Raw genomic sequence first — 123,530 nt, forward strand, 5'->3', positions numbered from 1 at the left:
GGGTAGGTGTGTCCCCCATATGATCTGCAGTGGCCAGTGTCACCCTTTGTCCATACCAGTGCTCTTACCCACCAGATCAGTGGGTGCCATGTAATGTCAATATCAAGAACATATGGAAACAGATATAAGCTAAGGTAACTGCTGTCCAAGAAGAAGAAAATAAAGGTCAACTGTGATTCCATCACCAAGAAACTCAGAAACAACTTCTGCTAATGCTCTGGAATATATCTACAGTCACTCTGCCTCCGAGCTTGCCTTTCCCTCTCTTTGTTTAATTCTATGCCCACCACCTGGGAATACAGAGTTTTTAGACACATACAGAAGGGTTACAGCATTGCCACACAGGATGACTTGATACATTCCAAAGATTCGATATCAAATAGACCGTGTTCTCAGACTGTAATGCCAAAAAGTTAGACATGAATAACAAGGGGATCGTTTTAAAAACGTGTTACTGGAAACTAAATAATACTAAATTGTAAAAGGTGAAAAAAAGAAAACATACCAAATTACTAATTACTTAGAATTCCAATGCAATGCCAATGTATCAAAATTTGTGGGACGTGGAATGGTAGATATAGGGAAATTTGTAACTTCAAATACAAGCTAAACAATTCACACAAGAAGTTGGAATAGGAGAAAAAAGCAAGTTAAAGAAATAGGAAGAAAAAAACAAATAAGGGAAAAAATCAATGAAGTAGAATGGAAAAAAAAAAACAAAAAAATAACAAAACTTATAAGCTAATTCTTTGAAAAGATTAGTGAAATAAAATTCTGGCAAGAGTGATCAAGAAAAGGGGTGAGAAAGAAATTATACATTGATTACACATTGAAATATACACATAGAACATGAAAGGGGGGTTGGGGAACAATTACAGACACAGCAAAAATGAAAGAATAATGCAATAACCCCTTTGAAGTAGTCTTGCTAAACTATCAAATCTACGTTTGCAAGAAAGTTGATATCAATATACTAAAGATATAATCCCAGCAATAAAGAAATATTTACCAGAGAATGCATCAACGTTATTCATCACAGTAAAGACTAAAGGAGAAAAACCTTTTCTCTTTTTAATAGATGCAGAAAAACCATTTAATGTAATATTATACAACATCTAGTTAAGACTTTATAATTTAAAATCTTAGCAAACTAAGAATAAAAAAGAAGTGCCTTAAACTGGTACCCAAAAACCTACATCAAGCATTTTTCTTAATGGAGACAATTTAGGCATATTCCTTTTAAGACTGGGAAAAGACAAAATTGTACTATTACTGCTATTACATAACGGTGCTGGATATCCTAATCTATGTGTTAAGAAAAGAAAAGAAAAAAAAGCTTTAGCAATTTGAAGAGGACGATAAGACTGCCATTATTTATAAAAACAAAAATATATATGATCATCTACATAGAAAAACCAACAGAATAAAAAGCTACTACAAATAATAATAAAACTGAGCAAGGTTATCAGACGCAAGATCAACTTACATATACAAATTTCTAACGTTTTTCTGCACCAGTCGTTCTCAACCAGAAGTAATTTTGCCTCTCAGGTAAGATTGATAAAGTGAACAAATAAAATTTAAAAGGGCGTTCAATTAAGTTTGAATTTCAGATAAGCAATAAATATTTTGTAAAACATGTCCCATGCAATATTTGAGACAAAATACTGGGTGTAGGTATTTTATGTGGCAACCCCACCCCAGGGGACATTTGGCAATGTCTGAAGACATTTTGTCACAACTGGGGAAGAGGTGCTACTGGCATCTGATGGGTGTGAGCCAGGGATACAGCTAACATCCTGCAATGTAGGGGACAGCCCTCACAACAAAGGATTATCCTGCCCCAAGTGTTAATAGTGCCAAAGCTGAGAAATCCTCCAGTAATCAACCAGAAAATATAATAAAAATCAAGGACCATGCGCAGCAAGTATAAACTGTCTGGGGATTGATTGACTTAACAAAGAATTCACAAAACCTCTGTAGAGAAAACGTTGAAACTGAGAAAGGGCTTTAAAAAGTATATGAATATACATTCTATGCTTTTGTGAACACAAGAAAGGTCAATTCTAGCCTCTTCCCTCACACCCCAAATCGATAAAATTATTGCAACTCTAATAAAAATTTAAGCTGATATTTTTTAGAGATTTGATAAATGTATTTTAAAATTTACATGGAGGAATAAAGGACCATAAGTAGCACAGTCAAATTTGTAAAAGAAAAGAGGGGAGACTTGCCCTGCTAGATACTAAGGCATACTAGAAAGTCGCAGTTATAGAAGCAATCTTTACTGGTTCAGAAAAGATGAATGGGGCAGAAAGGAGAACTCAGAAACAGACCTTGTGAACTTAATACTATATTTCAGAAAAGCTGTCACAAACCAGGAGGCAAAGGCAGACTAACTCACTAATGACATGAAGGAAAAAAAAAAATAGGCCCTAACTGATATTACATAGAAAGATAGATTCTCTTAGAGTTTTACATTAATCCTTTAAAGTAAAAAGTAAAACTATAAATAAAATTAGTAGAAGACAATGTTCGTGGACTAAGGGTGAACAAGATCAAAAGTACAAATCATATGGCAAAAAGAATTGGTGAATTTGATTACACCAAAAGAAAAGACTCCTAGTCAGCAAAGGATGCCCTGGACAAAATTAACATACTGGGAGAAGATACATACAATACATAAATCTAGAAAGGGACTGATATTTAAATTAGACAAGGGTCTCCAGCAAATCAGCAAGGAAAAAGAAAGAATCCTGGGTGAAAAATCAGCAAAGAATATTAACAGGCAATTAACTGAAGAAAACCTACAAGTCTAAGAAACATATAAAGAAATGCTCAAACTCATAATAATTAGAGAAATTAAGACAACCATACAATATCTCACTTTACATTCAGCACATTAATAAAAATAAGAAAGCTGGATAATGCCAAATGTTACTGGAGATTCACTGCTGAGAGCATAGGGGATTTGGGGCATCTTTCAGAAGAGTAATCTAGAGGTTCAGAGGAGAGGCAAGATGGCAGAGTAGATAAAGACTGTGCCTGCTTCCTTCCACGAACACATTACAATTACAACTAAATTATAGAATAATCAACCTGGAGAACCATCTGAAGTCTGGCTGAACAGCAGTTTTATAACAAAGGATGTAAAGAAGAATCCACATCAAGACTGGTAGGAGAGGATAGAGACGCAAAACAAGCTGGTCCCAAGTCTCTGTCTGGCGAATGAAAATTGGAAGGAATACGTTGGCCACACAGGTCCCCCCTGGAGAAACAAAGAACCCCATCCACACTCTAGGGTCTGTTGCGGGGAAGCGGATTCGCCACAACGTCTAGCTGTGAAAAACAGTGGGGATTCCGACCATCTGGGTGGGATGCAAAGCTTCAGGAAACACAGACTCACTCACAGGCACTCACCTTCGGCTCCGGTGGAGGGCCGGTGACTTACGGGGCATCAAAGGCATATGGGGAGCAGAACAAAGTGTGTGGCTTCAAGGGCAGGTCTCGAAAACAGTCCCATTTTCCCTGTGAGTGGTCCTTCTTCCATGTAGCCAGCAGGCGGCCACCATCTTTAATGTGTTGAGCCCTCCTCCTACACTTCCGGCCAAATCTGAATCTGATTGTTCTGGTGAGCTCTGGGGTCTGCCCTGCTGACTCACTGAGGCCTTGCCCCACGCAACTCCTCCAACACCACAGATACTTTCTCCATGACCAACCAGCGCTGTCCACATTGCACTCTTTCCTGGAAAACTATTGGAGTCCATGGGTCCCAAGCAGGTGACAACTGTCCTTGGTGTGCTCTGAGACTTCTGCTGAGCAGCTCCAATATCAGCACTAGCACCAAACCAAAATCTACATCAACCTGGAGTCCATAATGCTTCCCACTGCGGTGACTCCCTGAGACCCTTTCTCATCCAACTTGCATACTGCATGAGGCTTTATCAGTGGCTGAACTTTAGAGGAGTCAGCAGGTGGCAGCAGGACTTGGGGTGTCCTGGCTTTTTGCAGAAATACCCTAGGCCTGGTACTGGTAGCAGCCATCCTCAGTTCGCAGCCTGGCCTCTCCCACACGCCTCCAGATTTAGCACAAGCAGCAAAAAAATGTGGATTGCTTTGTAGTTTCTACCAGGTGGTCCGCAGCTGGTCACAGGTGGACCTGGGTCTGCACAAAGAGGCCCCAAGAGGCCCCAGAACCAATATACCTGGAGGTTGGCTTCAGGCCACGGCAGAGCACTACCCAATTAGCCCCACAAGCAGTACACACAAAGGGTGGTCTCAACAGGCACTCAGTGCGGTAAACCCCCTGCACAGCAGCCTGTAAACTGTGGATGCAACCAAACCCCACAGCCAATCAGCCTGAGGGTCGATCCCACCCACTCACATGCCAATAGCAATCAAGTCTCAACTATAACAGGAAAGCACACAATCCACACGAAGGACACTCCTGGAGCACCTGGAGCAGTTGACCAGGGAGACTGTGCCAGGGCCCCACAGGGCCCCAACTACATAAGGCCACCCAGCCAAGACTGGGAGATATAGCAGATCTATAATACATAGAAACAAACAGAGAGGCAGCCAAAATGAGGAAACAAAGAAATATGTCTGAAATAAAACAACAGGAGAAAACTCCAAAAAAAAGAACTAAATGAAATGGAGGCAAGTAACCTACCAGAAACAGAATTCAAAACAATGGTTATAAGGATGCTCAAGGAACTTAGTGAGAACTTCAACAAAGAGATGGCAAGCATAAAAAAGGACGTAGAAACCATAAAAAAGAACCAGTCAGAAGTGAAGACTACAATAACTGAAATGAAGAATGCACTAGAAGGAATCACTAGCAGACCAGATGAAACAGAAGATTGAATCAGCAATTTGGAAGAAAACGTAGCAGAAAACACCCAATTAGAACAGCAAAAACAGAAAAAGAATCCAAAAAAATGAGGATAGTTTAAGAGACCTCTGAGATATCATCAAGCATAACAACATTTACATCATGGGGATACCAGAAAAAGAAGACAGAGAGCCAGAGATTGAGAACCTATTTGAAGAAATGATGACTGAAAAGTTTCCTAACCTGGCAAAGAAAATAGACATACAAGTCCAGGAAGCACAGAGAGTCCCAAACAAGATGAACCCAAACAGGCCCACACCAAGACACGTAATAATTAAAATGGCAAAGGTTAAAGACAGAGAGAGAATCCTAAAAGCAGCAAAAGAAAGGCAGCTAGTAACTTATAAAGGAGTGCCCATAAAATTGTCAGTTGATTTCTCAACAGAAACATAGCAGGCCAAAAGGGATTAGCACAAAATATTCAACATGATGAAAAGCAAGGATCTACAACTAAGTGGACTCTACCCAGCAAGGCTGTCATTTAAAATCTAAGGACAGATAAGGAAGATAATGAGCTTCCCAGACAAGGAAAAGCTAAAGGAGTTCATCCCCACCAGACCAGTATTATAAGGAATGTTAGAGGGACTTCTTTAAAAGAAAAAAAAGAAAAAGAATAAAATTATGAATAATAAAATGGCAATAGCTACTTATCTATCCTATCAACAATTACTTTCAAAGGAAATGGATTAAATAGTCCAATCAAAAGGCATAGGAGGGATGAATGGATAAGAAAACAAGATCATTACATACACTGCCTACAAGAGTATCACTTCAGATTGAAGGACACACAAAGACAGAAAGTAAAGAGATAGAAAAATATATTTCATCAAAATGGAAACAACAACAACAACAGCTGGAGTATCCATACTTACACCAGACAGAATAGAGTTTAAAACAAAAGCTATAACAAGAGACAAAAACCCAATAATCCCACTTCTGGGTGTCCATACAAAGAAACCCAAAATGCTACTTCGAGGGGACATGTGTGTCCATATGTTCACTGCAGCATAGTTTACAATGACCAAGACGTGGAGGCAGCCTGGGTGTCTGTTGATGGAAGAATGGATAGAGTAGATGGTGCATATATACAATGGAATATTGCTTGGCCATGGAAGGGAATGGGTTCTTGCCATCTGCAGCAGCATGAATGAACCTGGAGGGTATTGTGCTAAGTGGAGTGTCAGACAGAGACGGATGTATTTTGCTTATTTGTGGAATCTAAAGAACAAAACAAACAAACAAATCAGAAACAAACTCATTGTTACAGAGAACATTTGGATGGTTGCCAGATGGGAGGAGGTTTGGGAACAGGCAGTGAAAGAAGGGATTAAGAAGTACAAATTGGTTGTTAAAAAGTAGTCATGGGGCTATAAAGCATAGAGAATATAGTCAGTGATATGGTAATGACTATGCATAGTGCCAGGTGGGTACTAGACTAGTCAGGGGGATCACTTCTTAAGTTATATAAATGTCTAACCCCTATGCTGTACTCCTGAAATTAATATAAAATAATATTGAATATCAACTGTAATTGAAAAATTTTAAAAAGGGGGTAAAGGTGAAGGGCAATAAGTGGTCCAAATTTCCACATATAAAACAAGTAAGCCATGGGGATGTAATGTACAGCATGGGGAACATAGTCAATAACATTGTGATAGCGTGGTACGGTGTCAGATGGTTGCTGGACTTCTCATGGTGATCACGTTTTTAGGTATATAAATGTTGAATAACTGTAGTGTACCCCTGATACTCATATAATATTGTATGTTAGTTATATTTTAATAAAAATCTTTTTAAAATTAAATTTTTTAAAAAAAGAAGAGTAATATGGCAGGAGTGCGAGGGTTCAGATTAAGCAAATGCTTAACCTATGATCCAGCTCTACGGCCCCAGGGTACATGCCCAGAGAGATTATCTCAAAAATGATTAAGGGGACATGTCCAAAGATGCTCGTTGAGACGATGTTTGTGTAGCCTAAGCTGAGTCAATCTACCTGTCCATCACTGGGAGCATGGGTGGAAAATCGCGTAGATGCACACGATGGGTTATTTGGCAGTAACTGCACATAATGGATTAGATGCACACATAGCAGCATCTATGAGTCTTTAAAAGTATGACTCTTAGTCTTAGTAGGGGGAAAAACCAAAATAAGGCTTTTAGCCAATAGCATTTTGTAAATTAAAAAAACATGCACACAAAACAATATATGCCTCAGAGAGACACACAAATAAATTGTGTATGATATGGTAACCTGGTTGCGGATTGTTGAGTGGAGCATGGGAAAGAGAAATGAGGACAAAAGGCAGTTAAGAAAACTAACAAGCAAGAAAGGTCCTTGCAAAGATTAGAAAATGCCCCAAACTGGGGAGGAATATGAGTAATTTAGTCTTCTACACCTCTAGCCCAAACTGAAAAAGAAAAGAAAGAAAAAAAGGCAACAAAGAAAGACCAAAAAAAGAAAAAGAAAACAAAACTGGATGGGCTTGGCGGAAACTGGGAAAGCTATTTCCAAACTGCAAGCAACTTGGGTGCAGATTGTCCATTTATTTGAAGGAAATGGGTTTTCCCAGTGGTGAGAGACCCCGTGGAAGAGGTGGGAGTTGGGCCCTGAGGCAGCCCCAGGAAACCCACGAGTATAGGTGGCCCAGAGGCTTTGAGGGTGTCCAGTGCAGGAACCCAATTTAAGTTATGCACTGAGAAAATTCCCTTCTGAGCATCTTGTCCAGTATTACTTGTATAACCTGGGGTACATCAGGGGTCTATGTCCACCTCGGGGAGGGGCCCAGTGGGAATGCGAGAGCAGCTCTCCCCTGAGGCTCTGCAGTGAGGCAGCAGTGACCTGGGAGGGCAGGTTCTACCAAAGCTGCCCTGAACAGCCTCCAGCCAAGGCTGGCAGGCCAAGCAGAACCAGGAGCTCCAGAGCCCCTCGGGGGTGGGGGTTGGGGTGCCCGAATCCCAGAGGGGGAAATCTGAGGGGGCAGCTGCTGAGGAGTGGGGCTGAAGCCATTACCACAGAGGTGGAGGCTTCATTCGTGCCCACACTTCAGCGAGGCAGAGGGGACATTCAAGGAAACACATTATGCCGCATATGTCATACATTAATAATTTTAAAAACAAAAACAGGGTCATAATATTCTGTTCTGTAACATACTTTTCACATGAAGCAGCATGCTGTCAATATTTTCTATGATGCCATTCTTCTATAACATCGGTTTATACAGTACATGCCAGTTACTCAGTCCCAGGCCCCACCATCCCCTGCCTGGAGGGTTTTCCAGGCTCCCTTTGCCGGCTGGCTTCCTGCAAGTTTCAGCCAATGGGAGACACTGCAGAAAAGTAGAGGCTGGGAGGGAAAAGCCAGGGTATTTCTAACCACTCCCCTCCCTGCTCTGTGGTTCCAGCTCCTTCATCCCCACCCCAGCTTTTGGACTCTGGTCTAGCCAGTGAGATCTAAGCAGCTTTTCTGATGTTGCTAATCTCTGGGTTGCTTCTCTATAATCTTTGGCTTCTCAGCTCTTCCGTCATCTGTATACCCAAGTCTGTTTTAAAATGTTTGAAATAACTAGAGTGGATTGTCTCCCTGACTGGACTCTGACTGGGTGGGCAGATCCGTTATATGGAGTGTCCCTTTTTGCTATTATAAGTCATACAGTAGCCAATACCCAGAAAGCTAAATCTTAGTCCCCAGCTATGTGTATTTCTTCTGCACAAATTTCTAGAAAATTATACAAAACATTCTTTTGAATGGTCATACTAGTTTGTACACTTCCTAATAGTGTGAGAATGCTCCCCATAATCTCTCCAATTTGAAGCTGGAAAAATAGGTTCTAATGGTTAATTTCTTTCCCTAGTAAGGTCAAATTTTGTTTTGGCTTTGTCTAGCTTCTTGTTACCCTTGGTCAGCTTTCTTCCTGTTATTGTCAATGTCAGTGGGTATCACTAGGGAGCTGAGAGGAATTTATTTTCCAGGTTTGTGTTTTGCATATTAGGGAGAGGGGAAAGTTTGGTAGGGAGAGCCCAGAGGCAAATGTTTTTAAGATGTTCATGTAAGAATTTTATATACTAAGTATGAATCACATATGCCTACAGAAACCACCCAGTGCCCCTGAGGGTTCTGCTACATCCCAGCCAAACTGCTTAACCAGTAGATTGCAGGGCCATCTGTGGTTCTTCAGTGGTGCGTGAAATCTAGGGGCTTATACAATGGCCTAGGGAAAGTCATCTTCCAGTTGTAGTACTGAGTTTCTGGGAAGAGAAATATCTGGGGTCAAAGCCAAGTCTTGGCCACATGCCTATGAGAAAAGAGAGAAGACACAAAATGGAGTCACTAGAATCAAGTTAACAAAACTACTTAAATCAGAGTGGGTTGAAACATGAGGAATGGATTTTATCTTACTTTAACTAGCCTGAGAACTTGAAGTTTGGAACTTTTCAGTTGTGTGTCTCTCAATGCCTGGATGTGCATAAATCCTATAGATAACCCTCTGAAGAATTTAGGAAAGACTATTCCATCATCCAGAACACGGGACATCTAGAAGATTACCATCTTGGACCATTTCAGAAGCTAAGAATGCAGAACCGATTCTTCTCAAGAGTTTGTTTTGTTTTGTTTTGTTTTGTTTTGTTTTACTGTAAAACTCATCTTTTCTTTTTCTTCATAACACTGTGGGTATTTAGCTGGTAGGTATTTAGCTGTGGGTATTTAGCTGGTAGGTATTAGCTGTGGGTATTTTTCTGAATTGCAATCCACTGAAGGACCTTGAAGAAAACTGTCACTTAATTCTAGTGAAGCCTCCTGATTCATTTACACTCGGTCAACACCTGTCAAGCAAATACAGTCAAAATCATGACTCCCACAAATTATTCATACTGGCCAGGAAGTACTAATATGCCCAAAAGATGACTGTATTCTTGAAAATGCTCATGAATCACACATGAAATGTTTTGAAAAATGTTAAAATTTATTAATAATAGTTAACGTCACATAGTTAATTCAACTAGTCTTTATTGTACATGACAATATCTTCACTAGACTGTTGGAGGGTTTGAGATGATTCACTATTCAGCACATCCCAAGTCCTAGATTGAGATTCACTGTATTTACATCCAGCAAAGCAGCATCGGCAAGGAACTGTCACCTCATTGTAGGAACACATTCAAAACGCACCTGCCAGTGTTCCTTTTTGGAAACCAATACCTCTTTCACAGCCACACACAGCTCTACCTTTTAAAAATGTAGTTTCATAGATGGAGCCTAATTGTCACATTTAAAAGTTAAAATGCATCTCTATTTCTTGGACATCCTTTAGTTATACACAAATGTAGACACTGCTCTCAGTACAAGTTTGATAAATGTGCAAGAATTGGGTGCTATTGGGTTGTGTCTTTCCATCTTTCTCTTTTGATCCTTATGTCCTACTCAATAGTGTTTCCAGGCCATTCCTTCTTTATAATTTATATTCAGGTGTAATGAGTGCGGGTGCCATACTTTAGGGCAAAAGCAGGCTTAAGGATTCAGAATTAACTGCACTCCTGAAAAGTAGGGTATAAAAGATTTTATGCCACTCCCACTCCACCCCTTTCCACCCACCCGCCAGCAGTTTGAAATAAATACCGTGTATAAAAACAGCTCAGCCTAGAGAAGTCCTCCACAAGCTTCTTATAAAACATTTACAAAACCAATTTTGCTAGGAGGACCCAAATCACAAGTGTTGTCCCTGAGGTTTCATTCCTTTGATTGTTTCATTGTTTTGGTTTGCTATCAATGGTCAGTTTTTAAAAAATGGTTTTGGTGGCTTCTTGGTAGAGAGCTTTAAATTCTACTGACTGCCCTAAGAATGAAGATTCCTAAGCAATGAGCATGTTTGAAATGATTCCCGTTTCCTTTGGTTAACATCCCATGTTAATATTGGCCCAGGAAAGTCCCTACACAGAGTAGCCAGTGGCTGTGGTTTGTTCAATCCATAGACCCAGCCTCCTTCACTCTGTTCCCTGCTTTCCAAGTTTCTGAGTCTGCAGGGAAAGGAGGAGCCGGGAGGGAGCTGCTTGGCCATTTGCTCACCCTGAAGAGGCTTCCTTTCTCTTTCTGCAGGCAAATGAGGTATTTCTAGTCACCAGTCAGTATCTTCACCTTTCAACTACACTGAGCTACTAATGAGGCCAGGTCTGAGGAGACCCTGTGTATCTATATACATGACAGATTAATACATAAATACATTACATACAAGCGACCATTACACACAGTGTCCAGATGAAGGAGCAGATGTACTTCGTGAAATAAATTTCAAACATAAATTAAAATGAAAATACAGTGTTTATACTTCTGCAGGAAACATTTAAAAGATAGACCCAAAAGTCCCCCACACCCCCTTACAGGCCTATTGCTCGTGAATGGCCCAGGAGCCCACGAGGAGATACAAACATCCAGGTGCAGGATGTGTCAACTTGAGGTTTTGGTTTTGCTCACTCAGACTCAGGATGCTTTGATTCCAGGAGTAGCAACCATTGTAACCCATAAGACGATGGCAGCAGATGATGGTGAAGAGGGGCTGCCACATGGTTATCCACGGATTTTCCTCCATTGCCAAACCCTCTTCTGCTTGTGGGAGAATCAGGCTCAAGTTAGTGGAGACCTCCCAGGTCTCTGAGAAGAGAATCAGTATCAGCCTCCATGCGGGGGGGATGCTCTCCACCTAGAAATATCATGTTCAGGGTCCATGGTAAAGCAGCCAGGGCTCAAGGTACAGCAACCGTATCTTTTCATTAGTGTCCCTATCCTGTAGGATTATACAGGGACATGGAATTCAGCCTGGGGGATTACTAAAGGCTAAAATTTGTGTTAAGCTTTATGAGAATCAAGGGGAATGGTTGTGACAAATGTGAATAAATCCTTAGTTCAAATTGTATTTATCTCAGGAGGGCCAAGGCTTGGGCACTGAACTCTATAGTGAGGACACACAGAGACAAAACACAGTCCAGCAGGGTCCTCTCTGCCGATGAACTGCCGAGGGGTCCATCTCTGACACAGGGGATGGCATCGTACAATGTAAAGCAGGAAGGAGGGGGAACCAGCGGAAGTCCCTTCTGCTTTCAGGAACTCTATCGCTGGCCAGCCTCTCGGATGCGGCAGGCCACGGCAGTGATGAGAGCTGCCCCCTTGCCACTGCCGTCCTCTGACTCCAGGAAGGACACATCACATTTCGGAGCCAAGTCCTTCACCGTCTTATGCATGACTTTGGCAAAGCTGGAAAAGTTGGGAAGAAGACACAGAACAAAACACATCTCAGTCATGACTGATTGGTGTCCTCAGAGATGAGACCCTATAAAGTGATGCTGGAAACCCAGGGATAATTAAAATGAACAAAAGAATGACAGCTGCCATGTATTAAACACTTACTATGTGTTGTATAGCAGAAAACTGAGGCTTGGAGAGAACATGCCCAAATTCTACATCACAGAGGGCAAGAGGGGAGTTAAGGTTCAAATGCCTGAGATTCTGGCCAGTTGTGTTCTTAACACTAATCAGTGAAAGAGAAGTTTAACAGTCATGGACACCACAGGTGTGCCTTGCAGAAGTTCACAACCTGGTCATAAATGCTGGAGGGAAGGACCAAGCCCTACCCATGTGATATTCTATTTTCCAGCGGTATTGATTCACACCAGACACAATCTAATCCAAAATGTCGCTAAAAAAGCAGGCTCAGGGGTTTGCTCTGGGACATTACAGGGCTCTGCCTTCCCCGCCTCATCTGTGAAGCCCAGGACAGAGGCTCCTAACACCAGGCCCCAGTGCTGCTGGTGGCTCGGCATCTGCTCCCCTCTCAGCCCTCATCTGGGACTAAGGCTCCTATTTTCACAGTGACACTGCACATCAACAAAAGGGACTGGGAACTTCCAAGAGTCACTCTTTTTGTTAACTGTGTAGACTCTGGGAATATCTATCAACTCCTCGAAGCAATCATGGTGAGAAAAGATAACAATTCAATTGACGAGTCTCTCCACTCTCACTCCATCCCACCTACTGCCCAGGCCAGGGACACGGCTCTGTTCTTTTAACTTTTAGCTGAAACACATCCAGGGAAGAAGGGCTGGAGCACTCCTTGACTTTGAAATAATTTATTCAAAACATATGCAAATGAGTAAAGAAGAGAGAAGAGGAATAGCGATGAGAGGAAGAGAAAGGAGAAGAGAGATGGAGAAAGGCAGGGAAAGAATAAAAAGAAAAGAGAAGTCAGTACTTCCAAACTGGGAGGTGGGTGTGGTAGGAAACTTTTTCTATAAAGGGCCAGACGGTAGATATACTTTCAGGTTTGTGGGCCGTAGGATCTGTTATGACGACTCACTGTCATTGCAGCTGAAAGAGGCCTTGGACAATACATCAACAAGTGGGCACAGCTGCACTCCAATAAAACTTTATTTACAAAAAGTCATGGCTATAATCTGCCTGTCCTTGCTCTAGACTGTAGGAAAAAATCTGACTCCAGATTTCCAGCACACATTTACCAGAATGTTCATAGGAGCACTGTTTGTAATAGTCAAAATCTAGAAATAACCCAATATTCATTAACAGTAGAATAAACTATAACATCCTCATTCAAAGGTACACTGTACAGTCCTGAAAATCAATGAACTACAAATGTATATTTCAACGTGGAGGCATCTCAGAACCAAAAATGCTGTGTGGGAAAAGCCAGTCACAAAAGCAGAGGTGCCGTATGATTCCCCTATGGCAGGTTCAACATCAAGTAAAACTAAACAATGTAAATGCACACATGCATAGATGCAAGAGGAAAGAAGAAAGCAAGGGATGGAGTCACCATAGGACTTACCCCAGGCCGGGGAGAGAGAAGGACGCAACTGGGGAGGGGCTCACAGGGGGCTTCCAAGCTGGGTGGGATAACACAGGCCTACTCCTGATTATTTATCTTTAATCTATAATATATACATTATATACACTCTTTGGAATGCCTGATTATTTGCTCTAAAATGAAAAGAGAAAGAAGGGAAAGGAAGGAAAGAGTAGAGAGACGGAAGGAGAAAGATGGACAGAGAGGGTGAAGGGCAGGCACTCACTGAGGATGTAGCTTGTAGAGGGTTCCATCCACGCCTACTGTTACTTTGAGAGTGTCCAGCCCACGGTTTTCTCGTATTTTGTCCACCACGGCAGCCATGCCTGCACCACAGAGCTGGGCTGCCCGCTGCGCCACCACAGTGCACACCTCCTTGACGATGATGCTGTCATCACAAGTGCTCTCGAGCCCCAAGTGGTGCAAGATGGCTCGGACCTGCAGCAGGGCTAGGCAGTCACTGGGGTGGAGGAGAGATAGCAAGGAGTCAGTCACGTGCCAAGAGGGGCCGAGGGCCCATCACTCCAGGGCCCTGACCATCTGGGAACTGTGCGTAAAGAGCCCTGCAAGGTGGCTCTTGTTCTTGAACTTACTTAGTTCAGGAACAAGTGCCCATCCTACTGGACCACAAAGTCTCCCTGAGTGTACGAGGCTCACGAAGAAACAGCTCCCTATCCCACTTTGCCCAGATGAGGCAGGGCATAGCTACGACAAAAGTGATACTCAAAACAAAAGGAAATATACTGTCTAAGTATTGCATTCATTTGGAAATAATGAAGACAATGCTCGTAGGTGGCAGTTTTCAGCTACAAAGCTCCCCTTTATGTCCACTCTCCCGTTGTCCACTCTCCACAGGCGTCCAGCAGGACAAGCATCGTCAGCCAACAGTAGATCCCTGTTCTATTCCTGCTCCCCCACCCTGGGTGGTCTGCAAGCTACTTGTCCACGATTTATGAAACAAATGTAAAGAACATCACAGGAAGAAAATAAACCCTGTTTTGTGAAGGGAACTACTTGAGAACCCTGGAATCATCTTGCACATAAACAGACATGAAGACTATGTTCTTTCTATTCACTGGGGCAGACAGCCTAGGGCCCACTCATGGCAGTTCCTGCTTTTCTGTACGCCTGAGAGTATAATGACACAGCATGAATCTTTAAAGGACTCTGAAATTCACCATTCTAATTTGGAGCAGATTTTTCCGCCACTAGACTGGAGCGGGGAGGCTTTGCCTCAATGAGCCGCCACATGACGTTTGTCTGCATTGCCTGGCAAGCCACCTTCACTCTCAGTTCTGGTTGCCTTATGGGAGCCAGCACTTAGGAAGAACCCTCCGGCCAAGCATAAGTTCTTTCATAGCTTATCTTCTTCCTCTGTGATACAAATTCCGACTTGTATCTGATGAGCAGGTATCTTTCTAACTTTGATATTTGATCTAAAAACCCAATGACATTACTTTGCATGAGCCTATGCCAGCTTAGCATGATTTTTCACGAGAATGGTATATTTTCCGTTAAAATGCCAATTGTCCATAATGTACTTGAAATACACACTATGGACATGAATGTGTCAGATACTAAACTGACCTTTATGTAAGCCACACCCTGATTTTACTTGCACTGGGGAAAACCCTCAGCTTGTCTGTCCATTAGGAAGACATGGTCCAACCCTACTCCAAGCCCTAAATTCTCACCTCTCAATCTGAGACAGGAACTTGGTTTCAAAGATTCCCCTTGTCTTGAGCCGCTCTGAGATACGGCCACGGAAGAGCAGTCCACGCTTGGTGAAATCGATAAGGATGTTACGGACAATCTCGCCCAAGTACATGCCACTGATCATTTTCTCAAACCTGCAATGTGGGTAACATTTGTAGAGGTTAAGCAGGAAGGTGGGGGTATGTGCTGAGACACGACAGACCAGCTCGGTCACCTGCGACACACTTGGAAGTAGAGGGCATGCAGATTCCCCTGGGTGGGAAAGGAAAAGCTACTTGATTCACATGGGTCATATTCCTGGTGTCTGAAAGCACACTGACCCACAGCCTTCAGTGAAGCTGGATACAGTGCCTGAGGCCCACAGGGTTCCCTGGAATGGGCCCCATCCTTGGGGCTCATTTCCCTTCCAAGGCTTATTCCTGACTCCTCAAGAAGGAACACATAGCCAGACACCACATTTCCAGGAGAAAGGTAGGGTACAGTCTTAACCCTTAACCTCACTAGGCATTTAGCTTTCTCTTCAACCTAATCATTATCACTTAAGTAACGAATGCCAGCTGGAGACGCCCTGTCCTGGTTTGTAAAGCTGAATGTGACTAGTCAGTGGCTTAAGGGTCTTTTGGCCCCACATAGTGACTGACAAAAGTCAAGGTCCCCTGTTTCAACAAAGACTCCATCACCAGTCCATCTTGTCTTACCTCATAAATGTTGCCTGTGACCTCTTCTCTAGACAAATGTTTTGCAAAGTATATTCTGCAGAACTATGGCCCCTGATTCATCTATTAATACTTAGGAAATGCAACAACTTCCTCGTAGGAAGTGTGCTGGATCTTACATTGTTTCTCAGTTCAGATTCCCCCACACCGTAACAGGGGCTTTGTGATGTAGGGGCTGGCCCCTCATGCAGTCCTGGCAATAGAGGGCACCACATACTGGGTGGGGGAAGAAGGAAGAGATTTGACTCTGTTTGCTTCCTGTTCCTGTCTGCCTCACCCCGGCAATGTTTCTGCTTCTTCACCCTGGTAGCAGCAGGTGGTTCAATTGTCATTTGTTTTTCCCGTCGTCCCAGACCTAGGTCTCAACGCTCTCTCCCCTGCCTTTTCTCACAGTCTTCGGCGTGGGAGCTGCTTCTTATAAGTACTAACTGTGTTCGTCAGTGTCTCCTTTTTGTCTTGCCATCCCTCTAACACCTGTGGGACTGGTTCCCTATATGAAATTCTTCTTGCAACATAATTATTGTGATTTGTTTTTCCAACTGGACTTTGAAAGCACCACAGTCCAGCAGGGGGAAAAGGACTTCACTCAGAACTTTCCAGACGTATTCAGAAAAAGAAGCCCTTTCCAAAGAAATCCCTTCTAGTCACCTCTCAAGAGAAAGAGCGTCTGGGATTTGCTGCTGTAACGGATCTGGTCCCTTGTCACCATCCAGTTCTAGGGTACAGATAGCAGGGACCACCCACGGTTGGGTGCCTACCTCTGTTTGCCAGGGTTAAGGGATAGCACATCCACAGCTACATCAAATTCCGTGCGGAGGTCGTCTAGGCATCCATTGTCCCCAAAGGCCCCCCACTCCATGTTGACACACATGCGCCCCTCTTCCCCTTCCACCAGCTCCACGTTCCGCATCTCCTCCATGTAGCAGGCGTTGCTACCCGTACCTGCCAATCACAGAGATATCAGGGCCTCCCTCTCACGCAGCATCATCACCCACCCACCAGAAGCCATGTGTCCCCACACGGGAAGGACAGCCTAGGTCCTCACCCACGATGAGACCGACTTCACAGTGAGGGTCTTCATAGCCACAGGTCATCATGGTCCCGACGGTGTCATTCACCACGGCAACCACATCCAGGTCAAACTCCTGCGAGAGCAAAAGCAGATCCCCAGTCCACAAACGAACCATAATATTCTCCCTTCTGACACTTGTAATGGAGATTTATATTATATGACATGGCTCATTCTCTCTTTCCATTCAGGTCTCTGCTCAAATGTCCCCTCCTCAGAGCCTTCCCTGGTTATACTATTGAAAAGAGTGCCCTTTCCCCAGCCCACTCACTCTGTCCTCACCCTACTTCATTTTTCTTCATAGCTCTGTAGCACTGACATTAGTTCATGGGTTTGTTTATAGTACAAGAGTCTGTAGTGGACCTTCCTGAATCCCCAGGGACAAGAGCAGGGCTTTTGACCCAGAATTACTGACAGACTAAGTTAATTCTCTGCCTAATACTCAGCCACACTCGACACTTCCCCCAGTTTCTGAATACACAAATCATTTCAGGCCTCATGCCATGTCTCTCCCACCTCTCGCCGGTGGATAGCTTCCTTCAGCAGGTTGACCACGTCCTCACCCTCACAGCCAGAAGCCTTGAAGCCTTTAGTCCACTTGAGAAGAATGCTCTAAAAAAAAAGAAAATCACACAGGAACAGGGATGAGGATATCAGAGAAGGGCTCCTGGGTTATTCCCTTATATAGGTTATACAGATTCCCTTTCATAACCAATCATCTCACCCACAAATGATTCTAAACTGGTTTCATTTACTTGGATTTACTGAGTGCCACCACTGCCTCTGCCAGGGAAGTAAGTTCTATACCCTTGTTTCCGTCACTGAAAAATGCAGTTTGCCCTGTCCCCATCTTATATTTACAGCATAGGGATCCGTGTGTAATTGTCAAACTCCAGGACAGGGTGAACAAGTACCCTGCCCATAGTTGGAGTGACATCGAGGCTTCATCACCATCTCAGCGAGGGAAGTGCTCCAAGCAACTCAGAACCCCCCGGAACCCCCTCATTTTTAATGTGGCCCTTCACCATGTCATGGGGGCCCTCCAGGAGCAGACAGATGGTAGCTTCAAACATGGAAGAAATGTTCAAAACAGGAAGAGGGTTTGGTCCTCTTTGATGCCACAGCCCATCAAGAAACAACTGTGAAGGACACCCAGATCCCCTTCCCAAGAGGCCAGAATCCATAAATGGGCTGTGGGCTCACTATCCGCCCACTCGTATGGTTGTTCATGCCCATCAGCTTGGCATTTCATGGCCCAGGACTTTGCTATCACAAGTCAACCTGAATGTGTCACATTGTGTTCAGATCCTGGAAGATTCAGAAAAACAAAGTACAATCAGGGAGTGTCGTGGTTTACACACCTACATCCAAATACCTGTGTGCTTATCTGCACCCAACTTGCTCATCTGCAAATTAGCTTCGCCTCTCCAACGAAATTGTGTATTTTGGCACTTACAAGTTTACAGAATGTTCACGTAACATTATTTCAGGTGGTCCTTAATAAGACAAGCAGAGGCCCCAACAGCTGGGGAGACTTGCTCAAGGCCACCAGCTATTCAAGGCAGCTTTGAGGCCTCCGGGCCTCAGCACCTGCCAATTTTCCCATCAACAGGATAATCTCACCAGAGCAGAACCCAGCGTACAGCAGATAGAACCCCTAGAACCTGGCTTCTGCTTTATTTGCTCTTAAGTCTTACAATTCTAGACCAAACATGTGCTCCTCACAGAAACATATAGAATAAAATCCAATACAGTGGCCTGCAATCTTACAATTCAGGCAGAAATAGGTAACATGTTTTCAGGCCACCACATACATGTTGGCATGAAAAGTAAGATAGTGTCTGTTTAGAAATATTTCAGTAGGAAAAGTTTGGAAGTATATACACTGGAGTGTTATATTTTTATGTTCCTATTAATCGTATGTTTTGTACGTACTCGTATAGTATAGAGATGACATTTTTCTTAAAAAAGATTTTTAGTTGGTATGACCACCAGTATTTTCCCCTATCATTAAAACTTCTTCCAAAAAACTAGTTGCTGATAATGAGGTGGTGAATGGCTCATAATTTTTTATTATTTCTTGACCATTGAACAATTAGGTTTGTTTATAATGCCTTTGCTATGATAAATAATGTTTCATTAACTATCACATAAATACTTATCCACATGTTTGATAATTCCCTTTACCAAATTGATGCAAATGTGAAGGCTTTGAAAACCCAAAGCACGGATGCTGAAAAAAATGTGTTGAGACAAAAGAAATTGGAAAAGCGAAAAGCAACACTGAACAAACGTTAACAGGTATTGGGAAACACTGCATTAAGCAGGGATTTCAATGCAGAATATCCTAAAACCTTAACTGTCATAGTGCACATGGTGAATTTAACTCTCAGAGGGGAGGAGTAGGAGGCATTTACCAAACTCATCTGAGCAACGTGACGGTTGGTGACCCAGGGACCTTGTGGGAAATACGGCCTTTCCTCACCACTGGACCAAGCTCACTGTACATGTGACTGTTCCCACCTATGTGCCGTCCTCTACACTGCAGGCCTGCCTGCCTTTCTTCCCCATCAACTCAGTCCTCTGACTTGGACGATCCAAGGATTCCTCCTGCCCTCCATGTATGTGCACAGAATACTATCACACTCCATGTCCTCGGGGCTTCTGCATCCCATTGGTGCACGTTCCAGATAGCAGCTCTGCTTTTTCTGCGCTTGCTTCATCAGCCCAGTTTATTTGTGAGCACCTAAAGCAGGAACTATGCCTTTGGTACCCTGGCAACTTCATCCACAGCATACTGTCCACTTGTGTCATGCATGTAAGCTTCGAGCCGACAGAGACGAAGAGGAACCACTGCTAGATGTATTCTGACATCTAATATACAGAGTATCCATCCAGCTCAAGCCTGAGCACCAGCCTACTCAGCTCTCCTACACGTCTCAACACATCCATGTCTGGAATACCTGGGAGCGCCAGTCTTCCCCCATCTGCTTCATTCATCCAAAAGGATGAAAAGCAAAAGTGAGACTAGAGAAGAACGAGAGCGTCCGAATGATAGGAGATGAATGAAAATGTCCTGAGCCCAAAACAAGGGCCTTAGAAGCAGGTGAGCATGATTGAGGGCATGGGCTCAGGTGTCAGGAAATCAGAATTCAAATCATGGCTTTATGACCTGGTCTAGGTCTTGCAACCTAAGACACGGTGGTTTTGGGTACTTGGCATATCTGTAGACCATATTTTCCTTTCTTCAAAATAGATGTACAAACACCTACCTTATATGTTGCCATGAGGGTTAAATGAGATAATGTGCACAGAAAGCCCAGCACAGTACCCAGCGTAAAGTTCTTTAAAAATGTTAGTTAATATTTTCATTAACGCCATCATCATCCCAAATGTTGTTACAGCCAAACTAACCTCCACCAGCTTGGACTTACTCGGTCCCATCAACAGACCCCTCTTCACGATTGCTCCCTCATGCTCTTCTTTTCCTCCTCTCAGCTCACCTTTCTCACCTGCTCCTAACTCTGGCTGGTTTAGAGTCAATAACACCCATAGGAGAGCCCTCCAGGAAGACCCTGTTACCTCGTCCAGGCTGTTCTGCTGGCAGGGGAAGGAGAAGGTGAAGCCCAGAGGCAGAGACACGCCCTTCATGCCCATGTACTCGAGGAAGTCAGCAATGCACTGGACAATGTGGTCAAAGAGCTGCAGGGAGAAGGTGGGCTCTAAGGGAAGGGGACCCAGACAGGGCAGGCTGCCCCCAGCAAGACCTGAATACAGGTGAGGCCTCCACCCAGGAGATATGCAAGGTCAGGTGCAATCCTGAGTGAGGCCAGCCCAGGGTCCTGGCCCATGCAGCCCTCCCCGGGACCATGGGTGAGCAGAGAAAGCATTGTTCTCCCAGGCAAGAAGTGGGTGTCTACTGGGGTCCCCTCCCAGAGGGGCCGCCCTGCCTCACCTCATCCCCTGTGCCGTGCATGACCTCCTGTGGGATGGAGTAGATCTTGTTGTGCATCTCCACTCCGCGCCGTTTCCCATTCCGCACGCGCACCAGCAGGACCCGGAAATTGGTACCCCCAAGGTCCAAGGCCAGGAAGTCACCTTTCTCTGGAAAATAAACCCAGGAAAGCAATAAGTGGGGGCATCACCACGTCACCACAGTAGAGTGACAGGGGCTAAAACACCTTCCCTAATGGGGAGCTCTCCCGGGGGCCCCTGGACAACCTCAGGGATAAGGGACTGTGAGCTCCACCTAACAGTAAAGAAAATAAGACCCCGAAACCAGAGGCTCCTTAGTGGTTCTCAAATGAGGTCAAGTGGCGGGAACCCCAGAAGTGACAACGAGCTCTGCAGAACAAGGGACAGGGTGACACAGTGTGCTCAAAAATATCGAAACATTTCATTCATGCTAAATCAAAGGTGACCTCGTGTTAGGTTCTAGACTAGAGAAGGAATGGCAGAGTCAAGCGCCCTTCTTTCCTGGGCAATCCCCACGTGCTACATGCCACACACAGTGCTCATGCAACCCTCAGGCAGTCCAGGGAGGGAGGCATTGCATTCTCCTCTGCCGAGACAGCAAAATCTGGCTGAGCTAGGCTGAGTCACTCACCCTGGGCCATACAGCCACAAGAGGGTAGAGGAGGGACCAAGTCGCAGTCTCTACCTGTGGAACCTGTACCAACTGTGTTCTACTGGCCTGCTCAATGATCATTTTCTATGGAGAAAAACTGCCATTTCTTAGGTTGTGAGACCAAGGGTCAGCAATATTTTTCTGTAAAGAACTGGGCAGTAAACATTGTAGGCCTATGTGAGCCATCGTCTCTGCTGCAATCACACAGCTTTGCCATGGTAATGTGAAGCAGCCATAGATAGTTCATAGACAAATGGGCATGCTATGTACTAATAAAACTTTATTTACAAAAATAGATGGTGGGCCAGATTTAGTCGGTGGGCCTTAGTGTGCCAACCCCTGACCTAGGGTTTACAAGAGCTAGACCCGAAAACAAAATCCTTGGGTTTGAATCCCAGCTCTGCCATTTTCTAGCTGTGTAAACTTGGGCAGATTTCTTCATTTCTGTGCCTCGGTTTTGCGCCAACCATAAGTTTGTTAATAAACAAAATTAACAACAAAGCTCTGTGAACACGTAAGGATTAAATGAGTTTATATGTGTTAGATGCTTAGAGAAGTTCTTGACACATAGTAAGCATTTTGTAAGTATTTGCTATTATTACTGTTCGAATTTTAGCAGAGGAAGCCTTGGTTGAGCTTACTGAACACTTGAATTTCCTAGTACAGATGGTCCCTGACTTAACGATGGTTTGACTTAACAATTTTTTCAACTTTACCATGGTGTAAAAGCAATACACATTCAATAGAAACTGTACTTTAAATTTTGAATTTTGATCTTTTCCTCGGCTAGCAATATGCAGTACAATACTCTTGTGATGCTGGGCACCTACTCCGAGTCTCAGCCCCCAGTCAGCTACTCAATCACGAGGGTAAACAACTGGCACGTACATTGTGAGATGCTCTTGCCCTACTGTAGGCTAATGTAAGTGTTCTAAGCATGTTTACGGTAGACTCAGCTAAGACATTCGGTAGTTTAGGTGTATTAAATGCATTTTCAATGTATGATGTTTTCAACTTACCATGGGTTTTTATTGTATGTAACCCTATTGTAAGTCAAGGAGCATCTGTACTATGGTTGGAGAAACGTGTTCTAGACCACACATCCAATGCTAGGGCTAAGGAGTCCTCCCAAAGAGTCAACACCAGGACAAAGGCCCACCACGGTGAGCTGGGCGGCAGCCCTGCCACATACCTGTGCCATCAGGGGTGGCACACACATAGGTGGGCAGCATCTTGATGGGGGCAATGGCATGAGTCTCCTTGTTCAGACCTCGCTCCATTTCTACCTTCATCCTCCTCTTGACCTCTAGCAGCTGCGCATGGCTCAGCTTCAGGGGCTCCAGGGTCTTCTGGCGGGCTCGGTGTTGGTCAGCCAGCCGGTAGGCCACTGCCGTCACCATGGCTGCCCCCTTGCCACTGCCATCCTCGGAGCGGAGGAAGCGGACGTCGCAGTCGGGCACCAGGCGCCTCACGGTCTTATGAAGACGCTTGGCGAAGCTGCAGTCACCGAGATGGGGTAAGAGATGGTGTCCACAGCTAGGGTCAGTGGTACTAATGGTTGGGACGGTAGCTCCCCGCCTCAACCCAAGTACCAGGAGGCACCTACTGAAGTAGATGCTGCCCTGAAAATCTTCTCCCCACTCCTTCCCAAGTTAGGGGTCACTGTACAAAAGTTCAGATATTCAACTGTGTCCACACTGGCTGGGTCCAACAGCTGCTGAAAGGGAAGGACCTTTCTAGGAAGCCACTATGCCCTGCAGGTAGTCACACAGCACTTCTCTTCCCACAGGCCATAGCTCTTCTGCCCAATGTATCAGCCTCTTTGCTGGAGCAGCCCAATGGAATCAGATTATGCTGACCCCAACTCCTATTCATGTTTCACTACTCATTTCAGTAGATGCTGCCTTGGAAAGACCCAAAACAGAAAGAGTAGAGACGTTCTTCGGAGCTTTGGCCTCTCTTTGGCTAATTTCTGGCAATAATCCTAAAAATGTCTGAACAGCTAAAGACAACAGATGTGTTCAGCCAGAAATTCTTGGGTGGTAGCTGATAGGAGCCATGTCTCCAGCACCCTCTAAGTGTGGTCTGTGGTCCTGCAGCAGGGCTGGGGGCTGTTAGAGATTCAGGGTCCTATGCTGAACCCAGACCTTCTGAATCAGAACTGGCCTCTTAGCATGATCCCCAGGTGTTATACATACTTGAAAGCTTTTGAAGCACAGGACTAGGAGACCCGGGAGTGGTAGGGCTGAGACCTTTGGCATCACCAATTCAGTCAGTGAAGGCCCACTGACCTGGCACTCACATTAGGTGAACATGATAGGATAAGCGGGCACAGAGATAGATATCTTCCAGATCCCAACTAAAATTTGCATACTTTGGCACTTTTATAGGATCAAAACATGGAAGGCAGGGCAGGATCAATTCAATACCTAGGTCAACCAGAGAGACTGGTAACCTACTGTGCCAGGCTGGCCCCTGGCAAAGGACACAGCACTGAAGGGACCATCAAGAATTATGAGCAAGTCAAAGAAATAGAGAGAAACACTAACTCCTAAACAAGAGGGTGACAGACAGAGCCCCCAGTGGCCAGGAGAGCTCTGAGTAGAGTCTCCCCACCACCATCCCCATCATCCACAGCCTTCAGAAATCACCTCCACCTATGCCAAGGACAACACTCTCTCAGCTCCCACTTGCCCCACTAGGAACTTTCATTCTACGAAGATCCTCAACTCCACAGGCCATCTCCACAGACCCAGAATGCAAAACGGAGCTGGTCCGTCAAGTCACTGGGTCTCTCTCATGCCTGTCAGGGCTCCCCAACTGCTCTGGAAGCATCACTCTGGGTCCCAGAACGCAAACTCACTGGGGGTGTTTCTTGTAGACAGAGCCGTCGACCCCGATGGTGGAGCGCAGCCGCTCCCCGCCCTTGTTCTCCTTGATGCGCCGCAGTACAGCTGCCAGGGTAGCCGCGCACAGGTTGGCTGAGCGTGTGGACACGATCTGGCAGATGCGGTGAGTGGCCACGCAGTCCTCCTGTGTCGGGTCCATGCCCAGCCGTACCAGGATCTCGCGGGCTTTCCGGATGCCATCCTTCTCCCTGGGAAATGGAGAGACAGTATGTGGGCACATGTCTGTCCAGCCCACTGTGGTCAGTGGGAGGGCAGTGTGTGGCTGACATGGACACCCCTGGGCTTCAGCAAACGCCATCTCACAGTGTGGAGAGATACCTACTTCCCTGCTCTGCCCACTGTGGAGGGTGGGAGGGTTTGACCAAGGAGAGGAAAGCACAACTGAGGCTCCTCTCCATACACACACACACGGCTACAGGTGACTCTCTTTCCCAATGTTCCCAATGAGAAAAACTAATATTTCTTATGCACATACTATGCAAGGACGAGGCCCTGTTCTCGGAGCTTCACTGGATTATGTGTGTGAGTTTGTGCTATTTGTCTTGGGATAGAGGGAACGGTGTCTCTGACCTTGTGAGCCCAGCTGTGCAGCCTACCCTGTTTTTCTCTATAAAGCAGTCAGTCTCTTGCATTTCACAACAGAGTGGGTACCACTTTAACTTGTGCTAACGACTGAGAGGAAGGGCTGGTGCTATGAGACTAGCACTCTTCTTAGCAGAACTAAGTGCCTCACACATCTGAATACTTTCATCCAGTCAGGGTGTAACAGGTAGTCACAGTTCCTTCAAGAGTTTCCAGAGATGTCATCAAAATGGCGGCGTGAGGTGAGCCTCTGTAAAGCTCCCCTGGAATTTACAACTAATCGAACAACAATAACTCCACAAAAAACTCCCTGCAGAGCAGACAGACAAGACAAAGAGGCCCACTACTGAATTCACCTAAAGGTGGGAGAATCACGCGAGCGGGGGTCTGGGGGAGGACATGTGCGGAGACACTAGCTCAGTGCTCCGAGCTCGCTGCATCCCGGAACTACCGCAGCTGCAGGAGAGGGAAGAACGCGGATTGCTAGGGCTCCACTTATGGCCCACAGGACTGAGGGGGCAGCATATAACACGGCTGAACCCAAAGCTCACAGCAGGGACCTCGGAGCAAAGACTGCGGGAAGAAGGCTGAAAACGGTGGTTTAAGCCCTCACTGCTGAGCAGAGAATGGAAGCCTTAGGCACTGAGACTAGCCGACCCTCCCTACCCTCCCAGAGCTCGCCCCACCCCCACCTTCCCGGTGCTAGAAGGAGAACAGTAGCAGTGTCAGATCAAAGGAACAAAATATTTGCTGTTCTGAGAACCGTGGACCACAGACACAGATTCACAGCCCAACTAGTTCTGGCAAAGGGGAGGGAGCTGTGGAAGCAGGACCGGCTGTGGTGGTGGTCGCCGCCATTGCTCTGGGCCACCTCTCACAACTCACCCCGACCCTGGCCCCACCTATCTGGGCAGATCCCTGCAGGAGTAAACAGAACTGTTGAAACATACTCTGAATCTGGTGCAGGAAGAGCTTTGGAACTTGAAAGGCTCTTTGCATACCCACACAGACACTGCGCCCTGTGACCCATGCGAACTATTAACAGAGGAGAAGCCCATCTCCCAGGGAATCCCCCCGTTGTGTGAGAAGCTGGAATAGTGCAGAGAAAACATAGCACTACCATGTGAGAGAGGAAAAAAGGCTGCAGTCGGAGGGAAAATAAAACATTCTACCAACAAGTACTGGAAAACAAAAGAAAGACCTCTTCCTATCAACCTGTTGCAGAAGCCACTCCTGTAGATGTCTAGGAAGAGAAATAATAAATCAGTAATTACCATGAATAACCAAGGCAACAAGACAGCTCAGAAAGAAAGTGAAAAGTCTCCAGAAAAGGAACTTAAAGATACGGAAATATGTGACTTAAATGACAGAGAATTCAAGATTGCAGATCTGAAAAAACTCAACGAGATGCAAGAAAACACAGAAAGGCAGCTTAATGAACTCAGAAACAAATCAAAAAAACAATATGAGCATTTTATGAAAGAGATTGAAATTTTAAAAAAGAACCAAAGAGAATTTCTGGAGATTAAGAATTCAATAGAAGAAGTCAAGAATGAAATAGCCAGCTTAGGTAGTAGAGTTGACCAGATAGAGGAAAGAATCAGTGACATTGAAGATAGAAACCTGGAAATTACACAGATGGAAGAAGAAAGAGACTTGAGATTTAAAAGAAATGAAAGAACTCTAACAAGAACTTTCTGACTCCATCAGAAAGAGCAATATAAGAATAATGGGCATGCCAGAAGAAGAAGAAAGAGAGAAAGGAACAGAGAATATATTCAAAGAAATTGTTGATGAGAACTTCCCAAACTTGTGGACAGAACTGGATCCTCGAATCCAAGAAGCAAATAGAACACCTAATTACCTCAATCCCAACAGGCCTTCTCCAAGGCACATTGTATTGAAGCTGTCTAAAATCAACGACAAAGAAAGAATCCTCAAGGCAGCCAGGGAAAAGAAGACGGTAACCTACAAATGAAAGCCCATTAGATTATCATCAGATTTATCAGCAGAAACTCTACAAGCCAGGAGGGAGTGCAACCAAATATTCAAACTATTGAAAGAGAGAAATCATGAGCCAAGAATAATATATCCAGCAAAGATATCCTTTAGATATGAAGGAGGAATAAAGACCTTTCCAGACATACTGTAATAAAAGAAGAAACAGAGTGAAACATCATAGAATACCACCACACAGAAATAATACAAACCAACAAAAAGGCAAAGAAACAATGGAGACACAGAAAACTAAAGATAGAATGACAGGAAATCCTCACATATCAATAATCACTCTAAATGTAAATGGACTGAACTCACCAATAAAAAGGCACAGAGTAGCAGATTGGATCAAAAAACTAAACCCAACCATATGCTGTCTACAAGAGACACATCTCAGCTACAAGGACAAGCATAGACTCAAAGTGAAAGGGTGGAAATTGACACTCCAAGCAAATGGTACCCAGAGAAAATCAGGTGCGGCCATAATGATATCAGATGAAACAGACTTCAGGGTGAAAAAGATAACAAGAGACAAAGATGGACATTTCATAATGGTAAAGGGGATTATACAACAAGAAGACATAATAGTCATCAATATTTATGCCCCCAATCAGGGAGCACCAAAATATACCAAGCAAGTACTAACAGAACTAAAGGGAGAAATTGATTAAAACACAGTTACACTAGGGGACTTAAATACATCATTGACAGCTATGGATAAATCATCCAAACACAAAATAAATAACGAAATAGCAGCCCTAAATGACACATTAGATGAAATGGACATAATTGACACTTGGAGCACTTCATCCTAAAACATCAGACTATATACATTCTTTTCTAGTGTACATGGAACATTCTCAAGGATAGACCATATATTGGGACATAAAATCAGCCTCAGCAAATTTAAGAAGATTGAAATCATACCAAGCATATTCTCTGACCACAGGCTTTGAAATTGGGTATCAACTGCGAAAAGAAAGGAGGAAAAAACACAAATACATGGAGATTAAACAACATACTTTTAAAGAACGACTGGGTCAAAGAAGAAATTAGAGGAGAGATCAAAAGATACATAGAAACAAATGACAATGAAAATACATCCTACCAAAATTTTGGGGATGCAGGGAAAGCAGTTTTAAGAGGGAAATTTATATCATTACAGGCCTATCTCAAGAAACAAGAAAAATCCGAAATAAATAACCTCATGTTACACCTTAAAAAACTAGAAAAAGAAGAACAAGTGAAACCCAAGGTCAGCAGAAGAAAGGAAATAACAAAAATCAGAGCAGAACTAAATGAAATAGAGAACAAAAAGAATAGAAAAAATTAATTGTGACAAAGACCAGGTTCTTTGAAAAGATTAACAAAATTGACAAACCCTTGGCTAGACTCACTAAGATAAAAGGAGAGAAGACTCTAATTAACAAAATCAGAAATGAAAACAGGGAAGTTATCACGGACACCACAGAAATACAAAGGATCATCCAAGAATACTATGAAGGACTATATGCCACCAAATTCAATAACCTAGAAGAAATGGACAAGTTCTTAGAAACATATAGCCTTCCAAGGCTGAACCATGAAGAACTGGAAAATCTAAACAGACCAATCACCAGTAACGAAATTGAATCAGTCATCCAAAACCTTTCCAAAAGCAAAAGTCCTGGACCAGATGGCTTCACTTGTGAATTCTACCAAACCTTCAAAGAGCATCTAATACCAATCCTGCTCAAACTCTTCCAAAAAACTGAAGAAGAGACAGTACTCCCTAACTCATTTTATGAGGCCAACATTACCCTGATACCAAAACCTGGTAAGGACAACAAAAAAGGAAAACTACAGACCAATATCTCTGATGGATACAGATGCAAAAATCCTAAACAAAATTCTAGCAAATCAAATACAACAATGCATTAAAAAGATTATTCATCACGACCAAGTGGGTTTCTAACCTGGGGCACAAGGATGGTTCAACATCCGCAAATCCATCAATGTGATACATCACATAAACAAAATAAAGGACAAAAATATGATTATATCAATTGATGCACAAAAAGCATTTGACAAGATACAACATCCATTTATGATTAAAACACTTAATACAATAGGTATAGAAGGAAAATACTTTAACATGATAAAGGCCATATACGACAAGACCTCAGCTAATCTCATAGTTAATGGTGAAAAACTGAAACCCTTTGCTCTACATTCAGGAACACAACAGGGCTGTCCCCTATCACCTCTGCTTTTCAACATAGTGGTGGAAGTCCTTTCCAGAGCAATCAGGCAAGAGAAAGAAATAAAAGGCATCCAAATTGGGAATGAAGAAGTTAAATTGTCACTCTTTGCAGATGACATGATGCTATATATAGAAAACCCTAAAAACTCCACCAAAAATCTATTAGAAACAATCAACGAATACAGTAAAGTTGCTGGCTACAAAATCAATGTACGAAAGTCCATTGCATTCCTGTATACTAACAATGAAATCTCAGAAAAAGAAATACAAAAAGCAATTCCTTTTGCAATTGCAGCAAAAAGAATAAAATACCTAGGAATAAACTTAAGCAAGGATGTGAAGGACCTATATGCTGAAAACTATAAGACATTTTGAAAGAAATTGGAGAAGACACAAAAAAATGGAAAGACATTCCATGTTCACGGATTGGAAGAATCAACATAGTTAAAATGGCCATATTACCCAAAGCAATATACAGATTTAATGCAATCCCCATCAAAATCCCAATGGCACTTTTTAAAGAAATAGAACAAAAAAAAATCATCAGATTTGTTTGGAACCACAAAAGACCCCGAATAGCCAAAACAATCTTAAGAAAAAAGAATAATACTGGAGGTATCACACTCCTGACTTTAGCTTGTACTACAGGGCTACAATAATCAAAACAGCATGGTATTGGCAGAAAAACAGACACAAAGACCAATGGCATAGAATTGAGAACCCAGAAATAAAACCACATAAATATGGACAGATAATTTTTGACAAAGAAGCTAAAAACACACAATGGAGGAAAGACAGCCTCTTCAATAAATGATGCTAGGAGAATTGGATAGCCATGTGCAAAAGAATGAAACTGGACTGCTATCTGTCACCATGTACCAAAAGTAATTCAAAACGGATCAAAGACTTAAGCATAAGACCTGACACAATAAACTGCATTGAAGAAAACATAGGTATTAAACTTATGGACCTTGGGTTCAAAGAGCATTTTATGAATTTGACTCCAAAGGCAATGGAAGTAAAAGCTGAAATAAACAAATGGGACTATATGAAACTTAAAAGCTTCTGCACAGCAAAGGAAACCATCGACAAAATAAAGAGGCAACCAACTGAATGGGAGAAGATTTTTGCAAACAGTGCCTCCAATAAGGGGCTAATATACAAAATATACAAGGAACTCATGCAACTCAACAACAAAAAAACAAACAACCCAATTGCAAAATGGGCAGAGGACCTGAACAGACAGTTCTCCAAAGAGGACATACAAATGGCAAATAGACATGAAAAAATGCTCAACATCACTAATCATCAGAGAAATGCAAATAAAAACCACAATGAGATATCACCTCACCCCAGTCAGAATGGCTATCATCAACAAGACAAATAGCAACAAGTGTTGGAGAGGCTGTGGAGAAAAAGGAACCCTCATATACTGTTGGTAGGAATGCAGACTGGTGCAGCCGCTATGGAAGGCAGTGTGGAGGTTCCTCAAGAAATTACGAATAGAATTACCATACGACCCAGCAATCGCTCTCCTGGGTATCTACCCAAAAAATTTGAAACCATTTCTCTATAGAGACATGTGTACTCCAATGTTCATTGCAGCTTTGTTTACGGTGGCCAAGACATGGAAACAACCAAAATGTCCTTCGACAGATGAATGGACAAAGAAGTTGTGGTACATATACACAATGGAATACTATTCGGCGGTAAGAAAAGATGACATAGGAGCATTTGTGACAACATGGATGGATCTTGAGAGTATAATGCTAAGTAAAATAAGTCAGACAGAAAAAGCAGAGAACCATTTGATTTCACTGATATGTGGTATATAAACCAAAAACAACAAAGGAACAAGACAAACAAGTGAGAAACAAAAACTCATAGACACAGACAATAATTTAGTGGTTACCAGAGGGTAAGGGGGTGGGGGGTGGGTGATGAGGGTAAAGGGGATCAAATATATGGTGATGGAAGGAGAACTGACTGTGGGTGGTGAACACACAATGGGATTTATAGATGATGTAATGCAGAATTGTACACCTGAAATCCGTGTAATTTTACTATTATCACCCCAATAAATTAAAAAAAGGAAAAAAAGAGTTCCCACTTCAATTCATTTGAATTGTTTCACTGCTCCCTTTAGCACCCAAATCACCTCCTCTCCACCATCTGCTCCCCTAATACAACAGCGTCCTCAAGCCACAAATAGAAGTCTCAAATACAGGAAACGAGGCCCATCTCTGGATGTTTTTAACTGAAAAACAAAAATGAGGCCGTTCTCACTCCCATACCTGCCTCTCTGAAAATGCAGGCCTCGGCTCTACCTATTGGAACTAAGTGAGTAAGTCTCAGAGCTGTCCAAGTACCCATGTTTGTTAAGAAGTAGGGTCAGAATGGCACCCTTTTTGAGAATCACCAATAGAGAATGAAATGTCAGAGTTTCAGGAAAAGGAAAAGGAAATAGATGCAAATGAGTCATTAAGGGGCCCACTGGGAGCGTCCAGCATTAAGCCAAGTCCCCTCACTCCACCCCATGCCAGGCAGGAATGCAAATGCAACATCCCTGCCATGGTGCTAGTCATTCCCAGCACCAAGAGTCACGTGGTAATCGGCACACTCAAAATGGACAAAAGTGGAGACTACCTGGTAAGGGATGGCCAGCCATTGGCCCACCATGGCGCAGGGTGGGTGAGACCCTCTTGCTGTTCACATTGAAAGGTCAAGGGCCAGTGCCTCTTTCTCATTCCCCAACTGCCTGTTCACTCTTCAGTGAACAGAGAGGGACCCCAAAGCTTACCCTTCGATATCCGAAACGTCTTTGGTCTCAAAGCGGCCGGTGGCGAGGAGTTCAGGGCTGAGCTTCCCCCCGAAAAGCAGCTCCTCCTTGGCCATCTTTACCAGGATAAGCCTCACCAGCTCCCCCATGTACATCCCACTGATCATCTTCTCAAATCTGCAGAAAAACAAATAAAGAAACTGTTGTCCGTGAACTCACCACTTCCCTGTGGAGGCGACATGCACACACGTGAGACGCTGATGCACAATGAAGCTGTCACTTATGTGGCACTGACTAGGGACAAAATGTGCAAAGAAGTGACAGCTCAGGGCAGGGTTGGGGGGCTGGCGGAGCTGGGGGGTTTGGACTGCCTCTACAGGCAGGTGGACCTTGAACTATGGGGAAGGATGGGCCTTAGCAGGCAATCCAAACATCCAGGGAGTGTGGGAACAGTCTGAAGTTTAGGTAAAAGTAAGTTATGTGTAGGATAGAAAGTTTTCATTTCTTTTTCCTTTAGCACGGATGTAATTTTTTTAAAAAAAAGAAACCTTATATAGAAACTCAATATTTATTTACAAGAGGAAAAGGTCACGCTGATTAAATGTGGGGGCTTGCAGACCCAGCAACTCATCACCCCACTCTAACCCTCTCCCTTTGCAGGCCTTGTGGATTCCTAAGAAAAGCGTGAAAATAAGGGGGGAGGGGAACAGGAGGAAGGGGAGGTGATGAAGCAAGATTAGAAGGGCAAGTTGGGACAGTTGAGAAGGAGCTCTAAATGCCACATGGTTTCAGGAATCTGGGAGTGAGACATGCTGGAAGTTTCTGAGCAGGTAGGTGATAAGATAAAGGCATGTTTTAGTACAACAGAGGCTAGCCCCAAGCTAAGAGGGCAGTCAAGTAATTTATTTTTTCAACACTAGATGGCTCTGTTTTCTCTAGAAGACAGCCTTTCCAGCTCAGACTATGTGACAGGAGAAAACTTTTACAATTCTTTTTGGCAAACCAGGCCCTTTCTTGATATCTCAGAAAGGATCTGGGTCCTTAGGAAAAGGAGGCCCCCAGGGCCTGTGGGCACTAACTAGGCCAGACTTCAGTGAGGAGGCCCAGAGCAGGGTGGGGAAGGGCCTCCGATGGCATCTCATGCGATCTACCAGAGAGAAAGCTGGGCCCTCAGGAAGTGACTTGCTCAAGACCCAAGGTCAGGTACCGCAGAACTGGAGCTAAGTGGAGAGCTGGCAAAACCGCATGAGCATTTCAAATGCTTTTAAATGTTTAAGTGCATTTCAAAGATTCAAGTGCCAGCACAGGCAACTAACTGCCTGGATGGCCAACGGGCTTCGACAGCAAGGAACTCGTGTCTGCTTCTGCAGCTTTCTGAAATGGGTGGTCCTATGGAGGTAAGGAGAGATCCACTGAATCTCTGAAGTGTGGGCGGTTTTTTAAAGCTTTTATTCCGGGTTTTTAAAACACTTTGTTTCCTCCAAAGTTCCTAAAATATTTATTTAATAACATATAAAGAGTGAAAAAAAAATTCCTATTGGAGACCCACAATGAATTCAGGGCTACCACGGCTGACACTGGTATAATGTCCTCCCAGCCTTTGATTTGTCTAAGGTTAAGCCAGTGGTGGGTTGCCAAGGCCGGCAATTCTGTCTTCTGACACTTCAAAGGGCATGTGGCTCCTTGGAATGGCGTGGGCGTACCTCGTTGATGGAGGCAGGTGCTGAGTGAATGACTTTTCAGTTCATAAATTCCTCACCAGCCATGACATAGACAGTATGTTCCTATGAAAGTTACAAGTAAATGGACTCTCGTTTCAACATGTGAAAGAAGCTTGTGACAAATAAACCATGCTCCGTTGAGGAAACAAGGACTCTACCTGTAAAGAAAAAGGCCCCCAATGCTGAGCTGATTTATAAGGTTGGATTGGATTTTCCTCTCCAAGCAGAGATCTGTGCTACAAGCTTTCTTGCAACAGTCCCAGCAACAAGAAGACCAAAGAGGACCTGAATTGCTCAAAACGTTTTGCAATTGCCTTCAAAGCTTGCAGCAATCCCTGTTTCAAGATCTTTGAGGATTATTTGGCAAGTGTTTGTGAGAATGAAACAATGTTTTGTAAGAATCAAAAACAACTAAACACCAAGTCTGGCCAGGCTAGAGAGTATAATATTCAGGATCCAAATATTGGAGCCCTTCCTACAGTCTAGCCCAGGATCCCAGCTGGGCCACAGGTCCAAGGACGGCAGCCAAGGAGGCACCTTAGCCAACTTTTCCACAGCCCCTGGGTCTGCATACAGCTGGGGTGGGAAGCCCTAGGACTCTGTGGGGTCCAGCCTAGCTCACAGGCAACTCTGCCAGAGGTCTGAGTCGGAGCCTCAGACAGAAATTAGGAGTCATTTGTCACAGCCTCATCATCCTCTGGGCAGTGACAGAGGTGGGAGCTACAAAAGGAGCTTTCAGAGACCTGAATCTTGGCCATCTCAACACTTTTCTATGTGGCTCACAAACTGTTTCTAAGGACAACTTACAAATTGAAGGTGGAAAGAATGAGCAGGGCCATACACTTAAACTCAGAGTATGACCTTCTAAAGCTACTGAAGGACATAGCCCAATTATTACCTATTACCTGGTGTGTCTACTTGCTCTAGCTTTTTTAGAGCCCTCTCAGAAACTTGTAGTCACAATGTGTGTCATGAGCACAAATTCCCATTAGCAATGGGTACCTTGGCAACCTTTGGGGGATAGAAGACTGTAAAGCAAAAATGAGAACCACCCCCAGCCCTGGCCTCAGCTCCTGAGACCACTCGCTGAGCCCACTGCTCACAGTTGCTTCCCAGGGTTCAGGGAGCCCATGTCAATCTCCTGGTCAAACTCAGTGCGGATGTCGTCGAGCACGCCGTCGTCCCCAAAGGCTCCCCACTCCATGTTGATGCACATCCGCCCCTCGTCACCCTCCACCAGGTCAATGTGGCGCATCTCTTCCATGTAGCAGGCATTGCTGCCCGTGCCTGGCCGGAACAAAGGACTGCTCAGCGCCCACCCGCACCGTCCTCTCCCCAGCCCCCAACTCCCTCTTGCCCCACCATCCTGAGACTGCCCAGGGTGGCTGGATTCCTCAGAGCAGACTCCTGGGGAACCCCAACATGGCCCACCCCACCAACACCCCCAACTCCACAAGTCCTGGCTCAGCCCTCCAAAGTGACCATACCATTATCTTCTCATACGAAGTACGAAGGAACAACCCTGCCATGGACCGCTCCTCCCTTTCCAGCCCACACCCCCAACCTTTGGCCAGCACCGGCCCTCAGTGTTCACGTACCCACGATGAGACCAATCTCGCAGTTCTGGTCATCATAACCACAGGTCATCATGGTCCCCACTGTGTCATTTACCACAGCCACAATGTCGATATCAAAGTCCTGCAGGGATAAAAGGGGGGCTGTCTGACCTTCACCGTCACAGAAAGGTTATAGATATGATGATGGAAAGAAAGAGCCGCAAGATACACAGCTCAAGAGGAACAGGGCTGACCCTGACTAACCCAACTCACAGCCAAAGAAGGTCAGAGCTGGAAACCAGGTCCAGAGCCAGTCTGACAACTGCATCTCACTGCCCATCCTGCTTGTCCTCATCATGGGGGACGTGGCTGACACCAGCCCTCAGTCTAGTTTATAGCCATCACTGCACTAAGAAGAACCCATCTTAGCATCATTGTCATATTCTCCTTCTCTTCTTTTCTCTTCTTTTCTTCTCGCTCTCCCTCCCAGAAGGATAAGACCTTTATCTTGTCCTCGCTGCACCCCATCGCACCCTAATGCCAACATCATCCCAACTTCCTTACTTGAAAATTATATTCAAGTCATCTTCAGTTTAACAACTGAAAGGTTTTTTTGGCACCACCAAGGCTAAGATTATTTATCCATTATTATAATCTATATTTATCCATTATTATAAATTATATAATTTATTATTATATAATCTTATATATCCACTATTATAATCAAAGGCATCTGATCATTTATAAGATTATTGGTGTGGTAATCGTCTCACAATATATAGGTGTCAAATCATTATGCGGTACATCTTAAACTGATTCAGAGCTATAGGTCAATTTTATCTCTATAAAACTAGAAGAAATAAAAGACATATTATTGGGTAAACATAGCAGGGAAGAAGAAAAGAATACCTTGCCCGAAGAACCACAAAAGGGCTTCTTGCTGACTTGAGGACTGGAGAAGACTTTAGAGTGGACCCAAAAGAGCCTCCAGACCCCCAGCTCCTGCCTCCCCGCAGCAGCCACCCCTACTCACTCCTCTCCTCTGAATAGCCTTCCGGATCAGAGTAACCACGTCTTTGCCTTCCACACCACTGGACTTGAACCCCTTGGTCCACGAGACCAGGAAACTCTGGAAAAGGACCAAAGATTGAACATTAATTCCTCACAAAACTCAGATCACACATCTCAAACAACCCTTAGTGGAGCCCTCTGCCATGGGGTCAAACTAGAGCCATCTTGAATGTATATATTGCTTCCTAACTCGCATAGGAAGGAGAAGTCCGGACCTCATCAGAGATCCAGATAGGAGATTAAATAAATGATTCCTTCATGATCTACTGCCCCCAAGAAGTGGAAAAGGCAGGGTATAGAATTGCCAAAATAAAATACTTGCATCCTCTCATCAGAACTCCCCATGCATCTTTCTTCCAAAGATCTTCATTGCAACACCTTAGATCAAAGGAGATCCAGGCTAATGTCTCACTCCTCTTTCCCCAAGAGGGATAAGGATAAGGTGCAATACATGTAGGGTTGTCCTTTGAGGGGCAGAGGATGAAGGCCTCCTTCCCTTCTCTGACACTTCTTCACCATCCCCCCACACCTACACATACTCACCCAGAAGGACAGAACTCTTGACATTCAAACCTGGTCCACACAACCCTCAGCACCACCTCCACCACCATAGCAGCAGGTGGCACAGAGTTCTTCTTCATCCTCCCAGCCCAAAGAAGGAAGCAACATAAGTGTCTGAAGAACTCATCTTACCTCATCTAGTTTCGTTTGGATGCAGGGGAAGGAGAAGGTAAAGCCCAAAGGGAGCTTCTTGTCTTTGATTTGTAGCTTCTCCATGAAGTTAGCCAGGCATTCAGCAATGTGGTCAAACAGCTAAGGGCACAGAACACAGGAAGATGAGCATGGAGGCAGAATAGCGCAGTGATTAAGCGCATGAACTTTGGGCTCAGAAAAGAACTAACTGAATGCATGCAAAATGTGTATCCCTGTGAAGCCTTAATATGCTCATTATGTAAAAGGGGGATGATAATTGTACCTGACTTCAGAGTTACTAAAAGGATTAAATGAATCAATACATATAGGAGCTTAACACTAGTTAGCCCTTATTAAATAGTGTCTTCCACATAAGCCATTTATCCACACCACTGTCAAAATAACCCCAGGAGGCTGGGGAAATCAGAGCCAGAGCTAATAAGAAAGTCACTGCATGCCCTGGGAACAGAACATCCTTTGGTGGCCTTGTCAGAAACCCCCTGGACATTGATACACAGCTGAATGTCTTCCCAGAGGGGCAGCCCATCTCACTGCCAAGTATTTCAGCATCCTTGTCTCTTGTGGTTGGGGGAGTGGGTAGGACATTCTCTGTTGGCATTCTACAAAGAGACTTAACAAAAATATGTAACCTTTATATTTTTCTTCTGTTCTAGAAAACTAATTTCCTGGGGGCAATTCAAAAAGGTTTCTTTGTTTTCTAACTACAAAATGGAACACCCAGTGAGTCCATGAAGAGCATTGGAGAATGAAGAGCCTCCCAAACACAGCCATGCTAAGCAAGATCCACAGCACCGAGGAGAAGTCCTAAGCCTAAGAAAAAGCTGTACTCACAATCACCCAGGTTTTCAATCAGTCCCAAAGCCCACAGTCCCATGGCTTCCTTCTTGCCCACTCAGCATTCTCAAAAAGAAATTGGTGACTTCTCCAGAAGCTTAGAGGCCAAGGCCAAGGGGCATTCTGACACAAAAAAGTAAGCAGAGGCCAAAGAGACTGAGCCGGGTTATTCAAATGGCAAAATCTAAAAGCCAAGAGGGTGGAGGAGAAGAGCATTCCAGGCAGAAGCAAGGAAAATTCCACTAAACCAGGGGTTCCCAAAGTGTGGTCCTGGAGCAGCAGTATCACTACTATCATGGTATAGATGCAGAGTCTAGGGCCCAAACCCAAACATGCTGAACCAGGAATGTGGGGGTGGGGCACTCCAGGTGATCCTGAAGCAGTGGTTTAGAGAACCACTGCACTAAACCATGAAAAGTATTTGCATTTACAAAGGAACTGAGATTGAGGGTGGCAGGCTAGGTTGAGAGGCCTACTGGCTCCCCAGATGTCTGGCATATGCTCAGTGGGAGGGATCCAGGAAGACAAGGCCACCCCCATCTAGAAGGTAACCAGCCCTAATTGAACTTCCTGCATTGATCCTATCCCTGCATTGATCACTTGCAAAAGTCACCCCAGCTGATGCTAAAACTCTCAGCCTCTAAACCAAAACAATCTAAAGAACAAAGGATGGGCAAAGACAGGGCCCTCTCACTAAGAGAATCACCCTTGAACAGAGGTCAAATGTTTTAATATGTAAATATGGTTTCTAGATAGATATTCAGAAAATTCTGCTCTTCTGTTAGGAAGTGTATCAGAGACAAAACTTATGATATGATTAAACAAATTCCTTCCAGCACCTTCTTCCTGGTACTCTAGTCAAAAATGATCTTTAATACAAATAGTCTTTATCCACAAAAAGGAAGTAACAGAAGCTGTGCAAAGAGATAAGGCCAATCATCAGAGATGGGAGAAGCAGGAGCTTTAGAAGTCAAAGCAAAATGGTGTGTCCTCACCCAGCCCTGATCCCTGCTCCTTTTCTGATTGCACTCCCAACAAGGGGAGGCAGAAAACAAGAGGCAGCGAAGAGGCATTAAATTACCTGCTATACCATATGACCCAGCAATCCCTCTCCTGGGTATCTACCCAAAAATCTGAAAACATTTATACATAAAGACTCGTGTGCTCCAATGTTCATTGCAGCTTTGTTTACGGTGGCCAAGACATGGAAACAACCAAAATGTCCTTCGATAGATGAATGGATAAAGAAGTTGTGGTACATATACACAATGGAATACTATTCGGCGTTAAGGAAAGATGATATAGGAACATTTGTGACAACACGGATGGATCTTGAGAGTATAATGCTAAGTGAAATAAGTCAGACAGCAAAAGCAGAGAACCCTATGATTTCACTGATATGTGGTATATAAACCAAAAACAACAAAGGAACAAGACAAACAAATAAGAAACAAAAACTCATAGACACAGACAATAGTTTAGTGGTTACCAGAGGGTAAGGGGGGTGCGGGGTGGTGGGAGATGAGGGTAAAGGGGATCAAATATATGGTGATAGAGGGAGAACTGACTCTGTGTGGTGAACACACAATAAGATTTATACATGATGTAATACAGAATTATACACCTGAAATCTATGTAATTTTACTAACAATTGTCACACCAATAAATTAAAAAAATAAATAAATAAATGAAATGACTTGCTGCCCAATACAGTAGCCACTGACCATCTGTGGCTATTTCAATAAATCAGAATTTTGAAAAATTAAAAATTCACTTCCTCGGTCGTGCCAGCCACATTTGAAGTGCTCATTGCCACAGGTGGCTCATGGTTATTGTATTGCACAAGATGGATAAAGAACAGTTCTTCCACCATTGTGCAAAGCTCTACTGGATAGTGATGGGTTAGAAGAACCTAGACCCTTTAAAAGTGGGGAAGAGGAGAACATCTGCTTCCTTAATTAGAAGACTATCTCCCATTCTGTGAGCTGATGATGTAAAGATAAGAAGCTGGGAGAAAGAACTAACACCTTCCTGCCATAAAAATGCTCAAAGAGCATCATTTTATGAAGTTAGAAAGGTTTCCTTTTCCTTCTAGGTCTGAGAACCTTCTCTCACTTCCCTTCCCATAAGATGCACTTTAAAAATCTAAAGTGGCTGCTATTACGATTTGTAATTCCTTGCTCCTAAGCTAAAATGCCCATACTCCCAGGGAATCACCTCCCTTCTCTAGCCCTAACATTAAAAAAAAGGAAAACAGGTTTACTCTCAGGCTGCCCCCAAAGACATATAAAAGGTCTAAAAATATCTCCTCCACATGTTCTACTCATGGTCCACAATTCCTTTCCCAGAAGGTGGCCTGATGAGGTGGGAAGAATCATGCATCAGGAGTGAGAAGTCTCCACCTCTTCCGAGCTCTGAGGCCCAAGAGGTTACCACATCTTACTTGGATTTCATCTCCTCCATTCACTTTTATTGAGCACATGCTGGGCATAAGGTATAGCAGGAATAGCCAGCGCTCAAGCTGAGAGTGACCCCTATAGCTGTGTTGCCGTCAGTATCCAGGAATGTCTTTGGTAATTCCTACCCATGGACAGAGAGCAGCTGAAGAAGGAGCAGAAAGAATGTCCCAAGGAAAGTTTTTGTACAGCAGGTGAAAGGGGATAATTACCAGCTTCCCTGGACACCTGAGGGCAGAGAATAAATGGCTGGACCTGTGGTTGTCAAGCACTAATCAGCCAGATACTTCTGGTGTGGTGGCAATGAGTGTCCCCTCTGTAGGAGGGCTCTCCTGTAGGAGGAACTCTTGAGAGGGAGGGTCCCCAAAGGGCCTGCCCCACAGGATCACATGTCTACGGGAACACCAGCCTTGGAGGAGTACCTCCTAGTCTGCGAGCAGGGGAAGATAGCTGAGAGCCAGGACCACCATGTTGCCCAGTTCCAGGGAGCACCACTCACGTGGACCACATCACATGACTACAAAGTAGATGGAGCCCCTCAGAGTTGTGCAAACATAGGCTCTGGTCACATAGACCTGGCTTTGTGTCTTGCCTCTGGCCCCTCCCCCCTGTGATCTAAGGCCAAGTCACTCAGTCTTTCGAAGCCCAATCCCACATCTATAAAGTGGAGATAACAGGAGCACCCAGTATCATCGGGCTCATATGAGTATAAAACAAGAAAATCCGTACAAGTGCTTTCGTTCAGCCTGACAATGTATTAGCTCCTCTTCCAGATTGTTATTCATTCCCTTCAATACATTACTACTTTTTCGGGGCGGGGGGGCTTGGTGTCCTGGTGGTCCAGCTGGGCTTTAAGCTCTGGAGGGGAAGGAGCAGGACTTTGATTCCCAGCAAGGATCAGTGCCCAATGCACAACAGGTGCCCCATACATGTTTAGAGACTATCTCGATGGCAATTTCACCCATGCTCAGTTTTTTCTGACTATTACTGAGGATTTTGCTTGGATTTCCCATTTCTTCTCCATCCACTCCTTTTACTGTGTAGATTGAGTACAAAGCATAACTCTGGGAGCCACTGAGATATGGGCATGATTTAGGGCCAATGTGAAAGCACATGGTGCCCACTGCAGTGCCAGATGGGACAGATACCCCATAGCTAGATTTTGGTGTTTTCTCAACAGGTTCCTATCCTTGTGCAAAACCTCCTCTGTTTTAGATGGTCAAGAAGAGAGAGAAAACAAATAATCACAAAGGCAAAGGGGAAGGTTCCATTTTCATGTGCAGTTGGCAGTGGTCAAACCATAATTGTGTATTCTACTGACTCGCCGCCATACAATAGCATCACTAACAACTGGGTGTCCAGGAGTAGGGGTCCAGCCTCCCAACCATGAGCTTTCCTCAATAACCAGCGGTTCTCAAAAGAGAGGGCAAATGAAAACACCTCCTGCTGCAGCACATCCAGACCCCAGGGCCTCACACATAGCACGAGCTCCCTGCTCTCCAGCGCATGTGCTCCTCTCCTGAAGGAGGACCCCACCCAGCTTCCAGGCATGCAGGGGGATCACCAGGCAGAGAGAGGCCAGGAAAGCCAAGGCTCAAGCAGGGTCTCCTCCCCCCAGACCACAGAGGAGGAGCTCCCCATGGCCACCCTGAGAGAAAGGCCAGACCTGCGTGCCACTGCCTCGCATGATGTCCTCAGGGATGGCGTAGATCTGGTTCTCCATCTCCACCTTCTGGAGCCCATTGTCCGTTACTCTCACCCGAAGCACCCGGAAATTGGTCCCTCCAAGGTCCAAAGCCAGGAACTCGCCATGTTCTGCAAACAGGAAGGGCCACTATTATTTCGGAAAAGACAAGATCAAACTGCTTTACAGATCAATACTTAAAACCCATAAGATCTGCCATAAACACTGAATTCTTAAAACCCATTGAATCTTTAAAACCCACGAGACCATAAATACTGGTCATCTCTGGTGATAGGGTGACCAGTGGGTCTTCATTTTTTCTACACACATTTATGTATTGTGTGGTTCTTTTTCTTAATGCTAAGCCCTTTTATATTACTTTCAGAATTCACATAAACAATGAGACCGTTTCACACACAATGATGGGGCATCCACCCCCTCACAGAGCTGTTTCCCAGGGGCTTTTAGCCAAGTCCCCACCGAGCTCATGGGGCCCATCAAGCCCTGCACCAGGAGTCTAGCCTCTATTTTGTTCTTCATGCCCCCAGGACACCCAGCATGCTGCTACAGGCCTGCAGGCCCCTGGGCCTTCTGCCAAATTGGGATGCCGGTACAAAATTTACTTTTAATGTTCACATACAGAGAGCAATATCCTACGGCAGGATGAGGGGGTCGCATGATGGAGTGGACTGGGGTCCAAATGGCTATAAATTAAGAGCAAATAAGCTAAGCAAGTGCCCCTGAAAAGGTCCCAAGCTTATTCAAATGTGAGAGAATGCTGACCCAAGAGTATGTAAGACAAGAGTCAGGCCACTCGCTGTTCCACTCAGACAAGCCACAGAGCCGGGACGGAGAGGGGAGAAGGAAACTCAATCCACACAAATAGGTCAAGATCTTCAGTGTCACCAAGAAGGCAAAGTCCCTTCCATCCAGGAAATGAGCAGTGCAGACAAAAAACATTCAGATTTATATAGTAACACAGCTGGCTGCAGGGACATGCTCCATTGCATGGCACAGAATGAAAGTGCTGGAGAGGTGCAGAGGCCAGAGCCAGGGCTGGGGGAACAGGTGGGCTCGCCCACTTGGCAGCCTCCTCAACCGGTAATGACTCCACCACCCTGCCACACACCTTCTAGAAGGATACAGGGTTATCTCCTGGGGGATTCACTTACTAGCATGTTGGTCAATGTTTAGCCCTTTTCCCGATGGGAGACTACCACCGGAGTAAGGCAGAATGGATCGGAGCATCAGGGAAAATGCTCTGATTAAATGAACCATCCAGGGTTTATTCTGTGCCCAGGTCCCCTCAGCAGGTCTCACTCTGAGGCCCTGAGAAAAGCCATGTCTGCATGGTCTCCAAGGATACTCCCCAAAACCCCTACAGTCCAGAGGGGCAACTTGGGGCAATGTCATCCACCTGAGATTCCATGGGGACTTGCCTCCACACAACCATGGTCTGGTGGCTCGATACACAGAAACTGGCGTGGAGCCCACGTTACCTATCAGAACTCTGACCACCTCCTGGCTATGGCAAGTTCCTGAGCCTCTGAGCTTTAGCTGCCTCGTTTCTAAAAAAGGAACCTCATATCTTGTGTGGTTGTGGTGAGGGGAAAAACTAGAAAGTGTGCCTCAGACACCCAGCACAGTGCCGAAGGACTTAGGACACAGTCAGTAACTAAAAGAAACTTTCCATCCAGGTTCTCAGCACACACTGCCCGACACCCACACTTGAGCCTTCCAGGCCCAGTGTTAGGGTTGCCTCTCAGACTCAAAAGCAAAATCAACATCGCCGGGGGAGACTGAGGAGACCTGTCTCAGAAAAGCCATTGGAATCTGCTCCAGTGGCTTCAGCATTCCTCCACAGAGGTATGAATTTCCAGTTCCCTCCCAGGCATCTGAAGCCCCCCCTCATTCCCTGCCCCCACTAGCTATAGTTGTTAGACAGCTGGGGCAACCTCAACCCCCATAGAGTGACTCTGCCCCCCTTGTGACCATGGGAGACTTTTCCAAGCACTCCAGTTCTGAGCCTCCCAGACTGTAGGAAACGCTATGTCGTGGTTGTCATGAGGGATAAAAAAGAAAATCAAACACAAACTTCCTGCGTCAGCACTCTGCAGCCCAGGACACATGCAATCCGCTGAATCGGCGACCACGGGGGACTGAGGTGACTGAGGCTGTCCCTGGATGGTCATGATTCAAGACCAGCCCAGCTCAATTCACCAGAGAGGCACTGTTCCATCAAGAATGGTGGTTTTGCAGTAGTATTTCCTGATGGACCGAAGGGAAACCACAAATAAAGTACTGCTGATCGTTCTGTTCCCAGGATAGAATGTCATCTCCTTGCTTTCCTTCCTTTCAGATTCCACTGGAACAGATATTCCTCTGCATCCCTTCCCGCTGGCACCCCCTCCACAAACACACATGATCACAACTACCAACGCCAAGGACCATATTCTTTCCAAACTCCAGTCTCTGAGGAAGGCCCAGCACTATGATTCCTGGAGGTAAATCTTCTGGTGATCCCTCAGGACAGTGAAGAGATCCATCTCCTACTGGCCACCTCCAAGCCAGAGAGCAGCTGGATCTTAGAGATGAGGAGAGGGCAGGCTCTGAATTCCAGCTCAGCTTCACTACCTGTGTGGCCTCTCTGAGCATGTCACCTCACCTGTAGAACAGGGCTCAGAATGCTGACTTCTCCTGGGAGTCATGAGGCTTCCATGAAATATGGAATATGTTATATGTGAATATACATGGACATAGTAAGTCACCAATAAATGTCATCACTGTCATTATTCCTTTGTTTGATTGTGAAGTTCCCCTCCTAATTCTTCTCAGCCGCTCTAATCCCTGCCTACTACTCCTGGCTCAAGTCCTATCTCCACTGTGAACCTTCTGGGACATTCCAGAAACCCAAAGCATACAGTGCATGAGTGTGTGATGGGGCATGAAGGAGGACCGCATCTATGGGTCTGGGACAGTCACAATGGACAGGGAGGAGCAAGGCTCTGGGGCAAGAAAACATGCCAATAGCAGGTTTCTTAGGAAAGTGCACAGCCACATGGCAGAGGACCCAGCAAGGTCCGGAGAGATTATTCTGCTGAGAGATTACAGGTGGTATTTGAGGCAATGTATTAAGAAAACATCTCCTATTGCATTTGTTCATAGTTAAACAAAATGTTTAAGTGCCAACTGTGGGATTTCCATATGAGTTGTTAAACATGCTGTCATGTCTGGAAAACAGTTTTAACTTTTTAAAAATAACAAAATATAAACCACTGTTAAAAATATAAACCACTGTACAAAAGTAGAAAAAATTAACAAACATCTCTTTTCTTCTCCACACTCAGAAAGTAACCACTGTTAATATTTATTGGGTGTCCTTTGATACATTTATTTTATCAAGATAGGGAAGGCTGTTATCTGATACTTTCCAAGAAAAGGGTTTGAATCTCTGGTTCTAAGGATGTGTTTAATTTGGAAGATATCACTGAATTATCTTCCTAAAAGTTCTCACCAATTTCCATACAAACCAGAAGACAGAATTCACTCTCATCAGTGTTTCATGTTATGTAGCAATTAACCTTTGCCAACCTCCTAGGTCAAAGTGGCATCTCATTTCTTTTTAAATTTGGTCACTTTATTTTGTGTAAGGTTAGACATTTTGAATTATTAACTGGCCTTTTTAATTCCTTTTTCTGTGAATTTTCTGTTCACATCTTTTGTCTTTAATATAAATTGTCATTATTTTCTTAATAACCTAAAAGATGGATGTTTGTCTTTTAATTTTGTTTGCGATATTTTGACCCTACAGAGACTTGTTTAATTTTTATGTTGTCAAAATATTTACAGTTTCTGGGTTTTATGTTGTGTCCCAAGAAATCCTGAAGATTACATTCGTTCACCACCCTTCCTAAATCTCTCCAATTCCTCCTAATGTGGTCACCACCACTCTTAAAATAAAGGAAGCAAGGTTTCACCATAGGTTTGTTTAAAAGATCAAATTCATCTTCTACTTCATGTAATTTTTTGAAAAATGAGTCCCAAACGCTGTCTTCATCTCTCTTGTCTCTAGGACAGAGTTCAGACTTCCTCACAGGCATGTGAATTCTTGTAATCATAAAACAATGGAAGACAGAGGCAGGTGTGAGGGCGATCTAGTTAACTGAATCCCAATTTGAAGGCCCAACATGCAGATGTTTTTAACAGAAGAGAAATGACCATTTCTTTAGTGATGGTCACTTCGTTTATAAGCATGATCTCATTAATCCACAACCATCATGTTGGTTGGGCATTATAATCCCAATGTGACGGATAAGAAAACCAATATTCAAATCCAGGTCTGGCTCTCCAGCAAAGTTGTCTACTGCAAGGACCCAAGAGGCTGCTCATGGGAACATTGTAAATCCTTAAATAGAGAATTCTTCGCTAACAATGCCAAGAACATAAAACCCAGAGATCACCAGCAGCCTCCAAGCTGCACTGGGAGGCAGAGGAAGTGACACAGTGGTTCACAAGTTGAGTCACTTGGTGAAGGTCATACAGGGGTCAATGACTACTGGGTTTGAACCCAAGTTCATCTAACCCCAAAGCCCATGCCAGTCTCACTGCACCACACCCACATCTCTTGTGGCCCTGGATTCTGGAAGCTGAGAATGACTTGGCACAGAATCCAGGATGGGAGCAAATAAGCCATAAAGTGAAAAAGAAAGCAAAGACACCCTAATCATTATCAGTAACTGCAGCCCATCCCTTTTGTGCCTCCCAGATGGCCAAATGTTCTCAGACTTGAGTGGGAGGTGGCAGAAACACATCCACTTACAAGAGGTGACACACCATTCTCCCTAGAGGAACCCAGGTCCTACGACGTTGACGCAGACTTTTTTGGTAGCCACAAATAGAAGTCATCTCATGCAATTATACCAAACCTCTGTACCCACCTTACTAGATACTCGCCAAGCCCTCTCTTCTGAAGGTCCTCCTAATTAAAAGTATCCCCCTCTAAAAATAGACAAGGAAAGAGGTACCAACCCTCTACTCTAAATGAGAATAGAACTCAAAAAAGTAATGCTGGCCCAGTTAAGAGGAACTGGCAATAGGAGTATTAGGTCATGCCATCCTCCCTCAAATTGCCCAATAGTTAGGATTCAAATAGTTAGTTGGTTTGCTGACTCATTTCCCATTCTGAACTACCATTCTGCCCACTTTCAGTAAGGTTCTTATCAAATATATAAGGTCAGCGAGATAAAGGGGTTTCAATTTCTCCTGGGTACTCACCTGTCTCTGAAGAGGACTCAGATGGCATTTGACTAACTGCCTGAACATGATAGTCACCGTCATTTGGTTAATACGGCATCAGTTATGTATTTGAGCAGGGCAGCCAGCATTGTTAATATCATGCACTAACAGGTGGCCTGGTACCTGACAATGTCCAGGCAGCTTTTGAGGGGTGAGGGGCAAGGACCAGTTGAATTTTCCAACAGGATCTGTTTTCAATCATTAGGTACTTGTCACTAATTAAAATAGATCTCCACCTGTTCCTCTCATCAGGCGCTCACAGTGGTGTGCCAACCAAGGCTCTAAGAATGACTTGCAAACAGGTTTGTTTTGGTTTTGTATTTGTAAGCAGCAGTGCCCTTTCATCAAACACAATTTGCTTTGTTATGGTCAGAAATTCAGCAAAAAGCCTTAAAAGTATGGCATAGTCAGTAGTACCAAATGTGCCTGCTTTAAGGTATTGCTTTCACGCACGCACACACTTATAGGTATAGATAGGCACCATCACCACCACCAAAATTTAAGCTGGATGATGAGGTTTTTAAAATAATTTTGTTGAAATATAATTCACATACGATAAAATTCACCCATTTAAAGTATAACATTTGGTGGGCTTCGTACATTCTCGGAGTTGTGCAACCATCACCACTATCTAATTTTAGAATATTTCCATACCCCCAAAAGACACCCTATACCCATGAGCAGTCACAGCCCATTGCCCCTTCCCACCCAGCCCCTGGAAAGCTAACCTAAGTTAGATTTGCTGATTCTAGACTTTTCATATAAATAAAATCACACAATGTGGGGGTCCTCTTGTGACCAGCTTCTTTCACTTAGCATAATGTTTTCAAGGTTTGTGCATGGTGTATTTATAAGTAAGCCATTCCTTTTTATTGCCAAATAATATTCCATTGTAGGGACATACCACATTTTCCTCCTCCATTCATCAGTTGATGGATATTTGGATTGTTTCCACTTTTGGGCTATTATGAATAATGCAGCTGTGAACAATCCTGTGCAAGTTTTTGTGTGGATGTGTATTTTCATTTCTGTTGGGTATATACTGGTCATATGGTAACCCTATAATTAACGTTTTGAGGAATTGCCTGGTTAAGGTTAGAGACAGTGCCCAACCTCTCAACCCCTGGGCTTCTTTAAGTGATTAAATGGACTTATTCAGAATCACAAGTTCCAAAAGACTCCTTTGAAACAAGTGGCTTTTTTATACAGCATTCCCAGAGTTCTGGGGCTCCTTGAAGGTGGCAAAGTCTGCCCTTGGTGAGGGTAAAGGGAGGTCAATTAAGGCACAGCGTCACCTGCCACATTCTCACTTCCAATTTTATTTCTTTCCCCTACTCTTAACTGTCTTACGCTTAACATAAACATTTAACATAAAAGATTTCATTCTGTTTAAAGTTGAGATGGGGTCCACTATTTTAAAAATGTTTTTAAAATAACTATTTTTGAGAGTCAAACACTGAATCTGTTCTAGGACCTACGAACCAATCACTTCCCATTCTGTGATTAATTATTTCAACACTGAGCATTGAAGCCAGCTACTAAAAGTTACTTAGCTGGCCTGGTGCAGTAGACAACCCAGTCCCTGACTGGACAGAAAGAAAGGGGGCAGTTAGATGCACTTTGGCAAGTACCAGGATAGGAATGTTGTAGAAGGAACGATTATTTCTGCTCGGTTAAGGAAGGCTTCCCCGGAGGTCACATGAGACAGTCAGACAGGTCTTAGTGGATGGGTATGAAGTTGCAGTTGCCAGACAGAGAAAAGGAAACATGTATAGGAGTTCACGGCATGCTCAAGGAGTGGCACTTTCAGAGTGGCTACAACATAGGTGTTCTATGACATGGCTGCAATAATGCAGTAAATGCCAAGGCCGAGAACTTTGGTTTTCAATCAGAAGGTCAAATTTGTGTTTTCAAGCACTGTGTTAAGTAGCACTGTAGATGATGGGTCCAGAGCCAGGAGCTGGCGAGGAGACAGCTGAAATATAGTCCACCCAAGCGGTGATGAGGTCCTGGGTTCCAGGGCCATGTAGGGTGGTCAATCATTCTCAAATGCCCAGGATTGACATAGGACTTTCAGTACTAAAGCTGGCAGAGTCCTGGACAAATCAGGATGGACGGTTACCATGGGTCATGTTAGACCCAATCATTGGGGCATCAGCCCTTCCTTGTCACCCAATGCCTGAGGCATGCAGCCTTGAAATTTGAGGTCAGTCAAAGACAGAGTCATCCTTTCATATCCAGTTCCTGAAGTAGCTCTATAATTCAGTGCCTTTCAAGGGACCTACTCCTACCTGCCCTGCAAGAGCAGGAACATTTCCAGGGGCCCCAAGTGACTGCACAGAACATTCTGATCTTCCTCCCTGGAGTGGCTCTGGGTCAAGGGAGACCTTGTTTACCCTTTACTTTTCAAGTGCCTGCTAGAACACCTCAATGGACGGCTCTAAGAACGTACGGCATGGACTCCAATTGAGAGGAGAGCTAAAAAGATAAATCTCCAGGTCATGCATAGGTAATCCAACAAAACTAACTTTGCCAGACACAGGTTTCCCATGTGCCTGGAACCACCACGGCCACTACCACATCTAACAGCATCTTTTTAAGCTCCAAGGTCCCAGATACTCTGTTATAATACAACGCCGGTCTCCACTCAGTAGCTCAGACATAAAGTAACTCCATGTTATTAAAGATGTCAAACCATACAGTTAATGCTGTAGTCTGGTACAGTCAAGGAATGGGGAAATCTGATCTTCTACATCATTGGCTTTCAAACTATTTTAAGGAGCAGGATGCCAAATGCCAACACGTAGAAATGGAGAAACATGGAGCTGCTCTGATTGAAGGAAGGGGCCTGGAGCATATAAACACATTGTAAGTACCCCCAGAACACCATCAGAAGTATCATACTGATGCTTTTATATCAGGAAATGTTTCTTAAGTTCAAAATATGTGCCAGTCACAGAGAGGTCCCACATTAGCTCCACAGATGTAACACCGCTCTTCAAAGGATTTAAACATGATTATGTAGAATACTGTGTAGGTGCTGAGTGTGTTAAGATTTTTAGGCAGGAAGACCTGGGTTCAAATCCCATTTTAACATATATTAGCCATATGATTTTGGGTAAATGCTTAGAAATCTCTTATTCAGATTTCATCATCTGCTACAGGGGATAGTAATAGCTTCCTATCTAGCCAGTACCTCCCACTCTAATCCCTAGGGCACAGGGACACACACGCGCGCACACACACACACACACACAAACACACACAGTTTTCGGTCAAGAGTTAATGCAATGAAGGCCTAAGGTGTTTGGCACAATGCCTGGAGCATGTAAATGTTTAATAAACTCTAGCTACTACTATATGGAGGTCATTTGTCAATATAATCTTCAGTTTATATTGTAGGCACCATATGAACCAACTTATGCACTTGTGTGTATGCTATTGATCTGTCTCCGCTGCCTGGCTGTTGATATAATGCTGAGCAACCAAGATAAGGGCTCCTTTCAGGGTTTTATCAGCCTCCAAGCAGTCTATCACCAGCTTAGTCTCTTTATCATATCAGGTGCTTGCGTTATGAGCCATATCATTCTGTAATCATTTCATCTATGCATGCCTTATCTCCAGAGGACAATTTTCACTCTTCAAAGGCAGGTCACAGGCAGCTTAGCACACTGCTGCCCCATAGAGGACCAGCTTCGAAGGGGTCTCTATTGAACGAGCTGAACAGCTAGGCCTGAGTTATTAATAGAAGAATTAATGCATTGTGCTAACAGTGGGGCAGGGGTGGCAGGGGGACAGGGGGTAGTGCATAGAGAAGCATAAAATGCACCAGCAGTGGGGTGCCTCAGGGAAGACACTGGCACACATCTGGCTAGGTTTAAATCCCAACACTTCCTCTTGCTCACTATGAGGTGGGACCAAATAATACAGTAAACGTTTAAATTAAAAAAAAATTATTACAGTGAAAGACACATTGCCATTAACCCCCTCAAAATACTCCCTCCTGGGAGGAGGAGTTATCACTTTGTGAGGGGTATAAATGATAAATGTCTAACTAGTACATTGTTTTGTACACCTGAGACTAATTAAAAAAAAACAAACACTCCCCCTTGCTTTGAACACACTTATCCCATCGTTCTTGACACTTTCTGAAGCAGTTCTGGAAGTTCTCTTAAGTGAGTGTCTTTAGTTGTGCTGTCATGGCTGCCTCGATGTCCTAAATCATTTTGACTTTGGGAAAGAGCCAGAAGTCGCATGATGCCAGATTCAGTGAATAAGGTGGATGCGGACACACTGTAATGTTTTTATTTGATGGAAATTGCAGTACCAGAAGCAATGTGTGACACAGAGCCTTTCAGTTGTCATCACAAAATAGGTGACTGCTGCTGCCAAGTACCATCCAACAAAAAAAGCAAGATCTTCAATACGGGCAGTGGCATGTCGAACATTTGTGTGTGACAAGTTTCAACTTGTTTGGTGCAGTCAGTCGGGTGTGAGCTACGGTTGAGAGACGGTGTGTTTCAAAGTGTGCTGTAAATCATCTTCCATATGACAACTCTCTGTGTCACACATTGCTTCTGGTATATGGCAATTTCTATACATATGTATATATACATACAGAGGGTGCCAAAAAAATGTATACACATTTTAAGAAAGGAAAAAAACTATATTAAAATTGTAATTCTCAATATGTACCGATAACTAAAGATAAATATAAGTCACATTTAACTTCTGCAGTTACAAGAGGTACTCAAAGTGGTTACCATCAGCGAGCATCCAGACACTTCTGATTATGGCAAACATTGTTTGGTAGACTTCTGGTGAGCGTGTAAACTGTTCCAACACCATAGCTGAAGAAGCAGGACTTGTTGCTGTGCAAGGCCTCTGGATCTTCCCTTACGCATGTCACACACAGTACCATGCATCTCAAATTTATCAAGAATGCATGCAATTGTCAGGCATGTTGGAGGTTCTGTTGCATACTCATGCCTCCATTGCCAATGTACTTCCACAATGTTCTCGAATTTCAAACACCTCTTCAAAATGGTCTTGCACTCTTTGAACGACAACCATGTTTCTGCCATTTTCTTTGACTATCCTGCCTGTCGCATAGTGACGCTAGCATTCATTTGATTAAGGCCATCTTTTGAGCGAATGTCATACTACACGTTGCTACTGTAATTCACTTCAACTTTGAAAAATAATACATAGATAACACCTCTTAAAATGTGTATACATTTTTTTTGCACCTCCGGTATTTCATTTTTATCGGTGCCAATTATGTTTATTCGCACTGGGTCATCCACACATCTATGGAGCACAGGTATTTTAGAATCATCCCTCAGGAGGCTCAGAAGCTGTGGACATGCCCTTCCTTTTCACAGAAAACTCAAACTATAACTTGGAGCTTCATTTTTCTTCAGTGTAATGGTTGCCTCCATCATAAATGGATGGTCTGAAACTTCCTGACATCTGTCCCACATTTTCTACCAGGACTTTGATTTCCATAAGATAGCCAGCACCTGTATAAAAGAGAGCTGGGACCTGGTCCTTGCTCCAAAAATGCAGGGCCTCTGGTGATAGGAATGAACCCCCAGACCTACTCCCTCCAAAACGACCTCGAGAGGCTCCGTGACCTTCTCTGTATAAAATCGTGTCTCCTACTGTGGTGGGTTGTGGCTACCCAGGACTGTGTTTGTAACATACATGAAAAGCTCACATATTTGACTCTCCCTTAATTCTCAGTTAGCCAACTCTCTGATTCTTCCTCTTTATACAAATGAGGCAACGGAGGGTCAGAGCATAAATAAACTGCTGTAAAGCACACAGCTTGAATTAAAACCCCATTTAAACCTAGAATTCTGATCTTTACCCCTCACCACACACTGCCCTGAAATGACCTTTCCTCCCTGGCAAGAAGTGGTCAATTCTACAGATGCCTGTCTAGGACAAGATTGGGTGAGGGGCATTGAAGGCAGTGGCTTTCCAACTGCAAGCTGAAAAAAACTTAGTGGGTCCTGACCAGTGACTTTTTTAAAGAATAGAAAGTAATAGATCAGATTGCATCACATTTAAGGCTAAACACTGGTCCCTGAAATGTGTGTCAGTTACACATCAATATTTATACGTATGTGATTCTTGCTGTGAGGATGTAGTTCAGAAAAATTAGAAAGTCACTGATTTAAAGATTAGATCCCTCTAGATCCGAGGTTTAGATCTGAGGTTTAACTTCCCAGGTTTGAAAAATAATGCTGAAAAGGAATGAGCTCAGAAAGGTTCTGAGTAAGGCCAGCACGGGGTGGGCACCACTTGAATGAAAGCCTCTAGCCTTCTATCGGAGAGAATCACCAGTAACAGCAACATAGCCAGACGGTGGCCTGGGCCAGGAAGCAGACGTATCCACGGGCTGCTTTCAGGAAGCAGCAAGGCCCATGGGCTATATGACCACATCTAGAGGAGAGGCAACAGTTCCTGCACACTCTGCATTCTTGGTCTCTCCTCTCAGCCCTTTTCTGAAGAACCAACAATAAAGGAGAATTTTCATTTTCAATTGGCTTTCTCTATTGAAGCATCCCTGGTCCTTGTAGCCATTCTATAACTCATAGACCCACTAACAAAACATCAAATTGAAAGCCTTGATGTTGATCACTTTCGATTACATTCCCTCATGTTCCCCTCTGCAGTTCCATTTCTCTCTCCAGAAACAACCTCTATCACTTATCTGGTGTACATTTCCCACCTCATATCCTAATAATTTTATGGTATGTGTGTGTGTGCCCATAAGCGACAAGATAGCATTGTTCCAAGGGATTTTTTTAAATTTACATTCAAGTACTATGAGGTTCATGTCCTACAAGTTTTTACCCATTGATTTTTAGACATACCCATATTTATGTATGCTCATTTATGTAGCGTGCTGGATCGTACTCCACATGGATCTTCCATAAACTGTTCCCAATATGCCGTCATTATAAGCAACCCTGCTGTGAGCATTCTTGGACATGTCTCTTTGAGCTCATATAGGAGTTAGTGCAAGGTATAGTTGGAAGCGGGAGTGCTGAGTTGTCACATACACACATTTTCAACTTAACTAGTTATTGCCAACCTCACGTCCCAAGATAACCAGCACCAACAGTCCAATATATGTGCTTGAGACTTTGTACACAGTTGTGCACACACACATATGAGTGTACACAGGACTTTACAGAACACAAGTACAGACTGAGTACTCATGCTTTAGGATGAGTTGCAGAGGGCTGTTTTCTGCATTAATTGATCAGTGCCCAACTGACGGACATGAGGATTTTTCCCTCTTTACAGCATTTCAAGGAATTTTGTGTGTAAAGACATTACCACACTTGTTCTAGTACACGTGAAGAACAGACTGGGACTGCTGCATCCACCTCTCATTTTACAAAGGAGAAAAGACTGAGTCCCAGAGAGTCGGGGTGAGGAGCTGGGACATGGACTCCCCCAGCAAGGTTTCCTAAAGTCTGATCTCCAGTTCTTTAGGGGACACTTGCTCTGCTTAAGTGAATAAAACATGCAATACACAGTATTCCTTTTACACACCATCTCCACTTACACTGTAGAATTTGCACTTATAAAGAGGCACTCTGGGTACCACAAAAGGCATATATCATTTCTGCATCAGGCAGACAGGTCCTGCCCCAGACCCTTCAGCCCCAGAAGGCTGCAGGAGTCAGTCCAGGCAACTCACATTCACAGAGGCCAAAAGCACACTTGCTGTGCCAACCCGGGGCAGAGGTGGGACACAGATGGGCTCCCAGGACTCCAGCCTGAGATCAGGGAAGGAAACTCAATGACCACACAGTGCAGCAACTTGTAAAAACTTCAAGAGGTAGAGGAGGGTCTCTATATGTCCGATCTCAAGAAAACAATAAGAAAAATAGCTGATCCCATACCTAGTTCTCCCCAGCAAATGTATTCACCAGCCTGTAATACAGGCCAGACATCCAACCCCAACCTGATTTTTAAAAATCTTAGCTGAGCATGTCCTGTATGCTCTGGTCATGCTCACACATATGTAATGGATTGGTGCAGTCTTGATACAAAACCTTTGGCATAGATGAGTTTGAATCCTGACTCAGCCTCTCATTTGCTGTGTGACTTTAGGCAAGTTATTTGACCATGTGAGTTTCAAATTCCTCACTGAAAAAAAATAGTAGCTAAAATTGATACCTACTTCTTACAGGGTTTTGTGAAAAGTAAATGAGTTACTGCATCTAGGAGTTCAGAAAAGCCCTTACCTATAATATACATTTAGTAAATATTTACGGTACTGGCTTAGTGCTAGTGCTTGAAATAAAGACAATGTCTTTGGTCTTAAGGAGCCAGTAAATTTATCAGAATGTCAAATAGAAACAATAGAAGTGGGCGTGGCCACCAGTCCGAGGGCGTGGCAGGTACAGTGCCAATCTAGAGGGCTCACAAGGGATACCTAAGAACTGGGGGAGGCCCCTCACCTCAAGGAACTCTTCGAAGGCTGAGACATACACACTCGAAGAACAATCCTTAACAAGGTCATACCCTTGGGTCCAGCCTGGGTCCCAAGGCTTCAGCAAACACATACTTATTTTAGGAATCATAGAAAGGTACAAAGCCTTGTTAGACAATCAGTTCCCTATTGGCTCTCAGGTAAGCCTCAAGGACAGCTGGAAATACTGAAGGTAAACGGCACATGAACAAGACCTGTCTTGTGACCTTCCCCAGCCCCGATCCCCAGACTGCTCTGCAAATGCCTCCCTAGGGACCAGCTTCTTGGTGCTTTCTCCTCCCTCAGGTTCTTGGACTCTGCTTCCTGGTTCCTCCACTGCCCTGGCAGCTGCCCCTTGGGCTATTTCTCCCAAACCTCTAGATGTGGGTAGCCATCTCCCACCCCTCACCCTCACGGCCCCACAGATCCCTCATCTCTAAAATGAAGGGTTACTGTGAAGATTAATGAAACAAGCTGTGTGAAAGCACTGACATAACTTAGCTCCATTCCCTTCTCTGAGGATGGTGCCACCCTCAGGCAGCTGAGCTCGACATCCTGGCATCACCTTAGAGTCCTCTTCCACCACGTCCCAACTGGGCCAATGTCCTGTGCTCTACCAGCTGACCATCACCCCTCCTCCACGCTACATATACTGTGGATGATACCCATTATACCAAGACAGTTCTGCTTGCACCCCTCAAAACCTTTCAATTATTCCCCAATGCTTACTGAAGAAAGACTCATTGTTTTAGGCAGGCGTCCAACGCCTTCTGTGACCTAGCCCCAAACCTCTTTCCAGCTTCGATCTCCACCATGGCCCTTTTGTCCGGGTTGATTCAATCACTTGCCAGACAGTGCACCATGAAATACAAATTCTGTATCCCAAAAGGGGATTAAACACAGCTTGACAGGTTCTTATTGCATGACTACTGAGCCTTGAATACCTTCATATGCACTGTGGCTCTTCACATCCTCCCAAGTTTATACGGACTCCGAATACTCTTATTTCCTGGACTTCAAGAACAACCTAGGACAATCGGTACCGTGCTGTTTCTCCAGCAAGATTATGGAATGTGCCAGTTAGGTGGGCCAGAGACAGCCATGGCCACGGCTGTGACCATCTTAGGCACATTTGTCACTATCACCACCACCGAGTGCAATCTCAGTGGGACCAGAAAATCCCAAACAGCCACCCAGGCTTTCTCAACACATGGATGGGAAACAAATGGCTGACAGCGATGCTCTGGTCGGGCTGACAAGGATGTCCTTCTACCTTGACTGCCAAGGCTGCCTGCTTTCCCAGTCTTCCTGTCTATCCCGTCCCACAGACTTCCATTAAGTTTCCTGTATGTTTCAATTAGCCAGGGTTGGTTTTTGAGGCTTCAAACCAAGAACCTTCACTGATACACAGTTCTTTGGGTCCCTGAGCAAAGCCACACAAATCTTCTCCCAGCAGCAATGGAGTAGCCAGAGCCATCTTCCCCCCACCCCACCCCACAGTGCAGTACCTGTCCCGTCTGGAGTAGACCTCACAAAGGTGGGCAGCATTTTCACTGAAGCAGTGGGGTTGGTGGTGGCTCCAAGCCCTTTCTCCATCTCCTTGCGGAATCGCTTAGAGATCTCCAGAAGGGTCTCATCAGAAAGACGCATGTGGTAGAGATACTGGTCCACCTGCAAAAGGGGGCGACACAAGAGTAGACACCTGTAAGTGAAATACATAGTATGTGTCTGTGTCATAGTACATCACTCTGCTCTTCGAAAGAATAAAATCCGTAACATACGGAAGGTTATCATTAAGACCATGTAACCGGAATTGATTTGACAGGACTTTATCTTTTAAAAGAAACTAAAAATTAAAATTAGAAAAATAGGTTTAGTTTTATTTCTAAAGAATAGTAAAGACTAGAGGAAAAGCCGATTGAGGAAGAGGGGAGTTCTTTTCAGAAAGGTTAAATTTTAATACCGAAGGCAATGTCCCCTGAACCAGAGTTCATTACTGCCCCTCATGGCTTGTTCTCCGCCACATAACCTCACAAGGGCAATCATGCCGACCCTACCACCCCTTACCCTAGGTCAAGCAGCCACCACCTCTTGCCTGGTTTTACACAATCCGCAGTTCTACTTTTACCTCTTCCATCCATTTTCCACCCTCAGCCAGACTCTGCTCTTCCCCTGATTAAAACTTTTCAATGGCTTTCCATTAGAACCGAACCCCTCGGAAATCCTTACAAGGCTCTATCTATATGGTCTGGCCCCTCCCCACCTCCTAATCCCATTGCATGCCTCTGCACTCCTATGCAGGCTCTACCTTTGGTTCAATCCCCAACTCACCCAACTCATCCTTTCCTGCTTCGGAGCCCTTTCACACAGGCCTTACAGCTCCTTACCCCACTCTTTCTCTGCCACCAACCATCTGCCATCCGACCTCGTACCAATCCTTCATGCCTCTCTCCATGGAGGCCTTCTCTGATCCTCCCAATAAGACAGTCAAGCCTCCCGTTGTTCTAAGAACTCAGACTTTTCCCTTCACAACACCATCCACAATTTGGAAGTATATATTTATTAATCTCTGAATATATGCACCAAGGGCAAGAAAAGACATGTCTATTTGATCACCTTTGTATCCCTGAAGCCTAGCACAGTGCCTCACACATAATAAAGGCTCTACATTAATACTAATGCAACCTCTCCTGTCCTCAGGGGTGGAAGCAATTTTCTGTAATTATTTCACTGGTCTTGTTCCAACATACATGTATGTGAACTTTTCCCAGATTTAATATCAGGAGAAGGAAAAGCATCAGAAGACCTTCTCAGACGGTTTCCGTCTGCCTTGGCCATGGATATTCCCAGTTTTCTCCTACTAAGAAAAGATCTGACAGAAATCCATCCAAGAAGACACACAGGTCTCCACAATATCCCTGTTTACAGCAGCAGGGTCCAAGACAGGGGAGGTTGCTGGGCATGGAGGGTGGGGCTGCCATGCCCTCAAGCGTCGTGGTCCTCCCAACCTCCTCAACAAACTGAGGGACCAAAGGGACGCTGCTCTTCCCAGCTCCAAAACTCCAGGATTCCCAAGGGCAAAGCCTGGCTGCTGACCATCCCCACTGATATCCTGTGGGAAGCACAAGTCAGTCCCTGCCTGTTCCTGGCTATTGCCCAACTCTGACAAAGGAGTATACATTTTTATTAGCTTTCCCCGACAAATATCCTCCTTAATATTATAGCCCATTATAATTTCCAGCATTTTTTAGTCAGATCTTCTTGGATTTTCTTTTAACCAAACTTGCAGTGCAGGATTTTCAGAGGAACAGCAAAAGGTGTTGAATCCTTTAAGAAAAGGACAACCCAGTGTCCCCCCTTTTGTGTCCCTTACATCTGCTCTCTCCCAGGCTGTATCCTAACTCCCTATGGAATTTGGGGCATGTCCTTCTCTCTGGGTCTATTTTTGCCCCTGTAGAGTAATGAGATTGGCCCTCCTCAGATTATCTCAAATATCCTGATCAGTACTAATCTTTTATTATTCTTCTAAAATCTTAAAAGGGATCAAAGTCTGGGGTAAAATGCTGAAAGCAGCGAAAAGCAAGGTGAAGGAAAGTCCGGTGAACTGGCCCACCCCTCTCCACTGCCATGTGATTCCGAAACAATAAAATTGGCAGACGTAGTCCTCGCACGGGGTGGGAACGGATCGAGTGGGAACTGAGAAGTGTAAAGGCCCTCTCCCTCCGCAGCAGGCAGAGGGACCAGGCTTGTCATGCTGGGTTTCCAATGTTCAGAAATGAGGCTTCCCCAGAACTCCCTGCTATCAGCATTTACTAAAGAGCTGCCACAGACCAGGTCCACCAGTCCAAATCCAGAAGAATCCAACCATCCATTCTGTTTTCTGACTTCAGGCTCCTGGCACCTCACTTACCTTGAGCCCACTGCCTGCCTCAACCTCCCGGAATGCATCAGCCCCCACCCCAAGCTGGATCACAGATGTGGGTTTCCTTCAACACCAGGGAGCCAGGGTGCTCCTGAAGGGGCCTGCCCTCCCCAACAATGTTGTTTGAGGCTCCTCAGAACACCAAAGGGTATAGCTTCAGACAAGTCCCCTCCCTACTGGTTCAATGGGAGACAAATGTCTGGTGACCTTAGGGCCCAGGGCAACTTTAATCACTCCAGAGGCTGCCTGTTCTAGATCCAACGACAGCTGGGCAGTCCAGGAATGCTGCCTCATGGTTGATGCATCTTGGTGTGAATGTACAAAGTCCGGGACCACCGGACCAGAGGCCAATGCCAGGCCACATCCGGGAACAGCCCAAGATGCCCTCATGGGCAAGAGTAATAGCAGCAAACCCTTACGTGGCACTGATACCAGCACGCATGATGGCATATCCGCCCTGAGGTTCTCCAGGTTTTATACCCATTAACTCATTTAATTCTCAGCAGCCCTGTGAAGTAGATAGTGTTATAACCACCTTCTACCAAGAGGGGAAGGCAATATGCCCAAAGTCACACAAATGCAAAGGGCCAAGCCAGAATCAGACTGGGCAGCCTGGCTCCTCTGTGTTCTCATCCGCTCTGCTTGATGAATGCCCCTCTTCTGTTGGACAACAGTGGGGTCTGTACAGGCCTAATGGCATTGCAGAACATTGAGGCTGGCCACACCCACTAAAAGTCCATCTTCTCTTCCCATCACCCTCGAAGCAGACACGAAGGGCAAACAGTGGCAGGCACGGCCCATGGGTCCGGCCTGGCAAGTCAGAGGGAAGCAGGGGCAGGAGACATGTCTCTGGACATGATCATGAGTTTAATACATGACAGCGTTGGAGCTTCCACATTACTACTCTCCCAAAGACAGAAGGAGACCCACTCCCCATACATGGCTCTGGGTGTTGCAAAGGAAGCAGGAGAGTTCCTGTGGGGGGAGCAGAGTCTGTACCGCTTTCTTAAGAGGTTGTACCATCACGTCTTGGAGTATGAGGTCATGTACACAGAAGAGCAAAGATGGAGTGGCCACAATTCTACAGTGGCTATTCTTAGTTTAACTTTGATGTTTAAATTGCAACGAGGCTTGTTGGAAATCCAGTTGATACTTCTCATCCTTAACCCTCAAAGACTCTACAAGTAAACAATCAGCCTTTACTCAAGTTACGTAGCCCTTTACCCAAAAGATCACTAGCATCTTTCAGTAGTCAATGAAAATGATGATGATTGTTACAGCAGCTGAACGTTTACCAAGCATTTCTAATGTGCCAGACACGATCCTATGGTTTAACTGACTAGACTTCCATTGTCCTTTTGTATGTGGTGACGGGCAGAGCTAGAATTCAAACACGTGTGTCTGGCTCTAAAGCCAGGCCTTTGGGACCAGCACCCTCATGTGCCCGGTAGGCCCTCTTAGTAAGGGCTGGCACCCTTGCCCCATGGTTTATTGGATGACCCCAGGGCCTTGATTACCTCTCCATCACATGAGACTAAGAGAAAGGATATGGAACAATCGTGGAAAATGCAACTATAACATGTTGGCCCCAACTTCCCCACTTGCACAACATGCTGGTATATCCACACTGAGTTTCTTAGGGCCACTCAAGAAGGGATAGTTAATCTAACATCACAGTTTCCTAAACATACCATTTGGGCCCATTAGCCTTGGCCGGTACTACTGTGCTGGGGGAAGGGTAGCCAAGGGAGGCAGAAGTCAGAAACAAGAAGCAGACTCCATACAAAGACGGATTTCCTAGAATGGGAAGGACATGAATGCACTTTGCAGAATCCTGCCAACTTTCACCCACAGTGCAGCCAGATGGAGGGAACACCAGGCCCAAGGTCATGGGAGAAAGTCATGTAGGAGATACCAAATGTACACTGGGCAACAGGACTACAACTAAAAAATACTTACTCTTAGAAAGGAAAGGCCCTGGGGGAAACTAGTTCAATCCCACTGAACACAGGCAGCCATTCAAGTTTCCGTAGTTTGTCTGTCTCACCCCAGTAAGTCATCAGGCCTAGGTTTGAAAGCTTCCAAGCATGACAGGCTCACTACTTCTCTATGTTGGTTAGCTTCTATTGTTGGTCAGCTCTAGTTAGAAAGCTTTTCCTCAATCTAAGAGAAATCTACTTTCTGATAACTTCTGTCTCGTCTCCATTTTGCCACTTGGGATAAGAGTTTCTAAACTTGGCTGCACATCAGAATGACATGAAGAGTTTTTTAAAAAATATTAGCAACTCCAAAGACACATTCCAGACTAACCACGCTGACACCTTTAGGGCCCAGTGTTCAAACATCTTCCCCCCTCCCTGGGCTGATATCCACCCTGCCAATAATGTAATAATGGTGGGCTGTGTCCTGGTCAACACTGCTTAAGGTCATTTGTACCACTTTTTTGCCTCGGGTCTTTGAAAGTTAGTAATGTATTACGTTATGTGTGAAATAATCCTGTATTGATCCTGGGTGTTGGGAATTGGAAAGGCAAACCCTGTACTTGTTGGAAACTATCAAAGCAGAATCATTCAAGCCAACCCTCATTTCGTAGCTGGTGGTGGTAAAAGTGTATGTTGTGGCATCAGAAAAATCAGTGTTCAAATCCTGCCTCTAGCATTTGTACAAGTGTGTAACATTGGGTAGGTAACTCTCCATCTAAATTCCAGTTTCCTCCTTATAAACTGGGATAAATAGACCTACACAACAGTCATTGGCATAAATGGGTGATGAACGTAATGCTCTTTATCACCCCACTTTCTGTCCACCCCTTTTTCCCTTTTTCTCCCAGACTCCCCTTTGCCAGATGCTACCCTCAGAGAAACCAGGACGTTTCTTAACTCTATTTAGTCACATTCGGGTTAACAAAACAGAGACTATTTCCCCAAATTGTTCCTTCTATTTCTGTGGTGGGTATGTGTCCTATTACACTGGACTGTTTCTCTTTAAATCTCTATCAAGGAGAAAGAGAGGAAGGAGGGGGTATTCCAGGCTGGGGGAACAGGGGTGGGTCTGAAGCAAAGCCTGGCTGAGGTATGGGAAAGCCACCTGCTTGCACAGACAAGGCTGTTTATTATAGAGAAAGAGACAGTAGTTCCAGAGGATATCTACTTCACAATCTTGAGGAGATTAGAACTTCCTCATTGGGCAATGTTGGACAGCTTCTTTCTTACCATAGCACACCACTCCAACATGTCCACTTCCCGTACAGAATTGTGGGTAGAGGCAAGAGGAGTTCTAAAAGGAAATTAATCTCATACTTTTTATGAAATAAGATAACACCCCACATGGGAAGCCCATCTCCTTCAAGGCCCACATTTTCTTCCAGGTTAGCACTAAAAGGAGGGGAAATCATGTCATAGCAACAAAAATGCTACGGATGGAGGGAGCAGAAGGTCACCCTGGTAGATGCTTCACTTCAAAGTGGCCCAGTGGGACAGATGCAGCCCCAGCCAGGTCTGAGGAATCCCCAAAAGGAAAGGCCTAGAGACCCAGAAAGGGACCTCAGAGGAACTGAGGCCAGGGAGCAGCCTTGACCAAGGCCACACAGTGAGACTAGTATCTGGATCACCTAGGTGCCTTATTCTATTGCCCAAAACAAGAAATGTGACAATCCTACTGCAGGTCCAGACGGGCCCATCTTATCTCGCAAGCCAATTCCAATTGGGTAGCTGGTGGTCACTGCCTGGTTCCTGAGTCCACCCCGTCTGGACCTACTGGAAAATGGTCCTGATCAAACTACTGATATCTAGAAGAAAGCACTATTCCAACTTTGACAATTTGTTATATAAAGTTACACATAAATCCGATCTTGAATACCTTAGGCAGTTTCAAAGGAAAGTGTAGAAGAAATCTTAAATGTCAACATCTGTAAGATAAATCTGTAAGATTCCTATAATTCAACCCCTGAGTCTTTGACCACTGCTGGGACCCCAACTTCTCCCATTTCATAGCCTTTATTGAAAACCAGTTACGTGCAAATCACTACAGTGCACAGGAACATAATTTTAAAGGAAATCAATTCTGGAAATGGATAGTAGTGATGGTTACACAACAATGTGATGTACTTAATGCCACTGAATTTTTTTTTCTTTTTTTTTTTTTTAATTAATTTTATTGGGGTGACAATTGTTAGTAAATTTACATAGATTTCAGGTGTACAGTTCTGTATTACATCGTCTATAAATCCCATTGTGTGTTCACCACCCAGAGTCAGTTCTCCTTCTATCACCATATATTTGATCCCCTTTACCCTCATCACCCACCCCCCACCCCCTTACCCTCTGGTAACCACTAAATTATTGTCTGTGTCTATGAGTTTTTGTTTCTCATTTGTTTGTCTTGTTCTTTTTGGTTTATATACCACATATCAGTGAAATCATAGGGTTCTCTTAATGCCACTGAATTTTTTAAAATGTATACATGTGGACACTTTGGTCAATGTTGCTCAAGCAGTAGTTCACCGTAATCACCGTGTCTAGACACCAATGGTAACCACTTTGAGCATCTCTTGTAATTGCAGAAGTCAAACGTGACTTGTATTCATCTTTTGTTATTGGTATATATTGAATATTACAATTTTAATGCAGTTTTTTCCTTTCCTAAAATGTGTACACATTTTTTTGGCTGTGTGTGTGTATGAGTGTGTGTGCGTGTGTCTCTCCAAGGCTCCAACCCAGCCTCCTCAAAAGAAATTTAAGGACCATACCCTTTTGAAGTGAAGGGCTTTGTCTAGTCTCACCTACTTTGATTCAACCAGTCAAAACAGGGTTGGAGGGGCAGGGGCAGGGATACTACAGAGCAATAAGAATGCATCACCTACCACCACATACAACAACATAGATAGCTGTTATCTCACACTACAAAGTTGGGTGAAAGAAGCCAGACACAATAGGGGACATACTGTATAAGCCCATTTACAGGAAGTACAGAAACAGATAAATGCTGGCTGGTTCAGGTCAGGATAGCCATTACACTAAGTTGGGGTTAGTGCTGGTGCTGATAATGATTTGTTACTGGACCTGGGCAGTGATTACCTGGTGTGTGCATTTTCCTGTGCATATTATACTTCAATTTAAAATTATAGGAAGAAAAAAAGACAAGACACTGACTAGGCCCTAGTGTACCCACTACGCATAGTCAGAGGGCCAAACGAGATCAGAGAGTTCAAAAAAGGTCAATCTAGAGGGGAGAGTCATCATCTAAATGCAGCCACACACCCAGCCTTCCAGTGACTGTGTGCTTACACATGCTTGCAACTTCGTTTCCAAAGAATTTCATATTTTTGCTTTCTTCCTTTTCCAATGTTTTACCACAAATCTTTGATGAGGAAACCAAGGCTTGGAGAAGCTTCCCCAAACCACAGGCCAAGTCCCTGGCAGCACCCAACATCCAGTGGCCAGCTTAGTGCCCTAACCTGGGGCACAGGTGTGCCCATCAGAGGAAAGCTAGGTAACTGCTGTCAGAGACCTCATTGAGGATAATGCCTTCTCAGACTCCTGAGAAGACCAAGGCTGTGCAAAGAGCAAGTTTACCCTGTAAAGTTGCCAAACCAAGGCCAGATGTTCCTGATTTTTGGAAGGAAAAAAAAAAAAAAAAGATGGGTTGGGAAGGAAAAGACACAGCAGATCCTGGATTCTTTAAGGCTCCTGTCATCTGAAACAGATCTACCATAACCCTTTCTTCAGATGGGACAAGATGGACCCTCCCTGGGGCCTGGGGCCTGCCATGCCACCTAAGGAAGATTCCAGCTCTGAAGCACTGTGTACTGACAAGCCTGGGGCCGCAGGGTAAGTGTGGAGCTGACAGAGGAGGCTAGGGCCACTCCTCCAGGATCCTGTTGCACCGTTGTGAGTCACAGGGTTTCCTGTTCTTCCAGTTCTCACTCTGAGCTGCATCAAATTACAGCCAGATAGTCCTCAGGCAGCAGCACCTGTCAGGGGTCCAGGAGATGGGCATTTGGGATGCCCATCCCAGGATCCTCCTGTCCTCAAGCACTTTGTTCCGACTGCGGGGCAGCAGTGCCAAGGAATAATATGTCCCAGAGGTGCATGACTGTGGCACCGTTCATTTACCCACACATAGTGATTGAAAACTAAACTGAATGTGCCAGGGCCAGGCACAGAGGATACCGAGGTCACGAAGACCCCGGGCTTTGCCTGCTAGGAGCTCAGTCCATTGGTAGGAGTCGAATAAGTCAGCAATTACAAGCTGAACGTAAGGGCAGTGAATAGGCAGTGTCTTTCACTGTAATAAAATAGATTTATAATCACTTAAATCACACACATCACTACAATTCAGAGGAGTATTTGTCTTGCAAAGGTTAGAACCACGTGTATGTACTGACCCTATGCCTAGAATGTTCTCCTCTTCTGGCCTAACAAGCTCCCACTTGCCCTTCAGGACCCAGCACAAATGGCCTCTCCCCCAAATGCCTTCCCAAATTCCCTAGCCATGACGCCAATGAACTTTTGGCACCTTGTGTCTCTCCTCTCACTGGTCCCAGAGGGCTGAAGGCACCAACGACACGCTCCCAACTTCCTAGTTGTGATGCCAGCAGCTATCTAAGTCCTGAGATACAGCAAGTGTTCGAGACGTATTTGTTGTGGTTACATACAAGGGCCACAGGAGTGCTGAAAAGAGGAGTGGGAGATTCACTTGGGTGCACGGACAGAGCTGGCGGAGACTCCCCAGGGACTCTGAGCCTGACCTTGTTCTTCAGGCCTGAGCCCGTGCTGTACAGGATCCTGGCAGCAGCACAATTTCCTCTCTATCTACTTGGCTGCCCTGGACAGTGCCCCAGGTCCCCTAGGGGTCAGATTCTGCCTCCCCAGGACAGCCCCATGGCAGGGGTCAGAGCACCCCTGAGCCTCTTGGCCCACAAGGCCATCTGAAGTCTCCACTCCTGTCTGCTGCCCCCTGTCCACCTGCTGGGCCAAATCCCTCTGGGTCTGTGCCTCTGCGCCGTGTCCAGCACCAGACCTCCCAGTGTGGCCCACTCACCCCGCCATCACAGCCACTGTAGGCAGGGCAACCAGACCACCCCATTTGCCCAGGACAATCTCAGTTTACACTGTGGCAGCAGCATTACTAATAGTGTCCCCACACACTCTCAAAAGTGGCCACATTTAGACAATAAATTATAGAGTCACCGTAGGTACAGGCCACAATGGAAATCCTGCTTCTGTTCCTGGGGATCCCACACCGGAATCATGACAAGAACTCATGCTACACAAATGGTGCTGAGAGGAAGCAGGATGGGTTCCTGCTCTGGACCTTGTCCTATGTAAGCTTGGGCTAGTCCCCAAGTACACAACACTAAGGGACACTTTTTCTCACCTATAAAATGAAAGGTTTGGACTGGATGATCCCAAAGGTCTCCCTTCTCAACTGACACCTGACTGACTCATCACCCCATGAAACTGAAACACAATTGGCCATCTCCAGTTGTCCTGGGGGGCCCCATGATGGGGGGGTGTGCAGGACCTGGGCTCTGGAGCCAGACTGCCTGGGTTTGAATTCTGGCTTACCGTTCAGCAAGCTACTGTCTCTTTCTGTACCTTGGTATCTTCACCTGATTAATGTAATAATAATGTCTATTCTGGAGGGCTGCTTGAGGAAGGCCTGAGTTACAGCAGAGCTGGGCATACAGGGCCCAGCGCTTAGGAAATAGTGAACTGTAATATGTGTAATTTTAAGACCTTTGGGGATTGAGAGGAAAAGGGAACTGATGGGACATACCTGAAAGGCTCATTGGGAGGGATTAAGACAGGAAATTTGGGGAGGAAGCAGGAAGCAGGAGGGGAAAGTCCCTCATGTGGGAAAAAGGAAAAGTGGCAGTTTCAAATGCCCTCACTGAACCCTAATTAAAGCTGCCCATGACTTACCTGGTTTCCTTCCTTTATCAGACATATGGAGATGCCATAAAGAAGAGTTTGAGAATAAGGCCTTTCAAGGACAGGGACCACCTCCCGCCCCTGCTGAGCTGAGGGTGAGAAGGGACAGGAAGACTGGGTGGGTGATGAGTGCCAAGGGCTCCCACAGCCAGCTTCTCAGTTCTGACTCACTCTCTTGGTTACTCCAAGATGAATTTTAATCAAGGTTCCCCCAAGGAAGGAATGTCAAGGAAATGCTTAGAGATCCACAGATGAAAGTACAAAATGCATGGTCACCCCTAAAAGAGAGCAGCACTTCAGGGGAAATAAGATTCTCTGGCTCCTGTTCCCACGGGAACAAAGCCAAGACTCACCACTGGGTTTGGACAAGACAAAGCCTGTACAGGGATAAAGGGAGGAGAGTGTGGGTTCCACACAGAGGGTCCCGTTGGGCTTTGTCAAGAACCCCATGCTTCCCAGTGTCAGGAGGGGCCACACTAGACAGCCCAGAGTCTATATATGAGAGGCAAACTGCTGAGACCCAAAATGGCCAGAGACCATCCATTCAATGTGCTAAAAGAATGTAGGAATGCTTGTTCCCTTTGGTGAAATTTCAGGGGTCAGTGGGACCGAAACCTATTATCACCGGGATCTATGACAGCACAGGGCACCTCAAGCGATTTCCCCCTTGGGAAGCGAGAGTCTGGGGCAGATGTGAGGAAGGGTGTGCAATCGTCTCATTGGCCAACTCCAGCAGAAGTGGCCTCAGTAACAGCCCTTGCAGCCTCTGCCCTTCTGCCCTCTGGGGAAGGTATTGACGGGGAGGAGACTAGGTGTCTACGGTGAAAAGGGGTTGAACTAATGCTGTGATTCTTCAGTGCAGCTATGTCTCTCATGGCTTCCCAAGGAGGACACTTCAACCTGAGGTGCACCAATGGCCAAGGTGTCCCAGAGACTTCCCAGTGGGAGTGCTATCTCCCCAGTGAACCAAAAGGAAAGCAAGCTGGAGGAAGAGCTCAAAGATGGGTCTCCTCTGCTCAGGAAAGAGAAGATTTCAGAAGTTGGAGGGGCAGAGAAGACGCTTCCTTATTCCTCGGCTTTCAGAACTTTCAAACTTTCTGCCCTCCCTCTCCTGTGCTCTAATCTGACATCAGACAGAGGACATAGATGGTCAGAACCTGTATGCCCTAAAAGCCCTTGGGAAAAAGAAGCAGGGCCTCTTTTGCTCCTGCCCAGATGGATAGCACAGTAGGGTTTCTAAGAGTGTGTCTTTCTCTAGGAACTGATATTTAACACATAGTGTTGACCATGTGTCAGGCACAGCTCTAAGAGCTTCACATATATTCACTCTCTGTGATCCTTACAACAACCCTATTAAGGTGTTATCCAAACGCTCTCCATTTTAAAAGATGAAACTGAGGCCTAGAGAGGTTTAATTAACCAGCCCAAGTGCACACAACTGATTCCATGGTGAGCCAGGATTCAACCCCAGGTAGCCTGGTTCTACGCCTCACCACGCAGCCTCTCCTCCTGACTACGGGACTGTCCCTCAGTGGTGTCACTGGCCCCACTCCTCTGCTCTTGGCTATGGCAGCTCCTGAGCTCATGTTCCTCCAGCTCACATGCCTGCCTTGTTCAGCAGCCTGGCAGATGCCTGGCCTCCGTGGAAACCCCAGCAACAGCCGGGTGAGATTCTCCCGGGGACAACTGAGCAGACTTCTCTCCCACTGGCTTCCTGGAGTACTTACATTGCTCACATTTTTCTGGTTGAGGACAGAAAAACAGTAACCCCGGTAACCCACCCTTCAGCCGGGGGTCATGGACATTGGCTGACTGCTGTGGTCTGCAGACCTCACCTTACATTCATCTTTTGTAAAAAGCCACTCCCACCAGGACTGTCCCATGACATGACACACTGAGAGCTGACAGCGATGGTCCTAGTTGCGGCTACGAACTAGCCGTATGGCCATGAATGATACACTATAAAACTGAATGGGGACTGGACCATGTTCTTCTAATGCAGGTTCTCACCCTACACATATTTGGAGTCAGAAAAGCCTTTATTGTGGGCGGTGGGGAGGGACGTGCGGGTGCTGTCCTGTGCATTGTAGGATGTTTTGCTGCATCTCTTGCCTCTACTTACTAGATGCAATAACGCATCCTCATCTACCTGCCTGTGACAACCAAAAATGTCTCCACTCATTACCAAAGTCCACTGGGGGGCAAAATTACTCGTAGTTGAAAACTACTACTCTAAAGAAATAGCAAAAACAAACAAACAGGCTTGGCCCCTGTAAATTTGAGTAGAGTGGAATTCTTGCTCTTTAAGATAGGTTGGCATAGTCCCTCACGTAAGCTTATCCATCCCAAAATGTCAATAGAGCAGAGGTGGAGAGACCTGCTTTAGAAGTTAGCAGAAACAGCCACTCGAGTACAAAGAAGCATGGCCTGTGATCCATGGCATGTGATATTAAGATGCAGCCAATGAGCTGTGGGATTTGATTTGCACCCCTCCCCCCGCTCGTACCCCCACTGCTTTGGAAAGGCAAAGACAGACAACACACAGTGTTCGAAAACAAACCAAACTTGCTGACTTCAAACCTCAACAATGATAATGAGGAACCGTTATCAAGAGTTGTCTTTTAAAGCAGAAGTAGCTGAACAAAGGAAGCCAGTTTTCTGGGGTTCTTGAGTCCTTTTAGTACATCAGATCTCCTTATTCTGACTGCCAGATTTTTCAAGAAAACTGTTGTGGTTTGTGTTGTTTTGATTCCCCTTGGAAAAGGGCCCCTAACTGCCCTCAAACTCCTCATGGTGCTGAAAAAGTTTAACTTTGAAAAGTGATGTTAAAAAAAAAAGTTGGCTTTGTCTGTGGAGCCTCAGAGAGAATTTTAATTCATTCAGGGATAAAGAAAAAAATGCTTCCTCGCGCTCTCTGAAACAGAAGTTTGACAATACAAATGGATGGTTACCAAACACTACAAAATATTCCTACTACCATCAGTTCTTCTGAGCAGGGAAGAGACAGCATTAGTATACTAAATATTAGGTTACAAGATGAACAAATGAGACAAACTGTTCCTGTCAATGTCAGTTAACTCAGTCAAAAATAAGCTTATCAAGGTTTTAATAATCAGTAGTTTACTCCTGGTACTTTAATCCCTTATCTGATTATTAATGGCTCATAATAGGTGCTTAAAATATATCATTCATGGTTCCCTTGATGTCCCTAACTCCCCACCCCATGGTAATGCACCCTCTCTTGACTGCTACAGCCCAGAGAGATTATACATAAGCCTTCAGTATCTTTTCCTGGAGCTTTACCTCACCAGAAAACTGAAAGATGGCTTAGTTTCAATTTCCCACATATTACCCACAGGGCCTTGTATTCACAGTAGGTTCTCAAAAAACATTAAAACTCTTGTCTATCTTGACTCTTGGAGGCTCTGTTGAAACTTTCTGCTTCCAAGATACCCTTCCCACCAATAAGTCCAGAGTTGAAAGCCACCCCTGGCTCATACATGAGTCCAAGTGAGCCACCTATGCTCCAGGATTGGAATGAAAATATGTCACCAGTCTATGCATATTAAAACAATTTGGGTGCGGCCAGATGGCTCAGTTGGTTAGAGCGCGATGATACTCATAACACCAGGGTTTCCGTTTCACTCCCCACATGGGCCAGTGTGAGCTGCGGACTCCACAACTAGATTGAAACAACTACTTGACTTGGAGCTGATGGGTCTTGGAAAAACACACTTAAAATAAATAAAAAGTTAAAAACAAACAAACAAACAAAAAATTGGTTAACCCTGATTCTCATTCCTAAGAGACAGAAATCCTGTATCTTGTATATTGATTATACCTCAATTAATAAAAAAAATCCTCTCTCTACTACAGGCAGGACATAAAGCCTTGATGCTGGAGGACAGGAAAAGTGTTGTCCCTTTTTCCCTTCTTCTCTCACCAACCCTTCCCTTTACCATCAGGATCAGCCTCAAGCCAAGCCTCAAGCCTTGATGGAGGAATAGCCCATCACTGGCTTTCGCTCTAAGGGTCCACCTATCCACCGATCCCTTCAGCCCAGGACTAGCACTCCCCACAGCTGCCTTTCACCCTCCTTTACTTCCTGCAGCCCTTGCTCAGCTTCTTTCTCCAGGAAGGTCCCCTCCTTCATTATTGCACTCACTAAGCACCTTACCAGTGGCCAAAAACTGTGGCTACAAATGTGAACAGCCAGATTCTCCCTGCACTGAGGAAGGAACCAGAACTGATAACTGCCAACTCCAGTGTTTGGGGGAATGATAGGACAAAAGCAATGGTGATTCAAATTTTGGGGGAATGAAGACAAAGAGATGAGGTTGGGATAAGGCTGCGTTTAGTATGCAGAATCTTAAAAGGCCGCGGAAATGATCCAGTCTGGCTCCAGAAAGAGAATGGAAACAGAGAAACTCTAGGGAGGCCTCTGAAGTAACCCAGAGACCACTTGACAAAGATGTAGCAATCAGAAAGGAATGTCAGTGAAATGAGCCCAGGGCTCCCAACCAGAATAGCCAGAGGGTACTGGTGCCATTACTCTAACCAAGAGGAGAGATAGCTGCATTTCTGGGCATGCTGAGTGAAGGTGCTGCCTGCATCCAAGAGTGAACGCTGACAGGGGCCACCATGGAGTCCACTAATGACCCCAGCAGCAGGCAGGGTGGGCAAGAGCATGGTGCTCTGGAGCCCAGCTGAGTAGCTTCAATTCCTAGCTCTTACGAAAAAAGCTAGTGACCTTGAACAAGTTAACTCTGTGCCTCACTTCCTTACCAGTGAAACAGGGATGCTGATAAAAAAGCAGGTCCTCAAATAGAGTAACATTCTTTTGATCAATGTCATTTCATTATAATGTTGATGAGATGCCATAGGAACTTAATTCTTGTTTATATCAATTAGACCATGGTAAAAATTGGTTTCATTATACATCATTTCACTTAAACTCACCAACCCTTCCCTTTACCATCAGGATCAGCCTCAAGCCAAGCCTCAAGCCTTGTTGGAGGAATAGCCCATCACTGCCTTTCGCTCTAAGGGTCCACCTATCCACCGATCCCTTCAGCCCAGGACTAGCACTCCCCACAGCTGCCTTTCACCCTCCTTTACTTCCTGCAGCCCTTGCTCAGCTTCTTTCTCCAGAGCCTATCATTAAGTAAGGACTTACTACAATTGTATCTACTTCATAGGGTTGTTGTGAATGTTAATGAGCTAACATGTGAAGAGCTTAAAACAGTGCCTGGTACGCAGAAGGTGCTCTATGTGTTTGCTCTTGAGTTTCAAACCGTCAATGGCAAAAATTAACAAATAATCCTAATTCCCCTCCGAATGGCATAAAACATTGGGCTTGTCCATCAGGAGACAAGTGACCCCAATGGGGCCAGCTCGTCCTGGGTAGGTGACCCTAAGCTTTCCATGCCTCAGACTACAACCCAGGAGACGTAAGATGATGGGGATTTCAGAAGCATCCAAATCAAGGCCTGATCAAGACTCTAAAATTAAACTCAATTGTCCTCCTTCTGTGCTAATTCTTCTTTCTAGCAGCAACTTGAAAAGAAGCTTCCAAAATATTCTCTCTGATTCTCTTCCTACTTGCTATGTGTTTGCAGCTGGAATCAAACATCTGTGCTCACCTAAGGTTCTGACACCTGGTTGAGTTAAAGGCCTGATTCAACTCTGCCCCCATTGGTAATTTAGAGGAAATACACCCAAGTGTCCCCCAGGCACTTCACAGGTTGAAAGGTAGCAACTGCAAGTGTAGAGAAGAGAAGCCTACAAGAAAAATGTTTTCAGATTGCTGCGCTTAATTATCACAACTCCATAAATTGGACTGGGCCGCTGTTTGTCATCCCCATTTTACAAAAAGAAATTGACAGTCCAAAGAGGCAAAGTGATGTGCTCAGGGTCCTATGGTTAAAAAACAAAACAAAACAAAACCAACAAACAAAAAAAAAACCCCACAAAACAGAGAGTAGAACTCATTTCCAGATACCAGGGCTAATTCTTTTTCTACTTTGGAACCAAAGAGATGGTTTCTTTCCAGGCCAGGAGAGTGGTACAACTCCACAGTTCACGTCCTAGCGTCCTTCCTCTGGATTGGGGAAGGATAAATCTGTAAAAGAATTAAAATGTCCTGGGGTGGTTGGTATTCACCCAACTGAGAAGACCTTCAGTTGGAGTAGAGATCCTACAGCTTTGTATTTTAGGACTTGCCAAGGGATGACGGTCTTCCCCAAGTGTTAACTCTCTTCTTGGGCAGAGAAGCCCAAAGAAGTTGCCAAGATCCTGCCAGCTCACAGACGCGTTCTTAACTAAACTGAATTAAAGTGCAGAGCAGGGCCACATCCCAGGAATGAGTTAGTGAATAAGCAGAGAAAACTCAACTCAAACAGCCGCCCTCTGCTCCCTACTCTAGTCTGAACCTGAGTAATTCCCTGCTTTATTGGGGGAGAGCGGGTGAGGAGGGCGTTCAAGTGCCAGGGCTCTAAAAACACCAAGACCCACCATCCTCTCCTTTGCGCTCAGGGTCTCCAGGACGTAAATACGAGCAGGTTGCCCCACCAAACAATAATGTCAAGACATTTTTCCCAAAAAACGTGTTCCCATTAAAACACAGAAACTTCAAGTACCATTTGTAACCGAGCAATGCTCCATCAGTGCCTCACAGCATTGGACACTGCCCACCCTCGCCCCAGCCCATCCCCTCTTCTTAAATCCTAGCTGAGGCCCACCGCCAGGAGCCAATCCTGAAATCCCGAACATTTCAGAAACTGAATTCTCCCCAGAGTGATAGGTTCTCCGGCCCAACCAGGCCCCACCCCCACCCCACACCCGGAGGCACGGAGAGCTGGGCTCTCGCGGCGCCAGAAGCCTTTTTATGTAAATGACTGGCCCGAAGGGACAGCTCGGGCTGGAGGGCCTGCTGTGCCCGAGGTGGGCACAGACAGGTCAGGTACTGGGGCAGGAAAAAGCTCGTTTTCCGAACGACAGAAATCTCAAGGAAAACGGGAGGGGCGGAGGTGGGGGGAGTTAGTCCTCTCTGAGTAACTTTTAGGAGCACCCGAAATAACATCCTAGGTCCGTCCCCCGCCCCCAACTTAGAGACGGCCCCGGGGACCCAAGGCTGTGCAGTTCGGAGGCAGATGGAAGACGGGGGCCTTGCACGCCCCTTGCGGAGCCTCAGTTCCGGGCGCTTCAGTTCCGGGGAGGGGGCGCAGCGGGCGGAGCTCCTCCGTCTCTTTCCCAATTCCCTCGCGGGTGTGCCTCTCCCCAAGCACACCTCCGCAGCGCAGATTGGAACGCCGAAAGGAACCGCACTTCCCCAAAACGCGGCACTTTTGCGCAGGAGGCCCCTGGCAGCCCCACGCGGCAGCGGAGCCTCCTCCCCCAGCCACAGTTCTCCCCACGTGTTCTCGCCGGAACTCAGGCTGCGAAAGAGGGGCTCCTCCCACGTGGGCCCATCAGTCTAAGACTACTTGCCGGTGACCCGCCCCTCCAGAAAAAAAAAAAAAGCGCGAGCACGCGCAGGGTGGCAGGGAGGGAGAGCCGTGCGGAGCGCGAGCCCCGGCGCCTCACACGCGCGCACACGCCTGCCTGTGCCTAGCGGACGTGGCTCCTCGTGCCCAGGAGTTTCCCGGCCGCCCAGACTTTTTCCACGTCCTCCGCCCTGAATGGGGAAGAAGCGTGCCCTCTCGGGGTCAAGGAGAATTCAGGCCGGGAACCCGGAGAATAGGCCGGGGACCATGCAACTTTGTCAGAGGCGAGCCAGCTGCCTTTGCCCGGCTTACTTACCTTCTGCACCTGGTCATGGTTGAGCTCGGTGAAGAAGTAGGCGAGCAGATGCGAGGCGATCATCCTGTGGCGGACCGACGGCGCCGAGTTGGGAAACCAAGGCTGGAGCGTGTGTAGGAAAGGAGGGCAGCACGGTTGGAAAGCTTTATACCCGGGCTCAGCTGCCCGCCTGGGAGCGCTAAGTCCGGGCGGTCCACAGAAAAGGCTAACAGCGATGGCACGTCCGGCTGAAGGGTCTCGGGTCTCTAGAAATAGGTTTGGGGAGTCACAACGGCTAGAAGGTGCCCAAGAATCACTCCCGGAGACGTCGGGTTGCCCCGCTGTCAAGTCTCTAACTTCAACCACAAGATCACTAAGGCTCAACTTGGGAAGAATCGCAGCTCGACTCCACTAAGGCGATCGGACCTCTCCGGCTCACACGCGCCCTGCTCTCGCCCACGGATCTTCTCCGCTAGGTGACTCGGCGTTGCTAGTGGCGGCCCGGGACTCCTGCACTAGAGTTTCGTGCAACAATGTGGCTTATTGAGGGGCTGCCGGCTCCGGGGCCGCCCAGTAAATGACGCGCGCACGCCCATTGGCTGCACTGGGAGGGTGTGTGCACCACGGGCCGCCCGCCGCTGCAGCACAGCCAATCAGCGAGCACGGCCCGTGGGCGCGGCCGCTCAGACACCCGAGCCTGCAAGCCAGAGGGGCGCGCCGGGGTGGGGGGGCGGGGCCGGTCGGCAGGGATGAGACGTGTGGTCCGTGGCAAAAGGCTGGAGCGGAAAGGCGCATGAGCCACCGCCGCGTCAGACTCAGCTATGGGTGGGGGGCGCGTGATCACAGACCTGGCGTGTCGGGCGACTGGTAAGACGGGTCACCCAACACACGTCCTGTGCGGGGACAGAGATACCGTTTGGCATCTCGCGGTCATGTGAGGGGCCCCACTGGCGCGTCACACTCCTGAAGTATCTTAGTTCTCACCTATTGTGGCTCAACGGGTCCGCGCAACACTGATGCAGAGCGAGCTGCCGCACTACTGCTTACTTGATGTCAGGCATCGCAAAAGTGATAGAATGTGGCTTTTACTAATCTCGTATTTACAGATGAGGAAACTGGGGCACATAGCCGTTAAGAGACAGACTTGCCCAAGGTCACAGCTAATAAGTGACAGGAAGGAAGCCCATGTGCGTCTGACTATTCCCTATAATCCTATCCTGCCGCTTTTGCAGCAGGAGTTGTAGAAGGCAGGAAATGAGCTTTGTCAGCAGCTGTGGGACTCGATGCGTGGATAAAACTGGGTGGGTGATAAGTGGGTAACCGAATGATCCTGGACATGGGTGGGGTGGGGTGGGGTGGCTTACCGATGCTGAGAGAAATGGGAGCCCCAGCCACAGCTAATGCCTGGCACCGGACTCTGGATTTATATATAATAGAAGCTGGTAAAAGTGAAACACTGCAGCAGACATGAGATTGGTACTTGTGAAGACTAGCAAACCTGGTGTTGGAGAGGTCGCAGTAGAGGGAAGATGGTCCGCCATGTTCTAGTAGGAATTTCTCATTTTCTCATCAACAATGGAATGCTATCTACAATGTGCTTATTATTATTATTGTTACTATTATTACTACTACTGTTATTGTTATTACATGAGTAATAAATGGTCATTGTTGGAAAATAAGAATATACAAACAAAAAGCAAAAGCATTCATGCTCCAACATCTCAGCAAAACTTCTTGAATCTGTGTATCCTTATCAGTTACACATTCTCACCTCTCCTTCCTGTACTCCAGTCACGCTTTGGTCCCAAACTGATTTGTCATAATCATAATGACCTTCATGTTGCCAAATCCTGTGTGCTCATCTCTTTTCTGCCCTTGTCTTACTCCACCCCTCAGGGATGTTGTACAGTTGACTGCATTCCCCATCAGGACACACCTTCCACTATTGGAGCCTGGGAAGCTCCACCCTCCTGCTTTCCCTCGAACCTCACTCTCCAGGCAACTCAGCCCCTGTTTTCTCTACTACTAGGAAAGAGGGTTGTCCTCTACCCTCTTCTCTGATCTAGTCACACTCTCTCCCTGGGCAATCCTTCCCAGCCTCATGACTGTTACATCATCTACACGCTGATGCCTCACAAATGTAAATCTATAGTGAGGACCTCTCCCACATCTCCAGACTTATTTCTCTAACTACCATTTGTCATCTCCACTGACGTGGATGAGCATTCCCACACTTAACATGTCCAAAGATGAGCTCAACTTTTCTTCCTGAACCTATTCCTTTCCCAATTGTCTCAGCAAATGGCATCACCATCCACCCTAAGTCATCCTTGATGCCTTCTTGCCACTCACCCTCATATCTAATCACTCCATCTAGTCATTCCAGCAATCAATTTGACCCATCAAGTAGATCCTGTCATTGACCACTTCTCTCCATGTCCTTGGACACATCTAACCAAGCCTCCGACAACTCAGCCAGAGCCACTACCACACTGCCATAGCCTGTCCCTTGCATCCATTCATGCCTACCTCTATCCTGACCCATGCAGTCTCCTCTTCACTCAGGAGCCGAAGTAACCTGCTTAATATATAAACCATTCTGTGTCTCTCCCTCGCTCTAAGCCATTAAATGGCTTCCAATCTTAGAAAAAAATTCAAAGCCCTGATAAGGACCACTAAGTCTTCATGTAAATATGGCTTCTGTCTCCCTCTCCACCCCTTCCATACTACTTTCCCCAATACTCTGCTTGGCACTCATACTGGCATGTTTTCCTCAAAAATGCCAAACTCTTTCTCACCCAAGGGCCTTTCCTTTTCCTTTTTCTTCTGTCCAGAATATTATTCAACTCTTCCTCCTCACTGAGGTTCAGCGTAAATATCACCATCACAGATGACTTTCCCCTGACCAGTTTACCTCAAGTAGTTCCCCAAGTCACTGTCACGTAGCCCTGGTTGATTTCCTATCGATTTTCTATATATTCTTTCTCTCCTAGACTATGAGCTCCAAGAGGGCAGGATCTGTTTCTACGTTGTTCCCTCACATCCATGGGGCCAAGAATGGTGCCTGTCACATGGTAAGCTTGCAATAAATAATTGTTGGATAAATGAATAGATGAAATCTTGGAGATAACCATGATTCACAGTTTGTATAAGAGAGCGAGAGCAAGAGCGAGAGAGAAAGAGAGAGAGAGAGAAAGAGAGAGAGAGGATAGTTTTATTATACGTATTCTTTCTCAAACCTTTCCCATCTCTCCAACGATCCTAATTCACATACCCAACATCTCTCACTTGATTGCAACAGCCTCATATTTGGGCTTCCCTCTTTAGATGTAGAAACACCATAGATTATACGTAGACTTAGATACCCAACAGAGCTTCTTAGAGGAGTGAGGTCAGCTTTGCTTTTTTAGAGCAATAACTGCCTCCCTGTGGATTCGGGGAGGAGGGCAGAGACCAGAGGCAGAAAGCAGCCAAAGCTGTAAAAGAGGACCAGGGCCTGAACCCCGGGGAGGGTTAGGCAGAGCATCAGGCTATGGGTTCACGTGTTTTAAAGTCTGAGTTAGAATTGATGGCTTTGTCCAGGATTGGGTGATGAAGAGGAAGGATGCCTGCTCCCTAGATATACTTGGAAACCCAATAGTCCAGTGCTGCAAAACCCATTGGTCCCAGGCAGTTGGGACCAAACCCAGTGAGTCGTATCAGCTAAGATCCCTTCTCCACACACTAATTTTAGAGTCTTTTCTCCACTTCCCTCTCTGGTCCCATTTCATGTTGACCAAATAATGAAAGTGCATACTCATATTATGTCTTATAAAGTTCCCAATCCCAGGAGGGGTTGGAAGTAGGTATTGTTATAGCCCCAATTTATACATGACTAAGGTGGGTTACCCACAGAAGGCCAAGACTGTATCTTCAACTTTTCTGATTCCAAACTCCATGTCTGGAGTTCATTATTTATTGATTCTCAGCTATCTCTCTCTACCTCTCTCACACACACATACATTGAAGAGACATCCATGTAATTTAGACTCCACAGCCCCAACAGAGAAATCAATCAGCAAATATTTATTAAACAAACCCTTACAATATTTAGGCAGTCTGCTCAGTGCTGTGAGAAATATAAAAGAAACAAGATGTGGTTCTTGTCCCTGAGGGATTAACTATTTAATCAGAGATATAAAATCCATACATAAAACAATGATTACAGAATGGAAAAGTCTATCATTGAGAGCCAAACATGTGTGTGTGTCTATATGTGATGGAGTTTGTTTGGGAGGAGGAAAAAACAGAGCCACAGGCCAGAGTGAGCCAAGAGTGGTCTGATTGATACAAATGCCAGCTTTTATACCAAGCTGGATCTGGCCTCGTATAGGACTGACCTGAGCTGGGCGCTAAGCTTCAGGGAGCTGTCCTGGGAAAATGCCCCTTTATTAAAAGAACTTCATCTACTAAATATTCATTTTTCTAATTAGGATTCAAGTTTGCAGTATAAGTGTGGAATTATGTAGATAATTTAATATTGATGGTGGGCCTGCCCTAAATATACTCAGGACTCCTTGTATCGTGTTGTCTTTAAATGTTGGACCCTAACAATCTGCTTGTTTCGTAATTCAACTGTAACGTACGAATTTAGAAGATTGGGAAAGAAAGGCATTGAAAAGCAGTTCAAATAGAAAAATGGAACCCACAAGATACATAACGACCTCATTTTATCATTCAGATTTGCAAACAGAACCAATTCAGGCTATTTTCAGCAACAAGGGAGTTTGCTGAAGAATATTTTGTCCCTTTCAGGATCTTCAGGAAGGCCAGAAAATCAGGCTCAGAGGCTAACCAAGAGCGATGTCCAAGTTATACCATCAAACTCCACTAGTGGAAATGCTACTGCTATGACCATTGGGCTCAGGTACCTCTGCCCACACTTCTGATGCTGGCACAGGATTTAAAGCCAGGACATGCCACAGCCACCTTTGACAGGATGTCTGTCTCTCAGTATCCTTGCTAGAAGGGAATCTACACAATACCTCCTTCTTCATGGTATTTGCTTCCAAACTGACATCTAGCAGCTGGTGGCAAGAGCCTGGGCCACATGTCCGTGCCCTAGCTGCAAGGGAAGTGAAGAAAGCATGCCCAGGAAGTCAGGACCCACAAGTGCAAGAAGTCCTCAAATGTAAGAAGGGTGTTCAAAGGGGCTGGGCAGGCCCAAGGCTTGACAAACATCCACCCCGCCCAACAGTCACTGAATATGCTGCATCAAAAAGTTTAAAGTGCCCTTAGACAAATTGGCTTCCTAACATTCCCAAATCTATCCAAAAGATTAAAAAATAGGACATGTGTTCTCAGTAGGACCTAACCTAGAAAGTAGTCAGTACGCTAAATGACACCAGGAAAACTCACTGTCAATGAATTGACACGGGCTGGATGATTCACCCTATCCACACACATTCTGTAACCCAGAGCCTGTCCACAGATGTATTCAGTATCACAGTAAATGAGAAAAGGCCACTGTGAAATATTACCAGGAGACCCCCATCCAATGCCGTTCCAAACATGAGGGCTATCATGTCTGATTCTGTCATCCTTCTGGCGGTATGGCCATATTCCCCAGACGGTTTGCTTGGCAGCATGCTGAGGCTAGCATGGGAACACTATGTGGTCTTGGACCTGTCTGAGCCCCAGTTTCCTCTTCTGCAAAGTGGAGATCATGAGATGGAAAGTGCAAAGCCTTTCGTTCAGAGCCTGGTGTGTAGTAGATCTTGAATACCAGTTTCTAAACACATATTTCATATTATCAAGTCGTCTATGCACTAAGAACTCGGTAGTTAAAGAAAATTCCAGCTGTCAGAAACAGCAAATGCAGAGTCTCTGAGACATGGAAGATATTGGTTTGTTCCCAATGCCTGCCTGCAGGGCTCTGGTCTAAAGAACTGATTTCAGTGGGGAATGGCAGGAGGGACCCAGCTGGGCAGGTAGGCAGGGAGGGTTTGACCAAAAGTAAAGTAACAGAATCCCAGCAGCTCTTAAATGCACAGTGCCTGGGCTGGGCACATTGTGGAGGACCAGTTCTGAGACCAAGTCCTAGGGAAAGATGCTGAAGGTCCCTACTAGGCACAAGGACAGAGAAGCGAAAGAAGTGAGAAAAGTTAAGAGATAGGCCAAACAGGATGTGATAAATGATTGAATGTGAAGGGTGAAGGCAGGAAAGACTCCAAGAGAGTGGTTCTTACCCTTGGCTGCTCTTTGAAAGAGCGGTGTATCAAAGGGTTAGGGCAGTGGGCCCTGGGTACAGGCTATGAGGGGTGCCTTGCTGTAGAGAATTTATAAACAATAATAAAACCTTCAGTCAGTCTGATCTTTTATTATCACCATGTGCTGGCAATTGTAAACAATGCCAATGACAAAATACACCTTCCTGGATTACAGCTGATGATCCTCCCTGCAACCCCACCTTCCTGCCCTTATAGAGCCACTATATTAGAATCAGCTGGAGAGCCTTTACAACTCCTGACACCATATAAACAATTAAGGGATGTTAATGGTATCTTTTCTATCATAATAGAGAACAAAAAGACAAAATGTCTAGGAACTTAAATGTGCAAGGAACTATGATGAGTAGAGCAAGGAAGGAGGCTTAACAATGCTTCACAGAACTTCATTCCCTCGTAGGTAAACCTGTAAACTTTAAATGCAATACAACAAAAAATAATGGGGAGCAAAAGGCTGATTCTAACATTCATATGAAAAAGTAAAGAGGACTGTCTGCCCAAATTCTGCAAACCATGGAAAGAAACTTGTTCATTTGCTTTTTTTTAATATCAGAGTGGTAAAGCCCTTTCTAAGAACCTAAATGTTATAAAAGACCCATAAAAGAGTTTCTATTAAGCAAAGTCAAAAGACAACCAAGACAAAACATACATCAGATACAAAAGGTTCAGTTTCCTACTAAAGACCTTCTTTAAATTAATTTAAAAAAAAGAAATCAAGAATCCTTTGGTAAAGGATACAGACAGAGAGTTCACAGGCAAGGGATAAATGGCTATTTGATGTATGAAAAGATGATTAATATCACTCAGAATAGAGAAAATGCAAATTTAAAATATGCTGATCTACCATTTTTTCACCCGTAGCTTGGCACAAAACAAATAACAATAACAAACCTTACCATGGAAAGGAGGTACTTTTCCTCCCAGCACATTGTTGATGGGAGAACATAGCCTCCATGAGGTCATTTTGACACACTCCATCAATTACAAGTATACCTGCTCATTGACCCTGAGATCCCATTTTTCTTACAGGTATACCTACACATGCTATGTAAGGTTATTTACTGGACCTAAATCCTATCATTTGAGGACTGGAGGATTTGTTAAGAAGAGAAAAGCACATCCATACAATGAAGTAACTTAGCTGCATTAAAAAAAAAAAAAAAGAAAGAAACCCTAAGAATAAACATGGAATAATCTGCAATTTACAGTTAAGTCAAAAATGCAAGCTACAGAACAGTGTGCAAAGTCATCATTAGATACAAAAAGAAACTGAAAATGAAACAAACATATACCTGTGTATAGTCATAAACTTTCCCCTAGGTAGAGGAACCGGGTGACTGGGAGACAGGTGTGGGAGAAAGACCTTATCATGTAGTCTTTTGAACCAGAGGCAAGTATTATCTATTCACAAAAAAAAAAAAAAAAAAAAAAAAAGGAATTAAGAAAAGAACCTATACAGAGTGTAGAACACAACAGAGTGGAGAGGACATAGGGTTAGATACCTGAATCACCAAAAATTTAAATTTTAATGTTAAAAAAACAATGATGCCCAGTTCAATTACATCAGAATGTCTGGGGGTGCGATCCAGGAGTCAATATTTTTTAAAGCTGTCATATGCAGCCAGCCAATGGTAAAAACCACAGCTGTAGCATGACTTTGGGTGTTTTGGCTTCAGTCTTGGGGCTGAACATGCTTCAATGTCAGCATCTAAATCTGACTCTTCCTCCCGCTAAGCACCAGCTTAAACCCTTTGTGCTCTCTGATCTTTGTATCTGTTCCTGGCCCAGCAGCATCTGGTTCTTATCTTTGTGGCTGTCTCATCCCTCCCCTCTGGACAGCAGGAGCTCAGTTTTCTTTTAATGAACTTGCCAAAAACCCAAGTAAACTTCCTAACCTCCTTCCGGTCACTTCAATGAGGGGAAATGTATTACAGTACTTTTAATGAAGAGGGCACTTTTCCTAGCAGGAATGAGTGAAGGCCCTGCCTCTCTCTGCCACTCTCTCTTGATAGCTTCAGTTCAGATAGTTTCAGGTACAAGGAATAGAGCACTCTGGCTCCAACAATAGAAATATTTGTTGTTTCAAATAAAAAGCTGCCCGGTGGTGGGTCAGGCTCCAGGCTTTGTGTGTCAGGACACTGGCCCAACTTCCCTGAGAATCTGCTGGACCTGCCTTGCTCCTGAGTTGACTTCACCTTCTTGCTGATAGTGAGAGGGCTGCAACAGGTCTAGATTTTATCCTCAACCTTCAAGATGCAGAGAAAGGGAAAGGAATTGTTTCCTCCTGGGTTTCTTCCTTATAAGGAAAACAAACGTTTCCTAAAACTCCCAGGCAGCCTTCTTTCCCCTTAATCTCATTAGTCAAATTGTAGCAGTACTCATTCTAATCCAGTTATCTAGAAAGAGGAATAGGATTATCATGGTTGGTTTACACCCATAGTTCTCACCTGGGGATGATTTTGCCTCCCAGGAGACATTTGACAACATCTAGAGACATTTTTGGTTGTTTCAACGGGAGTCAGGGGTGGTACTGGCAGAGATGTGACTCAGCGTGCTATAATACACACCACACCCTCAAAACAAAGAATTATCCAGCCCAAAATGTCACGAGTGCCAAGATGAAGACACCTTGGCTTAGAATATTCAGGGCCTGACCCTAGATCTGAGGACAGGGTCATCTTCTCCAAGTCATTTGAGAGATTCCAAACAATGCCAGGTTTTTTAGGGAGAAGAAGGGATGTAGCAGGCAGCCAACAACCTCCCTACCTTACTGCTTCATAGGAGCTGCGGTCCAGCATCTGCCTTCTGCAGAGTAATCCACAAGGGAAGTTAAAAATTGATAGTCTAATCACAATAGATTACATGGATCTAGAGTCCCAGAATCCAGTGGTGCTAACATTTTTGATTTAATATTTATAGTTCTGTAAAACTAGACATCTGGCACTTACAATGCCCACAGGACACTTGCTTATTGGTCTATCCAAGAACATTACAAATGTGCTTCTCTAAATCTTAACAGAGAGGGAAGTGTTGGTAGGATTTTAGCCATGGTGGGAAGTGTTAGGTTGGCTTCTCCCACTAGCAACATTGGTACGTAGCTCAAGGGAACATGGGAGTTCAGGGAGTCAAGATTAAAGTATCAGCTAAAACATCCAGAAGAACGATATATCCCTGTTCTTTGGTTTTTGCTGAGACGGTTATTTTTCTAGTATCTCTTTGGCCTAAAAACAAAACCACTGATTACAAAGACCAACTTTTTTGGGCAAAGAGCAGGGTTGACATGCCATCCGGGGAATTGTGTATCTATGTAGATTTCTGGTTCTATTCTAAACCTTAAGCCAGGTTAATTCACCCGATGAATCATATCCTTATAAGTTATAGTTACTGCCTGTGGTAATTAGTTCTGGCCACCAAACATTCCTAATTCTCCCCCTAAGTTCATGACAGGATGGCATAACCCTGTTCCTTTACATTTAGATGTGGTCATGTGACTTGCATTGGCCAATGAAAACTCCAGCAAATGCATCCACAAAAAAGCTGAGCTTTGGCTACAGAGAAGCACAGAGAAAGAACATTTGTCTACCTGGATCCCTAAGTGAGGATGACACGGAGCAGAGTTTCCATCAATTTGCAAAAGACAAGTATTAATAATATAAGCAAGAAATAACCTTTGTAGTTTTAAGCCACTAAGAGGTGGGTCGTTAATTGCAGCACTCTAACCCATTTTACCCTGAGTGATACAATTCCCAAAATGTTGGTTCCCCTCCACTCATTTGTTTCCTCCTACCATTTCCTCCTTGTGTTGCTCCAAGTTGCTCTTCTCCATCTAACCTCCAACTTCTGCTTTCACATTCCAGTGTCTACAATATGCCTTCTAGAGCCCCCATTCTGTGCCCAAGAAATCCCCCTGCATCCTCAGCTTCCCGACAGAACGTGCCCTTCACCCCTGGGCCTTACCTGTACCCTGGCTCTCCTCTACAAGCTCCTCCCACACACCTCCAACCTGAGGGTTGGGAGGTAAGATTGGTATTCCCAGTCTCCACGCTGCTTTTATCCTTGAGTAAAAGTCCTTTAAGACTCGTGGCCTCCAGCTGGGTTACCCCAGGTCTTTCCTCGTTTTACCGACATCTGGTCCCTCCTTCTCTTTCACTGTCCTCCTTGAGCACCTGGATCATCATTTCCTCTCTTCTCCAAGTCCTGCAGAATCCTGGGAGACTTCAGTGACCCTATGGATAGCTACCAAACACCTTGTCCTCACAGCTTCCTGACCTTTCCAAATCCAGTGACCTCTATCCTCTTTGTACTCTGGCCACTCTTTCTAAGGCTATATCCTAAACCTTGTCACCACTCAGAACTGCTTCCCTTCTGCAGTTGAAGCTGTGATGACTACGGTAGAGGGACAATGAGATGCCTCACTAAGTTGAACTGCACTGGACCCTAAGCAAACTTCCACTTCCCAACTGTGTCCTAGAACAGAGGTTCTCAAATTTTAATGACTTATTCTAAACACCTGGGGATCTTGTTAAAAGGCAGGCTCTGATTAAGCAGGTCTGGAACAAGACCTAAGATTCTGCATTTCTAATAAGCTCCCAGGTGATGGCCGTGCCTCTGGTCCATGGATCTTACTTTAAATCACAATGAGCTAAGTGTCCACGAGCCCCAGCGGCCCTGTGTTTCCTGTTCTTCCAATGAAGAGCCCGCCGCTGCCTCTTTGAACTCTAATCAATCCCCCATGTGACCCCCAACAACTGAGACCTAGTGTGTTTCCCCGAAAATAAGACCTACCCTGAAAATTAGCCCCAGTTAAGATCATCAGCCCGATGGACACATTTAGGACATTATGACGATGTTCCAGAAGAAGATGACATGACTGTATTTGGATAAATGTAGATTGTTGTACATGAAACAATAAGACAACCCCTGAAAATATGCCCTAATGCATCTTTTGGAGTAAAAATTGATATAAGACCCGGTCTTATTTTCGGGGAAACACGGTATCTCAAGGAGTCCAGTGAACTGTGGGTTCTGTCTGGACTCTTACATTTTGACTCTCAATTTTTAAAAGGATCCCAGATAAATGATTCACTGTTCTTCAATGCATAGCACACTCTCATCAGCTTGTGAAAGGTACCTCTATTTGTAGTTTCTTTCTTTTCATTTTTTTAACCCTTCAATCGTAATACTTGTAACTTTTTCCTCCCCAGCCCTTGTCACAGGCCAGCACTCTAATATATTTGATATATTCCTTACACAGTAGAAAGTTTGCAAACTTAATTGTCCGACCTCGTACACATGGATTCAACCTTGTAAAATGAGGTTTGTATGCTTATATTTTTAAATTACATCAACGATGTGCAATTTAAAAAGGAAAAAAAATGAGACCTTCCTATGAGGTCTGTAGCGCTTTTCCTGCCAAGATAGGTGGGATTCATGTCCCCTTATTTATATAGGAAAATAATGCACCTTATTATTATTTGAACCAGCACCAGTGAGTCTCTGTTTTCCACAACCAAAATAATCCAAGGAACATACTTCCTCATGGGGTGGTTGTGAGTCTTAAGTGAGAGTAAGATGTGGTATCTAGACCTCCCCGGCCCCTTGCTCGTTAAGTGTCAGAGCTTCTTTGGTTGTAGTTCACAAAGGGCTGAATGAAGACAGATTTGGGCCAGGATTAAGGATTCAGTCTCCATACGGCCCAGTTCGCTTTGCCAGATACCACGAGAACTCCTAACACTAGCCTAAAATCTTATTGTAATCTCTTTGGCATAACGATAGAAGAAATTCAAGAGTTTAACACATGCAGCTGGACTGAACTAGACAGACAGATCAGTGGGCAGAGTAAAAAGTCCAGAAAGAGATCCAGAGACACATAGGAATTTAGTCTACGCTGAAGGTGGTTTTTCATATCAGCAAGGAAAAGATGGATTAACTAATAAAACAGTGTTGGAACATCAGCGTGACCATCTGGGAAGAAAAATTAATTTGGAATCTTATTTCGCTGTTTATAACAAAATAAATTCCAGATGAAACAAGAAAAAAAATTTATATGTAAAAAAATTATTAGAAGAAAAACCATGGGAGAATTTTGGTAATAATTTCCATTTAAAGCTTTTCTAAGCATCACACACAAACCCAGATGCCTCAAAACAAAGATGGATTGAGCTAAATTATTTTTTTTGATTCAAGACAAACTCACCATAAATAAACTTCCTTAAAACATAAATAACTTTTGCAAATCAGTAACAAAAGACTATTTTGAAAAAATGGGCACGAATATGAAAAGTTCATTGAAAAGAAAATATAAATGCTCTAAACATAAAAATATACTTACGATCACTTATGACAAGAAAAATTAAAATTACAATGACAAGGCATTTTTCAGCTCACAGATTGACAACATTGAAAGATTTTAGAAAATATACTGACAAAAATGTATGGAAATAAGCACTTGTAAATTTCTCCAGAGGGCAATTTGACAATGTCTAGCAAATTAAAATGAACATACTCTTTGACTTCTAGGAATATATTCACAAAAGTATTTAAATATGTGTGAAATTACATGTCATTTTGTTAATGTAAATTATGACTTGTCCAAATAATGCAATATTGTGAAACTATAAAAACTTGTAAAGCTTTTGGATTATTGATACTGAAAATATCAGAGAAAAGAGAAAGATGCAGAACAATGTAAGAGTGGGGGAGGGGAAGGAGAGTGAAAATACATGCATGCTTGAAAGTGCATAAAAGATGTCCAGAAAGTTATGCAAGAAACTTACAGAGGGGAAGTGGGGACAGCGTAGGCATGAAAGGGAGAACTAACATTTCATGTTTATCTTTTCATACTCATTGAATGGTATAGAGTGTGCATGATTATAAAATAAAATTAATAAATATTCAAATACCACCCGTTTTTTTAGCAGAAAGTTTGGTGTCCACTGGTTTGTGGTTCTAATTTCTGTTGACTGTATATTCAAACAAAAAGGGAAGTTTAAAAAGGCAGTAGAAAGAGACTATAGAGAGAGGGTCTGTTTTTATTCTGGGGTTTGGTTTTTCTAGGCACTTAGTGATGAAGTAATGCCTGCTTTCTCAAACCACAGGAGCATGAGAAATGGCTCTCCCTTCCTCTTGAAAGAGAGCTACACGTAGCCTCAGAGAGTGGGCATCGCATCACAAAGATGACATACTGATGGGTGAGAGTCAGTGCAGGTCGGTGGGGAAGGCAGGCCGCTGGGGCTCGCTAGGCCAGATTGTCAGCAAGACCAGAGTGAAAGACTTGATGAGCCCAGGGGTTGTTGATTCTGTAGTCGGGTCCCCAGTCAAGGACCAGAATAGCTGAAACCCCTGTGGAACACAGGGACCAAAGAGTAAAGGCAACCTCTGGACAAGGGGAAGGTAGTACCAAAAGAATAAATAAGTAGCAGAGGCAGAACACAGAGGCTTGAAAGGGCAAAGCATATCAGGTATGAGATAGGGAAGAAGAGAGAAAAGCAGAGGTTCAGCGTGGCTGAGGCAGAGACTACCAATCTCTCTTTATTTTGTGTGTCTGGTGACCATATCAAGTCAGATGGCCTTCAATTAGCACTGTGCAGGTTGAGTTCACATTCAGCATAATGATGGTGTGTTAATATTTATCCCCACTTAGAGAATGATTAGCACACAATTCTGAGAGCTTTGACAGATGGGACTCTCAGAGAAGCACTCGTCATGGCATGCTTCAAGTTCTCTCAATATTGGTTTCATGCTACTGTTTAATTCTTCCTTACCCAGCCCTGTATGACCCTGTCCTTCTTGCTCTTTAGGCATTCATTCATTCATTCATTCATTCAATGAGAATTTAATGAGCACCTATTATGCACTGTATCAAGCCCAAAGAGACGGGGGTTACCATGACAGATATGATCCCTTCCTTCATGAAGTTTATCGTTTAGAGAGGAGACAAACAGTTAAAAAGTATAAAACCAAATAAATATATAATACAAATTATGATACATGCAATAAGGAAAAAAATGTGCTCTGAGAGTGAGAAGCCAGCAGCCCATTTTAGATGGCATGATCAGGAACAAAGCCTGCCTCAATGCACAGCTCCAGGCACAGACATTGCACATGGAAACACAAGGTATGTGGCATCCCCAGTTGCCAGCCAGGCAGAGCGGGGCCACAGAGACTTCCAGGAGAGGGAAAGACATGCTCAAAGTCACCAGAATAGGAAATATTTTGACAAGGAGAAGCCACTGTTAGAAGTACAGAGCAGGGCTAGCATAAAAGAAGGGCAGTGTGGGATTCATGAAGAAGATGGGAGGCCATGAAAGGAAGGTAGGATTTTTATTCTAAATTTAATGGGAAGACTCAAGGGTACTAAGCAGGTGAGTGACACGGTTCAATGTATACACATATTTATGACACTCTGCCTACTGTCTGGAGCATGGATTGAAAGAGAGCAGAAGAACTGGTAACCAGTTAGGCCACTGAGTCAACAAGGCAAAAGACAAAGACGGCTTGGCAAAAGATGGTGGCTGCAGAAAGAGAGAAAAATTGATGGAATCAGGTTTGTTTACAGACTGAACTAACCATAATTGCTGGTAGATTGGATGTGAGAGGTGAAGAATGACTCCAGGGCCAGTCTGATGGCTCAGGTGGTTAGAGCTCCATGCTCCTAACTCTGAAGGCTGCCAGTTCGATTCCCACATGGACCAGTGGGCTCTCAACCACAAGGTTGCCAGTTCAATTCCTCAAGTCCCGCAAGGAATGGTGGGCAGCGCCCCCTGCAACTAAAATTGAACACGGCACCTTGAGCTGAGCTGCCGCTGAGCTCCCGGATGGCTCAGTTGGTTGAAGTGCATCCTCTCAACCACAAAGTTGCTGGGTTCGACTCCCACAAGGGATGGTGGGCTGCATCCCCTGCAACTAGCAATGACAACTGGACCTGGAGCTGAGCTGCGCCCTCCACAACTAAGACTGAAAGGACAACAACTTGAAGCTGAATGGCACCCTCCACAACTAAGATTAAAAGGACAACTTGACTTGGAAAAAAAAGTCCTGGAAGTACACACTGTTCCCCAATAAAGTCCTGTTCCCCTTCACCAATAAAATCTTTAATAAAAAAAAAAAAGAAAGAATGACTCCAGGCTTCTGGCTTCAGCCAATGGGTAGTACCACTTATTGAGACAGGGGAATATGAGGAAGAACAGATTTAGTCGTTAGATCCAGTGTTACATTTTCGACATGCTAAACTGAAAAGCTTGTAATAATTTAAGTGGCGATGACAAGTAGACAGCTGGTTCTATGAGTTTTTGTTCATATCAGAGATCTGGCTGGAGATAAAATACGAGAGTTGTCAGCATAAGGTTGCATTTAAAGCATGGAAAAGGATGAGATCCCCGAGTGAGAGGGTGTGGACATAGAAGCTTTACTTTCTAATGTGCTTGAAAATGTTCATTCTCCCACACATTGTGGACCACACCACAGGAAGTGTTTCCAGAGCAGCTGAGAGCAAGTCCTCACTGCCTTCTTTAGCTCTATACACCGTGAAGCTCACTTCTCTCCTTACCAGCAGATGTTTGACCAACCTGGTGTTTGTGGTACCCTGGGCTGGAGCAGGATGCCCCATTTACGAAGCTCTCAGCTCTGGCACATGCGAATCCTCGATTTATTCTCTACCTCTGATTCTGGGTCTAGTCAGGCGTTGATTCAAAGGCCCTTTAATTGTTTCAGGGCATAAAAACATTACACTCTAAGAGTTCAGCGAAAAAGTGGTGAAGATACAGGGAATGTGGAGGCATGCAGGGTCTGTTTATTCTTCTTAACTCCTCAGTTTGTCTGGGTTTCAACATATCCAGGGCTTGGAAGACCAGGCGGCCTCAAGGAGAACTGAAACACCGACAGCTTTCTTACTAAGGGTATTCTTCAATAGAGAGGATTTGGTTGGGCTTGTTTGTCCCATCTAGTATGGGTCCCCTGAACTGAGTTAGGTTTTTCTCCGAGTCACGTTGCAATGGGTGAGCTCCAATCTATACCGAGTTGCCTTTGATATGGCTAATGGTCCTTGGTTCTGTCCATCATTGTAATGGAAACAAGGTTAGTTTCACTTAGTATACAGGCCTTGGCAACTGGAATGGATGCAGCTTCCATTTGAGCCCTCTCTCCTCAGAAAAGGCTGAGGATACACCCCTCTTCTCCCACTTTAGAGCATTGGCTTGAAGAAATTACAGTGCCTGGTCCCATCTTTGCTATGACTCATCCCTATCTAAAGGTGCCAGCGTGTGAATCTGCAGTCCAGTGAGGTTATAAAGTAACAAAACTGGTGGCTTAGAAAGACCTTCAAGATGTGGAAGCTTACTCTCTTCAACTGCCTCAGGAAGTCTTTCATTGGGGTGTGTCCACTGCTGTATTTTACAACTCCTATCTGCAAAGCTCTATATGCATTTTATTTCTCTCAGACCTGAGAAAATTCTTGAGGAGAGTTTCTGAACATTTCTCATACATCTCTTAATTATGAGCTCAGCATTTGGGTCCAAGAAAATAATATTGATCCAGTTTTATAGAATTTCAAGCTTGTAAGGGACATGAGAACTTGGAGGTAAAACAAATCAAAGTAGCTTGAAGACCTGATCAGTGACGAATCATTAAACTAACCGCGTACAGACAAGTTGAACTTCCCTTCAGAGTAGAACTTCAGAAAAGCTAGTAGTTCTATCTCTAAGACGTTTAAAACAATGTCAGTGTAATAGAAGGCTTGACCTTTTCTGTCACCTGGAAAAGTCACCTGTGCATTATGGGTCCAGTGGAGGAAGGAGATAGGGAGTGAAGGGAATTTGTGATGTTAAGAGGCAGTTCTCCACAGTTCTCTGGCATTTCTGCATATCTTGTACCTTTATTCCAGACTATCTTTTCAAGGACATGAGTATAGCAAACAGCCTTGGAAGACAGAGAATAGTGTCTCCTTCCAAATCAGGGGCAAGTTTGTCAACTGTTTGGTGTAATAAAGATAGTGCATCCCTTCAGGGCAAAGTTCAGGTAGGCTCTCTGTCCATTAGAGAAGCATCAAGTTCCCTAAATTTGGGGTTCATCTCTTATAATGTAATCCACTACTTGTGCCAACATTACCTGGCTCTTTCACGTCACCCTGTGGAAACTGAGGTTTGATGAACCAATGCAAAAATGATGTCACTCTAGCCACTGCTATTGCTGTGAGTAATAAGCTGTTCTTTTCGTCTGACACAGGAATCTTGTGTCTTCTGCCAGCATCCATGAGGCAGCGTTATTAGCCTGCAGATGGGGTAAAATCTCAAACCCTTCACAGTTCTTGACAGTAAAGAACCTTTATAGGTAATTTTCGCACAGGACTTAAGAGTGGTGTTAGTAATATTAAGAATTGCATTGGATCTTTCAAAACAAAATTCCCTGATAGCCAGATGGAAGAGTTCTTTTACTTCTTCAGGTTGTCACACTGCATGAATGCTGCATAGAATTACAATTTTTATAAGACTAAATTTGAAAGCTACTTCTGGAAGTTCTTCCAAAAAGTCCCAGCACTGAACAAAGTTTAGGAGACAGGCAGTAATGACCATCTCTGACAATGGGCACACGACTGGATGAGATGTTTTCAAGCCCTCTGCACTGATAGCAGCCAAGAACCTCACCCCATCACCACCACCAAGAACTTTCCTTCCTCCCTCCCGACGGAGGTTGGGCTCTTTCCTCCTTACTACTGCTTCTCCCTCTGAAGTCCTTCAGATCCACCTGCTCCCTTCATCTTTGCTGCCTCCTTCATAATCCATATCCCATCACCTCTTTCTAACCCTGCTCCCAGATTCCACCTTCTCCCCTTCCAGTCAGGATCTTAAATGGCCATCCTGGTTGACAACTTCCCCATACACCCATCATCTTCAGCAGGGGCTTTTAGGCCAGGCGAGTCTGATGGCTGCTTTTATCTGTTTGATATATTGGACTTCTGCTAAGATTATTTTGAACAAAATGTTCTACTGCTTTAAATCTTTTAAAAAAAAATAACTACCCTGAAAGATAAATGTCAACTCTTTAGTTTATTGTTCATAACCGTTCATAATAATATTGCCCATCCCCTAATCCTTCCCCCACTCTCAGAAGCCCTACATTTCAGATGTTGTTCCTACATCCATATCACCTGAAGGTTGTTTGTTTTTTTTACCATACCACTGGTTTGATCAAGACTCACTGCCCACAGGATCCAGGCCAAACTACTTAAATTTGTATTTATCACTCTCCCTGTTTCACCGTGTCCTGCTCTCCTTCCTGACACAAACCCTCCCCTCCAACAGGTTTGGTCTCTTTCTGGTGTAGTGGAAACTCTCACGAGCCTTCCTTGAAGCTTTGTTTATTTTATGGCTACACCTCTTCTCTCTGCTGTTCTCTTTCACCCTGGTCTCCCTGTCCCCTAGTGCTGCAAAAACAAGACACATATAACTACAACGGACAACATCATCTCTGATCACTCCAGCCCATGGAGAACACCCAGTGTGTGTGTGTGTGTGTGTGTGTTGTGTCCTCAATCTGTTAACCCTGTGAGGGCAAGAGCACCTCACTCCATACACTGCATCCACACTGCCTCTGTCTCCCCCAACACTCACACACTTGCTTAGTACCTGGCAATAGCAGATTTCCAGTAAATACATGTTGCTTCATGGATCTCAATAATCTTTTCTAATTTTGCCACCTTTCCACTAGAATAAAACACATTCCTGATGTACCTACCACATTATCTCTGATTCTTCACTCACGCTATGTGCTGCCCCATCACTCCACTCTCCAACCGGAAATGCCCTGTCCTCTTCTGCCTGCATTACCTATTCAATTCCTACTTGTTCTTTAAGATGCAGTTCAGTTGTCACCTTTTTGTCCGACCTAAGTTCTGTATCATCCTGCACAACTTCAATCATGAGATGGACTCATTCTATGTCTGGATCCAAAGTTCCTTGATCTTACGGTTGGGTTAATAAATCCGTATCACATTTTGTATCTTACAGGCAGATAATACACTGCTTACCTCTAACATCCTTTCCATCATGGCACCCATCCCCTTGTATTATAAATGTCTGCTTCTTTTTCTACCTCACTCTAATTGATGATAAGCTCATTGGGGGAAAGGGGAGTGCATTGATTCCCTCCTTGTGTTATCACATAGTGCATTCTATGTACTCAATAAATATTTGATAAATGAAAATGTGAGTTTTTCCCACTACTCAGCTATGATATTTAATTTTATGTGTCAACTTGGTTAGGCTATGGTGCCCAGACAGTTGATCAAATTATTTTGTAGATGTAATTACATTTAAATCAGTAGACTTTAAGTATCACTCTCCATCATCATCCAATCAGTTGAAGTCCTTAAGAGGAAAATAATGACGTCCCCCAGCGAAAAAAAGGATTCTGCCTCTCTGGAGAACCTTGACAAACACATCAGTCATGAGGAAATAGAAGTGAAGGCAGCAATTGGCTAGGCTGAGCTAGAGCTGGAAATGGGCAGGGCAGTTGGAGCAAAAGGAGAAGGGATAGGAAGTAGAAACTTTGGGCATAAGAGTGACTGAGATAATGGATTGTAGAAGCTTAATCTGAATGGGAAGGACAGAAGAGTCCTCCAGGAGAGGGCTGATGGATGGTGAGAAAATGGAAGGATGACAGGACTGGAGTTCTCAATGAGACTGAATAAACAGATTAGACACAGGTATAAGAATCAGAGAGTGGTATCTGAGGTTCTTTGTGGGTTTAAGATTTCCGAGGTGGTGCAGGTTCTGATCATGACATGGTCCAGATATGGTCACAGAAATGCACAAGTGAAGAATAGAGTAAGAAGGACCTTGTATTAATCAGAGCTCTCCAGAAAAACACAACCAATGGGACATGTATGTATGAAGAGAGGGATTTATTTTACGAAATTGGCTCAGGCCATAGTGGGGGCTGGCAAACCTGAAATCTGCAGGGAAGAACAGCAGGCTAGCGACCCAGGGAAGAGTTGATGTTGTATTGCATTATATTCCACATTTATTATTTCAAATTTTTTACTATTTTAAGAAGTATTGAAATAAATATCCTTGTCTAAAATCAGATCAATTTTTGTAAGCATTTCATGTACTCATACACACAACTTTGTATCTTAAGACAATACTTTGTCTTTTCTAAAACATGTGCCTCTGGACTATGGATCAATCAAATAAATGTTAAAATTGCAGAGGATACCAGGCCTTTGGGTGGAGAGGAAGCCTGTGGGCCATGAGCCTAAGTCTATAGAGCTTTCTTTCTTTCTTCCACGTTCTTTGTCTTGACTTGTCATGGCGTTCTTCATTTGCTATTCAATGTTGTTCTGAGTACAGAAAAATTAAAATTTTAAATTATTAGCATGAATTTTACTGTTCATCTTCATATTATGCAATACCAGTTTTAAATACAAACACAAGAGCATTTAACTCATATGCAGAATCACTGAAATTACAGAATTTGTATTTTGTAGCATGTGTACATGCATGTGCATTTCATTCTTACCAGAACAAAACTAATCACCTGTCTTTATTTCACTTCTTGGTATATACACATTTCTACCAACACACTTTACCTTTGGTTAACTGATGAGTAAGGAAGAACTGAAAGGAAAAGGAACCATAGGTTGCCCAATCTTGCCCTTTCCTTCCATGTCATTGTTTTCAGAGTAGGTGGTTGGCTGATACAGCAAGAAAGGATATGATAGGGTTCCTTGATGGTTTTTGTTTCTCAAAATTCTTTCTGTATTTGATATACAATACATTCTAGTTGATCAGTAAGAGTGACCTCTGGGCCTATAACAAACCCCCACTTATTCAGTCATAGACATAACACACTTACCTTGTATTCTCTTTAAGTGTCACTGAGCTCTCACACATCATGAGTCCCACAGAATTCTGTGCTCATGCAGCGTCATGAATGCAATACAAATGGGGCAGCGTCATGAATGCAATACAAAAGGAATGGCAGACGAACATGTTTCATGTATCCCTGTTCACAAGCATGCTCTATATGTCCCATTGGACTTTACACAGGTGTAAAGGCAGAATTATTAAGAATTTCAAGATGGCAACAGCAGCACATTAAACCAAGGGTGGGGCCCTTCTAAGTGTGAGCCCTTGCATGACTACCCAGGTCACATACCCATGAACACTCGTGTCAGTGATGAGACAGAGTGACATCATCAGATGGCATGGTCTTCAAAAGAGTTGGTGTTTGAAAAACAAAAAAGACAGTGGAGAAGTGATTTGTTAAGAGAGAGTTTGGAGGTAAGTGATAACTTCTGCTTCCTGGTTAATATCCCAGGAATGCTGTAAAACACAGTGTATTCTCTGTTTGTAAGGTTTATTTTTAACACAGATCTATTAAATAAATTGTGGGATCAGGGAACTTTGAATCCAGGCATAAGGTGGATTGTCCAGGATGACACAGAACTTGGGCTAACCAAAAACACTATGATCTGGGTCCCTAGGACCTCAAGGATTTCAAAGAAGATCCACAGAACTCATCAGTGAGACAATCGAGTACTGGCCCAAAGGAGAAAGGGTTTTAGAAGAGGGTGGAGGAAAACGTCTTAAGAAGAGCAGCAAGATGCTAGAAGAATTCTGACAACCTTCCCCCACTCCCTAGGTGGGAGCTGGTGAATGAAAAGCCTAGTGCGCTCCAAAGAAAACCAGATTTTAGGGAGATGGGAAGGTTCTCTTTGTTTATTTGTTTGTTGGCTTTTAAAGAGAGTCAGGCTATAGGGAGATTTGTTTACTATAACCAAGAGTTCCAGAGACATGTTGGAATGGGATTTGAATTCTGACTGTAACAGACCTTTGAAGCTTGGTGGGACCGGCTGGTCTCAGATCCAGAAGGAACTCTTGCCATTAGAATTGCCTTAGGACGAGCACCCGCAGAGACCTGGCGATGCTGTGTTGAGACTCTCATGGTTGTCACCTCTCCTCTTATAGGTGCCCTTTAACCAATCTCTCTGCTGTCAGTCCTACAGCATACCCATCCACCAACTATGACTATCTTTGTAAATACAACCCCCAGTACCTTCACATGGTTCACAAGGCAGCCTCCCACCCTTCCTCCAGCCTTAGCACCTACCATTGCCCACTCAGCCCTCTCCAGGACAGCAGAGGGTTGGCTTTCCCAAACAAGCCAGCCTTTTCATGCCAACCTGCCTTGTGCCTTATATTTATCTGCCTAGAATGTCCTCTTTTCTCTGCCATTAAGAATCCACCGATGGTTTTTTTTTTCAAGAGGTGGCAGAACAGCCTCCCCAGCAGACTCAGAGATGCATGTCTTTGTGAAGAGCCTGACAGGCAAGACCATCACACTCGAGGTCGAGCCCAGTGACACTATTGAGAATGTCAAAGCTAAAATCTAAGACAAGAAGGGCATCCCCCCTGACCAGCAGCATCTCATTTTTGTGGGCAAACAGCTGGAGGATGGCCGCACTCTCTCAGGCTTAACATCCAGAAAGGGTCCACTCTGCTCTTGGTGCTTTATCTGCAGGGTTGGTATCATCGAGACTTCCCTCCGCCAACTCACCCAGAAGTACAACTGCAATAAGATGAGCTGCCACAAGTGTTAACACTCACCTGCATCCCCGTACTGTCAGCTGCCACAAGAAGAAGTGTGGCCACACCAACAACCTATGCCCCAAGAAGAAGGTCAAATAAGACCCCTCTACCACCTCTTTGGCCCACAGGGCAGCCTCCTGCCCAAACCCCTTAGACCTGGGTCTTCAATACAATTTCCCTTTCAATGAAAAAAAAATCCACTGATGAACTAGTACATTGGCTCTTGTAAAAATAAATAAATAAGCCCTGATTTGTAGCATGTGCCAATTTCTATAGTGTAAACACTCCCACCATGGCTGATTTCAAGCTACCAACATATGTAAGGTCACTGAACAGGAAGTTGAGATGAGATGGGCAGAATCTCCTCTTGGGAGCCAGGACAAACTGCTCCAACATACCGCTGTACATGAGCAGATTACCTTCCTTGCTTAAAAATTTCTTTCAGCAAATTGTACATATCTGCAGATCATCATTAAGTAAAATATATACTCCAGTTAAATTTATGCATAAAAAAACACTGAAAGGATGTACCCTAAAGTATTAGGTAGCAGAAGCATGGGTGATTTATTCTCCTTCCTCTTACTGACCCTATAGTGAGTAGACTAGTGCCCTCCCAAAATTCACATCCCCTCAGAACCTCTGAAGGTGACCTTATTTGGAAAAAGGGTCTTTGCAGATGTAATTAGTTAAAGATTTTGAGAGAAAGTCATCTTAAATTTAGGGTAGGTCCTAAATTTAATGACTGGTATCCTTATAGAAAGAGAAGACAGAAACACAGAGTAGAAGGTGATAAAAGACAGACGCAGAGATTTGAGTGATGGGTCTACAAGCCAAGGAATGCCTAGGTTTGCCCGCAACTAGGAAGCTAGGAGAAACTAGGAGAGAGGTACCAGATGGTTTTTCTCTCAGAGACTCTAGAGGAACCAAACCTGCAAAGTCTGGTTGTGGACTTCTGGCCTCTTGAACCATAAGAGAATAAATTTCTGTTGCTTTAGGCCATCCAGTTTGAGATTATTTGTTACAGAAGCCCTAACACAGTCACATATATCAAATGTTTCTATATAAATTATGTATTATTATATTTTTAACATAAATAAAAGCTTTATGGCTCTTCTTTTGCCTATCTGTTAAATATTATATTCTTATCAGTCTTCCCAACCCCTTCCTGTCCCTCCTCACCTCAGAACTTACTCTTACTCTCTCTAACAGTGGACCATCTTGCAGGGCCACTAACATACCACATCTTTACATATTCTGCCCCCCAGGATAGGCCTCACGAGCATGTAACCAGTGCAGTCACACAGGTCTCCACACACAGAGGGACCTCGGCTTAGAGTTTAATACTCTGGGATCAATGTCTTGAAATTCTTAATAATGCTGTCTTTGAACTTGTAGGTGAAGTCCAGTGGGGGCAATGGAACATGCACTATGGGTGTGGAGGCTTGGCTCATGTGTGTCCCTCCACCTTCCTGGGATGAGTTCTTGGCCACCTGCTCCCTGACCTGGGAGCCCAATATCCCCCTTCCCACTCTATGACAGCTGCCACTCTCTGCCTGGGTGACAATGGGTCATTCCTCCATTGTCCTCCAGCCCCAGCCAGGGCCTGGGTGCATGGGTGAAGAGTGTCCTGGATGAGCATACTTCCAGCAGGAGATGGTGGTACTCATCCCTGCCCTGGGCTGGCACTGCCCTGGTGATGGTCTTTGACAGGTGATTAGGGGGGCCTCTCACTCACCAGGTTCTGAGCATGTCCCTGCAGAGAGGTTGCAATCTCTTGGAGTTGTCCAACAGATACGGGTTGGGGCAGTCGGCCCATAAGAAGGAGAGATTGATTTCTTAGCTCCTTAGCCACGCCTCATATTTTCACTGTGCACCAGGCCCCACAAATTATGTAGCCAACCCTGCTGTACCCTCTACCTAGGATGCCCTTTTCCTTTTCAACCCTGTTTAACACAATGTAATAATAACAATAAAATAACAATCACTTATTGAGCTCTTTACTAAGCACTTTATGAAGCATTTCAGACTGCAAGGAAGACAAGACAGAGGGATGGTTGTAATTCCAGGTAGTTTGGGAGTAGAATAAGTGCAGGTGGAGAAGAGATCCCTTCCAGGTGAGGGATCTGAGAGTCAGAGGTGTCAGAGGGACTCACAACAATTCAGTACACTCCTAACCCCTTGTTCTGTGAGAGGCCCAGGTGGGAGCCTCTGTCCTTGGATAATGGGAACAAGGAGGGTACGGCCATAGAGTCTGGAGAACCAGCAGGGAACACGTTGTAACACCCAAGAACCAGATGACCCGGTGCCTTCTGAGGACCTCTTTTGGGTTACTTCCAAATCTCTTTAACCCAAAGAGAGAAGCAACTAGATTTGAGCAAGCACTGTGAAGTCCATCTCTCACAGACGCTTCTTTACCAGTAAATAAAACCCCAACTAATCATTCAGAGGTAAGTCCTCACTCACTGCCATTATATCAGAGACGAGGGCTTCTATAGGGCTTGGGAAAACAACCCAGGGAGACTCCCCCCCCCCCGGGGAGTGGGCTAATAGATAATCAAGTTCACTGGCTCTTTTTTGCCAGCTCACTGGAGGCAGACAGCATTGTCCCAACTTGGGAACATGTTAAACCACCTTTTCCAGACTTCAGTATGCATCAAAATCACCTGGTTGGCTTATTTAAACTAGAGCTGGGCTCCAGCCCTAGATTTTCTCATGTAATATGTCTGAGATGGGGCCTGAGACTTTGCATTTCTAACAAGTTCCCAGGTGAGGTCCATGCTGCTGGCCTGGGGAACACACTTTGAGAACCACAGCCTTAAACTCAGATCCAAGTGGTTTAACAGCCTTTGATAAAAGGCCTCCAAAAACAATCTCCATCAAGGCTGTCCTCAAGCTCCTGCCCCATTTACCACTTCCCATCTATCCCATTTTCCAGCCACACCTGATCTCTTGTGGTTCCCCAAACCCTCCCCACTATGTCACATGTCCCTGACATTTTTTTTTTTAATGAAGAACTCTATAAAAATCATATCAGAATCAACCCTAATCCTGCTACTCAGAGATAACGGCCACTGACATTTGGGTGTGCCTGGTAAGAAAGAATTAAGTGAGTTGCCTGCAAGTTACTTTGAAGCAAAACTTGCAAATAAATCTCTCAAGTGCCTGCTTTTAAATGCTCAAGGGTAAAGCAGCAGCCCCCTTGCCTCAGGAAGGTGGTACAAGACATTCCCTCACCTCTGAATGAAGGTGTCCCAATTTTTGGAACAGCATCTTGTTTTTGTGTAGCATTTTACAAAACACTTTGGCATAAGTTGTTTTCTTTAGGTTAAGTATTTGCTGAGAGATAGCTCATGACTTGCTCAAGGTCTAACAAACAGAATCAAGACTGGAATCCTGGTCTTCTGGTTCCAGGCTCTGCTCTTTGAGGTTTTCCTACCAAACAGGGTTTTCATCCCTGTAACCACAGCACAGTTTACCACTTCCTGAAGTGGTTTCTCAACAATAGCAACCACTTCTAGTAGTTTTTTCTCTTTCAGAGGCCTACCCTCCCCCACTCTGTCCCCAGTGTCCCCTGGCAAATACCCTGGGGCAAAAACTACAGGAAGCTCAAAATCCTCACCCAACCCCAAGTCACTCTCTCCTGGTCACTTCTGTGCCTTGTCGCCAGTCCCTCTCTCCCCACTGCCCCATTTTCCTCCTCTCTCTGAGAGGTAGTCACAAGGGGAATATTTAGAATTAGACTCTTGGATGGCGAAGGATAGTGGGAAATTATGGAGGCCATCTGGTCCAGAGGACCATGGACCTGGAGGCCTGGAAGCCATCCACTTACTCACTGCGTGATCTAGGAAAAAATAAACCTGTTTCTTTATCTGTAAAATGGGGATATCATAAAGGTGTAACATTGAGAAAGTGAGAAATAGATGTAAGCAACTCTCGTTAATATTATTACAACAGCTGATGAAAACAATGGCAGGGTCCCAAAAGCCCAATGAGAAGGGATGAGCCCATGAAGGGGGAGACACTTTGGAGTCATAGGGGAAAATGGTCAAGGGATTTGGAGCCAAAGATAATGATTACCAACAAGCGCTAAGCTCTCCCAAAGTTGTTTGGGCCCAGATGATCTGAGGGTATTAAAATCTCAGAGGTAATTCTCCTTGTTCAGCTTGCATTTAGAAAATGTCCCCACTCCCTTCCCCCAGCCTGCTTCTAGCAGACACACATACACACACTCACAGAGTGCCTCCTGACTGTACACATACATTACTTCTAAAGACCGCTCCTTTAAACCAGTGGTTTTCAGACTTCAGCATGCATTAAAATCACCTCTCTGCTTTTGAGCCACTTTATAGAAGAAGATATTGTCACAGCTGTCTGTGATCACCTCCAACATGTCCTTCATTCACAAGGAGGGCCGGGGGTTCATGGCTCCACTATTGTGGGAGAGTGACCTAAAGGTTACACTGTACCTAAAGGTTACACTTACAAAAGTAGTCCAGCAGGACTCAGGGCACAGGGACTATATCTGTCCAGAAGTAATAGCTTGGTTATCCTCTCCCTGTGGCCAGGTAGGAAGGCGGGGCTCTCTGGGCACGGGATCTCTGCCACTGTCACCAACGTCTTTAACATTCTCAGTTATACTCTTCATTCATCCCTTCCTCTCTTCTTTCTTTTCTTCCTTCTTCTGCCACTGCTTTTTCGTCACTAAAGTCCTGTCTTCATCACTTACATGGGTTTGCCCAACAGGCTCTTCAGGTAAATGGCTAGTTCAAGTGCAAAAAGCAAGTACAAGATTCACTGGTCTCAAACAGCCACAGTGGGCTCCACCCCAGGCCCATTAAAGAACCAGTGGGCTGGGGGGAAGTTGATGGGCAGTGTCTTCCCAGTGCCCAGTGTGAGCAGAGCCCTGAAGTTTCTGCAGTAGGAGAAACAGGGAGTAGATGGAAGCATACCCTAGGAGAGAACTGGAATAGAGAGTCTGTGATGGGGACCAGTGGCATAAGAGGCTTATAGGAGGTAAGACAGGGTCAGATGGCACAGAGGATAAGAAGGCAAAAGACTAGCCGTCTAGATTTCAAAGGCTTGCCAGTGAGAGACGTAAACTTGTCATTGCCAAGACAAATGAAATAGACAACATTGTCTATGTCAGACCCATTCCTGACATCTTTCTTGTCTTGATCTCTTCAACTGCTTGGCTCAGAGAGCCAGCCCTCTTTCTTGAATTCCTGCACAGCTGACACACTCAATACGCAGGTCTCAGAACATGCACTGGCTGCCCTTTAGCATTTGTGGTTTAGAGAATGTAAACTTCAATTCTGCAGTCTTATTTTATATCAGTGGTTTGTTTTTCCAGGTCAGGTGTAAACTTGTTGAAGGTAGGAGGACCACCTATAACATGGAGGAAAAAGCAAATACTAATTTAGGAACTGAGCTAACTTTTAGCCTAACCTCCTTATTTTGTATAATCTCTATAGCATCAAATGAATCGTTTAATGAGATTTCAGCTATGAAATTTTAATGTTAAAAGACAATAGAATAATTAAAGTCTTTATGGATGAACTTTTAAGATACCTATGATATGCTTTAAAATACTATCCCCTGCCCCACCCCCAAAAAAAGAAGTCGAAGGGATACAAGAACAGCAAAAATTGATGGCTGTTGAACCTAGGTCTTGGATTCAAAGGGGGTTCATTGTTTGATTCTCTTCACTTTCTAAGTTTGTTTTTAAATTTCCGTAATAAAAAGTTCAAAAAACAAAAAGCCAGAATTGAATAAATCTTGTAAGAACTCTTTGGAATTCTCTAGCAATCCTCCTTTTGGAGTTTAAAGGGGAATTATTTCAATGTCCCACCTCCACATACAGATTTACCTTTTATCACATCTTTTAGTCAAGCCCAGTGGTTCTTTTTGGGGGGAGGATGTAAACCATATATAACATAAAATTTATCATTTTTAACTGTTTATAAGTGTACAGTTCAGTGGCATTCATTACATTTGCAAGGTTGTGCCATCATCATTAGTGGTTTTAAATGTTCATGTTAAATGTTAAATGTTAATGTGCAAAAGAATTCCTACACAGTGTGGCATATGCACGTCCTGGGCTCCATGATTCACCGGGCAAACACAGGTGAATGTTGAAGGGAATTTTGACAATAGGGAAGTTTTCCTGTAAGCAAGGCCTCTGAGCTGAGGCCTGGAGCTCACCCCGCATCCGTCATGATTAGGAGAGGTCCCGACGTGGAAATTGCTTTATTCACTTTGCCTACTAGGCTCTGCCTTCCCGGGGCTTGTCCTTGCTACCCCTTTACTCTCAGCAAGCCCAATCTCAGCCCACACTGCTGCTAAAACCCCAGCCTCCTCATCTGCAGACAGAAGTCCTGGCCGCATAGAGCACCTGTTTTTTTACCTCACTTGGCAACTGTCTAGCTTTGGAGTCAGGGAGATATTCTACACTACCAGTTTGCATAACTCTCAGCAAAGCCACTCTGTGATTGCCAGATGTTTAATAATAATAATAATAATAATAATAGTAATAATCACGAAAAAGATAACTAACATTTATTTATTTTGTTTCAGCCAGATCCCACCACCAGACAATTTGCTTCAAACCCTCAGAGGCAATAGCCATGCTGAACCCTCCACTTTTCACAGACTTCTACAACAGCCCCCTTTGCAGGGTAACCCCCAACTGCAGGATGTGCTCATCTTCCCAATTTCCCTGCAAGTTGCAGCTCAATTACCAGCACTCAGACTGGTTAGTGACTCTCCTGTGATCTTTCAAATCCACTTCTCAGACCTGCGCTCTCCCAGACTCTCCTCCAATTGTATAAGGTATAATTCCTCTAAATTTCTTATTCCACAATACTCATAGTGATAGTGGTTCAATTTCCCTGATGGAACCTGGGATGATACAAATAATGTAATGCATTTTATTATCAGTAGGATTAATAGTTAAGAACACTTTGCTCTCCTAACTCCTAACTTCTGTTATTGGCCACATGTGATCTTCTCATCAAATAAAGATGTCCTACTTTCTAGGTCTCAACCTGAAGAAGAAGCATTTCTAATTCACAAGGTTCCAATACTGTGACAATTTCTCAAGTCTCAGGCCCACAGGAAGGTGCAGACTGTGTTAGAGGTCAGTGGATTCAGCATCACTTTGAGTCGCCTCCTCCCTCCCACTCTCACAAGAGAATGGGTGTGGCCATCTTCCAAGTGTCTCCTCTCTAGGAAACAGAAGGGAATAATTTTGCTGCCTTCTTGGGACCAAGAACCACCCTGATCATGCAATTTTCCTAAATCCTCTCTGAGACCCAGTAAAGTAGCACCGGGGATGGGGGTGACATTGCTTTTTGGGTGTATTTTGAAAGATATTGGAATTCAGTCATTAACAATTCATTCATTGGCCTATATCTAGTCATCAATGCTTCTCCAAAATACAATAATAATGGCGAACCACTATGTAGCTCTTACTATATGCCAAAGACTGTTCTGGGCACATCACACATAGTAAATCATCTAAGCCTCACAACAACCCTTTGAGGGAGTTACTTTTATTATCATCCCTCTTTTACAGATGCAGAAACTGAGTCACAGAGTGGTTAAGTAGCTTGCCCAGAGTCTCCCAGATAGTCAGTACCAGGACATGGACCCCAGCACCTGGTCTGGAGTCTGTGATTTTAATCAGCACATTGTACTATGTATGTGTCTGCAGAGATAATGGCTTTGGCTTGATATTATTTAATCAATAAATATTTATTGAGCACTTACTATGTACCAGGTAGTTTGTTAGGCTCTGTGGCTTTGGTGGTGAATGTATCTCCACAGTCCCTACCCCCATGGATATGGGCCCTGCTATCCTAGAATCATTTGCATTCTCATATCCACTAGCATTTGTATTGTCTGGGATTTCCAGTATACAGATAGTCGAGTCCTCTTCTTGGTGATTCTGGGGACAGAGCCCCAGAGAGCAGTTTCCACGCTCTCGGCCTCATGTGGAGAGGTGCTGGCTCGGGTAGTAGATAGCCATCAGCTGTAACCGTTGAGCCATTGGCCACTAATATAACTGCTGTGGCTACGCTAGCAGAAAATGGGGGCTAGCAAGAAGATGGTGGCTGAGCTGGCGAGCGCGGATTGCAGTTAGGACGGCAGGTTGCGGACAGTGTGGATCCAGCCTCCAGTGAGACTATAGTGCTGCCAGCGAGAATATAGCAGTATGACTCCCCCATCTATGGCTCCGTCCTTTCTATGGCTCGTGTTCCTTTTTGGCCTCACCATATCCTGTGTTCTTATGTGGGGAGCGGGACTAGAGACCCTGCATAACACCCTGCACGACAGTGATTAATCCCCAGGGGGCTGAAGCTGCCTGGTAAAAGCTGCTTAGCAAAGCTGCAACCACCAGTCTCTGGGAAGACCAGAGGCAACTAAGGGCCTGACCTGGGATTGGAAGAGTAGAGGATGAGGAATAGGATTGCATTAATGGCAGAGAAGACTGAGTTTTAAGTTCAAGTTTGAACTTAAGACGAATTTAGAGGGCCATACTTTTCCATTGAAGCCTCATACGGGCCATATTTTAGGAGTAAGAACTATATCTCAAGACTAAGGGCTAACCCCTAGGATTAAGGAGAAAATATCCCAGCCATGACATAACCTAAATAAAGCCTCCATAGTGACAAAATGATCCACCGGTAATTAACTACCATCCAGAACAAAACGCAACCCTCTTTGGAGTAAGATAACTAAACACAGCGTCTCTACAATGTAACATGCAATATTGAATATATAATAAAAAAAATTATCAGACTTGTGAAGAAGCAGGAAATTGTGACATAATCAAGAGAAAATAGTCAATAGACATATTGGCAACACATATGCTGGAATTTTAAATCCTGGAGATAGGATTTTAAAAAATAACAGTGATGAATATGTTAAAGCATCTCTGGATGGATATGATGGAAATCTGGATGGATGAAGGGATGGGAATTTTCAGGAAAGAGATGGAAATTATTTTTTAAATAACCAAATGGAGATTATAAAACCGAAATTTTTAATATCTAAATTTTTTTTAATTCGTTGGATCGAATTAAGTATAGATTAGACAATACATAGGGAAGGATTAGTGAATTTAATAATAAATCAATAAAAATTATCCAAACTGATTCACAAAGAGAAAAAAACATTGAAAGAAAGGACGAGAATGCCAATGATTTGTGAGATAGTAAGAAGTCTAGCACATAGGTAATTGAAATCCCAGAAAGAGATGAAAGAGAGAATTGAGCAGAAAGAATGTTTGAAGAAACATGGACAAATTTTTTTTCAAGTTTTATTAAAAACATCAACTTACAAACCCAAGAAGCTCAACAAACCTAAAGTAGGATAAATACCAAGAAAACTATGATATCGGTTAAATTTCTGAAAACCACAGAGAAAGAGAAAAATCTTAAAAGCTGAAAAATGGCGGAAAACATTACATACAGAAAGGACCAATGATAAGAATGACAACTTTATTTCCAGAAACAATAGAGGCAGAAGACAATGGAGTGATATCTGTAAAGTGTTGCAAGACTAACGCTGTCAAACTAAGATTCTATATCCAGTGAAAACATCCTTCAAAATTGAAGGTAAAATAAAGATATTTCAGGTAAATAAAAATTTAATTTATCATCAGTAAATCCACATATGAAAAGTATTAAAGGAAGTTCTTCAGGCTATAGGGAAATGTTACCATATGAGATACCAAATGTTATATCTACAGGAATGAAGGAAGAGCACCAAAAATGGTAAATATATGGGAAAATATTTTAAAATCGATTTCTCTTTCTTTTCTTCAATTATTAAAAAAACAATTGTTTAAAGCAAAAATAATAAAATTATGAAATGTGTACCTTTGTGGAAGTAAAATATATAACTATTTCCAAGCACCTCTGGTTTCCTTTCCTGCTAGCTAGCTATCCCTAATGGATGAAGAAGGGCCCTTTAAGTTGGCCACCTCAAGCCCCTCAGATCAACTGCACAATACCTATTAATATTCTCTTTGGTTAGGAAGGAATTCCCAGGTTTTGCCCCCTTGCAGGCTTAGTTGATCTCAATTACGTAAGGTTCATTCTTCGTAGAAAGGGAGCCTATTGATTCAATTCAAGCAGCAAGCATTGATAGCCTCTTCTCTATAGGGCCTCCATATTCTGCTGCTTCTTCTTGAAATAATTTCCTCCTCTCTTTATCTAGTTAATTCTTACACATCCTTCAGATCTCAGCTCAAATATCATTTCCTCAGGAAATCTCTCACTGACTTCCCCTCCATCCCCATCATGTCCTATGTCTGAGTCCATGTCTGGATATCCTGTTTGATTTCAGTTCCTCTGGACAAGGCCCCACCCTAGTCAAGCCCCAGAACCCTGAGGTGGAGTTCACACGACCACTGCTGGATTCATGGAATACTTACCTACCTGTCTAGTTTTTATCTGCATACCAGAATATTCATCTCTTCTGAGCTCTTTGGACCCTCTTGATGCTGATTGACCTCCGGTCTGAATTTCTCATCACCAACTATGAGCTTCTTCCTACCAAGGCTATCTTCTTTTCCTCAATCCATCCAGTGTACTGATCATGGCCAACATTTTTCTGTTCAATCTTTCTGCCAATAACTGCCATGTTATGTCTCCAAAACTGAGCTTTGGAGAGTGTGTATACTAGAGGCAGGAGAAGGGCAAGAAGAGAGTTTAGGCCAGCCTGGATTGAGAACCCCTCCGAGGTACTCCTATGGCACTCCATAGCAGTCATCATATTATCATTGGCCTAGAACCCTGTCCTCTATTGTCTCCCAGTGCCCAGCAGAGTCTGGCTGCATATGTGTATTCAATCAATATTTATTGAATAAATAAATGAAAAATTGAAGAGTCTGAAAAGACCCAGAGGGAATGAACTTACTAAAGTGAAGAAAAGGAAGTTTCAAGAAAGTATTAGGAAACCTATTCTTTCCCCACCCACCTCTTTCAGCATTGGTGTGGCAGCCAGTAGGTCATGGTCACCCTGCAGATGCTGGATGAGTGCCTGTTCATCCCTAATGCCAAAGTACACCATCGAAATCATGCCTGTGTAAGAGGGTTTCGATGATGGTCATTTTTCTCTTGTACTAAAAGACACTACATAATGAGGTAAGAGACATCACCGCCATAAAGTCCTGGGACTAATCAGATGACATACTTTTAGTATATACTCTGCAATTATCTGAGTGTATTTGACATTTACCTCTAATTCAGTGACTCACAGTCCTGGTGTGACTGTTCTTAAGGTGTCTCTAATTATCTCAGGTATATCAACAGACTCTCCAAATGATTTAAATTTACATTCACCTTAATACAGATTCCCAGGACCCACACCAGACATATTTAATAGGAATCCCTGGACTTGGGCCTAGAAATCTGTATTTTTAATAAAGCTTTTCAGATGATTCTGATGCAACACTTTGGAATCATTGCTCTATTCTAGTCCGCTTATTTTCAAGATGAGCAAGCTGAGCCAAGAGAATGAAAATGACTTGCCTAAGGTTATACTGGGCCAGGGTTAGGCCAGAATACAGGCTTCCTGACTCCCAATTCCAGTGCTCTCTCAACTATGGTGTATGGCCTCAGAGTTTCCTGACCCTTTCTTCTGGGAAACTGAGCAAGGCTTACTTATAGCAATCCTGCGTTTTCTGGCCTGTTTCTAAATGCCATGCAGACTATGCGGGAAGGGAGAAGGATGGGCAATGGGTGTGGTGTCATACAATCATCTCTGAGGGGCTTCTCCAGCTACAGTGGCAGAGGCTGTGAGCTGGGACATGAGCCACTGTCCCACCGGTCTGCTGGGAGCCCCACCACCCACTGTTTTCCTACCCAGGCTCCACTCAACCTCTCCCCACCCCATTTGTCAACAACTCCCAGAGATGAGAAAAAAGAGGAGAGAGAGCTATGCACATGTCTCCTCAGAACAAATGGCACAAAGAAAGAAACCTAGAGGTTGTGACTGGAAAGGCTGTCTGGGAAGTTTCCATAGCAACGCCATCATCCCTGACCTAGCAGCTACGTGCTGCCTGGCATGTGCACTTTGCCAGGTCCTTGGAGGACACTGCTGTCTCCCACATGGTCAGGGTTCAGAAGTGAATTGTGAATCCTGGTATTTAGATAAAAATATCCAGAAGCATCTGTGGAACCTTGATTGGAGCTGAGGGCATGTGTCTGCGGGCCATCTAGGGAGAGGTCCAGAACTTGAAGCTGCTAGTCAGCAGGTGTTTAAATACTGTTGGACAAATTACTGATCAAATGAGCATCTCAGAGGCTACAGTAAGCTCCTTTGCTAATGGAGGTGAGAGAAAACCAGAGCTGAGACTGGGAGGGAGGAAGGATAGACCCTCCCCAATTATGGAGGACACACATTGATCTCCAAATCGATTCTAAGAGCCTCATGTCTGCACTCCTCATACACTGAGTGTCTGTTGGCCCGTCTGAGCTATAAGCGACCAGTACTAAGGAGTCAGAGGGTAACAAAAGTGTTACCCTCTCAGGAGCATGTGCTCCTCTCCCTCTGCTGAACTGTCCTCCCCACCCCCACCCCCAAAACACACAGGCTTTGGGAGAGGTATGCAACAATGGATCACAGAGAGTGGAATATCAAGTAGCAGTGATGAAACTGTTTTGGGGAAAGGAGGAGGGGTGCTTGGAGTCCTGCAAATTTGCCATCATAATCACAGCCCGGAGAATATTTAAAAACATAGATCTTCAATATTGTCTTCCTTTCCATATTTGGAAATAGCAAACAAGTCTGGTGAATAAGTTAGGTAAATAAGCTGGATAATGCCATTTGGGATAAAAGACTCCTTACAGCTTTCATCAAGTGATAAAGACGTGGGGTTTGTTTGTTTGAGTTTTGTTTGTTTGGGTTTTGTTTTTGCAGGGTCAGTGAGTAATTCGGGAAACATTTCATGGTGTATCCTCTGATCAAGTTTTGTCTAAGGCGCTGGGGACTGTGAGAAGTGAGCCTGGGATGGGATGAGGCTCTCTGCCCTGGAGATGAAATGCGGTCCCAGCCCACTGGGGAGACAAAGAGGCAACCACAGGACATAACTGCTTACCATCCCCCCACCTAGCCTCAGACCTCCAATCTGCCATCCCCTCCACTTCTCCACTTTCTGCTCAGTGTCCCAGTGCGCTAAAAACTGCTAGAGAAAACCCAGTCATGCAGACAGCCAGCGCTGAAGTTCATGGGGCCCTCAGAGTTGCCAACTGTTACCTTCTGAGCCGCGCCAGTGCTTGCTTGCTTTCACACAATAGCTGCTTTAAATTTCAACCGCTGTCCTTGTGCCCCTGCCCCCCAGGACCACCATCTTCTCCCTCACTAGCAGTAGATAACTTATTTCATAATTTCCACAGAAAATAGAAGTGAGGCTGAAGCTTCAGTCTCCCAATTCCTCTGGACAAGGCACCACCCTAGTCATGCCCCAGAACCCTGAGGCTGAGTCCCCACAACCACCGCTGGGTTCATGGAATGCATCCCTACCTGTCTAGTTTTCACCTGCCTACCAGGATAATCGTCTCTACTGAGCTCTTTGGACCCTCTTGCCCACAGTTTCATATTTCTCCCCTTATCTCAGGGAAGGAGATGTGTCTGATCCTGCCCAAAGCGAGGTCTCCCTTGTGATCCTGACTTTGCTCCCCAAATAATTGGCTCCATCAGCCTTTGTCGTTCTTCTGATGTTACCCCTGCATCACATGAACATAGCCAAGTCTTCCCCCAGCTGTTCCAAAGCAAAGGCAGACAATAAAGCCCTTAACCCTCTGTCCCTCCAGATTCCATTTTATAGTGCTGTTTCCCTCCCCCGTGAAGTTTTATTTAAAGAAAAAAGGATTCTTTCGGAAAGGTTAAATATTCATGGACTTTTCTTTAAAAATCAACATTTAAAAAGCGCACAGTGAAAAATCTCATCTTTATATTCCAGTCCTCTTCCAAGAGGCCACTTCTCTTACCATTTTCTTACATGTATAGAATTACGTGAATATGTCTATTCTATCTCCTTTGTTTTACACTGGCTGTTTTCACATAGTGACAGTCATTCTATATAGCACATATATAGAGACCTGCCTTATTTTTGTTAATATCCCCCAGTGTACTCCAAAGTACACATAATGGACCTATCAAAATTCAATTGACAAGTTTTCTATTGACAGATGTTTGGATCTATCTTTTGCTATTTCAAAAATATTGTAGTTAATAACCTTATACATATGTCATTTTATATAGGAATAGTTCTATAAAATAAATTCCTAGATGTAGGATTATGGGATCAAATTGTGTGCACATTGGGAATTTCAATTGATATTACCCACCATAGAAAATATACCAATTTATATTACATATCATTCTCACCAGCAATAAATAAGAGTGACTTTTTCCTAAGGCTCTTAGCCAACAATTTTTGTCTTTCTCAAGCTAAGTGAAAATGATATTTTATTGTAGTTATAATTTTATTTATAATTAGTGAAAATGGTCTTTTTTCATGAATTTAAGAACATTTTGTATTTTCTTTTCTGTAAACTGTTCATATCTTTACTTATTTTTACATTGGGTCACTCTTTTCTTATTGATTTGTGGAAGATCTTTGCATATATAAGTCCCTTTTATGATAGGTTACCTTATTTTTTTCCAATCTATTGTTTATGTTTTGACTGTGCCCATGATGCTTTTGTAATGCAATTTTTCATTGTAGTAAAATATGTATAACATGAAATTTACCATTTTAACCATTTTGAAGCATACAGTTCAATGCCATTAAGCGCATTCACATTGTTGTGCAACCATCACCAGCACCTGTCTTCAGAACTTCGCATCTTCCCAAACTGAAACTCCATACCCATTAAACAGTAACTCCCCACTACTGAATTTATCAGCTTTTTCTTTAGAATTTTTGAGTTTTATATAATATATAGAAAAGCTTTCTCTTTTCCCAAATTTTTTGGTTTTAATTCTACATATATATTTTTTTCTTTTGGTCAGTGTTTCTCAACCCTGGCTGCATTCCAATCACTAGGGAAGTTTTTATAAAATACCAGTGCCTAGGCTTTACTTCCAGAGATTCTGGTTTAAGTAGCGTGGGATGGGCCCAAACATTGGTAATTCTTACATAAATTCTCCAGGTCATTCTAAAAGTTCAGCCAGCACTGACAACTACTGTTTTTGCATATTTAAGATTTCATTTTTTGCAAGGCAGACTGAGAAAGACAAATACCATAAGATCTCACTTACGCATAGAATCGAAAGAACAAAATAAACCAACAAACAAAACAGAAACAGACTCATAGATACAGAGACCAAATTGATGGTTGCCAGAGGGGCGGGGGGTTGGGAGGTTGGGTGAAAAATGTGAAGGGATTAAGAAGTACAAATTGATAGTTACAAAATAGTCATGGAGATGTAAAGTACAGCATAGGGAATATAGTCAATAATATTGCAACAACTATATATGATGCCAGGTGGGTACTAGACTAGTCAGAAGAGTCACTGCATAAATTCTATAAATGTCTAACCACTATACTGAACACCTGAAATGAATATAAAATAATATTGAATGTCAATTGTAACTGAAAAAATTAAACAATTTTTTTAAAGATTTCATTTTTTAATACTTAAGTCTTTGAACTTATACTGAAGTAAAGGGTGATTGTGAAAGTAAGCCTAATTTTTTTCTAGATGGCTATTCAATTTTTCTAATACCATGTAATAAATGTAAACTACCAAAACTGACTTCCGAAGCGAGAGAAATTCCTGCTCCCACCACTTAGTACCTGGGTGATTTGAGATAAGTTATTTAAACTCTTTATGCCTCAGTTTCTTCATTTGTAAAATAAGGATAATAATAATACCTCATAGAGTTATTTTGAGGGTTAAAAATGTTCAAAAATATGAAGTACTTGGAACAGTGCCTGGCCTTAGTAAAATACCATATTAACATTTGCCACTCTACTTGTTATTATTTTTTTTGGCTTAGGAAATGAATATATGCTGAGCCAACACGGATATGACAGATTGTCACATGATCATTACAAATTATACCTTAAAAGAATTTAGTTTAAATGAAAGGAGGATATAAAATTAATTCATCTAGGTAAAAAAGTGTATACATTAAACAAACACAATGAAGAAATACACTAACATGTTAGCAGTGGTTATGTTTAGGTGAAGGGAGATCATGATTTTTTTTCTTTTCTTCCTTGGTCTTTCCTATATTTCTCACATTTCCTACAATGAGCAGAAATTGCTTGTATTCATGGGGAATAAAGAGGTTTAAAAACTTGCTGAGGAAAGTCCGTTGATCTGGACGCCATCCCTTGGCATATACTTCGCCCTCCTAAGGCATGGTTCAAACACTCTGCTTTCTATGTAGCCTCCATGTCATGGAGAGATTTCTGGAGGGTGATAGCCCAGCATTAGGACTCTACCCCCAGGCTGGTATGCATGGCATTTCCTGGGCCATTCTAACCCAGCTAATTGCCCTCTGCATCTAGCCTGCTATCACCTTATTAATCAGGTCATTAAAAACCTTATCAAAAACCTTACAAAAGCCTCCATTTTTTTCAGTCAACAAATATGGATTGAATCTCTATTGTGCTCCAGGCTTTGTGTCTATTATATTTCCTTAATAAATAAACCTAGAAACAATATTCAGAAAAGAAAAAGGTCAGGCTGACCTAATTTGTTTTTAAAATCTCAGGCTGAATGCCAGTGACTCCTGCTTCTCCAAAAGTCTCCCAAACTGTATTATTATTAATATTAATATGATTTTAAATAATCTAGTCTAGAACTTGTCTGAGACTGAAGCCAAACTCAGCCAGTGGTATTTGAGCAAGCTCCATTCTTCTCTCTCCAGGCATCTAAGTGACTTTTATTTAGCTCTCTTCTTCCAGGTCTTCTGTCATTGCCCTATAATGGCTCAAAGAGCACCGTTGGGTCCATTCCTCTGTCTTGCAAACCCTCCAGGAACTGAAATATAATTTCTTTGCACCTGGAATCTTTGCACTCAACGAGAGCAGCAAAATCCTGAAAAATCTTCCTTTTATCTTGGCACCAGTGTGGGAAAAGCTCAAAGGGACTCCAGACATCTTTAAAGTGCTAGAGAAAATTCATTCAACCTTTCTTTTTATATACTTGTAAATTCTTTACAAGTATAAACTTCCAAATGCCATTGAAAATAGTTATTTTTAAAATAAAAGCAGATCCGTTCTTTCCTAACACATTATAGACTGCTATAAACAGGCAGATGATAAATCAATACTTTAAGAGCTGAATTGTGATGATCTGAATGAATGTCAAATGAATGAATGAGTACTCTATAGTAACACAGAATAGGTCTATCTAACACAAACTACCTATAATAGGTGCCAACTATAGGAAAGCACTTTCCACTTCAGAACTTAGAAGGGAATTATTTGACCCAAAGTTCTTTGTAAACGTGGTCCAGAGAGATTTAAAATAATGCTGTCTTTAGTATGGCATCTTAGCGTAGTAAGTAGAAAATTTTTCCAGGAGTCATGATTTGTGACATCCTCTGTTTTACATACATTATTAACTCATGACTTCTGAGAGCTTAGAGAGCGAGAGTTTCTTAAACAAGTGATTCTAGAAGAAGTTTGATCTCTAACAGTCTAACAGTTCTCTAATTGGAGCAGGCCTCAGAATCCTCTGGAAGGTTTATTCAAATACAGATTGCTAGTCCTCACCCCAGACTTTCTGACTCGGCAGTTCTGGGATGCCAAAAAATCTAAAGCCTAAGAAAAAGAAAGAAAACGGTGAGGGACAACTTGTTTGAGGGCTTGATGCTTCTATCACAAGGTACAGAAAGAGCAGAGGAGAAGAGCATGACAATGACAGCTAACGGTTGTGAGTGGTTCCTTTGCGCTATTCTCGTATGCATCGATTCATTTTAATCTTCCCTCAACATGAGGAGACGGGGATCGTCACTGTCATTTTCATTATGATCATCTGCTTTTAACAGATAAGGAAACCGATGCGCACACTAGTAATTGGAAAAGCAGGGATTTGGACCCAAGCGTTTCAGTTTCCATGTTAGCACATTAAGAACCTTCCTGATAAATGTGAAGCCTCATGCACTCAGCACCAGCTCTGAGGCTGGAAGCCCTGACCCCAGGAGCACAAAGCCTCCCAGGCTGGTGGAACTTCTTGGCAGAAAGAGGACAAGACCACACAATCAACGAACATTTGTTATAGGCCACATTGCCACAGGCGTTTTATATACATTATCTCATTCCCAACAGCTTCCAAGGTAGATTTTTGTCATTTTCCCCATTTCATAACTGTTGTGAGAATTAAAATAATGCACCTAAAGTGAGCACTGAATAAATGGAAATTCATTTCATTATTCCTCCTCCTGTAGATGCTTTTTGCTTCCTCTGGCTATGTTCCCAACCAGTTTTAGGTAAGTTACAGTGGTTTTAGGCCTTTATTTCAGGAGTTTGCTGGGCTTCCTAGGTTGTGGAGGGCCCGTACTCATTTATGCTTATGGCTTCAAATCTGAGCAGCCAGCAGCCCCCCAGAGACCTGCTGAGGACAATGTAAGGGGCAGAGGAGGAGGTGAGCTTTGAGGAGTAATTTCTTTTTGTGGACAGAAAAGGGGCCACAAAAAGGTTAAACCTGACAAGCTCAGGAGACTGAAAATAACCACATAGGGTGGCGTGAACAGAAACATTCCTAACTAAGGTGGACCATGGGGGAAGTCACATCCTCGACCTGTAGCTTCCTTGACAAAGGTCAGTGTTTACCTCAAGCCAGCCTATCTGTTGTCTTTTTGCATCTAAGATAACACTTACCCTTGGAATGTCAGAGTAATCCCTTTTTCTGGACCCCTCAGGGGGTACAACCCTCCACACCCAAGCAGGAAATTACAAAATCCCTCCTTGTTATCTTGTTCCCCAAATACCATCTCTATGTGCTGTAAAATGCTATTAACTATGCTGTACCCACCAATGTAAAAGAAGTGTAGAAGGGTATACCTCTCCATTTTGTTTTTTTTCCAATCCCTCTTTGCTTTCTCCCACCCCCTTAATCTACAGCGAATGGATTTCATGTAACCCTCCTCCTTTGATTCTAATATATAAAATAAGTTGCCAACCCACCATTTTCCAGAGCATTTTCTCGATCCGATCCGTTGAGATTTTGCTTCCCAGCAATTGTCATTAGTTTGGCTCAAATAAACTCTTACACACTTTCTCTTAGGCTGGAGGTTTTTTCATCGACATTTTAAAGAGAGCATTTCATGATTTTTTTTAAATATGAAAACCACAGACTTGAACCATTGTTTTTATGAGGAGAAGTGTATTTCATGTTCCAGACCACATACTTAGGACACAACCTGTTCCTACTGAGGAAACTCAATGACATAATCAATGAGCCAGAGTCAAAATGCTAGAAGAGGCAGTGACCTGGAACCTGTCCCCTCAACCCAGACATTTAAGGCATTCCAAGCTCAAAGTCACTTATGTGATGGCTCCTTTTCTCCTCTTTTACCTAAATACATCTATTCATTCAACAGTGATTTATCTATCCCCTGCTATGAGCCAACCACAGAAGCTGGCACTAGGATACTGAGACAAATAAATCCTGAACCCAAACTCCCAGGAGCAGTTTGGGAGGGATGAATGGGGAAGCCATTGGGTTTTCTTAAGTGGGGCAGGAGTGCAGAGATGGGGGGGAGGGGGGGCTCCACGGGGAATGGTCAAACTTCATGAGGAAGGTAATGCTGGAGACTGAGACTAAAAAGATGAGTAAGTGTTGGGAGTGGGGTGATTCTAAAGTAAGGAGCACAGCATGGAAAGGCAAATAACTAGGCACAGGTACCTGAATACCTGCCACTTAACTTTGTCAGACTGAGAGGGCCATGTCCATAGTCCACTCTCAACTGGCAAACTGTGGTAGTTGGTCTTCAACAAGAGTGGATACAGATTGGATGGGCATGTCCCTGACTCAAAGGTTAAGTTGGCTGGAGTATCTTATGAGGAATTCAGTACAGGTGATATTAACTAAATCAGCCAATCAGCCTGGCTCCCTCCGGAATTTACATAGGAAGAATATCCAAGATTTGGTCCATAAATGAACAGAGTCAAGTGCAGAGAAGCTTGGGTACCAGACTAAGCACTACACACATTAAAGATGCATCTGCCCCACCCAAACTTTGAGTTCTCTTTCATGTCTGTTCTGCATAAAATATCATCCCCCAAACCAGTGGCTTATCACAACAATAACCATTTTATTTCTCACAATTTTCATGAGTCAGGAATTTGGTGAGGGCTCAGCCAGGTGGCTCTGGCTCACAGTCTCTCAGACAGTTGTAGTCAGGTTGAGAAGAGCTAAAAGAGAAGGGAGCTGGAGCCCCTGGGAACTGGCTAGACAATGCTCTCTCTTTGTGCCACCTCAGAACTTATCCATGGTGTCTCTCCCCATGAGCTAGTTTGGGCTTCCTCACAGATGGCAGCTCCAGGGCCATGAGACTACTTACGTAGCAACTGAAGGAGACAAGAAGAAGAGTTCCAGCAAGCAAGGTGGAAGCCTCATCGCCTTTTATGACCTAACTGAGGAAGCCATACAGAGCCACTCCCAAGTACTGTCTTGGTTGAACCTGTCACGAACCTGTCATGAAGCCCAACTCATTCTCAACCCCACTACCTAATGGAAAAAAATGTAGAAAAAAAGTTGTAGACATATTTTAGAATTTCCACATAGTCTCAGTTCAGGTATACAATAAAACTCCATTTTCCTATAGGTTTAGATTAAGGTTGAAGTTGACTCTGGTTCTTGCACATTAGACAAGCTACAATTCACTCAGCAGAGCTCATGTGTAAAGCAGGAAGTGAACCCAGAGAAAGTCTGGAGAAGCAATCTTTCATGTCATACTATGGAGCTGGCCTTTTTCCTACAGGTGTCCACTCTTCCTTCCAGGACAAGGAACACAGGTATAAATAACTTCCAAAAGTAGACGGCCTGCAGGGCAGAGACTGGAAACTGGTGGTCCATGGCAAGAGGAACCCCATACAATTTTCCTTATATTGGGAAGTTTCTTAGAAAAAAATCAATATGTCTGACTTCTCTTTAAAAATTAGAAACTTTGGTCACAGAGGACTCTCATTCTTGCACAGACACAAAGCAGGGAAGAGAATAGCAGCTGCCCTCTTTAAATGAGGTGTGTGCTGTCATGCGGGGCGGCCTCCAGGGCCTCCTGTCCCTCTCCCCACATAAGAACGCAGGACCTGGTGAGGCCAAAAAAGAACACCCACGGAGCCATAAGTAGGGGAGTCATATCACTATATTCTCACCGGCGGCATCCGCCTCTCTGCAATCCACTCTTGCTAGCCCCCATTTTTTTTGCTAGCATCTCCCAAGGAGGATTCAGCAAGCATTTCCTCCTGGGACAAGTCCTGCATCCGGGCTGCCTCAGAAAAGACCCACCTCAATTCCTCTCACCTTCCACTTCAAAATCCTTCTCCCTAGCTTAACTATTATCTGCAATTTGTGGAATATTCTTTTAGACCCTTCACAGATAGATGGTTAGACCCTTAAAAAAAATGAAGACAGCATTGTATTCAAATATTGTATGTCAGTCTGGTTTTCATTCAATAAAATGGTATTGCTATCTTTCCACTTTAATACTTATAGAGAGTTTATTAATTACTATAGAGTCCCTTCATCCTAGCTTCTTCATCAGTGTATCTCATCTTCCTTCAGACTCCCTTTTGGCCCATAGCTAGCCTAGACTTTGCCTCAGTATGGCTGCAACTCTAATTTTCCTGGAAGCCTGATGCCCTGCTAGAGCCTCTCTGACTGGGTCAGTTCTCCCAAAGCCTGTTCCTCTCCACTGGGTGGCTCTAGGGCCAGCAGTACACCCATCCCTGCCTTTTCTTCCATAATGCCTATTCCTATGTCTACCAGAGACACCAAAGCCAGTGAGAGGGTGAGAAAATGAAAAGACCAAACAGAACAGATTCTTGAGAGGCAGACAAAGAAATGAGGGGACACTCCAGGTAGGAGCTGGCTGAAATGCACCCTGGTAACTTCACTCCAAATACGTGGGCACATGAGTGGCCACCACTGCTCCGTACATATTTTTTTGTTCAGATTGTATGTTTGAAATTCAGAAGAAAAACTTTCCAAAAGGAAGAGGTCAACATGAAAAGGGGGACAGACTGAAGAAGCACATAGGGGAAGCAACAACGTTAGGAATAAAGAGAAGAGCAAGAAGACGATGAGGGTCTCAGAATTGTTCATAAAAGGGAATCAAGATCTATAGAGGGTGAAAGACTGGATGATTTCTTTTGGTTGGTAAAACACTACCGTAATTTTGGATATATGGATGGGCAGCAACAAGAGTTCATGAGATAGAAAACTTCATGCTTGGACTAACGTACTTAGATGATTTAATTTCTGCAAGAAATGATAAAGTTTGATTCAAGCATCTAATACATAATTGGCATTGAATAATAATATCACAGGCAGGTTGAGATTATATAGACGACATGCCCAGTGAGATCAGAATTGATAACATCCAACATGATGGTTAAATGCTGCCATCTATTTATCGTCACACATCCATGCATTAGATGACTTTTTGACATCTACTAAAGGTCTACTGGCAATGCAGTGATGAGTAAAAAAGACATAGACCCTGACTTCATGGTCATTATAGTCTAGGATTAGTTATCCTCAATTGGAGGCAGTAACATCCATATCACCAGGGGACATTTGGACATAAGGGGACATTCTTGGTTCCACATTGACTAAGGACCCCAACTGGTATTTAGCTGGTAGAGACAAGGAATACTAAACATTCTACACTTTCGACTCTGACTATAGGCCAACAGCACCCCCATCCATAAGTACTGGTAGTGCAAGGTATGACACCATTTTTAGAGACGTTTTCCATACTAACAAGACCAAGTATATAATGTTTATTTTCAAAGCATAATGTTTTAAAATTCATTTACAGTGTTCCTATTTAAATCTCATGGAATACTTGTTTTCTAAATTACATACTTTAGAAAAACACTAGAATAGAGGTTGAGAACAGATACTTCTAGGTTTGAATCCCAGTTCTTATCACTGGTTTGGACCATAAGAAAGTTACTTAATGTCTCTGTGTTTCTAACATGAGGTAAATGATATCTAGTTCACTGAGGAATTGTTGGATTGTCAGAAGAACTAAGGGCAGTGATGTCTATGAATTGTCTTGCACAGTGTCGAGAAATCTGGATGTTAAGAAGAGGTGGCCAGTGTAGACAATGTGGCCCAGAAGTCTGGGTGTGGAAAAAGATGCTGTGATCGATGGAGGTGGGATTGGGGACAGGAGATGTCTTCTTGATGAATAAAGACACCTGAAGTATTAAAGGACACAGAGGAATGAGAAGGGGAGAAGAAGCCCTAGCAGGTGAGGGTGGAGGACAAGTGAGGAAATAATCCAGGCAAAAAGACACACCTGGAAGGTGTTACTCTTATTCCATTGCACATCCAAGGAGTGATTCATTTCCCATAAAGATTCCCCTGAGTAAACAGGTCCCTCATGATACTTCATTTTATTTGTACCCTGTATCTCCTTTGTGCAGAAGAGACATACAAACCTATTTCTTGGTCTCATGCAGTCCTTTCTCAGATGATTCACCCACAGAAAGGCCCATTGGAGGGAGAGGGCAGTGTCTAAGCAAGGTCTAACCAAGCCCTTCACTTCCCATCTCTGTGCAGGTCATGTCAGGGCCCCATCACTATATACTGTGAGGTCAGGAGCAGGGTCAAGAGCAGGGAGTCCAAGCAAATGCAGAGTTTGTTTCTACTCAGTATGGTCTTGCTTGTTTGTTTGCTTGACATGTTAACTATCTTGACAAGATTTCTGCCAAGTTCCTTCAGATCACTTATTTTGGGCAGAAGTCTGTCTCTTAGCCAGAGTTCCCCAAATTGGTCATGAGCAGTGTTCCTAAGTTCTGGAGGCAACTCATGGGCCAGTTGCATAATATAGAGCAGTGTTTTGGGTATGTGGTGGGGGAGGAGGCAGAACCATGGGAGGGACTCTGCTTCTTGGCATTTATTATATGCAGGCCACTGTAGACTTCGTAAATACTTGTTGACTCTTCTTGTTTGTTGTAGGGTGCCCCAGCTCTACAATTCAAATGTTAGTTCCATCCACACATCAATGAAAGGCAACATCCCAGCTGCTGTTCCCACTCCCTTTGCCTCCTTCCCCAGATAAAAATATTCATAAACTGGGTGAGAGTTGCCTCATTCTTAGTCTCACCCATGCTTTCCTTCTATTTTCAGTGTTCTATCCAGGTACTTCCTTGAAGCTAGCAGCTTTCCCAGGAGGTGAGTTACAGCCGGTCATGGCTCGTGGAGCAAACCTCTGTCCAGTGCTTTTGGATGTCACCAGGCAGGTTCTGTTGGTTGGGTTTTGTCATCTATCCATGGCTAAATGCTGAGCTCTCCAATGGGTCCCCTTGATCGCTACATGTGGAATGATCAAACTGTGGTGTCATTTGGTTTGTTTAGGAAGGAAAAAAGTAAAGTTATGCCAACTATTCTTTATTTTCCTTATTCACATTCTAGAGTTGATGGTCAGGAAGCATTATTTATAGAAGGATCTTGGCCTTCTATATTGATAAGATTTTCTCCCGAATCTGCCCTTCTATGCAAAACCTCCCCTTTCCATTTATACTATGGATTCAATATCAGAAATGGCAGTAACACTCTCTATAGGAAAAAGAGCTGTGATAGATTAGTGATGTCTGTTTTGAAAGCAGAATGTGGAAGTGGCAGTGTGTT

At 44.1% G+C, this 123,530-nt stretch overlaps 1 protein-coding gene and 1 pseudogene across 3 annotated transcripts; one reads left to right on the plus strand and one right to left on the minus strand.

Annotated features, from left to right (window-relative positions):
- Positions 1 to 9,557: 9,557 nt before the first annotated feature.
- HK2 (hexokinase 2) lies at positions 9,558 to 76,358 on the minus strand. 2 transcript variants are annotated; one of them, XM_081069731.1, is made up of 18 exons: positions 75,863 to 76,358; positions 57,715 to 57,877; positions 42,397 to 42,545; positions 37,420 to 37,539; positions 36,689 to 36,784; positions 35,698 to 35,797; positions 35,203 to 35,386; positions 32,400 to 32,555; positions 24,732 to 24,965; positions 23,061 to 23,365; positions 21,197 to 21,345; positions 20,824 to 20,943; positions 17,758 to 17,853; positions 17,218 to 17,317; positions 16,931 to 17,114; positions 15,435 to 15,590; positions 13,967 to 14,200; positions 9,558 to 12,137 (listed from the first exon to the last, which is right to left on the minus strand). In XM_081069731.1, the coding sequence occupies exons 1-18, from the start codon at positions 75,923 to 75,925 to the stop codon at positions 11,993 to 11,995; spliced, it is 2,754 nt and encodes a 917-aa protein (XP_080925857.1). In that variant the 5' UTR covers positions 75,926 to 76,358; the 3' UTR covers positions 9,558 to 11,992. The 2 variants fall into 2 exon arrangements, with proteins under 2 accessions (XP_080925857.1, XP_080925858.1); XM_081069732.1 differs by lacking the exon at positions 75,863 to 76,358 and adding an exon at positions 75,351 to 75,459.
- Positions 76,359 to 98,404: 22,046 nt separating this feature from the next.
- On the plus strand, positions 98,405 to 98,792 carry LOC308506358 (ubiquitin-ribosomal protein eL40 fusion protein-like; annotated as a pseudogene). The gene is made up of 2 exons: positions 98,405 to 98,539; positions 98,626 to 98,792. The product of its transcript is annotated as a ubiquitin-ribosomal protein eL40 fusion protein-like (transcript).
- Positions 98,793 to 123,530: the final 24,738 nt, after the last annotated feature.

This window comes from Rhinolophus hipposideros (genome assembly GCF_964194185.1).
Source record: "Rhinolophus hipposideros genome assembly, chromosome: 12".
Taxonomy (NCBI): Eukaryota; Metazoa; Chordata; class Mammalia; order Chiroptera; family Rhinolophidae; genus Rhinolophus; species Rhinolophus hipposideros.

Coding starts and splice junctions, on each gene's coding strand:
- HK2 (XM_081069731.1), bottom strand. CDS start 75,925: ATGATCGCCTCGCATCTGCTCGCCTACTTCTTCACCGAGCTCAACCAT. Junction 17,854..20,823: donor AGCAGAACAGCCTGGACGAG/GTAACAGGGTCT, acceptor CTTTTTTTTTAG/AGCATTCTTCTCAAGTGGAC. Junction 15,591..16,930: donor CTTAACCCTGGCAAACAGAG/GTAGGCACCCAA, acceptor CCCACATTGCAG/GTTTGAGAAAATGATCAGTG.